We start from the raw sequence: 118799 nt of genomic DNA on the forward strand, positions 1-118799 counted from the left end.
TTTTAAGGTGAAATGACAAAAAGTGCTAGTGTAACTCAGCAGGTCAGGCAGCATCTCTGGAGAACATGGATAGGTGATTTGCAGGTCGGGACCATTTTTCAGACTGATTCAGTTCCTTGTTTCTATCTAGCTTCAAGGTGTTTCCGACATGTAAAATCTGATTTAGGTACGGGTTTATGGAAAGTCGGGGAGTGTCTGTAAACGGGAAAAGCAAGGAAAGTCAGCCTTGTAAAGAACAGGGAAGATGATCATAAGTTGATGTTAACATATTATCAAGAATAAAGTATAATTGCTACGAGGGTCAATGTAAGTTGGATAAGTTGCCACCATGACACGACAGCAGTACAAAAAACTACCTTGCAATTATTACTGAGTTACTCCAGCACTTAGTGTCCTTTTGTGTAAACCAGTATCTACAGTTCCTCGTTTCTAAATGATGAATAAACGATTTGGTTTAAAAAGGCGAAAATAATTGTTTGCAGAACTATAACTATTTCACATTGAACCAACTGAAAAGATTCTACTGATTGAACGTACAGTAACCAATTAAGGAGGTACTTTAGCAGGCTCCATTTTTATTACAAAATGTTCATAATGTCAGAAGAATAACAATAAGAGATGTTTAAAATTACTAAAGGAATAAAATTGTTGTTCTAAAGATTTGATCAATTTCAAAGCCAAAAGGACATATTCGGCGAGAGGACCTGTAACATCGGGCCGCTGTTGCGGCGACTGCGGAGGCCTCAAATAGGCCCCGAGCACGGGGTGAACAAGAGGAAGAGGACTGGACTTTGCTGCCTTCCCTCACAGTGGGAACCATTGTGGGGGGATGTTTTTATGTTCAATTCTTCTTTAATGTTGTGTCTTATTTTTATTGGTGTGCTGCAAATGAGAAAATGGCTGCTGGAAGTGAGAGTGAACGCTGGCGCGACTAGCTGCCGCTGCTCTCTCTCCGAATTCTGTAATTTGCCTGTTTTAATCTGTAAGGTGTCCTTGAGTATTCTGAAAGGCGCCCATAAATAAAATGCATTATTATATTTTGTTAACAAAATAATTTACCGTTCCAGAAAGAATGTCGTGTGGGCAGCAGTTCAGGAGATGACTCTTGCAGACTCGATCGTCTGTAAATCTGATTCTCTGCCGACTGGCATCTCCTGTAATACACGGGTCATATTGCAAAACAAGGTTAGACAGGAAATTAGGAATCACAATAAGTAACAAGTTATTCTAGTCTCCCTCTGACAAAGTATGTTTCCAATACCTTGTGCCTTTCCCCAAATTCAATGGACAATTTAAACTAAATAATATATACAATGAGTTCATAATATCGCTCATTGATTGTACAATATTCAGTCTGAAGATATTTTCAGTAATATTACCAAACCCACAGCTATTGAAACTCCAGTTGCTTTTTTGCCAAACCGGTCCTTAGAACAAAAAATATGATATAGTAATTAAACATTATATTTTGAATATAGAGTTCAAGCTCCTTGGCAAATTTAACATCCAACGTCCTCCTACCTGATCGTTTATTTGACATGGCATATTCTCCAGGTAGTTAGGAAAATCAAATCAGTTGCTTTTTGTACATCCAGTGACTGCTTGATATTAACTTATTCATAACTATAGGACTCTATGAAAGTAAAATAATTTTTATAAAATTGTACTGGAGCAATAGATGTGATTAAAAGTTAAAACAGTTTTAAAATAGAATGTTACTTTTAAACATATTAACAAATTGGGACTATATCTGAGAACAATGAGCTTCAGAAATTAATTACTGAAGCTGGAAATATAACCACTGCTATCCCAAGCTATAATAGTGTATTCTATTATAGAAGCTGGTGAATCCACTTAAATCTTTGCCAGTACCAAGGCATACACGCAATATTTATTATTGTAGAACCACAACATTCCAGAGACTACTACCATCAAATATATTACCATTCCAAAAAGTGGACTTTGTTCTGCATAATGATACCATAGGAACACTATAGCTAGCACCCGGGTATTGCCAGAGAGCACTATATATATATACAGCAGCATTAGTGGGGACTCCTACATCACACCTCAGTTGAAGAATTTTCCCTTCCCATATAGGAAGAGAACAATCTTCAACACCTGGTTAGGATTTCATGGGTTTACCGCAAGATCCAATGCAAATGCAGTAGTCTTCTACAGACATTTCTGTTGGAGTCTGGACTTGCAGGGCAAGGCAGCCATCGGAAACATACTTTTACATCCGAGTACATTTTATTGTCGGCAAGATTTACAAATCACACAGATGATTCCACAGTTGTTTCGGGCAACTTGCATTTTAAGAGGTCATCTACCAGTCTTTTGTAAAAAGGTTCCAGGCAAGTACCATGTCTTGGAAATAAAACCTGTGGGAAAAGTAACTTTGTGATAACTAAAAATCTGGCAACAAATTACACCAACTGCAAGGGAAAGAAGCCCACCAACAAAAGTGCCAGTCTATCTGGACTGTGCATGCTTAGAGAGCAGTGTGCATAACATTGTACCACAATTTAATTTCAAACTTACTGGAACAGGCAAAGAGGTCCATATCAACAGATTTAGTAAAAGGAAGTCTGAACTCCTTGTCCTACCTTCAGAGAAACAAGAGGAAATGGTTCATCCAAATGAAGCTCCTTAAAGATTTAAAGAGGTCGCACTACCACTTGAAGCAACTTAAATGACTGACTGAACTCCATTTTAGACTGCAATCATGCCAAAACAACCAAATTAAAATTAGGATTCCAATTTAAGTAAAGGTATTCAGAGGCGATCACTTACAGTATTCTCCATACTGACCTGATTCGAACCCACTTTATACACCTGCCCACGCACTTCTTTCATCTAGCTGCATTGGAGCCATTACATATGAGAGCGATAACGGACAGGAGAAAAACACATTGAAATCACATAAAACTAAAAAAAATTAAAAAAAAGATGAAAACACCACTGAGAAGACGAGTTATAAATACATTATAAATCACCATCCAGTATTTTATAACCTCAATTATGTCACAGAAGTGCAGTGCGTTCACTTGTCTAGACTACTCCAAGCAGTTAACTTGTTAATTCTAAACCCACGTGTGGCAAAATTTAGAATGCTGTTACAAAAAAAAAGCACATGGGAAATAACATAAGCTCCATTAAGATCACACGCCAAACAATATGCAAATCTTCACAAATATAGTTTTGGTAGTTGCATCACCCTACCCTACAGATCCTGTGTTGCAGTGGTCCAAACATAGACCGCATGCCAGGTGAACTCCTGTGAGAGTAAAGCATTGTTTAATGGATATAAACTGCTCAGAGTAGAAAAACATGAGTTAAAGATATCTTTTTAAAAATTACACATTAATAAACCAGAAACTGCACGGTTGACTTTGTCTCAACTACATGACCATCATTAATTCCCCATTCCACTTTCCACAATTCTATACATAGTTCTTTTCCAAGACATGATACCTTATGGAATGCTCAGTCCAGTAAAAAAAAAGCTATTTGAAATCAACTTCAAAGAATCCTTGGGTTGTTTTTTGGAACAAATGAGTAAAAAAATTTAATTGGAAAGCTTGCCAAATGAGAATACACACTGCGAGGACACCAGCCTCCATCTCTTCCACTATTAGTGACTCAGTTGCAGTGTTTTACACCCTGCATGTTGGGAAGTTAAAAAAGGGGAAAGTGTTCAGTGTTACACACCTGTAAGACGGGACTTGCACTAATCACACACCAAGTAAAAATGAAACTAAATTACCTTTTTTTTTGCTTTTAAACAATATATTCAAAATAGTAACAGTAAACACAGTTGATTTTACAGTTTACTTCTCTGAAGGCCATTCCAAATTAAAATGTAGGTTTTTTTGTTGCACTGCACAACTGTGAGAAAGATTATTTCTCATACACTGGAGACAACTCAAGGCTATTAATAAAATTACACTTTTATCTCACACGTGTTATAATCAGAACTAATTTGAAATTCCAAAAGCTTAAAGGAAAATGCAAAATGAGGTGGATATTACCCTTTTCCTAAAGAGTGATTAAATTAGGATAAGAAAATTCAATGTGAAGGAACAGTGTGGAGGGCTTAAAAACCAACAGGATGCTGGTGGCTTCTGGTTAAATGTTTGATTCAGTCCTAGTTCTGATAAGATCTCACATAGAATGCCATACCCAATAGTTTGATACTTTTTCTCAACAAGTCTTGACATTAATATTTGTAAAAAAATAAATTTGAATTCCAAGATATGAACCACCTTCAGTTTAATTGATAGATCATTTGTTATAATTTTGAATGGACAACTCCAATTTCTGGAAAGATTAGGCAGAAATGATTGGTATAACAATCAGATTTAAACCATGAGCTTATCCATTTTCCAATAAGTATATTTTATACCAATTATTTGGCAAACAAGTGCCAGATACACTAAATTCTAATCTATAGATCAGAAATGTATTAATTATGAACAAACTAACTAAAGGGTCATTAAAAAAAGAGCTGGCAATAAGAAACTGAAACAAGAAAGTGTAGACATTTTTGCAGAAAACACAAACATTGGACCATATTTGATAAGACACAAAATGCTGGAGTAACTCTGCGGGACAGGCAGCATCTCTGTAGAGAAGTAACGGGTGACTTTTCGGGTCAAGACCCTTCTTCAGACAGAGTCAGGGGATGGGAGACAGAGGACTGAAGACTGCAACGACCAGGTTCAGAAACAGCTGCTTCCCCACAGCCATCAGGCTATTAAACTCAACTCAAACAAAACTCTGAACATTAATAGCCCATTATCTGTTTATTTGCACTTTATCTGTTTTATTTATTCATGTGTGTATATATTTATATAATGGTATATGGACACACTGATCTGTTCTGTATCCATGCCTTCTATATTCTGTTGTGCTGAAGCAAAGCAAGAATTTCATTGTCCTATCTTGGACACATGTAGTGGCAACTGTAGTTGTTTAAAGTGCTTTATAAATAAAGTTATTATTATATGACAATAAACTCTCTTGAATCTTGAGATATGGAAGAGCAAGGTGTGAAAACAAGAGATCAGCTGAGTGATCGTTTAGCTGAACACCACCGCTCAGTCCGCCAGGCCTATGTGATTTCACGGCTGCTAAACACGACCCCTCCCATTCTGTCCTTTCTGTCCTCCTCCATTGTCAGAGTGAGGCCGCACAAAAATTGGAGGAACTGCACCTCATATTTTGCTTGGGCAGCTTACAACCAAGCGCAATGAATATTGACTTCTCTAACTTCAAGTAACCTTTGTTTTCCCTCTCTATCCCTCCCCCATCCAAGTTCTCGGACTAGTTTCACTGTCCCCGATTAAATGTTATTGATTATATGCCTCATTGTCACCTGCCCCACTGCGAACAATGATCCAATCTGCATTTTCCTTGTGCTTCGTCCCCTTTGATTCTTGTTTTCGCACCTTACCCTTCCATATCTCTATGCCTCCCTCTCCCCTGACTCTCAGTCTGAAGAAGGGTCTCGACCCAAAACGTCACACATTCCTTCTCTCCAGATGCTGCCTGTCCCGCTGAGGTACTCCAGCATTTTGTGTCTATCTTCAGTGTAAACCAGCATCTGTAGTTATCTCTGTTTCCTAAAAAGTTAATCTCCACAGCTGATGCAGCTCATTTCCAAGCAATTACATGATTAGCAGCATTTAAAATCAGGATTTAAGGTGCATTTTAATTTTCTAATTCTTAAACAGATGTAGTTAAAATGATGTAGTGCCGCTTCTTTTCTATAGCTTGGCCTTCATGTTCTGGTTATCTAAACTGCCTTTTGACTAATCAAGACTACAAAATTCACTACAATTCAGAGCTGTAAACCTCAACTATCTTAACAATATTTTCATCATCAAACTTTGCAAGTTAAACTATGACATCAAATAAGCAAGTTGCACAACGCTTAGAAATCTAACTCAATCTAAATTCAACTTGTGACAAATTAGGAAGCAATTTCAAAGTGAATGTACAAAAATAATTATATTTCTAGTTTTAGACAGCAATGCATTTAGCCAGAAATGCGCTTGTGAGAAAACTGCACTGAAACTAACTTACACATTTCATATCACCTTTCAACTATGATGTGTACATCCAAACAGTCCATGCAATGAGCACTGTACAGAATCTAGGGACGAAACAGGGACAAATAAACTTCTAGTTGTGTTTAATCAACAAATGCACCCAATATCTTACAATACAAGTTATACCAATGGAGCACATTGTCAAGTCTTGTTTGATATGTATGCACCAAACTATTGTAAATAACAATTCTATGCAAATTAAATTTTGGTGTATAATGTCCTTTGGCCAATAAATGATCTTGGGGTCTATGACATTGAGATTATTAGTTGCAGAAAGAAATCTATTACTAAGTACTACATTGAAGCAATTAAGGCCACTTGATTTAAAACTGGAGCTATTTTAATGTTTTTTTTAAAATGCAGCATTATATCTAGTTCTGATAAGAGAAAAAAAAGCAGTCAAATTGTAGATTTAAACAAATTATAGAAAAGCTCATACACCACGGTAAAACATTCCATTAAACTCCCAACCTAATCAAAGGAATATTCTTGAGTAATTGTTAATCTTCAAGATTTTAGTGTTAGCCTAGATGCAACGGATAAACAATTTAAAAACACACAGTTGAAAGACTGCTTTCAATATGGTCAGAATATTTTCAGATACAAGATGTTTCTTGAAATAAACTGATGAACTGCTCCCCTCCCCAACTTGTGTTCCACTCAGAGATTGCCCAGTTCACATTCCTCAACATGGAGTCAGCTCTTCCAGAGATTAGTAGGAGAGAGAGCAGCAACAACACAAAAGATCTGAATGCTTTCTGCTCCACAGCATGAAAATTGATGGTCGGGGGATGATAGATATTTTTAGCTGTATTAACAAATGATTACCTTCTCCTGGCAGAAATAACTAGGAACAATGTAGTTCCACTGGCGGAAATACAACCTTTGATGAATCATAATGCTGTATTTCTAACTACTTTCATTACTAAAACCGGTTCAACTAATATTATGAAGAAGCTCTTTTTTTAAATGATTCGTATTCACAATACATTTTTTTTTTCAAATGAACAACAATTCCACATAAGATTCAAGTCAATTAGATGCTGCAAAAACAATACCTGCTGCACTAGGACAATGAGAAAGAATATCAAGTTTTATGGGAGGGCTGTTCCAAATTTTAATTCTGTAACACAGATTAAATATTTCTTTGCACTTTATTATGCCTGTAGCTCTGCCCTCTCGCAATTTCCAAAAATAATACAGGAATAAATTAGATCATAGGTCTATGACACATGACTCTTCCCACATTCTAGGAAAAAATATTTGGAAGCTTAAAACTAAAACAGGATTAAATGGGAAGCAAAATATTTTGTCTTCCTTCCATCTGAAAGTAAGACACATAGTGGAAAGGACAAATAAGATGAGCAGAGCCGATTTGAGTGTAAATCATTCTCTGTTCCAAACAGTTCCTCTCACTGTGAGGGAGAAGAGTCTCAGGGTATTCCCAAAAGTAAAAAATGTTTCATTTCATGATTGTGCATCTAACAAAGTATGGATATGATATGGCAAAATTATTTAGATGCACACTATCAGGTTTTATTCATTAATTGAAGAAGTTTGACTATTGGTGACAATTCAGTCTGTAAAATCAGGCTTTTGCCAGAACCACCTGTCTGTCACCTTGGATGTTCACCGTCAGGTGCAATTTGGTTCTCTGCAGAGTGCAACCTAGAGTTGAAAATATCATTCTTTTCTGAAGCAATAATTGAAACTTTACTGCTGTTTTTTTGTAGTTAGATGGGTTTTTTGTACACTATAAAGTCAATTTGGCTCCTCCTTTGTCCTGGAGAAAAAAAAACTTCAGTAAGTGGCAAACCCAAATAGCAAATCTGTGTTAAAACAATAAAAATATACGACAAATCTTGAATTGCTCCAGTACTCATCTTGTGATAAGTAAACAATGCAACTAAAATCACACCAGGTATCCAGTAATTACTGGTCCCAATTTAAATCTAGTGGTCTCAAATTGTTGCTTGCAGATTAGTAATAGTGTTCCCCTAAAAAATAAACCTACATATCAAATTGGTCTGGCCAGAGTTGATACTGCATTGCAGACTACTCATTTTCCACTGTTGTGTACACCGTATCTTTGTATATTGTTGCTATTAAAACTGATCGTTTCCATGTCCACATTTATTAACACAGCTGGAAAAATTAGTCATGACTCACGGCTCGATGAACGTGGGGTGTTTCTGTAACTCCCTTGCAGACTGAAGTAGGCAGGCAAAGATACACTGAACCTTTATAAATAAAACAAGGGGCCAAATTGTTCAGTTTGTATATGTAAAAAAAAGAGTAACTCCCAGCAAATTCAACAATGCATCTAAATGCAGTATTACATGCCCTGAAAGGGAGAAAAAAACCCTCTGTAGTTACATGCAACCCACAGGATTTAAATACAAGTCACTTTCCTTCCAATTTAGGTAATCAATTTTTGAATTTAGAAAGCCTCGTGAACTCAGTTGAACACCCTCCACCCCCATTTGATCTATTCCCCATGCCACCCCAATTCCATACCCTGTTATTTGAACCATTAAGTATTTCTAAATAAATAACGATCCATCTTCACTCAAAAAAGCTCGCTGAATGCATGGAATGTTTGAAAAGCTGACTTTTTCCAAAAAATAAATTGAAATATATCAAATGCCATGAGAAACAGATTATTGATTGGCAGCTTTAATCCAATCTTTTAAATCAAATCGTAAAGAATGGTCACTTGAAATATTCAGGTCGTATTCAGTATTTTTTTATAATGAATAAACCATTGTTTCGGTTTCAACCAACTCTGCATTGCATAAACGCCTTCAATCATAATAATAATAATCCAGCACTTTAGCCAAGGTGTAGACTTCTGATCACGCTCATTAATACCCCTTTCCCTCATCTTGCCTTTGCTGGATCTGGGAGACCTTGCGGACCAAGATGACCCCCAGGCCAATCAACAACATTCCACATTTTGAAATGGGGTGATGTGGGAAGGAGAGAAAAGTCCCACGTGACTCCTCTGGATTTTTTTTCTGATAGCTTGCAGAGCCCCACTCCAGCTTAGCCATTTGTCAAAGCTGAAGTTTGGTTTCAACAATGGCAAACTACGGAGAATGAAATTTTTTTTTTTTTTAAATCAAGTAAAAGTATAAATAAAAGCATCAAACATATTATTAAAGATTATAAATTACCTTGGGTCTTTCCTTTCTTCACTGCAGCCCTAGAATTACCATTCCAATGAATGGGTTCATAGATTCTGCTCAGGGTTGCAAGAACAGATTCTCCAATGTAAATATTGGAGAACCTCATCACGCTCCTGCTCATTGGGGAGTCCAACGGCAGAGGTTCGCTGGTAAGTATGGCACCTCTGCATTCACGCAGCAGTCCCAGAACCTACCAGCCAGCATTCATGGTGACAAATACCAGTCATTCAGCGCAGAACTGAATAGATACTACTTCATTATTGTCTCGTATTCATTTTACCAATTGGTTGGGATTGTCCTGAAAAGTGGCTCCAATTTAATGAGAAATTAAGATATGTGTATGCAGTTAACACTGTAATAATTAGATGCATAATGAACGGTTGCATTAACCAGGGTAAAATGTTCACTTCAAATCAAAAGTTTAGCACAATCTCCCCCTCTGTTATCAGGTGTCTGAACAGTCCTTCCGTAAGAAAAGGGCATTGTCTCTACCCCATATTGCACTTTGTCTATGGAACTGTTGTGCCACAATACTGAGAACTATATTATGCACTCTGTATCTTGCCCTTTGCTCTTTCTATTTTACTTGAGTTTGATCTGATTGCATTTACGTATAGTTTATTTGACGTGATTGGATAGCATGCAAAACAAAGCTTTTCACTGTACCTCAGTACACATGACATTAATAAACCTAAACCATAGGAATAAATACATTTTACTAAATTTCATCAGAACTACTGCTCTACCAAGATTCAACATTGCTTGTTTATACTGCTGAATAAAATTACATCGCCTATAAACAGTCCAGTACAACGAAAGTTTGAATAATATCCTACAATTCGAGCTTTGAATGTACAATATGCCACAGCTAACTGTGTAACAAAATAGCCTTACCAGAGTGCAAAAATAACAGTGAACTAATAAACATATCTGAACTGACAATCTGGAAACAAGGTGAGACCCCTAATGCCCCATATTAGGAATATCATAGAAAAAGTAGACCATTAAACTAGCAATCGTGTAACATAAAAACATAAAACAATGTTCATTCCTAGTAGTTTCCTCTCCTGCATCATCTTCTCCTGCATGATTGAAGACAGACTCCATTACTCATGTCAACATATCTTTTTTGCTCAGCAGCCATAGAAAATAGGTAAGCATTTGATTGTTCCTCCCTGCATGCAAATGCCCATCTATAATTGGGAAAAACTCTGGGAATGATGGTTGGAAAATGGAGCTGAACACAGAGATTTTGGACAACTGAATCATCCTACCACAATTGGAGAGCGATCCTGAAATACGATCTACCTCATTGACCCTCGGATTATCTTTGATCGGACTTTACTGGCTTTACCTTGCACTAAAAGTTATTCCCTTATTATGCATCTATACACTGTAAATGGCTCGATTGTAATCAAGTATTGTCTTTCCGCTGACTGGTGAGGACACAGCAAAAGTTTTTCACTGTACCTTGGTATATGTTGACAGTAAACTGAACTGAAATTTGTCAATGTTAACCACAACAGTACAAAATTAGGCTAATTAATCTTACAAACATGTTTCACTCACTCCTCTGCAGCATTTATGAAATGATTGTTTTGGCAAGAATTATAGCTGCAAATCAGTATAAGGCTTGCTACTCTGGACAATCAATAATACTAAAACTCTAAGGAACTGTCAGTTGAAAATTCATTATATTCTACCTATGTTTCTATATCCCATTTTAATATTAACATCCTGGTAAGGGCACACTTAGTGAGACAAAAAACAACAGCAACTACATGAAAACTACAAGATACTAAAATAACATCATTAAACTGATGCTTTCTGATTGAAAACAATTATTACTTTTCTAAAAAAATTATTGCATGCCGCCTGATTTATTGGTAACATGGTGTGACTTTATTAAAAAAACATCTGGACTGATGCTTTTAAATATTTAAGTATCTGCATATAACTGTTACTGAAAAATTATTCCAGAAAAAGGTGGAGGGAATTGTTGGTCATTCTTGTTTCAAAAAGGCTCAGAGAAGTTTGAAAACAGCAATTAATGTAAACTTAATGATTCAATCAAAAAGTTTCACTATTTGTAACTACAGATCAGATGTAATAAAGCAAGTGCACAATAAAAGATGATTTACAACACAACATGCCTCAAAGCATCACTCCATAGCAAGTTTTCAAGATGTTCATTTGGATCACGCACCAATATTCTAAATTTATTAACAACACCCTAGAGCTTGGAACAGAAATTCTGCACAACACGTTCCTGGTGAATACAACTCCTGATCATTAGTCAATAATGTTCTATACCCATCTGGGGCTTAGTCAGTTCCTTAAAAATTATAAAACATTTCAATTTAATAAAAGCTGCATAGATTTATTTTAAATGTTATAAGGCCACATGGTTATTAACCATATTACTATTAGCCACAATATTGTTCTTCAAAGCACTTTCATAAGTGAAAATGTGGTTACTTCATGTTTGCGTAGAATTAAATATTAGCTGGTAAAATGCAGAAAATTGGTATACATAATTAAAGTAAGATTAAAATGACTTCCTAAAACATGTTCAACACCAGTTCCTTTGAAGTTTGAGCCTCATTTAATATATGTTATTTTATCATCCAGAATTAGTTCCCTCCGATAATGAGATTTTACCAATTTTGTGGGTTCCAAAACAATGGGGTTACAGGACACTACATCCATTGAATAGTCAAATCTAATAAAGGGTGCCGAAAACAAAATTGTAATCTTATTGAAATGAGGAACACAGCAGTGTAGAAGGAAGATCCTGACCACTGCTTCACTAACACAAAGCAAGTGTAGAATTCCTTTAGATTTTACTTTAAACTTTAGAGATACAGCGTGGAAACAGGCCCTTTGGCACACGGAGTCAGCGCCAACCAGTGACCACCCCGTACACCCGCACTATCCCATACTACATTTACCTTTTAAATCAGTCACAAGCAACTGGTGTATGCGCTACTTTGACACTAGGTTTCAATTGGTTATTGAGTGTCACAAAATCTTTAAATGTTGATCTAACATGAACACAGAATATCTGCCATCTTTATTCTCTTTTCTGCATTCATAATGGAAATTGTCAACGTAAAAATGCCATGTTGCAACTGCAACCCATAACAATATCATGAGGGCAAAAGTGTATAGCATCAAGTTTGTGCAGCCTGCTTACATTATGAATGCTAATTTAAGAATTCATAATAGAAATATTTAAATAGTGTATACATTTAAAATGGGAATGCAATCAGTGTGTGCAATCCACACATACACTGCCCTCCATAATGTTTGGGACAAAGACCGTCATTTATTTATTTGCCTCGGTACTCCACAATTTTAGATAAGTAATAGAAAAAAAATCACATGTGGTTAAAATGCACATTGTCAGATTTTATTAAAGGCCATTTTTATACATTTTGGTTTCATCATGTAGAAATTACAGCTGTGTTTCTACATAGCCCCCCCCCCCCCCACTTCAGAGCACCATAATATTTGGGACACATGGCTTCACAGGCATTTGTAATTGATCAGGTGTGTTTAATTGCCTCCTTAATGCAGGTATAAGAGAGCTCTCAGCACCTAGTCTTTCCATCACATTTGGAAACTTTTATTGCTGTTTATCAATATGAGGACCAACGTTGTGCCAATGAAAGTCAAATAAGCCATTATGAGACTGAGAAACAAGAATAAAACTGTCTATCCGCCATCATGAGACATCAGCCAAACATTAGGCTTACCAAAATCAACTGTTTGGAACATCATTAAGAAGAAAGAGCACTGGTGAGCTTAATAATCGCAATGGGATTGGCAGGCCAAGGAAGACCTCCACAGCTGATGACAGAAGAATTCTCTCTATTATAAAGAAAAATACCCAAACACCTGTCTGACAGATCAGAAACACACTTCAGGAGTCAGGTGTGGATTTGTCAATGGCCACTGTCTGCAGAAGACTTCATGAACAGAAATACAGAGGCTACACTGCAAGATGCAAGCCACTGGTTAGCGTTTGCCAAGTAGTACTTAGAGCAATCACAGTACTGGAAAAAGGTCTTGTGGACGGATGAGATGAAGATTAACTTATAGCAAAGTATGGAGGAGAGAAGCAACTGCCCAAGATTCAAAGCACACCACCTCATCTATGAAACACAGAGGTGGGGGTGTTATGGCCTGGGCATGTATGGCTGCAGAAGGTACTGGTTCACTTATCTTCATTGATGATACAACTGCTGATGGTAGTAGCATAATGAATCCTGAAGTGCATAGACACATCCTATCTGCTCAAGTTCAAACAAATGCCTCAAAACCCATTGGCCGGCAGTTCATTCTACAGCAAGACAATGATCCCAAACATACTGCTAAAGCAACAAAGGAGTTTTTCAAAGCTAAAAAAGGTAAATTCTTGAGTGGCCGAGTCAATCACCTGATCTGAACCCAATTGAGCATGCCTTTTATATGCTGAAGAGAAAACTGAAGGGGACTACCCCCAAAACAAACATAAGCTAAAGATGGCTGCAATACAGGCCTGGCAGATCATCACCAGAGAAGGCACCCAGCAACTGGTGATGTCCATGAATCATAGACTTCAAGCACTCGTTGCATGCAAAGGATTTGCAACAAAATACCAAAACATGACTACTTTCATTTACATGACATTGCTGTTTCCCAAATATTATGGTGCCCTGAAATGGGGGCACTATGTATAAACACTGCTGTAATTTCTTCCTGGTGAAACCAAAATGTATAAAAATGACCTTTATTAAAATCTGACAATGTGCACCTTAACCACATGTGATTTTTCCTATTACAAATCTCAAATTGTGGAGTACAGAGGCAAATAAATAAATGATGGGTCTTTGCTTTAGACCTGTACCTCAATCTTTAACTTTGCTTTAATTGAAGGCAATAATTGGTTTGGACTTCCCATATATGTGACCAGAACTGCACACAGTAAGTGTATCCTTTGATAAACTTACTCTTCACCCACGACAATACTAATTTTTGTGTTTTCTGCAAACTTATCAGACACCATTATAAACTAGAGGTACCGGCACAGATCTTTATGGAATACCACAGACTGCAACAGAAAAGACTGTCCTTTCTACCAAATCCCTTTGTCTTAAATAATTACGCTAATTTTGTATCCCACTTACCAATTCACCATATATCAATTGTGACTTAACCTTCTGGACCAGCCTACCAAGAAGGTTTTACCAAAGTCCATATATTCAAGATCCACTGCCCTTCCCTACACCTCTACATCAACTAAAAAAAAACTCAATCAGATTTGTAAGGCACTACCTGCCCGCATAAAATCATGCTATTATAATAAAACCATGCTTTTCCAAATACATGTAAATTCTGTCCCTAAAACTCTCCTCCCATAATTTCCCTACCACTGATACAAGGGTCACTGGCCTATTAATTTCCTGCAATATCCCTGTTATGTTTTTTTAAATAAAGGAGTATTGGCTATTCTATCATCTTCTGAGAACGTGACTAAAAAGGGTACAAATATTTGTGTCAGGACCCCAACAATTTCCTCCCTTGCCCTCCTCAATATCCTGGGACAGATCCCCTCAGGCCCTGGGAACTTAGCCACCTTCATGTATTTCCAAGACATCCAATTCCCCCTCCATCTTAATATCAACATGCTCTTGAATATCAATTTACATCTCTCTGACCTCAGCATCATCTATGCCCTTCTCTTTGGCAAATACTGATGCAAAGTACTAATTTAGGAGTTTGTCTACACTTACGCTAGCTTTAGTCATAAATTCCCTCCTTTGTTCTCAAGTGGACCTACCCCTTCCTAATTCAGAAGATGCGGGATCTTTCATCCCAAAGAAGAAGAAACGTACTAAGGGGACAAAGAGGCAACCATGGCAGAAAAAGAAAGTCAAGGACAGCATAAAGGCAAAAGAGAAGGCATATAATATGGCAAAGATTAGTGGGAAGCTAGAGGATTGGGAAGCCTTTAAAAACCTCCGGAAGCAACTAAAAAAACAATGTGGAGAAAAGATTAAATATGAAGGTAACCTAGCCAATAATATAAAAAAAGATACCAAACTTTTTACAGATAAATAAAGAGGGAAAGAGAGGACACTGAATCGCTGTAAAATGACGCTGGAGAAGTAGTAACGGGGAACAAAGAAATGCAGACAAACTGAATATGTTTTTGTGTCAGTCTTCATAGTGGAAGACACTAACAACATGCCAGAAATTCAAGAGTCTTGTGGATAGGTCACCTAGACCAGATGGACTACACCCCACAGTTCTGAAAGAGGTAGCTGTAGAGATTGTAGAGGCATTAGTAGTGATCTTTCAAGAATCACTAGAGTAGAGACAGGAACATTACAAATGTAACTCCACTGTTTAAGAAGGGGGTGAGGCAATAAAAACATATATATAGGCGAGTTAATCTGACAGTCTAACAATGAGGTTTCAGGGTACTCGAAAGCATATGATAAAATGGATCAAAGTCAGCATGGTTATGTTAAGGGGAGATCTTGCCTGACAAATCTGTTGGAATTCTTTCAGGAAGCTACAAGTAGGACAGACAAAGGAGTGTCAAAGGATGTTGTTTACTTGGACTTTCAGGAGGCTTTTGATAAGGTGGCGTACATGAGGCTGCTAAACAAAAGAGATGGTGTAAAGGGACTTGGGAGTAGTGGCGCAGGATTCCCATATGGTTAATTTGCAGATTGAGTCGGCTGAATGGAAGACAAATGCATTATTAGCATTCATTTTGAGAGGACTAAAATATAAAAGTAAGCATGTACTGAGGCTTTTATAAGATGCTGGTCAGACCACATTTGGAATATTGGGAGCAATTTTGGATCCTATGTCTGAGGAAGGATGTGCTGGCATTGGAGAGGGTCCAGGGAACGTTACGAGAATGCTCCCAGGCATGATTGGATTAACACATGACGAGTTTTTGAAGACTTTGGGCATGAACTTGCTGGATTTTAGGATGAAGAGATATCTCATTGAAACCTACTGAATAATGAAATACCTAGACAGAGCGAATGTGGAGAAGATGTTTGCAGAAGTGGGAGAGTAGGACTAGACTCTTCTTACATACAGACCCTAATGTGGACTGTCCTTTCCCTCCACAGATAGTGCCTGACCCTCTGGGTTCCTCCAGCTCTTCTCACCTTAGAAAGGGTGGAGGACCAAAGGTCACAGTCCTAGAATGGGCAAACCATTTTGACCAAGATGAGGGGCGATTCCTTCATGCACAGGGTGGCAAATCTTGGGAACTGTCTGTCTTAGATGGCTGTGAGGGTGATATCATTCAGAAAAGAGATTTGTTAGATTTCTGAATATCATGGAAATAAAGGGTTATATGGGATACAGCAACAAAATGGAGCTGTGGTAGATTATCACACATGTGAGGAATGGCAGAGCAGACTGGAAGTGCCTCATGTCCTACTCCTGATCCTGTTCTTAAAAGTCTCATTTCACCCACTGTGACAACAATGTATAAAAATAATCCAATAAAATAACTTGGCAAAAGCATGTTCTCACTTAGGGAGGCCTTTCCTTTCAATTGGAGAAAAGATGCCAAACACTTTGTTCAATTCGCCGTAGAGATGGAAAGCTTTTTCCCCCATAAAAGAATAAATGCAAGATTAACTGATATAGATTTGGCAGGTAGTCATTTAATTTATAGTTGTGGTCATATATCTATGTTTAAAATAAAACAATTGCTGCAGGCGTCAAATTTCACCGCGTGCCAAAGGAATAAAGATTTACATTTTTTGCCTAATAGTTTCAAAATAATTGACACCCAAAAGTATGAGCCAAATTGAGCATTGCAAAGTGTGATACAATCATTAATGTCAGAAGTGCAGTTAGCATCATGTTTAGTTATATATGGTGGACAATTTACACGCAAAGTCCCACAACAGACAATAAGTAAGGAATTTCATGGAAGAGTCCAGGTAAAGCTTAACAAAGGATAAGACTAAAGCTATAGACTAAGAGAATGCTTGAAATTAATTTAAGAGTATACTGCCAAAAGGGGATGTATCACAGATCTATGCATTTGGTAAGCAAGGTGAAAGTAAAGGTGATTTAGTAACATGAATCTTAAGTTTGAGAACGCACAAGACCAGGAAACAAAGCATTCAACAGTTCCATGATTAATGATTCCATGAAGGAATGAGACAACGAATCAAGAATTATGTTAATACAGGTAATTCTCCCCGCGCCCCCCGCCACTATGCAGAGGAGTTCTGATCCTAGAAAACAATCTGTATCACGATTTGCCGGAACGTGAAGTTGCATTATGTTGAAAAAAGTTTTTATTTCTTTACTTTTTTATTACACAAATTTCATAAGATACAGAATAACATTTGTTCTAATGTTTTTGGGGAGTAATTTGTGAATTCTGTAATGGCCAAATTTCTGCTACTCATATGGCTGTTACGCAGGGTTTGCCTGTATAGTGAAAATGAATGGAAGCTGAAATGTTTCCGAACACATCATGAAGCTAGAACATTATCTGAACACAATGTTGGTTAAGAGGCACCACAGATTTGGTAAACAGGCAGTTCTGCTACAACAAAATAGTTATGTTTCAAAGAAACCTCGCATTATAGCGTTAGGGTGAATAATTCTCAGGGCCTGACCAAGTACATCCTTAAACCTTTTAGGAAGCAAAGGAGGAAGTTGGGGAGATCCTTGCAAATAAATTCACATCATCTTTAGCTCCAGGTGAAGTTCTGGAAGATTGAAGGATGGCTAATATTGTACTGTTATTTGAAGGCAGCAAGGCAAACCAGGATAAGTCAGCCTGGTCAGCGGTGGCAAAGTTGTTGGAGGGGAATCTTAAGAACAGGATCGTCAGCATGGCTCTGTGCATAGGAAATTATGTCTCACAAATCCTAGAGATTTTTCAAGAGGTCACCAAGAGGACTGATGAGGGCAGTGAACTATCTATATAGACTTTAGCAATTCCACATACATTTTGGAACCAAATCTAGCCATGACTTTGAATTCATTGAGCTCTCTCCCCTCTTCAAAGAAATCTTGAAATTCTAACTAAAATTGAAAACTGAAATTTGGTACCACTAAGCAGCATACCTCCTCCCATGGGTAAATACTGCAGCAAGCAAAACGTAAGCTGCAAGAGGAAGTAATTGGGTAAGGCAGCATCCACGGAAGGCAATGGACAGTCAGAATTTTGGACTGAGATCCCTCTTCTGGACTGAAAGAGTAGAGAGGAGATACGTAGTAAAAGAGACGAGGGAGACAGGTGGTGCACAATCTGGCAGCGAAAGGCAGATCCAGGTGAGGTGGAGTGATTGTCAGATGTTGAAGTGTGGAAATAGCAACATTACCAGGTGGGATATCAACCCCCCCCCCCTCTTCAATTCTGACCATTTAAACAGCAACGTGCATTAACAAATATTGCCCAGTGACAATATTGCCCTATTTACATCAACAATCTTCATCAAAACCTCTCACCCTTTCTAATAGACTTTTCCTAGACAATTCCAAAAGGATGGAATAACTGCCTACGTATCTCTTACTTTCCCCATTGTGTAGAACCCCAAACATATTTCTCAGATAAAATTATTAATTTCAGTTTGTATATTATGATCGATGTCCACAAATCAATCTCAACAAAGGAGAAAAATCAAATACAGATGATTGATTGACTGCTTTTGAGCACGTGTTCATTCTGCAAATATGGTATTCAGTTTTGGTCTTAAGGCACCTTCATTATTCCTGCTGAAATCCCGTCGAATAAAACTCAACGCAAGTTCAAGAAAAAGCATTATACCCGTACTGTCAAAATCTTTTCTCTTTCACCCCAAAATACTTTTCTTTTTCCTCTATTCCCTTCCTGAAAATCAGAATCATAAATGATTTACGAACATTTTCCAGATCTGACCAAAAGTCATCAATCTGAAAAATTCTATTATCCATTTCATAGGTACTGCCCGACACTTTTTAAAAGCATTTTTTGCTTTTATTCTCGTAAGACCATCAATGAAACTTTGAAATATATTTTTAACTGTTTTATTTTTATCCAATGCTAAAAACAAATGCATCTTCAGAGTATCTCCATGTTCCTTTTTAAATATGTCTGGTAGAGAACCACAACTTTACCGGTGGTGTACTGTTCACTTAGTTGATTACACCTTAACCTAATAATTCCCATGTAACGTTATTTATTTTCACTAGTGAAAACTGATGGATTTATGGTGACTTGAAAAGAGGGACTCTCACCACTTCAGCTGTGTGTGTGTTAAATTAGTTCCCTCATACCGTTGGTAACGCTTCTCCAAGCCATTTCCCCCCGATGTCTTCAGCACTCACTGTTTAAACAAAGATTTAAAAAGATAAAAGAAATACAGAAAAAAAAAATCAAAGGGATATCAAGTTGATCCTAATCCTTACCAGCAGGCTGATTTGATTAATAAAAAAGTTTTGATTTGAGATACATACTTTATGCTTGATCAAACAATTATGGCAATACAATGCTGCAGAAAGCATAGTATCACAAAGGATGCAAATGCACTGTATATCTGACTGCAGTATTGAACTTGACAGAGTAACTCACCTGGGAATGATTACATTGATACAAATGATGAAAATATACTGTCTGAATAATCTTAATCATAATGTAAATCTTGAAAATCAATTTCATCCATGAAACCGTTCCAAGGTACTTTCAATATAAGGATTATGCTTGTATGAACTCTTTAATCACCCCAAACTACTCTCAGCAGAGATCAATAGCAAGCATGTCCAATATCAGATACAATAGAGTCCGTATGAAAATCACAGGACTTAAAAAGGAGAGGTTAGTTATGAACAGATAACTGTGAAATATGAATATATCAAATAAATCAGATAATGTGTAGAGCCATAGAGCTTGGAAACAGCCCCTGCGGCCCAACTTGCCCACACCGGCCAACATGTCCTAACTACACTCGTCCCACCTGACTGTTTTTGGCCCATATCCCTCCAAACTTGTCCTATCCATGTACCTGTCTAACTGTTTCTTAAACGTTGGGAAAGTCTCTGCATCAACTACCTCCTCTGGCAGCTCGTTCCATACACCCTCTGTGAGAAAAAGTTACCCCTCAGATTCCTATTAAATCTTTTCCCCTTCACCTTAAACCTATGTCCTCAATTCCCCAACTCTGGGCAAGAGACTCTGTGCATTTACCCAATCTATAGTGAACTATACATTTCAATTAAGAACTACTCAACCCAAAATTTCACATTTCCACTGTTCTGACCCGTTTTCTCCAATTGCCAATACCTTGAGACTTTTTTAATGCACAGCCCAAACTGAAGAGCATTGGTGAATAAGAATAATGTGAATTCCTCCCCATCTTCAGTGCTACGATACTTTAACCAGCCAAGTGACTCCAATCGCCAGGACCATCAGGAGCAAATAGGGAGAAAAAAAGCCAAAGATAGGCAAAAAATGCTGGAGTAACGGATCAGACAGCATCACTGGGGAAAAGGAATAAGTGACGTTTCGGATCAAAACCCTTCTTCAGATTAAAGAAGAATCTCAAACTGAAACGTCACATATTCAGTTTCGCCAGAGATGCTGCTTGATCTGCTGAGCTACTCCAGCACTTTGTCTATCTTTGGTACTGAAAACCTCCACTGAGTCGGCGTAGGCAGTATGCTGGTTGCTAAACACTTTAACTCGCCATCCCATTCCCATACTGACCTTTCGGGCCTGTGGCCGAACACAAATTGGAGTAACAGCACCTCATATTTTGCTTGGGCAGCTTACAACCCAGCGGTATGAAATTTGATTTCTCTAACTTCAAATAACCCCGTCCCTCCCCACTTTAGTTCTCCTAGTTTCATTGTCTTCCTGATTAAATTTACTGATTGTGTGCGTCATTGTCACCCTCCCCTCAGCCAACAATGAGCCATGCTGCAACTCCTTGACCATCGTATGCTTTGATCTGTCATTTTCACTCCTTAACCGTCCAAATCTCCTGTGTCCCCTCTCCCCTGACTCTCAATCTGAAGAAGGGTCTGGACCCGAAACGTTCTCCAGAGATGCTGCTGCCTGACCCACTGAGTTACTCCAGCACTTGGTGTCGTGTCTTGTCTTTGGTGTAAACCAGCATCTCTGTAGTTCCTTCCTCACCCCCAGCCATTCCAACCCAATTGACTGTCTTCCATCTCGCCGGCAGCAAATAGAAATGCGGCCACCCGTCGCAGGACCCGCCTCCCTGCATGACGACGGGTGGCGATCTCTCCGCCTATTGGCCGGTCCGGCTGGCAACAGAGAGCGCCCTCCCCCCCCTCATTGGCTGAGACCGCCAGCCATCAGTTAGCAACACCCCTTCCATTGGCCGGCGGCCCCCGTCGGTGATGGCGGGGAGAGGACGAGGACGAGAGGCGCGGCCTCGGCCGCTTCCACCATGTTGTGGCCGGGCGCTCGCAGCCGACATGTTACATCGACTCACCCGCAAACAGCCGCCCACACACACACGCACACACACTAGACTTAAACCGAGAGAGGGCAGACCTGGCCGCCATCGCGCTTACCGTCCCGGGACGTGCCCATCAGCTGGTCGAGCATGGCTCGCATTTGGGCCTGCGCCGACATCTTTCTCCTTCTCTAGCCGATCCGAGACACAATTAAAACCCGGGTACGGTTATTTGGTTTCCACAGTCGTGTCCCGGCGGGGAGCTGCTTGGTTTGCGAGGCGGGCGGTTCGCATCGAGTTATTTTTGCGCCGCTTGTGTGTTTTTTTTGCTCGAGCGCGGCTGCCTGGCCGCCAGCTCGTCCGCCGGAAGTGACGTCGCGGGCCAACGGCGGCGGCTCGTGACGCGGCACGGGCCAAGTTCAAACGCTGCCGGGTGGGGGGGAGGAGGGAGAGGAGGAGGAGTGATAGGTGGAGTCATCAGGAGATGCAGATGCTGCAATCCCGAGCACAAGTCCCAGAGTCTTAGTTTAGAGATAACAGTGCGAAAACAGGCCCTTGGACGCATCAACATTATCCGACACACACTAGGGACAATTTACATTTATACCAAGCCAATTGACCTGCAAACATGAGGATAGACACAAAATGCTGGAGTAACTCAGCGGGCCATGCAGCATCTCTGGAGAGAAGGAATGGGCAAGGTTTTGGGTCAAGACCATTCTTCAGACCTTCATGCAGAATATAGTTTTACAGTTGCAGGGAGAGTGCAAACTAAAAGGAAAAAAATACTCATCCAGTTTCCCAAGGAAGCTGTTTCTACCCTCATCCCCGACATTGGCCTGGATAACACAAAGCCATTTGTCACTGTATAGAAACATAGAAACTAGGTGCAGGAGTAGGCCATTCGGCCCTTCGAGCCTGCACCGCCATTCAATATGATCATGGCTGATCATCCAACTCAGTATCCCGTACCTGCCTTCTCTCCATACGCTCTGATCCCCTTAGCCACAAGGGCCACATCTAACTCCCTTTTAAATATAGCCAATGAACTGGCCTCGACTACCCTCTGTGGCAGAGAGTTCCAGAGATTCACCACTCTCTTGTGTGAAAAAAGTTCTTCTCATCTCGGTTTTAAAGGATTTCCCCCTTATCCTTAAGCTGTGACCCCTTGTCCTGGACTTCCCCAACATCGGGAGCAATCTTCCTGCATCTAGCCTGTCCAACCCCTTAAGAATTGTATAAGTTTCTATAAGATCCCCTCTCAATCTCCTAAATTCTAGAGAGTATAAACCAAGTCTATCCCTGCTCCTATACTCAAATCCTTTTGCTATGAAAGCTAACATACCATTCGCTTTCTTCACTGCCTGCTGCACCTGCATGCCTACTTTCAATGACTGGTGTACCATGACACCCAGGTCTCGCTGCATCTCCCCTTTTCCTAGTCGGCCACCATTTAGATAATAGTCTGCTTTCCTGTTTTTGCCACCAAAATGGATAACCTCACATTTATCCACATTATACTGCATCTGCCAAACATTTGCCCACTCACCCAGCCTATCCAAGTCACCTTGCAGTCTCCTAGCATCCTCCTCACAGCTAACACTGCCCCCCAGCTTAGTGTCATCCGCAAACTTGGAGATATTGCTTCAATTCCCTCATCCAGATCATTAATATATATTGTTAATAGCTGTGGTCCCAGCACTGAGCCTTGCGGTACCCCACTAGTCACTGCCTGCCATTGTGAAAAGGACCCGTTTACTCCTACTCTTTGCTTCCTGTTTGCCAGCCAGTTCTCTATCCACATCAATACTGAACCCCCAATGCCGTGTGCTTTAAGTTTGTATACTAATCTCTTATGTGGGACCTTGTCGAAAGCCTTCTGGAAGTCCAGATACACCACATCCACTGGTTCTCCCCTATCCACGCTACTAGTTACATCCTCGAAAAATTCTATAAGATTCGTCAGACATGATTTACCTTTTGTAAATCCATGCTGACTTTGTCCAATGATTTCACCACTTTCCAAATGTGCTGCTATCCCATCTTTAATAACTGACTCTAGTAGTTTCCCCACTACCGATGTTAGACTAACTGGTCTGTAATTCCCCGTTTTCTCTCTCCCTCCCTTCTTAAAAAGTGCGGTTACGTTTGCTACCCGCCAATCCTCAGGAACTACTCCAGAATCTAAAGAGTTTTGAAAGATTATTACTAATGCATCCACTATTTCTGGAGCTACTTCCTTAAGTACTCTGGGATGCAGCCTATCTGGCCCTGGGGATTTATCGGCCTTTAATCCATTCAATTTACCCAACACCACTTCCCGGCTAACCTGGATTTCACTCAATTCCTCCAACTCCTTTGACCCGCGGTCCCCTGCTATTTCCGGCAGATTATTTATGTCTTCCTTAGTGAAGACGGAACCAAAGTAGTTATTCAATTGGTCCGCCATATCCTTGTTCCCCATGATCAACTCACCTGTTTCTGACTGCAAGGGACCTACATTTGTTTTAACTAATCTTTTTCTTTTCACATATCCATAAAAACTTTTGCAGTCAGTTTTTATGTTCCCTGCCAGTTTTCTTTCATAATCTATTTTTCCTTTCCTAATTAAGCCCTTTGTCCTCCTCTGCTGGTCTCTGAATTTCTCCCAGTCCTCCAGTATGCTGCTTTTTCTGGCTAATTTGTACGCATCATCCTTCGCTTCGATACTATCCCTGATTTCCCTTGTTATCCACGGATGTACTACCTTCCCTGATTTATTCTTTTGCCAAACTGGGATGAACAATTTTTGTAGTTCATCCATGCAGTCTTTAAATGTCTTCCATTGCATATCCACCGTCAACCCTTTTAGAATTAATTGCCAGTCAATCTTGGCCAATTCACGTCTCATACCCTCAAAGTTACCTTTCTTTAATTTCAGAACCATTGTTTCTGAATTAACAATGTCACTCTCCATCCTAATGAAGAACTCAACCATATTATGGTCACTCTTGTCCAAGGGGGCACATACAACAAGACTGCTAACTAACCCTTCCTCATTACTCAATACCCAGTCTAAAATAGCCTGCTCTCTCGTTGGTTCCTCTACATGTTGATTTAGATAACTATCCCGCATACATTCCAAGAAATCCTCTTCCTCAGCACCCCTGCCAATTTGATTCACCCAATCTATATGTAGATTGAAGTCACCCATTATAACGGTTTTGCCTTTGTCGCACGCATTTCTAATTTTCTGTTTGATACCATCTCCAACTTCACTACTACTGTTAGGTGGCCTGTACACAACACCCACCAGCGTTTTCTGCCCCTTAGTGTTTCGCAGCTCTACCCATACCGATTCCGCATCCTCCAAACTAATGTCCTTCCTTTCCATTGCGTTAATCTCCTCTCTAATCAGCAACGCTACCCCACCTCCTTTTCCTTTCTCTCTATCCCTCCTGAATATTGAATATCCCTGGATGTTCAGCTCCCAGCCTTGGTCACCCTGGAGCCATGTCTCTGTGATCCCAACTATATCATAGTCATTAATAGCTATCTGCACATTCAACTCATCCACCTTATTACGAATGCTCCTTGCATTGAGACACAAAGCCTTCAGACTTGTTTTTACAACACTCTTACCCCTTATACAATTATGTTGAAAAGTGGCCCTTTTTGATTTTTGCCCTGGTTTTGTCTGCCTGCCACTTTTACTTTTCACCTTGCTACCTATTGCTTCTACCCTCATTTTACACCCCTCTGTCTCTACGCTCACACCTTTAAGAAACCCTTTCCCTTTAACTCCATCCTCCACTATCCCATTCGACACCCCACTCCCCTTATTCAGTTTAAAACCACCCGTGTAGCAGTGGCAAACCTGCCTGCCAGAATACTGGTCCCACACCTGTTAAGATGCAATCCGTCCCTTTTGTACAGTTCCCCCTTACCCCAAAACAGATCCCAGTGATCTAAGAATCTAAATCCCTGCCCCGTGCACCAGTTCCTCAGCCACACGTTCAGGTCCCGTATCTCCCTGTTCCTGCTCTCGCCAGCACGAAGAACTGGAAGCAAACCGGAGATAACAACCCTGGAGGTCCTGCTTTTCAGCATTTTTCCGAGCTCTCTAAAGTCACGCTGCAAAATATTCATCCCCTTCTATCCAACATCGTTTGTGCCGACATGCACTACCACTTCCGGATGTTCACCTTCGCCCTTGAGGATTTTCTGCACTCTGTCTGTGACATCCTGGATCCTGGCACCAGGAAGGCAGCACACCATCCTCGCATCCCGTCTGTTGCCGCAGAAACCCGTCCGTACCTCTCACAATGGAGTCTCCCACTACAATGGCGTTGCCTGCCTTAGGCCTTTTTGGTTTTGGCTCAACAGCCCTATTCGCATCACAAGCCAGTCCGCCGCCCAGTGTAAACACCTCTTCTATCTCACTACACGTGATATTACACCAATACCAATATTTAAAAGGAAAGATTTTTTTCATATTTCCTTTTTGTAAAAAGGTCATTAAGTCACTGTCGGCTCTCACTGTATTTCCATCAATCTAGATGCAGACCAGTGTTGCACCTAGCAGAGCCACTGCATTAATCCTGATCCATATGCAGTCCACATGCTGATTAGACATTCTTCCTATGACTGTACGGGTTTCCTCCAAGTTCTGTGGTTTCATTCCATATCCCAAAGACATGAGGGTTGGTAAGTTAATTGGCCATTGTAAATCGTCCCTAGTGTGCAGGCAAGTAATAGAATTTAGGGGGAGTTGATCGGTTTGTGGGGAGAATAAGAAATGGGATTAGTGCAGGATAGTGTAAAGCAGGTGACAATCGTAAATGTAACTCTGAGCCTGTTTCCATTCTGCATCTGTCCCCCAGTTATTTCCCAGTAGCTTATTCTCTCCCTTGCATAAATCCACACACCTAAGCTCCCATTGCCTACTGCACAAAATGGTACTCTGCAATAACTATTTAACCTACCAACCAGTGCGTTTCTCAGATGTACAGAGAAAACCAGAGCCTACAAATTCCACACAGACCTGCTCTATTTTGGTCTTATTTGTAAAGTTACGGGGAGGGGCACTAGTTGGCTTGCGAATATATAGGGACAGGACAAAGCAATGGGATGAGTGGCCTCCTTTATATTTGGTCAAAGCTCTTACATTTCTCTCCCTGTTTACTCACAGTTACTTACTCGCAAGATAACAACTTCAGTCATTTTAAAAAAACTTCCCAATCTACAAGTTTAGGAAAAAAGTCAGAGACGGCAAAAGTAAAGGCCCTGTCCCACTTTCCCGAGTTACTCACGAACTCTCCCGAGTTTTCCCCTTGATTCGAACTCGGGGAATTACGGTAATAGCCATTCGTAGGCACTCGGGGTTATTTTTCTAACTCGTGGACATTTTTCAACATGTTGAAAAAAAATCCCGACTTACCTGATGCCCCGAGTTCCTATGGCTGGCATTACGAGCCGCTACGAAACATCTACGGGCTCCTACGAGCTCGCTACCGACATTCCCAGAGTTCGAATCAAGGGGAAAACTTGGGAGAGTTTGTGAGTAACTCGGGAAAGTGGGACAGAGCCTTTACTCAGCCTGCCAAGCAGCATCTCTGGATAGACGACGTTTCGAGTCGGGTTCCTTCTTCAGACTGAGCAATAACATTTTGTCAGGAAAAATTAACAATGCTTTTGTTTAATAAAAGGGAAATTTTGGAGCGTGGGAGGAATCCAGAGCAAAAATGGTGAAAACCCACGCAGTCACAGGGAGAACATATGAACTCCATACAGATAGCACCTGTGGTCCAGATTGAATGCTGATCTCTGGCGCTGTGAGGCAGCAACTCTACTGCTGCACCTCTGGAGAGATAGTATTTATATGATTTCCATTACCTCCATTTGGAGGCTGCAGCAAATCGTCTGATCAGCTGAGAAGGTTATTGGCTGCAACCTTCCCTCATTGATGAACTGTACACTGCAAAGGCCAGGAAGCGAGAGGGTAAGATCATATCTGACCCCTCTCTCCCTGGCCACAAACTCTTTGAATCACTTCCCTCTGGAAGGCGACTCCGGACTGTCAAAGCTGCCACAGCCAGATATTTTTTCCATGAGTAATAGCTCTACTCAATAACCAAAAATCTGTAGCTTCCTTTTGCTCAGGTAGTTTATTTAATGCACATGATTAATCAATAATGTTTTATTATTATTGTTTAATGTTTTATGTATCATTCCTAACTGTCATTGTGTGTCATGTTGTCACTTGCGGGCGGAGCACCAAGGCAAATTCCTTGCATGTGAATACTTGGCCAATAAACGTATTCATTCTGTTGTCGACCCTGTTACGTTCTGGCCTTTGCAATCTTTCAGCCTGAAGAAGGGTTCCGACCCGAAACATCGCCTATACCTTTTCTCCAGAGATGCTGCCCGGCCCACTGAGTTACTCCAGCATTTTCTGTCTATCCTTTACTTTAGTTGTCTTTCAGGTTTCTGAGGAAAGGAACACCTCAAGTATCTGATAATATAAGAACAACTCCGCTCGGTTCGCGTTAACTAACTAACCCCCCACCCAACCCCCCTCAACCCCCCCCCCCCCCCCCCTCTCACATCAGTCTGAAGGGTTTCGACCCAAAACGTTGCCTATTTCCTTCGCTCCATAGATGCTGCCTCACCCGCTGAGTTTCTCCAGCATTTCTATCTACCTCAAGTATCTGGGGGTTTTTTTGCAGCTCCGAAGTTGTTGTTCTGATGCTTTGCTTTGTGGTATCCGGTTGCATTGGTCACACAATTAGATGAAAACAGGAGGCAGTAGTAATTAGAGGTCACGTGCCAGTTAATCAAAGTTTGAGGCGCAGGTGGCATTTACAATGAACAATCGATGGTGTATGGTTTCCTTCAGTCCAATGCTATCACTGAAACTAATCCACACATTTCTTTATAAAGTAAATAGCTCAGTGCAACAACTATTTGTTAAAAGGAGCGTCTGCAGTACTTGCATTCAGTGCTGCAGAATTAAACAGTCCAGGCTTGCAAACCTGCATCAAGTTACCTGAAGATATCAAAGCGATTGGATCAGAATTCTAGCATCATGTTTTTAACCAACTAGCCGCGATGTATATGAACTAATGTAAGGATTTTTTCCCAAATGAGTCGCCCATGAATTGTTCAATTAATACAAAGGTCCTGTTCCAAATCTTGCAACCGCAAGTTTGCCGAGTATAAAAATAACACTGAAACTTGTTGTAGAAGAATACAGAAAAAGTATGTTTAATTGGTTTAACGTGTTCTGCTGGAATCCTTTACAGCCGTCAACACTTCTTACCCGGCCAACAATGGGCCATGTTGGACACCACCCTTCCCGATGTCGTCTGTTGTCGACCCTGTTACGTTCTGGCCTTCGCAATCTTTCAGCCTGAAGAAGGGTTCCGACCCGAAACATCGCCTATACCTTTTCTCCAGAGATGCTGCCCGGCCCACTGAGTTACTCCAGCATTTTCTGTCTATCCTTTACTTTAGTTGTCTTTCAGGTTTTCTAAATCTGAATACGATCTGACCACCCAACATTAAAGAAGTCTCTTACATATCTTGCAAACGTGTTGAGGCAACAACCATGCAGATGGAGGTAGTGGCAGACTCGTGCCCTGGATAGTGGGGGCTCTCTTGTTGAGACTCACTCTTCTCACGTTTTACACAGAATATACATTTCCAAACCCTCAGGACACCTCAAAGTGAAATATAGGAAGAATGAGTATTTTTCAAGAGAGTTAGATTTAGCTCTTAGGGCTAAATGAATCGAGGGATATGGTGGAAAAAGCAGGAACGGGGCACTGATTTTAGATGATCAGCCACGATCATATTGAATGGCGGTGCTGGCTCGATGAACCGAATGGCCTACTCCCGCACCTATTTTTCTATATTTCCATTTGAAACTGTGACAGTTCAAACCTGGTCCAGTTACGGAGAACCAGTCTATGGGAATCGCACTGCAGTTTGCACCCAAACATGAAGAACTTAAAGAGCTGAGGAACAATTGACGCAAATCTCTGCAGGATGTACCTTCAAAAAGGAGATGAGGTGGAATTTCTTGAGCCATAGGATGCTGACGCTTTTGGACAGGCAGATGGATATGGAGGCTGATGAGATTAGTTTAGCTTGGCATGTTCGGCATGGACATTGTAGGTTGAAGGGCTTGTTCCTGTGCGATACTTTTTATTAAATGTAGGAAGGAACTGGTGATGCTGGTTTGAACCGTAGATACAAAAAGCTGGAGTGACTCAGCGGGACAGGCAGCATATCTGGAGAGAAGGAATGGGTAACGTTTCGGGTCGAGACCCTTCTTCAGAGAATTCTTCGGATTCTGAAGAAAGGTCTTGACTCGAAACGTCACCCATTCCTTCTGTCCAGAGATGCTGCCTGCTCCGTTGAGTCACTCCAGTGTATTGTGTCTGTACTTTTTTATTTTTGTTTAGAAATACAGCGAGGAAACAGGCCCGTTGGCCCACGAGTCTGCGCCGACCAGCAATCACCCCGTACACTAACACTATCCTGCACACAGTTACAACAGAACCCAATTGACCTACAAACCTGCACGTCTTTGGACTGTAGGAGAAAACCAAGAGCACCCGGGGAAAACCCATGCAGTCACGGGGAGAGCGTTCAAACTCCGTACAGACAGCACCGTAGTCATGTTTGAACCCGGGTCTCTGGCGCTGTAAGGCAGCAACTCTACCGCTGCGCCACCGTGCCGCCCCTAAAGGAGCCGCAGATGTTGGTTTATACCAAAGATAGACACAAAGTGCTGGAGTAACTCAGCGGGTCAGCCATGATCACATTGAATGGCGGTGCTGGCTCGAAGGGCCTCCTCCTGCACCTATTGTCTATTGTCAGGCAGCCTCTCTGGAGAAAAAGGGCTGGGTGACCTTTCGGGTCGGGGCCCTTCATTTTTCGATGTTCGATGTTCTATATTCTATTAGAGCGCTTCAAGTTCTGATCAAGTTCAATGAAACATCTGTCCAGCTCTCACATCCTGTTCACCTCCCGCTCCATTTGACAGTGCAATGCAAGCCGAGGGTGGAGGAGACTGGAGGGAGTGGAGTGCAGCGGGTGTGGGTGGCGCTGAGCGGGGCCGGCAGTCAAGCGAGACTACCGCTTCTGCAGCACGCTGCGGTCGTGCTTCCTGATGATGTCAAGCAGGCTGTCGCCGGCCACCAGGTCCTGCTGGGCCTGCTGCTTGTTCCGCCGCTGCTCCCGGCGCTGCTGCTCCACCAGGTACGGCGAGTTGAGCAGCTGCGGGGGCAGCAGTGTGCCGGTTGGCTTCACCCTCTTCACCAGCTCCAGGAAATGCCGGCTGCTGCCGTTGTTCACAAAGGTGATGGCCGTCCCGCGGTGGCCCAAGCGGCCGGCTCTCCCCACCTGAAACAACAAGCGTGCACAGCGCGTGGGAGAGTTTCGTTCAGTTTAATAGCCTTGTCCCATAGTGCGTGTTCATTCCAAGAGCTCACCCGAGTTTAAAAAAAATCAAACTCGTGGTGAGCACAGAGAATGAACGTAGCGGGTACGTCGGAGCTCGGGGACGTCTCTTAGTGGCTCGTCACGCTAGCGGCAGGTACTCGGGAAGACTTGCTAACGGCAGGTAAGTTCGGGAAGACTCGTGAAGATTTTTCAACACGTTGAAAAATGTCCACGAGAGCCCCGAGTACCGACGAGCGGCCATTACCGTAAATCTCCGAGTTCGAATCAGGGCAAACTCGGGAGAGCTCTTGGAATGAACTCGTACCGTGAGACAGGGGTTTAACGCAGAGATACCGCGGAAACCGGCCCTTCGTGCCCGTACCAACCAGCGATCCCCGTTACATTAACACCATCCTACTAGCGACAATTTACCTTTTTTATACCAAGCCAATTAACCTACAAACCTGTAGATCTTTGGAGTGTGGGAGGAAACCGAAGATCTCGGAGAAAGACCCACGCAGGTCACGGGGAGAACAGACTGCACCTCTAGTAGGTATGTTGCAAAGCGTACCTGAAGCGTCGCTGAAAATCTGTCGCTGCGGGTGTGCGCGATTTTGGCGCCGTTTAGAGGGGGGCGGGTTTAAAACGCGATTTTCTCTAGGCTGTTCAAATCGAAGATGTTCAGCCTAGTTAATTATTAACGAAAAATCGCTGGAAGACCCCGTCGCAAAAGCTATTATTAGTTTTAAAGGCCTCGTATAATAGTTATAGTAGTTTAAAAATCAATCTCTAAACCCGCGACCACCGGCAGCTGTCAGGGTTGCATAGAGCAAATAACAAAAGGTAGGCTGCTTATTTTTACATTAAAAAGGGCTTCTTAAGATCCCTTTATACAAAGTTTAATGTTGCGAGTAGCTCATTTTGGGCGCATTATATCCCGCAGTATTTTTCTGGGCATTTGAGGGCACAAATCTACCGCAATGTGAACGTTCTAAACCAGCGCGTTCACAGGATCCCACTAGAAAGCTGATTTAAAATGGACTTTAATTTACAGCAATTAAACACTAAATTCCTTCCATTTGGCCTATAAATGAATGTAAATGAGATTTAAAAATCATGTTTTATTGTGAATTATTTATGAATATTATTTGGACACTTAGGCTATTTAAAAATGTTAATCATTTATTAAGAAATGGATAGCTGTTTAGATCTAGTAATTGAAGTTTGAAATTAGCTACACTTGGGTAACTAACTAATTATATGCTTTAATTTCAGGTCATCCAAGAAAGATTATTTTATATTTGTTTCAGAATGCTTCAATCTACGATAACTGAAAATTTCATTCAGTTCTCTTAATTTTTAAGAAGGTTATGGGCTTTTTGACTGTCCACGATCACAGCTTTTTTGTTATGTCCATAGCAAATCAATAGGGAACAAGATGCTCATTTCCCAGTATGAAAATGGCCATAACTTTTTAAATACTTGAGATATGAAAGTGAATTAGGTGTCAAATTAAACTTCTTTTTATGCTTTATCTGAAGGGATAAATTACAGACTTGATTTTTTAAATCTCAAAATTTTGTAACATTGCTACCTCTAGTCAGGAACGAACACGGGTCTCTGGTGCTGTAAGTGCTGTAAGGCAGCAACTCTACCGCTACGCCTCTGTGCCACCCAGCTAGAGAGCACCAACTAATACTATATTGTTGCACTTCCACTATCCCTCATGGCCTGCCTTTCAGCAATGTTCACAAATGATAGGAGCAGAAACAGGCCATTCGGCCCATCATGTCTACTCTGCCATTCAATCAAGGCTGATTCACCTTTCCCTCTCAACCCCGTTCTCCAGCCATCTCCCCATAACCCCTGACACCCTTATTAATCACGATTCTACCTATCCTTGGCTTAAATCTATCCATTGACGGCCTTCTGTGGCCATGAATTCCACAGATTCACACCCAACCAACAATCTACCCCCATCTCCGCTTACACCAGCTAATTTGGATAATTGGGTGTAGTTCTGGTCACCCCATTACAGGAAGGATGTGGAGGCTCTGGAAAGGACACAGATGAGGTTTACTTGAATGCTGCACGGATTAGAGGATATTATTTATAATGGGAGGATGCAGAAACCAGGATTGTTGTCTCAGGAATGCCAAAGGGTGTGACTACGGGTCACATCCTGACTACGGGTGCTGTCTGTAGGGAGTTTTCATGACCTGCGTGGGTTTTCTCCTAGATTTTCGGTTTCCTACCATGCTCCAAAGACAATAGACAATAAGTGCAGGAGTAGGCCATTCGGCCCTTCGAGCCAGCACCGCCATTCAATGTGATCCTGGCTGATCATCCCCAATCAGTACCCCGTTCCTGCCTTCTCCCCATATCCCCTGACTCCGCTATCTTTAAGAGCCCTATCTAGACGGACTGGTTTGTAGGTTAATTGGCTTGGTATAAATGTCAATTGTCCCTGGTGTGTGTAGGGCAGTGTTAAAGTGCGAGGATCGCTGGTCGGTGTGGACTCGGAGGGCCGAAGGGCTTATTTCCGCGCTATATCTCTACACTAAAAACCTGGTAATGATCATTGCGCATTTCAGAGTTTGGGACAAGAGGACATGGTGGAGGTGAGGAATTCACACGGGGAAAGACGTTACCTGGTGAACGTACTCATCCATGGTGCGTGGCATGTCGAAGTTCACAACCAGTCTGACGTTGACAAGATCGAGCCCTCTGCCAAGAACCCCTGTGCTGACCACAACCTCATGGTCTCCTTGAAGCAGACCCTGCAACAGAGATTTACAACAAGCCTTGGAGAAATAATAATTAATCATCATAATAATAATTTATTTGTCATTCGAACATATAAGTATACATTTGCACGAAATGCAACCAGGAGTCGAGTATAGGATCAAAGAGGTCCTTCTGCAATTGTACAGGGCCCTAGTGAGACCACACCTGGAGTATTGTGTGCAGGTTTGGTCCCCTAATTTGAGGAAGAACGTTCTTGCTATTGAGGGAGTGCAGCGTAGGTTTACAAGGTTAATTCCTGGGATGGCGGGACTGTCATATGCTGAGAGAATGGAGCGGTCGGGCTTGTACACTCTGGAGTTTAGAAGGATGAGAGGCTATCTCATTGAAACATGGCGGCGCTGGCTTAACAGCTGCGGCCCACCTGCAGTCCGTCTGTTTTTTTCTTTCGTTTTGTTCATTGTCATGTTTTAGTTAATTTTGTTTTATTAAGTTGTGTATGTGTGTGGGTGGGGTGGGAGAAACATGCCTTGGTCTCTTCCTTCGGGGGATGCGACTTTTTCTTCGGTCGTATTCCCCGTCTCCGTCTGCGCCGAGGCCTAATGGCGGAGCTGGCGACATCGGAGCTGTAGCAGCAACAGCGGCGGCAGCGGAGACCTGACTCGGCCCCGAGGCTGTGGCGGCGGCAGCAGCAGCAGCGGAGACCCGGCTCGGCCCTGGAGCTGTAGCAGCAACAGCGGCGGCAGCGGAGACCTGACTCGGCCCCGAGGCTGTGGCGGCGGCAGCAGCAGCAGCGGAGACCCGGCTCGGCCCTGGAGCTGTAGCAGCAACAGCAGCGGCAGCGGAGACCTGACTCGGCCCCGAGGCTGTGGCGGCGGCAGCAGCGGCAGCGGAGACCCGGCTCGGCCCTGGAGCTGTAGCAGCAACAGCAGCGGCAGCGGAGACCTGACTCGGCCCCGAGGCTGTGGCGGCGGCAGCAGCGGCAGCGGAGACCCGGCTCGGCCCTGGAGCTGTAGCAGCAACAGCAGCGGCAGCGGAGACCTGACTCGGCCCTGGAGCTGTGGCAGCAACAGCAGCAGCAGCGGAGACCCGGCTCGGCCCTGGAGCTGTAGCAGCAACAGCAGCGGCAGCGGAGACCTGACTCGGCCCCGAGGCTGTGGCGGCGGCAGCAGCAGCAGCGGAGACCTGACTCGGCCCCGAAGCTCTAGCGGCGGCAGCAGCGGCAGCGGAGACCCGGCTCGGCCCTGGAGCTGTAGCAGCAACAGCAGCAGCAGCGGAGACCTGACTCGGCACAGAAGCTGCGGTGGCGGCAGCAGCAGCAGCAGCAGCGGAGACCCGACTCGGCACAGAAGCTGCGGTGGCGGCAGCAGCAGCAGCAGCGGCGGAGACCCGACTCGGCCCTGGAGTTGCGGCGGAGGCAGCAACCACCCGCGGAGTTTGAACCGTCGCCTCGGCGCAGAGGGAGAACAAAGGGGGAAGAGACAGAGACTTTAAGATTTTGCCTTCCACCACAGTGAGGAGGTGTTTGGTGAACTCACTGTGGTGGATGTTAAATTTGTGTTGATTGTGTGTTTTTGCCATTTTTAAAAATTATATGTATGACTGCAGGGAAACAAAATTTCGTTCAGACCGAAAGGTCTGAATGACAATAAAACGAATCTAATCTAATCTAATCTAATATAAGATTGTTAAGGGCTTGGACACTCTTAAAGTTAGCGGAGTCAGGGGATATGGGGAGAAGGCAGGAACGGGGTACTGATTTGGGATGATCAGTCATAATCACGTTGAATGGCGTAGCTGGCTCGAAGGGCCGAATGGCCTACTCCTGCACCTATTGTCTATTGTAGGTTAGGTTGACTAAGCACACAGCCTTGGGGCGGGCTCCGGAGTTCAGAGTGATGATGTTTAAGGTGTTGCCAACACGCACTGACAGTGGTCTATGTGTTGAGAAGTTCAGGGTGCACCGCCATTCAATGTGATCATGGCTGATCATCCCCAATCAGTACCCCATTCCTGCCTTCTCCCCATATCCCCTGACTCCACTATTTTTGACACCCCTACCTAGCTCTCGCTTGAGAGCATCCAGAGAACCTGCCTCCACTGCCCTCTGAGACAGAGAATTCCACAGACTCACCACTCTCTGTGAGAAAAAGTGTTTCCTCGTCTCCGTTCTAAATGGCTTACTCCTTATTCTTAAACTGTGGCCCCTGGTTCTGGACTCCCGCAACATCGGGAACATGTGTCCACCCTCTAGGGTGTCCAAGCCCTTTACAATCTTATATGTTTCAATGAGATACCCTCTCATCCTTCTAAACTCCAGAGTGCACAAGCCCAGCTGCTCCATTCTCTCAGCATATGACAGTCCCACCATCCCGGGAATTAACCTTGTAAACCTCGAGGGGAGGGGTGGACTTCCTCCCAGGCATGGTGTTAAACGCCTTAAAGCGCGCATAAAAGACGCCCAGCAGTAACCCACTCTCCCCCAACAGGCGGGGCAGCACCTTCATGACCACGTAGACGCACTCCCACCAGCCTCGTGAATACGGCACAGCAGCCAGGTGCCCGGACGGTGCAGCGGTCAGGTTATTCTCCACTTACCTGCAGAATCTGGTTGCGGTCACACTGGGCCTTGTCTGAGTGCATGGACACCGACTTCAGGCCGGTGATGGTCTGCACCGCGTTGGACAGCAGGTCAGCCCCCAGCTTGCAGTCCACAAACACCAGCACCGGGGGGTGGTAGAGCTTGCCGTCCTGTACAAGAGCAGTAAACAACGAGGACATTCAAATCACAACATGAAGAAGCATCCTTTTTCACGTTGCCATGATGGGCCGGACACTCCCATCACGTAACTGCACACACAGGTTGAACACTGATGTTCCTGCAACTGATGGTGTTGGTTTAAACCGAAGATAGGCACAAAATGTTGGAGTAACTCGGCCGGGAAAGGCAGCATCTCTGTAACATAGAAACTTAGAACATAGAAATTAGGTGCAGGAGTAGGCCATTCGGCCCTTTGAGCCTGCACCGCCATTCAATATGATCATGGCTGATCATCCAACTCAGTGTCCTGTACCTGCCTTCTCTCCATACCCCCTGATCCCTTTAGCGACAAGGGCCACATCTAACTCCCTCTTAAATATAGCTGTAGAGAAGGAATGGGTGACGTTTCTGGTCGAGACCCTTCTGCAGACCGACCTGAAACGTCACCCATTCCTTCTCTCCAGAGATGCTGCCTGTGCCGCCGAGTTACTCCAGCATTTTGTGTCTAAAATGACCAGAGTTCAGTTGAAGTGTTCAAGAAGGAACTGCAGATGCTTCTTGGGTTTCGGCCCGAAACGTTACCTATTTCCTTCGCTCCATAGATGCTGCTGTACCCGCTGAGTTTCTCCAGCATTTTTGTGTACCAGAGTTCAGTTGAAGTTCCCTCAGTGGCCGCAGATAGCATTGTAAACTGAATATGGATGTAATGACCTGCCGACCCAACCCCATCTCCCACCCTCCCCCCAGTTGTTTGGAGCCGCACTTCCGACTCTTGCGATGCGCCAGCGAGCCCCACTCACCTGCTGCTACTACACGTTATATTTATTTTATTTACCTTCTCAGCGAATCGTCCGATCAGCTGAGAAGGTTATTGGCTGCAACCTTCCCTCCATTGATGAACTGTACACTGCAAGGGCCAGGAAGCGAGCGGGCAAGATCATCTCTGACCCCTCTCACCCTGGCCACAAACTCTTTGAATCACTTCCCTCTGGAAGGCAACTCCGGACTGTCTAACCTGCCATGGCCTGACATAAAAACAGTTTTTATCCACGAGTAGTTGCTCTACTCAACTGCCAAAAATCTGTAGCCTCTTCTTTTGATCTGGTATTTTGTTGGTTCACATGCTTGATCAATGGTGTTTTATCATTAATGTTTTATTATTATTAATATTTAGTGTTTTCTGAGTCATTCGTAACTGTCACTGTATGTCATGTTGTTACTTGTGGGCGGAGCACCAAGGCAAATTCCTTGTATGTGAATACTTGGCCAATAAACTTACTTACTTAAGTTTCTGGCACCCCATGGTGCTTTAGAGGCATGGGAGGGGAGTCATTAGCGGGCGAGGGGTGTACCGGTATTTTATTACCATGTGACTTCTGTTGGCCCGGAAAAACGGATAATCCAGAAATCTCGGGAACAGAGGGTGCTGGAAAATTGGTGTTCAGCCTGTAGTCGGATCTATGCCCGTTCTCAGGACAATCCCATCAATCCCCTCCCAATTTCCTTCCACCAAATCCTCCCGATTCACCCATCTACACCAGGAGTAATTTAGCATTGTCGAAGAAGCTAACACCCAGCATGTCTTGGGGACGCGGGTGGTAACAGAAGCAACATGGAGAAAACTTGAGGTGGCGCAGCAGTAGAGTTGCTGCCTTCAGGCGCCAGAGACCCGAGTTCAATCCTGACTACGGGTACGGAGTTTGTACGTTCTCCCCGTGACCTGTGTGGGTTTTCTCTGAGATCTTTCCTCCCACACTCCAAAGACGTACAGGTTTGTAGGTTAATTGGCTTGGAATTAATGTAAAAATTGTCCCTCGTGTGTGGAGGAAAGTGTTAATGTGTGGGGATCGCTGGTCGGTGCAAACTCGGTGGGTCAAAGGGCCTGTTTCCGCGCTGTATGTCTAAACTAATACTAAAAACGGGAAGAAGGTGAAAACTCCACACAGACAGCACCAGAGGTAAGAGTCAAACGGGTTGCTGGATCCGAGAGGCAGCAGCTCTTTGAGCCCCACTATGGTTCCATCCAGGAGACAACACAAGAGCTGAACAAGCTTGGACAGATACATAGTTCACTCTCTTCCTCCTATCCTAACAATACCGACTGCTGTTGGTGCCAATGTTATGACCATGGAACTCAGCAGGTCAGGCAGCAGCAGAATGAAGAAGGGCACTGACTCAAAATGCCACCTGTTGTCCATTTCCCTCCACAGATGCGTCCTGACCCACTGAGTTCCTCCCGCAGTTTGTTGTTAGCTCAAGATTAATAATAATAATAATGGATGGGATTTATATAGCGCCTTTCTAATACTCAAGGCGCTTTACATCGCATTATTCATTCACTCCTCAGTCACACTCGGTGGTGGTAAGCTACTTCTGTAGCCACAGCTGCCCTGGGGCAGACTGACGGAAGCGTGGCTGCCAATCTGCGCCTACGGCCCCTCCGACCACCACCAATCACTCACACACATTCACACACAGGCAAAGGTGGGTGAATTGTCTTGCCCAAGGACACAATGACAGTATGCACTCCAAGCGGGATTCGAACCGGCTACCTTCCGGTTGCCAGCCGAACACTTAGCCCATTGTGCCATCTGTCGTCCAAAGATTACAGCATCTGAGGTCTCTTGCGTCTCTATATAACCAGGGATAACCCAGCTAATTCCTCACAAAGCAAAGATCTTGGTATGGAGCTTCTGTCCACACTTCTCTGCAGTCTCACCACACTTAAGATCGTCCCGTCAACGGGGGCTCGAGGCCCATGACCGAGGAAGAACTATGGGAAGGACTTGAACTTTATTTCGCCTTCCATCACAGTGAGGAATGTGTAGGAGTCACTGTAGTGGATGTTCATGTTAAAATGTGTTTTTGAAGTGATCTGTTACTTTTAATTGTATGACTGACCTGGCCAATGAAATTCCTCGTCTGTTACAAAACATACTTGGCGAATAAAGTGTGATTCTGATTCTCTGCGTGTGAATGGAAGCTGGCACCCAAACTGCAAACAAAATGATGTGTAGGAAGGAACTGCAGATGCTGGTTTAAACCGAAGATAGACACAAAAAGCTGGAGTAACTCGGCGAGACATCTGGAGAGAAGGAATGGGTGATGTTTCGGGCAAAAAGGGTCTTCAGACTAGAAGGGTCTCGACCCAAAACATCACCCATTCCTTCTCTCCAGAGATGCTGCATGTCCTGCTGAGTTACTCCTAAACTGCAGACGCTGGTTTATACCAAAGATAGTCACAGTGCTGGAGTGACTCAGTGGGTCGGGCAGAATCGCTGAAGATAGAGGATTGGTGACCTTTCGGGTCAGGATCCTTCTTGGGTCCTGACCTGAAATATCATCTATCCTTTATCTTCAGAGATGCTGTCTGACCCGCCGAGTTACTCCAGCACTTTGTCACTATCCTCCACAACAGTTCCTTGCCCACAAACAGAAATAGATTGGTGGCTACTTTCTTCTTTTCGTACACACCGAAAGCTCAGAGTCATAGGGGAGGCACGGTGGCGCAGTGGTAAAGTTGCTGTCTTACAGCGCCAGAGAGACAGGTTCGATCCTGACTACAGGTACTGACTGTACAGAGTTTGTACGTTTTTTCTGTGACCGCGCGGGTTTTCTCCGGGTGCTCCGGTTTCCTCCCACACTCCAAAAACGTACAAGTCTGCAGTTAATTGGCTTGGTATAATTGTAAATTGTGCGTTGTATGTGTAAAATAGTGTTAGTGTGCGGGCGTTGGTGGTCGGCGCGGACTCGGTGGGCCAAAGGGCCTGTTTCCGTGTTGTATCTCTAAACTGAGACTAAACTAAATCTACTTGCATTCAGAATCTCAAACAGCTTCTTCTTCTTGGACGGCTCCTCCACCCACAGAATGATCTGGCGAACATTCGAGCAAGGCTGGTTCATCTCTCCCACTGTGATCTTGACCGGGTCCTGCAGGAAATGGCTGGCCAGCTGCTGGATGCCTGCTGGGATCGTGGCGGAGACAAGAATCGTTTGATGCTCCTCGGGCGTCTGCTCCAAGATATCCAACACCTGCTGCTGGAAACCCATCTTCAACATCGTATCGACCTGGACAATAAAAAACACACACTTTGGCCTACTGTAAGGAAAGGTGCAAAATTGTACTGTAAGGAAAGGTGGAAAATTAACTGTTTGTTAATTGAGTTAAGTTTAGTTTATTGTCACGTGTACCGAGGTACAGTGAAAAGCTTTTGTTGCTTACTAACCAGTCAGCGGAAAGACAATGCATTTTGTTTAGTTTAGATTAGAGCTACAGCGCCCTTTAACCCACCGGGTCCGCGCTGACCAGCGATCCCCGCACATTAACACTATCCTACACCCACTAGGGACAATTTTTACATTTACCAAGCCAATTAACCTACAAACCTCGACGTTTTTGGAATGTGGGAAGAAACCGAAGATCTCGGAGAAAACCCACTCAGGTCACGGGGAGAACGTACAAACTCCGTAGAGACAGCACCCGTAGTCGGGATCGAACCCGGTTCTCCGGCGCTGCATTCGCTGTAAGGCAGCAACTCTTGTCTTATCTTATATGCCTTGTCTTATAATCGAGCCATCCACAGTGTACATGTACATGAAAAAGCGAATAACATGAATAAAGTTTAGTGCAAAATAAAGCCAGAATGTCCAATCAAGGATAGTCAGAGGGTCTCCAAGGAGGACTACTCTCTACTAGAGAGCTAGAGAGGGCTCTTAAAGATAGAGGAGTCAGGGGATATGGGGAGAAGGCAGGAACGGGGTTCTGATAGGGGATGATCAGCCCTGATCACATTGAATGCCTGTGCTGGCTCGAAGGGCCGAATGGCCTACTCCTGCACCTATTGTCTATTGTCTATTGTTGGTAGGATGGTTCAGTTAGCTTGATAACATAATCCGCATTTATTGCCATCCGCAAATGCAATAAGGTGATAGCAGCCCACTTTCCAGAACCATTGTGACCCATTGTGGAGGGATTCCTCTCATCAATACATTGTGGGGAGGGGTTTACCCCCATAGATGTTGAAGGAACGACAATATATATCAAATTCAGGATGCAAGTGACTGGCTTTTGAGGTTCTAAATTGTTTAGTTTAGAGATACAGCGTGGAAACAGGCCCTTCGGCCCACCAAGTCCATGCCGACCTTAGGTCGGCTGACTTGGTGATCCTGGCTGTCCCGCGATCTAAACTTAAGCTCAGGGGTGACCGTGCCTTGCCCCTAGACTCTGGAACAGCATCCCCCTCCCTATCAGATCTGCCCCTCCATCGACTCTTTTAATTCCAGGCTCAAAACTTATTTTTATTCACTAGAGTTTGAATCTCCCCTGATGTGGCTGATCATTGTTTTGTGTAGTTCCTTCTGAGTTTTGGTCCCCTAATTTGAGGAAGGACATTCTTGCTATTGAGGGAGTGCAGCATAGGTTTACAAGGTTAATTCCTGGGATGGCAGTCATATGCTGAGAGAATGGAGCAGCTGGGCTTGTACACTCTGGAGTTTAGAAGGATGAGAGGCAATCTCATTGAAACATATAAGATTGTTAAGGGCTTGGACACACTAGAGGCAGGAAACATGTTCCCGATGTTGGGGGAGTCCAGAACCAGGGGCCACAGTTTAAGAATAAGGAGTAAGCCATTTAGAACGGAGACGAGGAAACACTTTTTCTCACAGAGAGTGGCGAGTCTGTGGAATTCTCTGCCTCAGAGGGAGGTGGAGGCCGGTTCTCTGGATACTTTCAAGAGATAGCTAGATAGGGCTCTTAAAAATAGCGGAGTCAGGGGACATGAGGAGAAGGCAGGAACGGGGTACTGATTGGGGATGATCAGCCATGATCACATTGAATGGCGGTGCTGGCTCGAAGGGCCGAATGGCCTACTCCTGCACCTATTGTCTGTTGTGTCTTTGAGTTGATTATTTGTACCTGTGTGCATTCCTGTGTATGTCTGTTTCTTTTTGTGATTTTAGCTACCTGCTGTGGTCTGTACAGCACTTTGGTCAACGTGGGTAGTTTTTTAATGTGCTTTAATATATTAAAACATAAATTTAAAAAAATTAAAATAAAATAAGACACCCATCCATCAGTTCTATCCCACACACTAGAGATTCCAGTCCAAGGACTTTCTTGAATTGAATTGAATGAATACTTTATTGTTTCATGTGACAAGTCACAGTGAAATTCTTCACTTGCATACCGTGCCAATGTATATAAGTCTCCAGAAAGGCGTCTGCCGATGCGGCACCTCCGGAGAAGCCTTCCCCAGAGAGTGCTGGAGATTCATTCGCCAGGTATATTTAAGGGCAAGATTGATAGACCACGGTGGTGCAGGAAATCAAAGGAGACTGGGAGTGGCGGCAAAGCGATGCCACGTGGGCCAATGCAGAGGAAAACATGATGGGCTCTGTAGCATCCACTGCCATTTATTCTGCTATCTCAACCTCATGAGGGCTACCCATTATAATGGCAGACAGGCAATTCTTGATCTCGTCACCTTGAGGTTTCTCATGACTGATGTGGGACCTCAGCCATTGGGAGTCGAACTGTACCACCACAAACTCATTCCATTCCAGATCAGAAGGTAAAGCAAGAGGCAGTCATCCCAGCTAGCTCATCGTATTCAATCCCAATCCCAACATCTCCAAGATGGGCTTCACAAGAGCGGCACAGTGGCGGAGTGGTAGAGTCGCTGCCTCATAGCACTTAAGACCCGGGTTCGATCCTGACTATGGGCTCTGTTTGTAAGGGATTTGTACCCTGTTCTCCCTGTGACCGAGTGGGTTTTCTCCAGGTGCTTCGCTTTCCTCCCACATTCCAAAGACATGCAGGTTTGTATGTGAATAGGCTTCGGCAAGTTGTAAAATTGTCCCTAGTGTGTAGGATAGTGAGTGTTAGTGTATGGGGTGATCACTGGTTGGGGCAACTCGAAGGGCATGTTTCCGCGCTATATCTCTGGTCTAAATATCAGCCCGGACAACACTTACCTCGTCAACCACCACAATATGCAGTCCGCTCAGGCTGACGGCCTCTTGCTTTAGAATATCCAGCAGACGCCCAGGGGTGGCAATTATCACCTGCACAAGAGATCCACACGTTCAGTATCAGCGACCTGCACGGAGCACTCATCAGATCACAGAGGATCTGACATGGACAACACACGCTGCCGCACTGGTAAGGCAAGGCAGCGTCTTTACCACCTCAGGCAGCTGAGGAAATTCAGAGTCTCTCTGAGGATCCTTCAGTGCTTCTACTCAGCGGCTGTGGAAAGCATCTTGTCCGGCAACATCACAATCTGGTTTGGGAATTGCTCTGCCCAGGACAAGAAGGCACTGCAGAGAGTAATGCATTCGTCCGAATGCACTATGGGAACTACACTGTCCTTCCGGCAGGAACTATACACCAGGAGGTGCAGATCCAGAGCCAGCAACATTATGGGGGACCCCTTCCACCCCAGCAATGGACTGTTTCAGCTGTTACGGTCAGGCAAACGCCTCCACTGTCATGCTGTGAAAAACAGAGAGGATGACGGAGTTTCTTCCCACAGGCCGTCTGGACTGTAAACTCGTATCTCACCAGGGACTAAATACTGTTGTGTTGTGTCTTTTTTAAATTGCTGTTTTTTTTCTAATATGTAAATACTGATTCTATTCTATTCTGTTCTGTAGTTTTTTGCACAATCCACAGGCATTGCCACTTTCATTTCACTGCACATCTTGTGTGTGTATGTGACAAATAAAGTTGACTTGACTTGACTTGAATGGGATGGAGTGGGTTGTGATGGGCCAAATGGGGAGAGGTGGCTTGTGATGGGCCAAATGGGGGAGGGGCAGATTGGCAGAGGTGAAATGAAGGGGGGGGGGGGGGGGGGGAGGAAAGAGTAAAAATAATTTGTGGTGAGAGAACCATTAATGGATACAAGTCCAAGGCCATTGTACAAAATCACGAGAAGAGTAGAGTGGGTAGATGCACAGTCTCTTGCCCAGAGTAGGGGAATCGAGAACTAAAGGACATGGGTTTAAGGTGAGGAGGGAAAGATTTAATGGGAACCTTTTGGGTAAATTTTTCCACACAAAGAATGGTGGGTGCATTGAATGAGCTGCCAGAGAAGGTAGTTGAGGCAGGTACTATCGCAATGTTTAAGAAACATTTAGACAGTTACCTGGATAGGACAGGTTTGGAGGGATATAGTCCAAGCGCAGGCAGGTGGGACTAGTGTCGATGGGGCATGTTTGCCGGAGTGGGCAAGTTGGGCCGAAGGGCCTGTTTACATGTTGTAAGACTCTAAGACAACATCTATGAGGTGGATGAAGTCAGGATGAATGAAGGGCAGAGGAGTTCAAACCAACGTTAACACTTTGGGCAGAAAGGGAAGGTATGATGAGAGCAAGACAAAAAGATGAGATACACTCCCCTTTCAATGCTAGTTCTGGGTAGTTGAGAATCCCTTCAGAGAGGATCAGTGTCTGCACATGGGCACAGTTACAACCAAGGAAGCACTGGGCATTCCTGCACAGCCTGCAATGGGCCACCAATGGTGATGCTAAAGCAATGGCAAAGCCAACTGTTCACTTGCAATGCTGTGACTTGGATGTCACTGGTGAAAGGGCCAGAGCAGAACTCACCCTGGAAAAGCCAATGTTAGAACCCAGCTCTGAGTGGTAGATTGTGTAACCCAGAGAGTTGTGAGTCTGTGGAATTCTCTGCCTCAAAAGGCAGTGGAGGCCAATTCTCTGGATGCGTTCAGGAGAGAGCTAGATAGAGCTCTTAAAGATAGTGGAGTCAAAGGATATGGGGAGGAGGCAGGAACGGGCTACTGATTGTGGATGATCAGCCATGATCACATTGAATGGCGGTGCTGGCTCAAAGGGCCGAATGGCCTACTCCTGCACCTATTGTCTATTTCTCTACAACTTGATTTCACTAACAAAGTAATCCTTGCATCCTCTCTCTCTCTCTCTCTGTCCCTGCATCCTACATCCACTGGCTCCCTGTGCGGTTCCGTATAAACTTCAAGATCCTCCTCCATGTCTACAAAGCCCTCAATGGGCTTGCCCCCTCCTACATAAAAAGTCTTCTCACCCACCACTCCACCTCCAGGCCCCTCAGATCGGCCGACTTGGGGCTGCTGAATATCCCACGGTCTAGGCATAAGCTCAGGGGCGACCGCGCCTTTGCGGTTGCAGCCCCTAGACTGTGGAACAGCATCCCCTTTCCCATCAGAACTGCCCCTCCATCGACTCTTTTAAATCAAGACTAAAGACTTATCTATACTCCCAAGCTTTTCCTGACGTCCTCTGAGTGAGGGCTACATGTATATATGTATGTAGTCTGTTTTGTTGTGCTATTCTTATAACAAATGTAAAGCACTTTGGCCAACGAGAGTTGTTTTTTAAATGTGCTATAGAAATAAATGTGACTTGACCTGACTTGACTACAATACAATACAATACAATACAATACCGTTTATTGTCATTTGAACCTCAAATAAAGTTCAAACGAAATTTGGTTTCTGCAGTCATACAACCGGAAAAAAAAACCCAAGACACACAATTAACCCAATTTACACAAACATCCATCACGGTGAATCTCCTCCTCACTGTGATGGAAGGCAAAGTCATTGTCTCTCCCCTGTTTTCCATTCTTCTCCCGATGTTCGTACTAGTCGTACTAGTTTTGCTGTCGTCCTGCTGCATTCCTCTGTTTACTCATTGCCACTTATCCCACACCCAACAATGGTCCACATTTCCTCGAATATCGGTGCTTTTTTCATATCCTCCATTCATTTCTCCTACGTACCGTCTATATCCCTTGATCCCCTTTCCCCTGATTCTCAGTCTGAAGATGGGTCTCAACCCAAAACGTCACCTTTGGCCCAAAACGAGGCCAAAACGTCACCTTTGGCCCAAAACGTGGCCAGTTCATTGGCTATATTTAAGAGGGAGTTAGATGTGGCCCTTGTGGCTAAAGGGATCAGGGGGTATGGAGAGAAGGCAGGGATGGGATACTGAGTTGGATGATCAGCCATGATCATATCGAATGGCGGTGCAGGCTCGAAGGGCCGAATGGCCTACTCCTGCACCTATTTTCTATGTTTCTATGTCACCTATTTATTTTCTCTCCAGAGACGCTGTCTGACCGGCTGAGTTACTCCAGCTTTTTGTGCCCGCCTTCCTAGTTGTAGACGTGTCTCTCGTTGGAATTGGTTAATTGGCTTGGTATAAAAATTGTAATTTCACCCTAGTGTGTGTAGGATAGTGCTCGTGTGCGGGGGATCGCTGGTCGGCGTGGACTCGGTGGGCCGAAGGGCCGGTTTCCGCGTTGCATCTCTAATCTAAACCAAAAACCATAGTCAGGGTGGGAGGAAAGAACGGTGACATTTGAAAAGGGAGTTAGTAAAGATAAAACCAGGGGCCACAGTTTAAGAATAAGGGGTAAGCCATTTAGAACGGAGACGAGGAAACACTTTTTCTCTCAGAGAGTGGTGAGTCTGTGGAATTCTCTGCCTCAGAGGGCGGTGGAGGCCGGTTCTCTGGATGCTTTCAAGAGAGAGCTGGATAAGGCTCTTAAAGATAGCGGTGTCAGGGGATATGGGGAAAAGGCAGGAACGGGGTACTGATTGGGGATGATCAGCCATGATCACATTGAATGGCAGTGCTGGCTCGAAGGGCCAAATGGCCTACTCCTCCACCTATTGTCTATTGTCTACAACTATCCCTGAAAGGCAAATATGAAAAACTTCATAAGTTATAGGAGAAGAATTAGCCCATTCAGACCAGCGAGTCTACTCCGCCATTCAATCATGGCTGATCTATCTTTCCGTCTCAACTCCATAACCTTTGACACCCGTACTAATCAAGAATCTATCTATCTCCGCTGTAATGGCACTCACGGCACGGGTGGGTTCAGCTCCTACCTTGATGTTTTTCTCCAGCCGATGCAGCTGTGGGGGTAAGGGCATCCCCCCCACCAGCAGTGCGGTCCGCATGTTGGGGAGACCCTGCATCAGCTCCTTGGCCTGCCGCTCAATCTGAATGGCAAGCTCACGCGTCGGTGTCAGTATCAGCCCCAAGGGCAGCCGCGGCGACTCTTGCGTCTGAAAGGAAGGAGAACAATCCTTACGAACAAACCTGCAGCAAGAGGAAGCCACGCAGCCCAATGAGCCAGGTCTGCCATTTAATCATCTGATCTAATTTAAGATTGTTAAGGGCTTGGACACACTAGAGGCAGGAAACATATTCCCGATGGTACACATAAATGCTGGAGAATTAGGCCATTCTGCCTAACGTCTACTCCGCTATTCAATCATGGCTGATCTATCTCTCCTTCCTAGCCCCATTCTGCTGCCTTCTCCCCATAACCTCTGACACGCTTACTAATCAAGAATCTATCTATCTCTTCCCTAAATATATCCACTGCCTTTGCCTCCACAGCCTTCTGTGGCAAAGAATTCCACAGATTCGCCCACCTCATCTCGGAAATTCCTCCTCATCCCCTTCCTAAGAGAATGTCCTTTAATTCTGAGGCTGTCCTCTAGTCCTAGACTCTCCCTCTAGTGGAAACATCTTCTCCACATCCACTCTATCCAAGCCTTTCATTATTCTGTACGTTTCAATGAGGTCCTTCTTCTAAACTCCAGCGAGTATGGGCCCAGTGCCGTCAAACGCTCATCATATGTTGTCGGTGTTCAAGAAGGAACTGCAGATGCTGGAAGATCGAAGGTACACAAAATTGCTGGAGAAACTCAGCGGGTGCAGCAGCATCTATGGAGCGAAGGAAATAGGTGACATTTCGGGCCGAAATGTCACCTATTTCCTTCGCTCCATAGATGCTGCTGCACCCGCTGAGTTTCTCCAGCAATTTTGTGTACCTTCGCTCATCATATGTTAACCTGCTCATCCCCGGGATCATTCTTGTAAACCTCCTCTGGACCCTCTCCACAGACAGCTTGAGATATGGTGCCCAAGATTGCTCACAATCACAAAACCATGAATGTAATCATTCATACGCTGGTATTCAATCCATAAACATTAAAATAATTTGCCAGACACAAATATCACTGGTTTACAAAAAGACACAAAGTACTAGAGTAACTCAGTGGATCAGGTAGCATCTGTGGAGAACATGGATAGGTGATGTTTCGGGTCCGAAGAAGGGTTAAAATCCTAAAAACATAAATCAAATTCTGTATTTCAATGGTTATTAGTTGATAGCAAAAAGTAACCTATGAACATCGTCATACTCTAGTGAATCTGCAAATCAATCCTTTTGAAAGTTCATTTATACTCTCTCTAAGATGCAGTGTCCAGGCTTGTACAGACTTCTAGATGTCCTCTCCAGCTGCTTTCAATTGCAGGTAAACCACTTTAACATTTCAACAAATGAAGGCTAAACATTTTAAACCCTTGTTTTTTGTACCTCTGAGTTACTCCAGCATTGTACGTCTCCCTATCCATGTTTTCCAGAGATGCTGCTGACCCGCTGAGTTACAGCCCCCACTCCGCTACTGCGGAGGGAGTTGCAGGAATTACACCCAATGACAATGGAAGACCGGTGTTGTATTACCAAGTTGGCGATGGTGTGTGACTTGGAGGGGGGGATGTGAATGAGGAGGGGTGTCTCTGCATCTGCTGAGCCTAGGCTACATGCTGACCTCAGATTGTGCAGGCGGTGGGTTCATCCTACCAAACCTAGCAGGGAATGAGATGGTGGAGTTTGTAACGGTGACTACAAGTTACCATTCTGAGTGAGGAATTGCATCAGACCTGTTTGAAAAATAAAAAGTGCCCGACGATTTCAAGCCAAAGCAGCTTTTTTTGCGCCGATGTGCTGCTGTCAGACCCGTTCAAGGGATGGATCTCCCAATGTAGACAGACGGCAGTTCCCTACTGTTCCTGTGGAGTGACTGGGCCGCGACTGAACTCAGAGCCACGTCGATGCCGGTGCTAGGTCCAGGCTCGTCTTATCTCTGTTTGAATGCAGTGGTTCTGGCACAACGCCAAGGCCGGCTGGGCAGGCAGGCAGAAACCACATCGACAGCGTCACTCGGCCGACTGGGTGGAGGTGGCTGATCAGAGTGAGGATATGGGTGTAGTAAGTGGGCTTGTGACAATCTAGTCACTTATAGAGTCGTAGAAGCACAGGGGCGGCAGAGTAGCACAGCGGTAGAGCTGCTACATCACGGCAGCAGAGACCCAGGGGTTCGATCCTGACCTCGGGGAGTTTGCACGCTCTCCCTGTGACCGCGCGTGTTTCCTCCGGGCGCTCCGGTTCCCCCCCAAAATCCCAAAGACGTGTGGGTTTAAATGTTAAATGCCCGTAAATTGCCCCTGGTGAGTAGAGTGTGGATGAGAAAGTGGTCGGAAGCGAGGATGATTTTGCAACGGTCAGGTCCACTCGCAACGCCTCAAGCGATGAAACCCAAACAACTTTCGATCCAACTCATTGACCTTCCTGGCAACCGTTCTACAATCAGGCGTGGGTTGATAAGTGGCTAGTAACACTTACACTGCAAAGTGCCTTAAAATGACTAACTTGGACAAAAGAGTCTAACCACCTTCTCTTGACATTCAATGTTTTTTTTTAAACATCAGCGGTATTTCCATAATTACCGTCCTGGGGCTCCTCATAATCAGAAATCGATGGGTCGAGCCACAAACTCTGTGGCTTTGATATCAGACTGGTCATCCTGTCAGTGACTCAGCTCCTGGCAGGCCAACCCACTTCCTGCATCCACACTGCACCTTTCCCTCACTGCTCCCACTCCCTCTCCCTCTCTGCTCCCACTCCCTCTCTACCCCCTCCCCACCCCCTCCCTCTCTACCCCCTCCCTCTCCCTCTCTACCCTCCTCCCCCACTCTACCCCCCTCCTTCTCTACCCCCCCTCCCTCTCTACCCCCCTCCCCCCCCCCTCCCTCTCTACCCCACTCCCCCTCCCTCTCCACCCCACTCCTCCCCCCCTAGGGATTGTATATATAATGTGTGTGTGTGTGTGTGTGTGTATGTATATATAATGTGGGTAGACTCAAAATGCTGAAGTAACTCAGCAGGACAGGCAACATCTCTGGAGAGAAGGAAAGGGGTATGTGTGCGCGTGTGTATTGTTTACATGTTCACATGTACTATGTTCACATATTCTGTTGTGCTGCTGCAAGTAAGAATATCATTGCTCTATCTGGGACATATGATGATAAACCACTCTTGGCTCTGGACTTCTGGACCCATCGTGATACCGCCATCTTGCCTCATTGCAGGCTCTCAATCCTGGAACTCCTTCGCCAGCGCCACAGTTGTACTGCCCTCATCAGCAGTACAGGCAGCTCAGTACCGACTCCAAAAGGACAATCATAAGTTCATATCATAGGAGCAAAATTAGCAATTTTGGCCCATCAAGTCTACACCAGCATTCAATCATGGCCGACCTATCTCTCCCTCTTAACCCCATTCTCCTGCCTTCTCCCCATAATCACTGACACCCTTACCAATGGAGATCTGTCAATCTCCAACTTAAAAATACCCAATGACTTTGGATCTATGGAGCATCTATGGAGCGAAGGAATCTGAAGAAGGGTCTCGATCTGAAGCGTCACCTATTTCCTTCGCTCCATAGATGCTGCCTCACCTGCTGAGTTTCTCCAGCATCTTTATCTACCTTGGAATTATGTCTTGAACTGTCAAAAGGAGGGATAAAATTACAGAGGAATTGATCATTATTCATCAAACTCCTTGAAGGGAACAAACACTGGAGGATAGCTAACGTTGTGGCTTTTTTTTTTAAAAAGGAAGCAAAATCTTTTCCTTTTGTTTATCTTCAATGGCAGACCGATCCCATCTTGGCATCTGCCCTTCAACTCCCCCAACTTGGCCCATGCCCTTCACCCCCATCCCCCACCCACCCCCCCTGTACCCACCCTTGCCCTCCCTCTCTACCCCCCTCCCTCTCTATCCCCTCCCCCTCCCCCTCTACCTCCCTCCCCCTCTACCCTCCCCTTCCTCTCTACCCCCCTCCCCCTCTACCCCCTCCCTCTCTGCTCCCCTCCCCCTCCCTCTCTACCACCCTCCACCTCCCTCTCTACCCCCCTCCCTGCTCCCCTCCCTCTCTACCCACCCTCTCCATCCCGCACCTCAACCTACCTACCTACCCCAGCCCCAGCCTTCACCCCTCCCCTCGTCCCGCTGCCGCCCCCCACCCCGGCCTCGGGCCCTACCTCCTGCAGCGCCGCCATGGTGACCGGCAGCAGGAAGGCGGCCGTCTTGCCGGAGCCGGTGTCGGCGGTGGCCAGCACGTCCTTGCCGGCCAGCCCCTGCGGCAGCACCTGCATCTGCACGGGGGTGGGGCAGTGGTAGCCCAGCCGCTGCAGGCTGCGGCCCAGGGTGGCGGGGAAGCCGCAGTGGTCAAACTCCAGCACGGGCCTGAGGGCTGGGCCCTGCACCACGATGCCCAGCTGCTGCTGCAGGGCCTCCACCTGCTCGTCCGACAGGCCAGAGACAAGCGGGTGCTCCCGGTAGTGGCCGCTCAGCCCATCCGCCTGCTGGCCCGGCTCCGGCTCCAGCTCCGGCGGTGGGGAACCCGTGCCCCCCAGCCCCAGTTGCCGCAGGTGCTCGGCCTTGCACTCCAGGCTGCAGACGTCGGTGTCCGTCTGGTCGCAGATGTACTCCCCGTAGCGGCCGCACATGGAGCAGGCCGGCTCCCCCGGCTCCGGCCACCGCTGGCTGCGCCTCAGGGCCTTCACCGGCTCCTCCTCGCCACTCTCCCCGGCTCCCGGCTCCTCTCCATCCCCTTCAGCCTCACCCGCTGGGGTGTGAAGCTCATCGAACGGTTTGAGGTCAGCATCTTGGGTCTTGCCCCTCTTGGCCGCCTGCTCGGTGCTTTCCTCGGCCCTCTTCACTTTCAGAGACCTGGGCACAAACATTGTTCGGTAACTAATCAGCAAATTCCGCTTCCTGGAATATGGGCAGACATTACCGTGCGGCCAGGCAGCGTCTGTGGAGAGACAAGTTTTAATAACTGCTCAACACAAAACAACAAATCCAATCAACTACTCACATTGAAGATAGACACAAAAAGCTGGAGTAACTCAGCGCAATAGGTGACGTTTCGGGTCGAGATCCTTCTTCAGAAGAAGGGTTTCGACCCAAAACATCACATATTCCTTTTCTCCAGAGATGCTGTCTGACCCGCTGAGTTACTCCAGCTTTTTGAGTCTATATTCGGGTTAAATCAGCACCTGCAGTTCCTTCCTACACACATCTCACATTGATTGAAAGACCCAGCTCACTGAGTAACATCTCCAGATTTGCGGATGACACAAAGCTGGGTGGCAGTGTGAGCTACGAGGAGGATACTATGAGGCTGCTGTGTGACTTGGATAGGTTGGGTGAGTGGGCAGATGCAGTATTATGTGGATAAATGTGAGGTTATGAACTGGTGGCAAGAAAAAGGCAGATTAACATCCGAATGGCGTTAGATTAGGAAAAAGGGAGGTGGAATTTGACCTGGGTGTCCTTGTACATCAGCAAGCATCCAGGTACAGCAGGCAGTGAAGAAAGCAAATGGCATGTTGGCCTTCATGGTGAGAGGATTTGAGTATGGGAGCAAGGAGGCAGTTGTACAGGGCCCTGGTGAGATCGCACTTGGAGTACTGTGTGCAGTTTTTGTCTCCTGGTTTGAGGAAGGACATTCTTGCTATTGAGGGAGTGCAGCGTAGGTTCACCAGATTAATTCTCGGGATGGCGGGACTGACATATGATGAAAGAATGGATCGACGGGGTTTATATTCACTGGAATTTAGGATGAAAGGTTATCTTATAGAAACGTAAAATTCTTCAGGGATGGGACAGGCTTGATGCAGGAAAAATGCTCTCGATGTTGGAGGAGTGCAGAACCAGGGGTCACAGTTTAAGAATAAGGGGTAGGCCATTTAGGACTGTGATGTTGAAAAACCTTTTTCACCCAGAGAGTTGTGAATCTGTGGAATTCTCTGCCACAGAAGGCAGTAGAGACCAATTCACTAGATGTATTCAAGAGAGAGTTGGATCATAGCTCTTAGGGCTAAAGGAATCACGAGATATGGGGAGAAAGCAGGAACGGGGGTACTGATTCTGGATATCAGCCATGATCATATTGAATGGCGGTGCTGGCTCGATGGGCCGAATGCCCTAATCCTGCACCTATTTTCCATGTTTCTATCGATCACCACTAGTTCTACATTATCCTACTTTCTCATTCACTCCTTACACACTTGGGGCAATTTTATATAGGCCAATTAGCCTACATCTTGGGATGCAAGATTAAACCTTAAATCTAAGCAAGGATGCACCCAGAGGAAACCCTCAGTCACAGTGAGAACATGCAAACTCCACACAGACAGCACCCAAGGTCTGGCTCGAACCCGGGTCTCCAATATTGTGAGGCAATCAGCTCTATCAACTCACCACTGACATTTTATAATTTCCTTATTCTAACTAAGATTGTAACAAGAGAAAGATTTTAAATTAATTCTGAAAGTGTTTCACAGTGGTGGCACTGTAGCGCAGCTGGTAGAGTGGATGCCTCACAGCACCAGAGACCCGGGTTCCATCCTGACCTGCAGTGCAAGTCTGTCTGAAGTTCAGTCTGAAGAAGGGTCTCGGCCCGAAACGTCACCCATTCCTTCTCTCCAGAGATGCTGCTTGTCCCGCTGAGTTACTCCAGCATTTTGTGTCTCCCTTCGATTTAAACCAGCATCGGCAGTTCTTTCCTACAAACTGACCTCGAGTGCTGTCGGCGTGGAGTTTGCACATTCTCCCTGTGACCTGTGAGTTTCCCTCCACATCCCAAAGACTTTTGGATTTGCAGGATGAACGAATTTTCCCCTAATGTGTAGGGAGAGGATTATAAAAGTGGGACAACTTTGAACTAGTTAGGGTGATTGAACAGAACGAGTGATTGGTGATTGCCATGGACTTGGTGGGCCAAAGGCCTGTTCCCTTTCTATATCTCAGAAATAAACTGTACAAATTTGTGAGGCTAACACAAGCAGACAAGGTTGAAGGAGTCTGACACTGTGGTAACACCATGGTTCAGACATACATGGAGGCTTTAACACATCCAACTGAAACTCTACTAGAGTACCAAGGGCACACCACAACAAACTGTGAAAACCAATTACATGCAGTTTTCTGCCAGCACTTTACCAGGTTTGCATTTTCCAACCCACGTCGTAAGCAAATGCTGTTAGTGAGCATAGATTAGCTGCTACATATCTATAACGACTGCACAAAGTATTTAATTTTCTGTAAAGTGCTCTTGAGGTCAAAGATCTTTGCTTGAGATGTCCCAAGGACCTGAAAGTGTAAAGACTTTGAGCCTCTGTACCTCCTGCCTGATGGTAGCAGCAAGGCAAGGCCTGGATTGTGGGGATCCTTCATGACAGTCACGTGTACCAAGATAGGTCAAAGTACGCTCTCCAGTCAAATCATACCATTCATGTGTACATGAGGTCATGCAAAATAAACCCAGTGCAGAATATAGAGATCCAAGGAACTGCAGCTGCTGCCTTACCCGGTGAGTTAGTCCGGCACTTTGTGCCTTTTTTTTTTTTTTAAAAGAGTGCAGAATGTAGTGTTTCTTTCAGCTAAGAGACTTTAAAAAAAGGGAGGGAGAGAGAAAACGGGGAATTACAGACCAGTTAGTCTAACATCGGTAGTGGGGGAACTGCTAGAGTCAGTTATTACAGATGGGATAGCAGCACATTTGGAAAGTGGTGAAATCATTGGACAAAGTCAGCATGGATTTACGAAAGGTAAATCATGTCTGAAGAATCTTATAGAATTTTTCGAGGATGTAACTAGTAGAGTGGATAAGGGAGAACCAGTGGATGTGTTATATCTGGACTTTCAGAAGGCTTTCGACAAGGTCCCACATAAGAGATTAGTATACAAACTTAAAGCACACGGTATTGGGGGTTCAGTATTGATGTGGATAGAGAGCTGGCTGGCAAACAGGAAGCAAAGAGTAGGAGTAAACGGGTCCTTTTCAGAATAGCAGGCAGTGACTAGTGGGGTACCGCAAGGCTCAGTGCTGGGACCCCAGCTAGTTACAATGATATTAATGATTTGGACGAGGGAATTGAATGCAACATCTCCAAGTTTGCGGATGACACGAAGCTGGGGGGCAGTGTTAGCTGTGAGGAGGATGCTAGGAGGCTGCAAGGTGACTTGGATAGGCTGGGTGAGTGGGCAAATGCATGGCAGATGCAGTATAATGTGGATAAATGTGAGGTTATCCACTTTGGTGGCAAAAACAGGAAAGTAGACTATTATCTAAATGGTGGCCGATTAAGAAAAGGGGAGATGCAACGAGACCTGGGTGTCATGGTACACCAGTCATTGAAAGTAGGCAAGGTACACAAAATTGCTGGGGAAACTCAGCGGGTGTAGCAGCATCTATGGAGCAAAGGAAATAGGCGACGTTTCGGGCCGAAACCCTTCTTCAGGATTGAAAGTAGGCATGCAGGTGCAGCAGGCAGTGAAGAAAGCGAATGGTATGTTAGCATTCATAGCAAAAGGATTTGAGGATAGGAGCAGGGAGGTTCTACTGCAGTTGTACAGGGTCTTGGTGAGACCACACCTGGAGTATTGCGTACAGTTTTGGTCTCCAAATCTGAGGAAGGACATTCTTGCCATAGAGGGAGTGCAGAGAAGGTTCACCAGACTGATTTCTGGGATGTCAGGACTTTCATATGAAGAAAGACTGGATAGACTCGGCTTGTACGCGCTAGAATTTCGGAGATTGAGGGGGGATCTTATAGAAACTTACAAAATTCTTAAGGAGTTGGACAGGCTAGATGCAGGAAGATTGTTCCCGATGTTGGGGAAGTCCAGGACAAGGGATCACAGTTTAAGGATAAAGGGGAAATCCTGTAGGACCGAGATGAGGTAAACATTTTTCACACAGAGAGTGGTGAATCTCTGGAACTCTCTGCCACAGAAGTTAGTTGAGGCCAGTTCATTGGCTATATTTAAGAGGGAGTTAGATGTGGCCCTTGTGGCTAAAGGGATCAGGGGGTATGGAAAGAAGGCAGGTACAGGATACTGAGTTGGATGATCAGCCATGATCATATTGAATGACGGTGCAGGCTCGAAGGGCCGAATGGCCTACTCCTGCACCTATTTTCTATGTTTCTATGTTTACTTGGAATAAAATAAATATATACTAATCAAAAACCGTGCAAAAACTCTTGATAGAGTCATAGAGTGATACAGTGTGGAAATAGGCCCTTCGGCCCAACTTGCCCACACCAGCTACACTAGTCCCACCTGCCTGCGTATCCCTCCAAACTTGTCCTATACCCGTCTGTTTCTTAAACGTTGGGATAGTCCCAGCGTCAACTACCTTCTCTGGCAGCTTGTTCCATACACCCACCACCTTTTGTGTGAGAAAGTTATCTCTCGAATTCCTATTAAATCTTTTCCCCTTCACCTTGAACCTGTGTCCTCTGGCCCTAGATTCCCCTACTCTGGGCAAGGGATTCTGTAAATCTACCCGATTTATTCCACTCATGATTTTATAGACTTCTATAAGATCACCCCTCATCCTCCTGCGCTCCAAGGAATAGAGACCCAGCCTACTCAACCTCTCCCTATAGCTCAGTCCCTCTAATCCTGGCAACATCCCCATAAATCTGAACTGAACCATTTCAAGCTGGACAATATCTATCCTATAACATGGTGCCCAGAACTGAACAGAATACTCTAAATGCAGTCTCACCAACGTCTTATACAACTGCAACATAACCTCCCAATGAATACATGATATTTAAGAAAGAACTGCAGATGCTGGAAAAATCGAAGATAGACAAAAATGCTGGAGAAACTCAGCGGGTGAGGCAGCATCTATGGAACGAAGGAATAGGTGACGTTTCGGGTCGAGACCCTTCTTCAGACTGATGTGGGGTTGAGGGGGGGAAGAAGAAAGGAAGAGGCGGAGACAGTGGGCTGTGGGAGAGCTGAGAAGGGGAGGGGAAGGAGGGAGAAAGCAAGCACTACCTGAAATTGGAGAAGTCAATGTTCATACCGCTGGGGTGTAAACTACCCAAGCGAAATATGAGGTGCTGCTCCTCCAATTTGCGGTGGGACTCACTCTGGCCATGGAGGAGGCCCAGGCCAGAGAGGTCGGATACGGAATGGGAGGGGGAGTTGAAGTGCTGAGCCACCGGGAGATTAATGCGGACTGAGCGGAGGTGTTGGGCGAAACGATCGCCAAGCCTGCGCTTGGTCTCACCGATGTAGAGCAGTTGACACCTGGAGCAGCGGGTGCAATAGATGAGGTTGGAGGAGGTGCAGGTGAACCTCTGCCACACCTGGAAAGACTGCTTGGGTCCTTGGATGGAGTCGAGGGGGGAGGTAAAGTGACAAGTGAGGCATTTCCTGCAGTTGCAAGAATACATGCTGTATTTTTTGTGCCTGTACATTCAGGATTACTAGTCATGCTCAGTAGACAGTAGTTCATAGGACATTATACTCAACAGTTGAGTTTGAGTTTGGTTTATTGAGTTTAATATGTCACATGTACCGAGGTACAGTGAAAAGGTTTTGTTGCGTGCTAACCAGTCCGCGGAAAAACAATACATGATCACAATCAAGCCATTCAGTGTACAGATACAATGTAAAGGGAATAACGTGAATAATGTTTAGTGCAAGATAAAGCCAGTAAAGTCCGATAGTGTGTTCATAGGATATTATATTCTGTATTCTTTATAGGTGTCACAATGAACCAACATCAAATACAGATTAGAGATATCAGTGGAGAAGAGGATATGAGGTTAGAGATATCAGTAGAGAAGAATGAATGAATTAATAAGTTTGAATTAATGTTTATTGGCCAAGTATGTACACATACAAGGAATTTGCCTTGGTGCTCCGCCCATAAGTGACAACATGACAGACAGTGACAATTAAGAATGACACACACAACATTAAACATTAATCATGAAACACTATGGATTAAACATGTGGAATAAATAAAATACCAGAAGGAGGCTACAGAGTTTTGATTATTGAGTAAACCTACTACTAGTAGGACAAGGTAAAAGATATAAGTGGAGGAGGGAGGTTAGAGATATGAGTGGAGAACAAGAAGGTTTAGAAATACCAGAGGTGAGGAGGTTAGAGATAAGTGGAGAAGAGATTAAATATATCAGTGAAGAACAGGGGAGGAGATTAGAAATATCCTCGACAAGCTCAGTCTGAAGAAGGGTTTCGGCCCGAAACGTTGCCTACTTCCTTCGCTCCATAGATGCTGCCTCACCCGCTGAGTTTCTCCAGCACTTTTGTCTACCCCGGAGATGAGAAATATCAGTGGAGAAGAGTAGAGGGGGTCCCAGCAACAGAGCAACCTGTACCAAGGACCCCACTGAACACCCTGCCCTCCCCGCCACTCGCCAAGGCCCCAACCTCCCTCTCTCTCTTCATCCCTCCATCCATCCCACCCCAACCCCCTCCCCGACTCTCACCGAATTTACTCCACAACTTTCTTCAGCTGAGGGGAGCCGCACACGAGCACACGGGCCCTCACAGCCCGCCTCTGCCTGCGCAAGGAGCCGGGGGGGGGGAACCGGTCCCAGGGCCAGTGCCAGGGGCAGTGCTAGCCCGGACGTGTTTCAAGGGCGCACATTTCCACTGGAGACGGTGCAACGCCGGAGATGATCCGCACGAACCCCCTCCATGACAGTTCTCTAAAAAAAATGAGCGATTAAATCTCCGTGAACGGGCTGAACTGCTGCACGTGTGAAATATTCCTGATCGGAGCGGCCGCGGCCGCGTCCCAGCGGTTTGGAGGATAAAGGTTCGGGGACAAGGCGGCGGGCCCGGCGCGTGCGCAGACGGCGGCGGATGATGGCGGCCGCTCTGTCCAGGGCGCTGAAGCTGCCGGGTGAGTGGACAGCGGCCGCCGCCTCGACACACACGCCCGTCCCCTCCCTCCCCCCCTCCCTCCATGCGCCCCGCCTTCCCCTGCTCGGCCCGCCCCTCCTCTTCCCCACAGTCCACACCCACTCTCCTCCATCACCTCCCCTCTCTCCATCCTTCTCTCCACCCCTCTCTCCATCCTTCTCTCCATCCTTCTCTCCATCCTTCTCTCCATCCTTCTCTCCATCCTTCTCTCCATCCTACTCTCCATCCTTCTCTCCATCACCTCCCCTCCCATCACCTCTCCTCCACCCCTCCTCTCTCTCCGTCCCCCTCTCCCCTCTCCCCATCCCCTCTCTCCACCCCTCTCTCAATCCCTCTCTCAATCCCCTCTCCCCGTCCCCTCTCTCCACCCCTCTCTCAATCCCTTCCCTCCCCTCTCTCCGTCCCCTCTCTCCACCCCTCACTCAATCCCCTCTCCCCGTCCCCTCTCTCCACCCCTCTCTCAATCCCTTCCCTCTCCTCTCTCCCTCCCCTCTCTCCCTCCCCTCTCTCCCTCCCCTCTCTCCCTCCCCTCTCTCCCTCCCCTCTCTCCCTCCCCTCTCTCTGTCCCCCTCTCCCCGTCCCCTCTCTCCACCTCTCTCTCAATCCCCTCCCTCCCCTCACTCCACCCCTCTCTCCACCCCTCTCTCCATCCCTCTCCCCGTCATCCTTTTCCCGTCACTCTCCCCTCTCACCCATCGCTGCCTCCCTTCCCTCTGTCATCACTCCTTTCCACCACTCCTATCCCTTCCTCCTCTTCACCACTCCCTCCTCTTCACCCCTCACTTCATTCATCCATCCCTTCCTTCATCCCTCTCATCCCTCCTCTCCCTCTTTCATCCTTCCCTCCCTCCCTCCCTTCCCTTTCTCATCCCTCATCACACCCTTAATTTCCTCTCTATCAGCACACTCCCTTCCCTCCCTCATCCCCTCTCTCCCTTCAACTCTCATCCCTGCCTTCCCTTTCTCATCACTCCTTCCCATTACCCCCTCTCCTTTTCCCCTCATCCCTCTGTTCCCTTGTACCTCAATTTCTCCCCTCTGTCTCTCCCCACTCCCTCCCTTCCCACTCTCATCGCTACCTCCATTCCCCTCTCTCATCCCTCTCGCCCTTACGTTTCTCATCCCTGCCTCACCTTTCTTATTCTTTCCCTCTCTTCCCACCATTTCCTCTCTCTGCCCTCTCTCTTTGCACTCTCATCTCCCTCCCTTCCCTACCTCATCCCCTCCCTTCCTTCATCCCTACTTCCCTCCCTTCCCTCTCATCCCTACTTTCTTACCTTCTCTCTCTCATCACTCTTCCCCATCTCCTTTTTCTCTCATCCCTCTTTCCTCATTCCTCTGTTCGCTCATTCCTCCCTCTCTCCCCTCTCCCTCCTCCCTCCTCCCTCCTCCCTCTCTCCCCTCTTCCTCCTCCCCTCCTTCTCTCATCCCTCCATCCCTTCCCTCTCTCATTTCTCCTTTCCCATTCTCATCCCCTCACTCCCTTCCTTCCCCCATCCCTCCCTTTCCTCTCTCGTACTTGTCTGTCCTACCTCCACCTACTTTATCTCTCTTCCCCCCCCCCCATTTCCCTCTCCATTGGGAGTGGTGATTTGCAGCGGAATTTTGCGAGGAGACTTGAGAAATCCCATTAACGTGCAACGATCATTTTGTTGAGAGGAGAGGATCACGTTCATCCATTTAATGTTTTCCAGGTAAAAAGTCTCACGACTTGGGAGAGTACGACCCGCTGCGCCAGGCCGACAGTGACGACAGTGCCGATGACGGCGACCTCAACTATCAGAAGAATGGCAGCCTGCAAGTTGAGGCAATGGTTGAGGCCGTGCTTAGCAGGGACGCGGACACTGTGGTTGAAATGCACACACTGAAGGGAAAGCATTGCCGCTCTGAACAACCCTGCTCAGCGGAGGTCCATGCCACTGAGGTGTCGGATGAGTTTGTTGTCAAAAGCAGAACGTCGTTCCTTCCGTGCCTGCGGACGGCCGCCTTCCTCCTCACTCTCCTCGTGACCATGGTCCTCGTCTTGGTCTGTGCTTTCTTCATCCCGTGCCCCAAGAGCCGCGCACTGAAGACCTCGTGGAACAGAAGCCTTGGGCTAGCAGCCGGTGAGCACAGCTGGGAATCAGGAATGCAATGGCAGGCCGCATTAACAGTCGGGTCAAGTCAAGTCAAGTTTATTCGTCACATACACATACGAGATGTGCAGTGAAATGAAAAGTGGCAATGCTCGCGGATTGTGCAAAAAACAAACAAACAAACTACAAACAGAATGGAACAGAATCACATATTCTTTTACATATTGTGGGAGGAACGAAAAAGGAAAAAAAACAGCAATTTAAAAATGTCTTTAATAGGTCGAATAAATGCTATAAAAACGATCTTTCCACCACAAATCCTATATCTATTTCAATCAATCCCTATATACCTTCCAAAAAACTGGACTCAGACATTACAAATTTTATATGGGACTATAAATCCCACAGAATACAAAGAACACATCTGAGCAAACCCAAAGAGCTGGGTGGTCTAGCACTCCCTAACTTTATGTATTATAATTGGGCAGTAAATATTAAAAATATGATTCACCTGCTGGACAATTCTGCCCAGCAGGTGGACTGGGTTGTAATGGAGAGAGAGGACTGCTCTCAGTGCAATATAGGAGCGACCCTCCTCTCACCAATGAATCTGAATAACAAAATTTACAATTAAAAAAAACAGTAGAATGGTACAGTAAAGTTAGTCCCTGGTGAGATAGGAGTTTACAGTCCTAATGGCATCTGGGAAGAAACTCCTTCTCAACCTCTCCGTTCTCACAGCATGGCAACGGAGGCGTTTGCCTGACCGTAGCAACAGGGCCCCATAACTGAGGAAGGATGTGCTGGCATTGGAGGGGGTCCAGAGGAGGTTTACACGAATGATCCCAGGAATGAGTGGGTAAACATATGATGAGCATTTGACGGCGCTGGGCCTGTACTCTCTGGTGTTTAGAAGCATAAAGGAGCATTGAAACTTCCTGAATAGTGAAAGGCCTGGATAGGCCGAACTTGGAGGGAATGTTTTCACTGGTGGGAGAGTCTAGGACCAGAGATCATAGCCTCAGATTAAAAGGACATACCCTTGGAAAGGAGATGAGGAAGGATTTCTTTAGTCAGAGGATGGTGAATCTGTGGAATTCATTGCCACAGATAACAGTGGATGCCAAATCATCATTGGATATTTTTAAAGCTGAGATTGACAGATACTTGATTAGTACGGATGTCAGGGGTTATGGGGAGAAGGCAGGAGAATGGGGTTGAGAGGGAGAGATAGATCAGCCATGATTGAATGGTGGAGTAGACTTGATGGGCTGAATGGCCTATCAGCGAAGGTATTCCGTGAAACGATCGCCCAGTCTGCGTTTGGTCTCACCGATGTTTAAGAGTCCACATCTTGAATGATGGATACAGTAGATGAGGTTGAGGAGGTGCAAGTGAACCTCTGCCTAACCTGAAGGGCTGTCGGGGTCCCTGGACAGAGTCGAGGGAGGAGGTATAGGGAACAGGTGTTACATCGTCTGCGGTTGCAGGGGAAGGTACCTGGGGAGGGGGTGGGAAGGGATGAGTTAACCAGGGAGTTGCGGAGGGGACGGTCTCCGCGGAAGGCGGAAAGGGGTGGAGATGGGAAAATGTGGCTAGTGGTGAGATCCCGTTGGAGGTGGCAGAAATTTTGGAGGATTATGTGTTGTATGTGACGGCTGATGGGGTGGAAGGTAAGGACAAGGGGGACTGTCTCTGTTGCGACGAGGGGGAGGGGGAGCAAGGGCAGAGCTGCGGGGTTGCTGAGGAGACACGAGTGAGGGCCTCATCTATGATGGGAGAGGGGAACCCCCGTTCCCTAAAGAATGAGGACATCTCGGATGTCCTGGTATGGAACACCTCATCTTGGGCGCAGATGCGGTGAAGACAGAGGAATTGGGAATAGGGGATAGAGTCTTTGCAGGAAGCAGGGTGGGAAGAAGTGTAGTCGAGATAGTTGTGGGAGTGGGTTTGTTATAGACGCCAGACAATAGCCTGTGATGGAGACGGTGAGATCAAGAAAGGGGAGGGAGGTGTCGGAGATGGTCCAAGTAAATTTGAGTGCAGGATGTAAATTGGTGGTGAAGTTGATGAAGTCCATGAGTTCTGCATGGGTGTAGGAAGTAGCACCGATGCAGTCATCAATGTAACGGAGATAGATTTTGGGGGTAGGGCCAGTGTACATCTGGAGCAGGCAGCATGGATTCGAAGGCAGGCACGTGTTATTGATTGGGGACGATCAGCCATGATCACAGTGAATGGCGGTGCTGGCTCGAAGGGCCGAATGGCCTCCTCCTGCACCTATTGTCTAAAGTCCCATTTCTATGCTGTATGACTCGGATAGACTATAAGACATTGGAGCAGAATTAGGCCATTCGGCCCACTCCTGCCCTTTAGAATCTACCTGCCATTGCTCCCTAGTCATTCTAGGCTCACCCTTTTGCTTGTGACTCTCCAGAAATATATAACTACTATCCTTATACAGGGCTTCTATTTCCCTCAGATGAACACAGAGGGCTGGAGTAAAACCCCTGTCCCACACGGTACGAGTTCATTCCAAGAGTTCTCCCGAGTTTGCCCTGATTCAAACTCGGAGATTTACGGTAATGGCCACTCGTCGGTACTCGGGGCTCTCGAGGACATTTTTCAACATGTTGAAAAATCTTCACGAATCTTCCCGTGCTTACCTGCCATTAGCGAGACTTCCCGAGTACCTGCCGTTAGCGTTTCGAGCCGCTAAGAGACGTCCCCGAGCTCCGACGTACCCGCTACGTTCATTCTCCGTGCTTACCCTGAGTTTGATTTTTTTTAAACTCGGGAGAGCTCTTGGAATGAACTCGCACCGTGGGACAGGGCTATTACTCTGCGGGTCAGGCAGCATCTCTGGATAAGTGTCGTTTCGGATCGGGAGACTCATTGTAGTGGGGGGAAACTTAAACCAGCGAATGCAGTTCCTTTTTTTATAACATGTTAATGCTTCCGTTTCCTTCGACAGCTTTCCCTCCAGCGATCGCACTTTGGGACGTCAACAATGACCAGGTTCCCGATGTCATCGTTTCGTTCAGCTCCACTGGGAAAGTCCGAGGCCAAAGAGGGGCCCTCAGGCCACAAGGTAACACAGGGCAGGGTGAGGGTTATTCACTTGATCTCAACGTGGCCTTCCACCAGGTTTTGTGACCAGTCCCAGTGGCACAATACAAAACCAATGTCCGCTTTCTCTTCCAGACCGTTCGAAGTCAGGAGAACCCCGGACTATCTTTAAGGGGCTGTCCCACTCAAGAGCGGAACTCGCTATCAAAACATGGAGGGGACGGGGGGGACACAATTTTTTTTGGCGGCCACGCGCGCATGCGCACACTCACACACGCGCGCGCGAGGCTTCGGAGGCTCAATCCAGCGCTAAATGCAGCTCAACTCTGTGTGACTCGCCGGGTTAATTACAGCCCTGTCTGGACTGACGGGACACCAACGCTGCTTCTCCGCGCTGGGCCATATTTCCCGCAAGTCCAGGAAGGGTTGTAAGCTCACCTGGCGGGACAGGCAGAGTTAGCTGGGTTTAGCGCTGTTTCTCTGCACTGGCCCGTCTGACTGACGACCAAAGACCCTATAGCGGAGGATCTTTGCTGCCGACCTCTCTGGGGGGGGGGGGGGGCTACTCTGGAGGGGACAGGACAGCGCCGCAGACCCGGCCAGGATCATCCTGGCTGCGGATGAAGCGCAGGTCTGTGCCACTCCTCCCTCCTCCAATCATCGCGCTGAATCATGTCCCGTCCCCATTGTCCCCTGACCGACGTCTCTATCCTCCAATCGGCGCCCTCGATCATCAGTCCCACCCCCACTATCTCGTGGAAAGCGGAGATTTCACCGGATTTTAAAATACGGATTACAAAAACTTAGGGGGGATGTCCCCCACCTCTCAAAACATGGAGGGGACACTGGCCCCCCCCGGGTTTTCCGCCCCTGGTCCCACTGTACGAGCTAATTCAAGAGTTCTCCCGAGTTTCCCCTGATTCGAACTCAGAGAATTACGGCAATAGCCGCTCGTCGGTACTCGGGGCTCTCGTGGCCATTTTTCAACATGTTGGAAAATCTTCACGAGTCTTCACGAGCTTACCGCGTTTCCCGAGTACCTGCCGTTAGCGTTACGAGCCGCTAAGAGACGTCCCGAGCTCCGACGTACCCGCTACGTACATTCTACGTGCTTACCACGAGTTTGATTTTTTTTTAAACTCGGGAGAACTCTTGAATTACCTCGTACAGTGGGACACACCTTTTAATCGGACGTCACCAGACTTTATCTGGTTACCTTTATCCTGTATCTGAACACTGATGGCTTGAATCGGGGGATGGAAATCCCGGGGGGGGGGGGGGGGGCGGGGGGAACGTGTCCCCTCCATGTTTTCAGTGGTGGGGGTAGGTCCACCCGTCCCCCCCCCCGCCCATTACAAGGTATTGTGACCTGTCCTATATTATGTTGTCCAGCATGATGTCCAGTGTTTTTTAAATCTGTGGTACAGATCTGCACTAGTTGCCTCATTCTAACAGTAACGGCCCCGTAGTAGAAGCATCCATGTCACGGGGCTGGTAACTGGAAGAATCCCGAGCTAATTACCGTCCACAGGGCCCACGGCTGAAGCCTCTGAAGCCTCGCGTGTGTGTGTGTGAGTGTACGCATGCTTGCGCGGCCACCCAGAAATTGTGTCCCCCCCATGTTTTGATGCCGATTTCCGTGCCTGGCTTGAATGTAATCATGTCGTCTTTCTGCTGACTGGATAGCTCGCAACAAAAAAGCTTTTCACTGTACCTCGGCACACGTGACAATAATAAACTAAACTAAATAATAATAAACAATTATAGCTTCAGAATAAAAGGATGCTCCTTTAGGTATGGTATGAGGAGGAATTTCTTTAGTCAGAAGGTGGTGTCTCTGTGAAATTGATTGCCATAGACGCCCGTGGAGCCCAAGTCAATGGATATTTTTAAGGCAGAGATGGATAGATTGTTGATTAGTAAGGGTGTCAGGGGTTATGGGGAGAAGGCAGGAGAATGAGGAGGATAGATCAGCCACGGGTAGACTTGATGGGCCGATTGCCGTAATTCTGCCATGGGGCTGGCGCCAAAGTCAAATCAAAATCAAAGTCAAATCAAAAAGGTAGTCCTTGCTTTCTCCCTCCTTCCCCTCCCCTTCCCAGCTCTCCCACAGCCCACTGTCTCCGCCTCTTCCTTTCCACCACCCCAACATCAGTCTGAAGAAGGGTCTCGACCCGAAACTTCGCCTTTTTCCTTCACTCCATAGATGCTGCCTCACCCGCTGAGTTTCCCCAGCATTTTTGTCTACTAACTTAGACTCTCCCACTACCGGAAACACTTTCTCCATTTCTACTCTATTGAAATGCCTTTATTTGTCATTGTAAGCACTGCATAGTGCAGGGGCTTGAAGAGAATTGATAGGGTTAGTCTAGACCAAAGGGCGGGGAACCTGCGGCCTTAAGGGCGCATGCGGCTTTCTAGGCCATTAAGTGCGGCCTTTTGAATGAATCCAAATATACACTTCAAAATGTACATTATTTTGTTAAAATAGCCCTCATGACAAGCGGTGCTGGCTTGAAGGGCCAAATGGCCTCCTCTTGCACCTATTTTCTATGTTTTCTATGACTTACTAATGTTTTAAATGTGGCCGTCAGTCGGGGAGGATTATTTTGTTGAATCTTCTTTTACTCTTTGGTATTATAAATACGTTCATTTTAAGATTAAAATATCAAGATTTAAGATTTTAATATTTTTAAGATAAAAATAAAAATAATATAAGATGAATGAAAATATATTAATAATAATAAAAAGATTTGTTCTGCAAAATTTGGATTCATTCAAAAGGCCGCACTTAATGGCCTAGAAAGCCGCATGCGCCCTTAAGGCCGCAGGTTCCCCGCCCCTGGTCTAGACTAACCCTATCAATTCTCTTCAAGCCCCTGCACTATGCAGTGCTTACAATGACAAATAAAGGCATTTCAATAGTGGAAATGGAGAGAGTGTTTCCGGTAGTGGGAGAGTCTAAGTTAGGACCGGGGGAGGGAGGGAGAGGATGGGACGTACCTCTAGAATGGGGATGAGGAATTTCTTTAACCAGAGGGTGGTGAATCTGCCACTGACGGCGGTGGAGGCCAACTCTTTATAAAGTGGAGATTGAAAGGGTCTTGATTAGTAAGGGCGCCAAAGGTTCCGGGGGAAGGCAGGAGAATAGGGTTGAGTGGGAAAAATAGATCAGCCATGATTGAATGGCGGAGCAGGCTCGATGGGCCGAATGGCCAAATTCTTCTCCTATCACTTGTGACCTTATGATTTCTTGTCCCCATCCCCACTGCGACCTGTCGCCCCTTGACCTCCTCCACTGCCGAGTGAGGCCAGAGGCAAACTCATGAAACAACGCCTCTTATTCCGACTGGGAGGTTCATATGGAGTGAAAGAAAGGAAATAAAGTGCTGGAGTAACTCAGTGGGTTGGGCAGCATCTCTGGAAGATGGATAGGTGATGTTTGGGGTCTCAACTTCAGACCCGCCATGAGCTGAGCAGAGGTTGGAGCCACACTGACTTCTCTTTCTTCCTTCCTTCAGGCAGCTTGAAACTTCACGTGTCGGTGGCGGTCCTGTCCGGGGCGGATGGCAGCGTTCTCTGGACAACTGTGGCCTCGGAGCGGCTGAAGTTCATCCACTGCGGCATCGGCCGTACCGAAGAGGGAAAGGGCACCGTCTGCCTGCTGGTTGGCGTCACTCACATGTTAAAGGCCGTTAACAGCATCTCGGGTATGCAGACCCTCCCCCAAACCCTTTGCCCCCCCCCCCCCCCCCCGTCTAGAAAAACCTGGAGACGTTCTCAAAACATTGCAGTATCTCGTTATCTCTCGAGTGTGTTCTGCCACTGTTCTGCCATCAGAACGGGGTACTGATTTTGAATGATTGGCTCGAAGGGCCGATTGGCCTAGAAACATAGAAAGTAGGTGCTGGAGTAGGCCATTCGGCACTTCGAGCCAGCACCGCCATTCAATATGATCATGGCTGATCATCCAAAATCAGTACCCCGTTCCTGCTTTCTCCCCATATCCCTTGATTGCGTTTGCCCCAAGAGCTAAATCCAACTCTCTCTTGAAAACATCCAGTGAATCGGCCTCCACTGCCCTCCATAGCAGAGAGTTCCGCAGATTCACAACTCTCTGGCTGAAAAAGTTTTTCCTCATCTCAGTCCTAAATGGCCTACCCCTTATTCTTAAACTGTGACCCCTGGTTCTGGACTCCCCCCAACATGGGGAACATTATTCCTGCATCTCGCCTGTCCAATCCCTTAAGAATGTTATACAGTATACTTCTATAAGATCCCCTCTCACCCTTCTAAATTCCAATTGAGGATTGTGCTTAATTATGGCAATCCTTTGCTGAACTGCACGGGGCGACGCGGTGGCGCGGCGGTAGAGTTGCTGCATTACAGCGCCAGAGACCCGGGGTTCGATCCTGACTACGGGTGCTTGTCTGTACGGAGCTTATACTTTCTCCCCGTGACCTGCGCGGGTTTTCTCCGAGATCTTCGATTTCCTCACACATTCCAAAGACGTACAGGTTTGTTGGTTAATCGGCTTGGTGTAAATGTAAAATTGTCCCTAGTGTGTGTAGGGTAGTGTTAGTGTGCGGGGATCGTTGGTCGGTGAGGACCCAATTGGCCGAAGGGCCTGTTTCTGCGCTGTACCTCTAAACTAAGCTAAACTGCTTGAATAAAAGGAAATTTGCTGTATGTATGTGCACCGGACATTTAAGAACCATTGGCTATCTGCTAATCAATGCAAGCTTATGACCCACGCTTACTGGGAATTCTCATTCCTTACAATGCTGTGTACGACAGTGATCGCAACTTCAACTGAAGTGTGGATGGACGTTGGCTCGCTAGGAACTCATCCGCCCTTTGACAGGTCGTGTTTTAGGTCCTGCTGGAGGTCCACAGCCCCCTCCTCACCTGGCAAACCAGGTGGGGGAAACGGTTTAGTCGCCGATTATCCGACCATGGAGCAGGTAGCACGGGATTACATGGTACCCCTGGCGGGAGGGGGGGGGGGGGGAACTCCCCCCATCTGCTAAGTCCCCCTCTTTTGTTGCAAATTGCCAGTAATGAATCACACCGTATTTCCTGTTTTACAGGAAGCTGTTTCTGGGAAATGAAGAACGTGTCCCCATCCCATCGGACCCCAGCCGCTCCGCCTGTGCAACTCCCAGACGTGGACGGAGACGGTTTTGCAGACATTCTGCTTGGGAGTAGATCGGCTACATTGGTACGGAACGCTCTTACCTTGGACCAGAGTCATTTACCTCACAGTTAATTTATTGTCACGTGTACCGAGGTACAGTGGAAAGCTTGTGTCGCGTGTTATCCACTCAGCGCTAAGTCTGATTACCATCAAGCCATTTACAGTGTATGGATATATACATTATAAGGGAATAACGTTTCTGGAGGAGTAGAGATTTCAGAGTGTGGAGCGATTGTAATATGTGATTACTGTTTCTGTGGCTAGCACGCACATAGTCGCCTGGGTTCAATTCAATTCAATGAACTTTTTTTATCCGTTAGGAACTTTGGTTTCTGCAGCCATACAACGAAAAGAAACAATTTTACAAGACACACAACCAACTCAATTCACACAGACATCCATCACAGTGAATCTCCTCCTCACTGTGATGGAAGGCAAAGTCTTGTCTCTCCCCTGCTCTCCATCCTCTCCCGATGTTAAATCCCCCGGCGGGCGACGGCAAGTCCCGCGGCCGTTAAAGCCGCGCCGGGCGATGTAAGGCCCCGCTCCGGGTCTTAATTTTGGAGCCCCCGGCGGGCGATGTAAGGCCCTGCTCCGGGTCTTAATGTTGGAGCCCCCGGCAGGCGACGGCAAGTCCTGCAGCCGTTAAAGCCGTGCCGGGCGATGTCAGCCCCCGCCCCAGGTGCCATCTTAGAGATACAGCGCGGAAACAGGCTCTTTGGCCGACCGAGTCTGCACCGACCAGTGATTCCTGCACATTAACATCACCCTACATACACTTGGGACAATTTTACCTTTTTTATACCAAACCAATTAACCTACAAATCTGTACGTCTTTGGAGTGTGGAATATGCAGCCAATTTGTGCGGTTCCCCTGCCTGCTATTAATAAAACAAATCAGTACCTTCCTGTTGGTGTTGGATGACATGTAGCAAGGTGGAGATGGCCAGTTTGCTAATTAAATAATGTTCATAACACCCTGGCACAAGGTACAATGGCCCCAGGTGTACCGTTTCACCTCTGTGGCTTGGAGCAGCAAGATGTGTGCGGTTACAAAGTAGGTCAATCCTCAGTCAGGAGTGGGAGCAGCTTCATTCAGTTTAGAGATACAGTGCAGAAACAGGCCCTTCGGCCCACCGAGTCCGCACTGACCAGCGATCCCCGCACGTTAAACACTACCCTACGCACGAGGGACAAATTTCAATTCACTAAGCCAATTACCCGAGTCACGGGATATGGGGAGAAGGCAGGAACGGGGTTACTGATTGTGGATGATCAGCCATGATCACATTCGGCTCGAAGGGCCGAATGGCCTACTTCTGCACCTATTGTCTATTGTCAAACTTGCACGTCTTTGGAGTGTGGAAGGAAACCGGAGATCCCGGAGAAAACCCACGCAGGTCATGGGGAGAGCGTACAAACTCCGTCCAGATAGTACCCGTAGTCAGGATTGAACTGGGGTCTCTGGTGCTGTGTTTTTATTCAATAATTGAGAGATGCCACAGTGCTGTGATTCAGCAAATCATCACACTAGTTGCATAGACTTGGATAGTGAGTCCTTTGCCCATGTCCGTGAGCATTGCTGGCAGTGTGGACATTTATAGCTCCATAGATTGATAGCAGTTTGACAGCAACCCTTTGTGCTGGGTTGGAGTCACTAATCTGCCTGTCGGACAGTTTCACTGGAGACATGAATGAACCTGTTTCATTTTTATGACAATCCAACACAGTCTTTGGTCACTTTTATATCCTGAAAATAGTTAACTGAAGTTGAGATAGCTGCTAAAAAACATCTAAGATCTAAGATCCTAAGTTTTTTCTATCTCTGAGATGGAAGCATAGGTTGGAAAGGCAAAGATGTTGTGCCAAGCTTTATAGGATGCAGCTTTATAGGCCAGGAGTTGAGACAGCACTTGTTGTGTGAAGAGACTGGGAAAGCCGGGCTTCGAGAAGCGAGGGAGACTAAATTCACTTCTCAGAATTAGATTTGAAGCCACATCCTCTGCATTTGTTCATCTAGTTTAAATAAATTACCATCAACCACTTGGTTCCAGCAATCAGCTTCTCGCAGCCAGATGGGGGCGGCCATGTTGAGGTGAGATTGGGGAGGCCATATTGAGGTGTGGGGAGGGTGGCCATCTTGAGGTGAGATGGGGCGGCCATGATGAGGTGAGATTGGGGAGGCCATATTGAGGTGTGGGGAGGGTGGCCATCTTGAGGTGAGATGGGGGCGGCCATGATGAGGTGAGATTGGGGAGGCCATATTGAGGTGTGGGGAGGGTGGCCATCTTGAGGTGAGATGGGGGCGGCCATGATGAGGTGCGATGGGTGAAAAAGGTTACTATTATAACAACTAAACAGGTTCGCTTCTTAATAAACAGACAACACACAAACGTTTGGTAGACCAGTTCAACACTTTACTTATTATCAGCCGATGGAAGGGAGGGAGAACTAGTCAAGTGAGCAATTACAGACACTTCACCGTCCTCATCCACTTCTCTGAACAACAGAATTACATCGTATTATATAGTGTTTTTTTGTCACCTTAGCACATTCCACAGACATTAGTCATGGTCAGAGGTACAGGAAAATAAAGGTTTCTACAGAATGCATCACATCAAAGGCATTTTGTCACATGGTACAAGATATATTAAAAACATTGGCCATTTGGTATTGCCCCTTAGATGAATCTATTTTCCTCTCTGTCACTTCCTCCCACATAAACATCGGACATTTGGTGCAAGGCATTTTACATCAAAGAGATCTATCTAGCTTCTTCTCTGCTTCCTCTCTCGTCACTTGGGAGACAAATGTTATAGTATTCATTATCTCACGCACCGCAACCTGAGGCAAGCCTAAATTGAGACTAAATATAAGCTGTAAGCTAGCCCAGGAGCCAATTTAATATCTTCTTATATTTTTAACTTAATTCAGCCTTATCATGGGGGCGGCCATGTTGAGGTGAGATGGGGACGGCCATGTACCTTTGTGTGGGGAGTCGGGAAGAACTGGTGGTGAGGTGCTCACTTGTTTGGAGCGAGGCAGTGGGACCTAAACTGAATGTTAAACTAATTAATTGTTTTTATTTCAGACCAATCGGATTCATGATGTGTCCTTCGTGTTTGTGTCAGGAGCGACGGGTGCTCTGATAGGGCAGCCGGTGACGTATAATGTCACTGGTGAAGGCAAGTTGATCGGTCCAAAGGCCTACGTGTCTGGTGAGGGGGCACTCTACGTTCTCTTTGGTTATGGTAAGCAGAAGGTACAAATTAGTTTTCCCAATCCCTCTTAATGTTTTATGACCACTCCTCGTGTTTCTCCAACCTGAGAGGGGAACGTTGCTGAATCCATCAGCTCAGTTTGAACGGCCTCAGCACAGCACATTCATAATGAGGAACCAAACACAGAGACCCTGGTTCGATCCCGACCACGGGCGCTGTCTGTACGGTGTTTGCACTTTCCCCCAGTGGGTTTTCTCCGGGAGCTCCGCTTTCCTCCTACACTCCAAAGACGTACAGGTTTGAAGGTTAATTGGCTTTGGTAAAATTGTAAATTGTCCCGAGTTTGTGTAGGATGGTGTTAGTGTACAGGGTGATTGCTGATCGGCGCAGACTCGGTGGGCCAAAGGAGGAATTCTCTGCCTCAGAGGGCCCTGGAGGCAGGTTCTCTGGATGCTTTCAAGAGAGAGCTAGATAGGGCTCTTAAAAATAGCGGAGTCAGTGGATATGGGGAGAAGGCAGGAACGGGGTACCGATTGGGGATGATCAGCCATGATCACATTGAATGGCGGTGCTGGCTCGAAGGGCCGAATGGCCTACTCCTGCACCTATTGTCTATTGACCTGTTTCAGCGCTGCATCTCTAAACTAAACTAAATAAAACATCACGGACAGGAACTCCACATTAATTCTTCATGTGCCAGTTCCAAAAAATTCCGTCCATTTTGGAAAGTCTGCCCACGAGTAGATGACTGCTCCAGTGCTGAACTGCAGCTGCGGTCTCATCACAGCCTACCTTAAACCAACCAACAACTGCATCTGGTACAGCTTTGCTGGAGTGCGCTGTCAGATATCTGGAGAGCTGTGAGCAGGAGGAAGCAGCGGGCTGAGGGTAACGGGCATCTTCAGTGTGGTCACAAACCCCTCAAGTCTGAAGAAGGGTCTCAACCCGAAACATCACCCATTCCTTCTCTCCAGAGCTGCGGCCTGTCCCGCTGAGTTGCCCCAGCTTTTTGTGTCTAGCTTCCTCACAACAGCGGGAGTGGTGGAAAGCTCACCTTCTACAGATGTACTGTTCGGGGAGGAGTACTGAGGGGCAGGACACCCGTTGGAGAGGAGTATTGAAGGAACCAGATCGTTGGAGGGTGAATCGAAAAGATCAGTGCAATAGACAATAGGTACAGGGGAAGGACATTCGGCCCTTCGAGCCAGCACCACCATTCAATGTGATCATGGCTGATCATCCCCAATCAGTACCCCGTTCCTGCCTTCTCCTCATAGCCCCTGACTGCGCCATCTTTAAGAGCCCCGTCTAGCTCTCTCTTGAAAGTATCCAGAGAACCGGCCTCCACCGCCCTCTGAGGCAGAGAATTCCACAGACTCACAATGTTGAAGGAACAATAACAAAGAGGGTGTTATTATGGGGGCAATGAAGATGTAAGGCCATAAGATATTGGAGCAGAATTAGGCCATTTGGACCATCGAACATGGCTGATCTATCTTTCCCTCTCAACCTTAATCTCCTGCCTTCTCCCTGTAACCTTTGACACCCTTACTAATCAAGAATCTATTAATCCCTGCTTTAAAAATACCCAATAACTTGTCCTTCATAGCCATCTTTGGCAATGAATTCCACAGATTCACCACCCTCTGGCTAAAGAAGTTCCTCCTCGTTTCCGTTCTAAAGGTACGTCCTTTTATTCTGAGGCTGTGCCCTCTGGTCCCAGACTCTCCCACCACTGGAAATATTCTCTCCACATCTGCTTTATCTGGGTCTTTCATTATTTGGTAGGTTTCAATGAGATTACCTCTCATCCCAGCGAGTACAGGCCCAGAGCCATGTGGAATACCTTCAGTACAAAGGGTTGATAGTATGGAAGAGGGGTTTTATAGCATTTCAACTCCCCTCGCCATTCCTACACCAACTTGTCCACCTACGGCCTTCTCCGCAGTCAGGATGACACCTAATACAAACTAGTGCAACAACACCTTATGTTCGGCTGGGTGGTCTACAACCCAATGGTATGAATACTGAATTTTCCAATTTTAGATAATATTCCCGTTCTATCTGTTCCCTCCTCAAGTTCAAGTTCTAGTTGAAGTTCACGTTTATTGTCACATGCACCAATTGGCAAGAGCGGAACTCACTATCAAAACATGGAGGGGACGGGGGACACAATTTTTTGGCGGCCGCACGTGCATGCGCACACACACACACACGTGCGCGAGGCTTCGGAGGCTCAATCCAGCGCTAAATGCAGCTCAACTCTGCCTGTCTCACCGGGTTAACTACAGCCCTGTCTGGACTGACGGGACACCAACGCTGCTTCTCTGCGCTGGCCATATTTCCCGCAGGCCCAGGCAGGTTAACCCTAGCGGGGATGTCCCCCACCTCTCAAAACATGGGGGGGACGTGTCCCCTCCGGCCCCCCCGGGTTTTCCGCCCCTGCCAATTGGTACAGTAATATTTGTGTTACTATACAGCCATACAAGTAAAAAGAACACAACACACATTAGAGTTTAACATGAACATCCACCACAGTGGAATCAACATTCCTCACTGTGATGGAAGGCGATACAATTCAGTCAATCTTCCTCCTTTGTTCACCCGGGGCCGGGGCCTTGAACCCTCCGCAGTCGCCTCTACGGACAGTCCCCCTTGCCGGGATGATCGAAACTCCGACATCGGGATCAGAACACGCTCCGCGGCTTGGAGTTCCCGAATCGGCCGCTTCTTACCGGAGCCCGCGGATTCACGATGTTATGGACCACGGGCCAGCGGGTAGAGCACTTCTTCTGGTGATCCCCGGCAAGGGATCCCACAGTAGTCTTTCCCATTTTGTGCCCCGTAAGCGCACTCCTGCTGCCTCTTGGCACCCATTTTCACTCCCCCCCCCCACCCCATTTCAGCGGTGGTGCAGCTGTAGAGTTCCTGTCTCACTGTGCCAGAGACCCAGGTTCAATCCTGACTATGGGTGCTGACTGTACGGAGTTTGCACGTTCGCCCTGTGACCTGCGTGGGTTTTCTCCGGCATCTCCGGTTTCCTCCCACACTCCAAAAACGTACAGGTTTGTAGGTTAATTTGGCTTTGGTAAAAATCGAAAATTGTCCCTAGGGTGTAGGGATCGCAGGTCGGCGCGGACTCGGTGGGCCGATAAGGCCTGTTTCTGTGCTGTATCTCTAAGTCTGAAGAAGGGTCTCGACCCGAAACATCACCTATTCCTTCGCTCCATAGATGCTGCCTCGCCCGCTGAGTTTCTCCAGCATTTTTGTCTACCTTAAACTAAATCTACATGCATTTTACCTGCAACTGCCCCCTTGCCTCCCTCTAATTCTGCTGTTCACCTCTCCCCGAATGGCTTTGATTCACAAACTATTTGAAAATGTCAGTAGTTAATGACTGAGCCTCCTGATGTCATGGAGAGTGCTGTACAGAACAAATTATTCTTTTAAGGGGCAGATTATACTTTGTATTCAATTAGAACATAGAACTATTTCAGTGTTGGAACAGTTTCAAAAGGCAGCAGATAGATAGGTTGCCAGTGTATTTTAGTGGTCAGAACAATAGCGGGAGATGTGGACCCAATATAGATCGTACTAAGGTCAAGGGCTTCGACTGGGTGGAATTTGACAAATGTATTCAGGAACGTTTTTCAGGTGGAGGACCCTACAAGGGAGTGGACAATGCTTGATCTACTCTTAGGAAATTGAGATGGGCTGAAGTGTTTGTCAGTGAGCTTTTTGGGACCAGCTTTAAAATAGTTTTTGGATGAAGGCAGGGCAGGCCCACAAGTTAAAATTCTGAATTGGGGCGAGGTTAACTTTGATGGCATTAGACAGGAACTCACTCAAGTTGATTGGAGCAGTTTGTTTGAAGGAAAATGGCTTACTCCTTAAGAATAAGGAGTAAGCCATTTAGAACGGAGACGAGGAAACACTTTTCTCACAGAGAGTGGTGAGTCTGTGGAATTCTCTGCCTCAGAGATAAAGGACTTTTTGATTTATTATATATACTTTTTAAGATTATAAAATGTGTCCTTTTTTTTTTGACGCCATGCAATTCAGTCTATGAGCGGTGGTGGAGGCCGGTTCTCTGGATGCTTTCAAGAGAGAGCTAGATAGGGCTCTTAAAAATAGCGGAGTCAGGGGATATGGGGAGAAGGCAGGAACGGGGTACTGATTGGGGATGATCAGCCATGATCACATTGAATGGCCGAAGGGCCGAATGGCCTACTCCTGCACCTATTGTCTATTGAAAAGGAACGTCCGGAAAGTAGGATGTTTTTAAAATAGTAATGGCAAGAAGTTTAGTTTAGTTTAGAGATACAGTGCAGAAACAAGGCCCTTCGGCCCACTGAGTCCATGCCGACCAGCGTTCCCCTACTTCCCCTACAGCACACTAACACTATCCTACACACCAGGGAGCAATTTACAATTATACCAAGCCAATTAACCTACAAACCTGTACGTCTTTGTAGTGTGGGCGGAAACTAAAGGAACCGGAAAAAAACTCACGCCCCCCCCCCCCCCCCCCCCCCCCCCCCCCCCTCCCCCCCCGACATCAGACTGAAGAAAGGTCTCGACCCGAAACATCACCCATTCCTTCTCTCCATAGATGCTGCCTCACCCGCTGAGTTACTCCAGCTTTTTGTGATCACCTTCGATTTTATCCAGCATCTGCAGTTCTCTCTCTGACACACAGGGTAGAAAGTGAACTGTTGCACCACCTTCTGGAAAGCGTGGGGTGGTGCAGTGGATATTTTACAATTGCAGAGCAGTGAGACTTGACTGCAGGACAACGCAGCGAGCGGGTGAGTTATCAGGAGGGGACGACGGATCAAGGAGCAGAGGACACAGGCGTGAGGTGATCGGCCATGACCTGGAGGAGATGCGGAGACCCTTCTTCACGCCACATGTCCATACATCCTCGACAGCATCAACCGGTGCAGTGGGCGAAGCAGATTCGTTTGTGTCTTCCAAAGGGCTATTAGACAAGTACTTGGAGAAAGGAACCATCTCATGGCAAGGAAAGAGAGCCAGAGAACAGGTCTGAACTGGATAGCTCATTTCAACGCCATCTCCAGTGCGATAGATTGAATGGCCTCCTCCACTGTTGTACGTAGAACAGCACCAAAAATCATTTTAATTTATTTAAGAAGGAACTGCAGATGCTGGAAAATCGAAGGTAGACAAAAATGCTGGAGAAACTCAGCAGGTGCAGCAGCATCTATGGAGCTAAGGAAATAGGCAACGTTTCGGGCCGAAACCCTTCTTCAGACTGCCTATCATTTAAATTTAGATCGTACTAAGGTCAAGGGCACTCCCTAAGTACCTATCATTTTAGTTTAGTTCAAGGATTCCCAACCTGGGGTAAATTTACCCCCCCCCCCTGGGGGGTAAAGATCGCCTACCCAGGGGGTAAATTTGTCGATTCTGGATTTGTACATATTTTTTCTCATTGACTGATTGTGTTTGCTTCTGGTATACCGGTATCTGTTCATCATTAGTCGTTCATAAATAAGTGAAATAGCATTGTTATGTGCTATTAAAGTTGCCAGGGGTAAAGGGGACGAGAAAGGTTTAGTTTCTTGCCGCGTGTACAGTGGAAAGCCTTCATTGCACGCAGACCGGTCAGCGGAAAGACAATATGTGATTGCAATTGAGCCATCCACAGTGCAAGGATGCACGATAAAGGGAATAACTTGAATAACGTTCAGTGCCAGGTAAAATCCTGATCAAAGATAGTCCGAGGGTCTCCAATGAGGTTTAAGTTTAAGTTTAAGTATCCTTTATTGTCATTCAGACTTTTCAGTCTGAGCGAAATGTTGTGCCTTGCAGTCATAACATAGAATAAAATAACAAAACACACACTTAACACAGATTTAACATCCACCACAGTGAGTCTACCAGGCACCTCCTCACTGTGATGGAAGGCAAAAGTCTTAAAGCCCTTGTCTCTTCTCTCCTTGTTCTCCCTCTGCGTTGAGGCGATCCAGGCCTCCGATGTTACGACCCCGCCGGGTGATGGTAAGTCCCGCGGCTGAATCCGAGCTCCACGAACGGGCCGGTTCAAACTCCGCGACCCGGGGCGGACGAAGCTGCCACCGTCCAGTCCAGCGGCCAAAGCTGTTTTTGTGGGAGCTCCGGAGAATCGGTCACCAACCTGGGACCTGCGAGCTCCCACGTTGTCGTCCACTGGGCCCGTGGCCGAGCCTCTGGTCGGGTCGCCGCCGCCGCAACGCCACCACAGCCCCGAAGTCGGCCAGTTGGTAAGTCCTGGCTCTGCCTCCTGAGCCTCGAGGTCGGTGCCAGTTGGAGGCCGCCAGCTCCGCCATTAGGCCTCAGCGCAGACGGAGACGGGGGATACGACAAGAAATGGTTGCATCCCCCCCCCCCCCCGAAGGAAGAGACTAAAAACAAGTTTCTCCCACCCCCTCCACATATACACAACTAAATAAACTGAAATAAACTAGAAAAGACAAACGGACTGCAGGCGAGCCGTATATAGTAGTTCAGGCAGATAGTAGTTAGGTAGATTGTAGATAGTAGTTAGGTAGACAGTAGTTAGGTAGATTGTAGTTCAGGACTGCTCTCTAGTTGTTGGTAGGTTGGTTCAATTGCCTGATATCAGCTGGGAAGAAGCTGTCCCTGAATGTGGAGGTGAGCTATACCTTTCTACAGGTAGACAAAAATGCTGGAGAAACTCAGCGGGTGCGGCAGCATCTATGGAGCGAAGGAAATAGGCAACGTTTCGGGTCGAGACTCTTCTTCAGATTAATTCTGTCCAGCTAGGTTTAGGTTTATTATTGTCACGTGTACCGAGGAATGGTGGAGGGATTTGCATGCTATACAAACCGTTTTGCATATGATCCAAACATATCCGATATTCCTAACATAAATACAAGCAAGTCAAACTCAAATACAATAGATAGAACAAAGGGGAAGGTACAGAGTGCAGAATATAGTTCTCAGTATTGTCGGGCATCAGTTCCAGAGACAAAATCCAACGTCCTCAATGGGGTTGAGGTGAATTGGACGCTACTCTAGCTTATGGAAGGACCGTTGGAAAGCCTGATAACAGGGGGGAAGAAGCTGTTCCTGAATCTGGTGGTGCATACTCTCAAGCTTCTGTACCTGCTGCCAGTTGGGTGGGACAAGCCTCTCATCATGTTGGCTGTGTTTCCGAGGCAGCATGAAGTCAATGGTGGGATTTCTGGCCTGTGTGTGTATGAGGTGAACGGCTATATCTACAACTCTCTGTAACCTAATGACCCTTAACCTTACTGCCCCTTCCCTCAACCTCTCTGTAGTTGGTGGCAAAGATCCTATAGCGAGCAAGATAGACCACTCGACGAAAAGGGCGTAGTACGGTCATGGGCAGATGCATGGGTAATTTTCGGCCCCATTTCCGTAACCGGCTTCCGTCTCCGCACCAAAGATCCCATAGCGGAGCGAAGATAACTAGTTCGGAGACGGAAGCCGGTTACGGAAACATCCTCGTAAAAATAAAAGTCATTTGGTGAAAATCTTCTCCTCATTTTCAGAATTATAATTTATTAACACAAACTGTTCCCCCGCAACGTTGATTACACCGCGAGTCTGGTCGGGTGGGGTCCAGTTATGGAAATGAATGAAAAAAAGGCCCACGTTCCGCTCCATTGCGTACTACACGTCAGCCCGTTGCATTTAGCAGGTCTATCTTGCTCCTCTAGTATCTTTGGTTGGTGGACTGAGCATTTGCATCCCATACTGCTGGGAGCCAGTTCCTGTCAACCCCTGCTCTCCCTTGCCTTGCCACTGACTGAATCCATTTGCTCGGCGATTGTCTTTAGATGGATGGTCAGAACCTTGTCGATTAGTTTAAAGATACAGCGCGGAAACAGGCCCTTCGGCCTACCGAATCCACGCCCAGTGATCAGCCTACGTACACTAGCAATTTACAACTTGTATTGACGCTAATTAATCTACAAACCTGTACGTCTTTGAAGAGAGGAAACCAGAGCATCCACAGAAAACCCACGCAGGTCACGAGGAGAACCTGTAGTGAGGATCGAGCCCGGGCCTCTGACGCTGTGAGGCAGCAACTCTGCCCTTAATGTACCCCTTTTCTGCCTCGGTGCTACCTGTTTTGATAATACGCCTGTGGGGCACTTTATGTCATTTTTCCCCACGAAGGTCACAGTGGTGTTGTTAAAACAAAAAAAATTAAGAAGCAGAGGAGCTGATGAAAGAAGCAATGGTGGAGAGTTAAACCCCTGTCTCACGGTGCGAGTTGACCCACGAGGTACCCCGAGTTTAAAACAAATTTAACTCGTGGTAACTACGTACAATTAACGTAGCGGGAACGTCGGAACTCGTGGACGCAACTTAGCGACTCGTGGCGCTAACGGCAGGTACCCGTGAAACTTTAGTGCTGAGGAGAGTGATGTGAGGAGATGGTTGTTAATGCTGTGTTAATCCTGAGCAAAATAGCTACGATTTAATCAGAAGCCGATCTTATTTGCCACAGCAAATGCTCCTGGTCAATTTATCTGTGTTTTTAAAGCTATTGGTCGTTGAATTTCCCAATGGCCCTGCATTTAGAGTCATACAGCGTGGAAACAGGCCCTTCGGCCCGACTTGCCCACGCCGACCAACTTGTCCCATCTACATTAGTCCCACTTGCTCATATCCCTCTAAACCGATCCATGTACCTGTTCAAATATCTCTTAAACATTACGAACGTACCTGCCTCGGCTACCTCCTCCAAGATAGCTAACCATTTAGTAGTTTAACAGGTAAAATGAAAAGCGTAATCATCGCAAGGTCACCGATAGTAAGTGGAAGAGGAGCGCCCGATGTTACTTTAATGCAAAGATCCTCCAGCTCTCTAACAGTCTGTCTGCACAGTGGTGCGGGGGTAGAGTTGCTGCCTCAAGATATCAGAGACCTGGGTTCGATCCTGACTACGGGTGCTGTCTGTACGGAGTTTGTACGTTCTCTCCAGGACTTGCGTGGGTTTTCTCCGGGTGCTCCGGTTTCCTTCCACAGGTGCGTTGGTTAATTGACTTCTGTAAATTGTCCCTCGTGTGCAGGGTAGATCTATTATATGAGTGATCGCTGGTCGGCACAGACCTCGGTGGGCCGCAGGGCCCGTTTCCACGCTGTATCTCCAAACTAAAAAGAGTCTTTCTCCGACAGGAAGCATCCAAGCGGTGTCTGTGCGGGACATTTACACGCAGGCGAATGGCAAGGGCACCTTGCCTCCATCTCTATGGAAGGAGGAATCCCCCTCGGAATGGAAGCCAGAGGGAAGCCTGCCGGGAGTTCTGGATGTGTACAGGTTACTATAGCTGGGGCAGCAGAATGAAGGCAGGGTGGTGGTGGTGGGGTTGGGGAGGGGGTTTGGGGGAGGGGTTTGGGGAAGGGGTTGGGGTTGGGGGGGGGGTTGGTGGGGTTTGGGGGGGGTTGTGGGGTTTGGGGGGGGTTGGTGGGGGTTGGGGAGGGGGTTGGGGGGGGTTGGTGTTTGGGGGTGGTGTGGGGTTTGGGGGGGGGGGGGTTTTGGGGTTGAGGAGGGGTTTGGGGGGGGGTTGGGGGGGGTTGGTGTGGTTTGGGGAGGGGGTTGGTGGGGTTTGGGGGGGGGTTGGTGGGGGTTTGGGGGGGGGTTGGTGGGGGTTGGGGAGGGGGTTGCGGGGGGTGGGGAGGGCGTTGGGGAGGCTTGGGGAGGGTGTTGGGGGGGGTTTGGGGAAGGGGTTGGGGAGGTGGTTGCGGGGGGGTGGGGAGGGTGTTGGGGGGGTTTGGGAAAGGGGTTGGGGGTTGGGGGGGTTTGGGGAGGGGGTTTGCGGGGGGTGGGGAGGGGGTTGAGGGGGTTTGGGGAGGGGGTTTGGGGAGGGGGTTGCGAGGGGGTGGGGGGGGGGGTTGTGGAGGGGGTTGGGGAGGTTTTTGGGAGATGGTTTGGGATATGGTTGGGGAGGGGGTGTGGGATTTGTGGGGGTTGGGGGGGGTATGTGATACGTCGGCTGCTGCTGGGAGTAGTATTTCTAATGCTTGTGGATGTGCAAAGTTTCGGTCTATTATCGTCACGTGTGTATTGTGTAGGTGAGGTAGAGAATTGGGGGAAGTTGATGAGAATGTGGAGAGAATTTTTTTTAAAGAATTAGTGTAAGTGGGTAAACATTGAATGCGATCCTTAATTGAATCATTGTTGACTTCTCTCCATTGTTACTGAGGAATGTGGTTTTGGGGAACTTTGCATAGAGTCATAGAGTGTGGAAACAGGCCCTTCGGCCCAACTTGCCCGCACCCACCAACATGTCCCATTTACACTGGACCCACTTGCCTGCATTTGGCCCATATCCATCTAAACCTGTCTTATCCATGTACAGGGCCTGAACACTTGGGTGCCATTTGCGCGTCACGCAGGTGGCGTGCAAAGATTTTGTGAATCCCAAAATCCTGTGGGCGTCACGCGCGACCGTGCGTCACTGCCTATGTCACCACGCACCAGGCGCGCGTAATGCATGACATGCGCGCATCACATGCGTCATGACCCGTAACATCGCGTAAATGACGCGTAAATGACGCCCAAGTGGGACAGACCCTTACCTGTCTAAATGCTTCTTAAATGTTGCGATTGTCGCTGCCTCAACTACCTCCCCCGGCAACTCATTCCATACACTCACCACCTTTTGTGTGGAAATGTTACCCCTATAAAGATTCCTATAAAATCTTTCCCCCCTCACCTTAAACAGGTTAGTTAGAAAAGATTCTGCCCTTGTCCCATTGAGCATAATGGCCTAACTTTGCATTCCCAAAGCGGTTGTCAAAAGCAGCACTCTCTGAAGTGTAGTCGGGCTGTGACAGAGGGGAAAGGGCAGACAATTGTGATCAGTAGTGTGGTGATGCCCACATATCGTGTGGGTTGTGACGTTGATGTGTGGTCTGTAATATCGACCATCAGGTGTATGTGGAGACGGTCCAAACTGGCATAGACCCGTACAGTGGGGAGAACTGTAAAATCATGAGCGGAATAAATCGAATTGACTCACAAACTCTCTTGCCCAGGGTAGGTGAATCGAAGACCAGACGACATAGGTTTAAGGTGAATGGAAAAAGATTTCATAGGCACCTGAGTGGTAGCATTTTCACACAAAGGGTGGTGGATGTATGGAACGAGCTGTCAGAGGAGGTAGTCGAGGCAGGGTGGTACAATGGTGCAGCGGTAGAGTTGCTGCCTTACAGAGCCAGAGACCCCGGTTCGATCCTGACTACGGGTGCTGTCTGTACAGAGTTTGTACCTTCTCCCCGTGACCTGCGTGGCTTTTCCCTGGGATCTCCAGTTTCCTCCCACACTCCAAAGACGTACAGGTTTGTAGGGTAATGGCTTGGGTATAATTGTAAATTGCCCCTAGTGTGTGTAGGATAGTGTTAGCATGCGGCTATCGCTGGTCGGCAAAGACTCGGTGGACCTAAAGGCCTGTTTTGGCGCCATACCATGTACCAGTCTAATAGTTTCTTAAACTTCGGGATAGTTTAGTTTAAACTAGACTATCCCTACATATGTTTCGGACAGGTTTGGAGGGATATGAGCCAAACGTGGGCAGGTGGGACTAGTGTAGATGCGGCATGTTGGCCGGTGTGGGCAAGTTGTGCCGAAGGACCTGTTTACACACTGTATCCCTCTATCCCGCTCTCTGAAACAGCACTGTGGAAATGTTCACATATACCTGACTGCAAAGTACACTCAACCATGGCATCTTGCCAACAAGGGAAACGTTTTGGAATCTTAACAGTCTGTGCAGAATGATCTGTGTTGAATAAATAAACAGGTTTGCTGGTAGGTTCGGGAGGGATATATTAACACTGGCCTTTGTCACTGTCTCTGAGGGTTTGCACATGATGTTGTCGGCATTCCAAAAGACTGCACGATGTCACGTAGTGAGAATAATGCCAAAATAAGATCGTTATCCTGCAGCTCAGAATAGCAGTAAGGTGACCTGTGTCTGCAGTCAGTCACGTACTCGCGAGTGGCTCTGGCATAGCTCGTTGTGTTTGTTTGAGAGATATCAGCAACAGTGGAAAACATGGTGTAGAAATGACTTTGGAAACTGAGGGCCTGGGTTGTTGTAGGTGACGCTGCAACAGGCATGTGAGCTGCTGTGTGGAGGCAGATGTGTTGTGCAGACACTGAGGCTCCCAGACCGGAGAGCTTGTGGTCTGGTGTGTATGGACTGTGGGGCTTTCAGTGTGTAGATCACTATGTCTCCCATGTACAGACCCCCCACTCCTCCCTCCTCCAATCGCCGCGCCCTCGATTAGCAGTCCCACCCCCACTGCCTCGCGGAAAGCGGAGATTTTAAAGTCGGGATCACAAAAACTTGGGGGGGGGGGGATGTCCCCCACCTCTCAAAACACTGGGGAGCAATTGACAGAAGCCAATTAACCCGCAAACCCGCACGTCTTTGGGATGTGGGAGGAAACCGGAGCACCCGGAGGAAAGGCGCGCGGGTCACAAGGAGAACGTGTCAACTCCACACAGACAGCACCTGAGGCCAGGATTGAATCCGGGTCTGTGGACTGTGAGGCAGTGGGTCGACCACTGTGCTGCCCTGGTGGGAGGTTCTGTGACAGGAACCCCAGTAGAAGGGGCTCTACCAGGGCGGAGGCTGACCAACACTGCCCCCTAGGGGTCACGGGCTTCTTTGCTACACGGCCTGTATTCCCGGAGTCACTGAACTGGTAACATGCCCTTTGCCCACTGACTGATCTGCCTGTTAAGTCCTTCAGACTGAAGAAGGGTCCCAATCCAAAACGACACCTATCCATGTTCTCCAGAGATGCTGCCTGACCCGCTGAGTTACAATAGACAATAGACACTAGGTGCAGGAGCAGGCCATTCGCCCCTTCGAGACAGCACCGCCATTCAATGTGATCATGGTAGATCATCCCCAATCAGTACCCCGTTCCTGCCTTCTCCCCATATTCCCTGACTCCGCTATTTTTAAGAGCCCTATCTAGCTCTCTCTTGAAAGCATCCAGAGAACCTGCCTCCACTGCCCTCTGAGGCAGAGAATTCCACAGACTCACCACTCTCTGTGAGAAAAAGTGTTTCCTCGTCTCCGTTCTAAATGGCTTACCCCTTATTCTTAAACTGTGGCCCCTGGTTCTGGACTCCCCCAACATTGGGAACATGTTTCCTGCCTCAAGTGTGTCCAAGCCCTTAACAATCTTATATGTTTTAATGAGATACCCTCTCATCCTTTTACTCCAGCACTAGTGTGTGTATTTTTTGTAAACCATTATCTGCAGTTCCTTGTTTCTACACATTGAATAAACACCGTTCAGCTCAAGAGCCAGGCTGATGGGTGGTGCAATGGTGGAGCTAGTGCCTCACAGCGCCAGAGACACGGGTTGGATCTTGACTACGTGCTGCTGAATGGAATGTGTACATTCCCCCCCGTGACCGCGTGGGTTTTCTCTGGGTGGTTCAAAGGTTCAAAGGTTGGTTTATTGTCACATACACCTAGGTGTAGTGAAATTCTTTTTGCCAATGCAGCACATAAAAAAGAATACAAACATAACAATAATAAATAGCTTCAACATAAAAACATCCCCCCACAATGGTTCCCATTATGGGGGAAGGCACAAAGTCCAGTCCCATCCCCAATGTCCACCCATAGTCGGTCCTATTGAGGCCTCCACAGTTGCCTTCACAGAGGCCCGATGTTCCAGGCCGTTCTCGCCGGGTGATGGTGTTCCGGCGTCGGGAGAGTCCTCTCAGCGGCTTGGGAACCCTGGAACGGCCGCCTCCTTACTCGAGACCGTGGCTTCCGGAGCCGACAAGGCCGCGCCGAATGGAGCTCAACTGGCGATCTCATCGAGAGATCCCAGGCTCCCGATGTAAAGTTCAGCGCCGCCGCCCGCAGCTCCGCGATGTTTTTAACGCCGGTCCCAGCTCACCGGAGTTCCAGCGTGGCGACTCAGGCAAGGTACCGCCCGCCCCGCAATGGCGGTCCAGCGCTGCACCGCCGTCCTCAGACCCGCAGCTCCGCCGCCGCCGCCGCCGATGCCGAGGCTCCGGGCAGTCCCCTCGCTCCTCGGACCCGCAGCTCCGCAGCCGCCGCCGATGCCGCCGATGCCCCGGGCGGTCCCCTCAGGAAACGCCGCTCCAGGCCCGCTGGTAGGCCGCGAGGACGGGTCGAAAGTGCAGCCAGGAGAAAAGCTGCATCTCCGACCAGGTAGGGACCCTGAAAATTAGTTTCCCCCTTCCCCCCCCCCACCCCCACACATAAAAAAGCTAGAACTCCTCGAAAACAAAACACTAAACTAACTAAAAATAAGAAAAAAGATGAGAAAACAGACAGCTGCAGGCTAGGCAGCCATACCCCGTACAGGTCGGCGCCGGTTTCCCTCCACAAAATTGGCCTCTGTAAATTGTTCCTAGTGTGGGATGGAACCAGTGTATGGGGGATCGCTGGTCTGAGCGGACTTGGTGGGTTGAAGGGCCTGTTTCCGCGTTGTATCTCTAAATTAAACTAAATGTCAAGCTGTCTGAAGAAGGGGCTTGAACCGAAACTCACCAGAGATGCTGCCTGTCCTGCTGAGTTCCTCCAGCATTTTGTATCTACCAGGCTGTGGCATATGGAGTCTGCGCCCTGCCACTGAACATGGCGCTAAACATCTGGGGCAGTTGCCCGGACAACGTTTGCCTCTCTGCCCTCATCACCTTGCCCCTGGGAAGCCGTTTATACCTCGGGTGGAATACACAGCACCCACAGGCCATTCGGCCCGACAGGATCATGGCTTCTTTCCTGACCCACCAGCCATGTCTGGGGTATGGAGAGAAGGCAGGTACAGGATACTGAGTTGGATGATCAGCCATGATCATATTGAATGGCGGTGCAGGCTCAAAGGGCCAAATGGCCTACTCCTGCACCTATTTTCTATGTTACTATGTCCTGTGTGTCAGCGACTCTTCCTCTCCCATCTCAAACTTAAGCCTCAAATGAATAGATCGGGTGGATGCACAGAGTCTCTTGCCCAGTGTAGGTGAATCGAGGACATTGGTTTAAGGTGGAGGGGAAAAGATTCAATAGGAATCTGAGGAGTAACTCAGATTGTAACTCGGAGTAACCAAGGGGGGTGGGTGTATGGAACAAGCTGCCAGAGGAGGTAGTTGAGGCTGGGACTATCCCAACGTTTAAGAAACAGTTAGACAGGTACATGGATAGGACAGGTTTAGAGGGATATGGGCCAAGCGCGGGCAGGTGGGACTAGTGTAGCTGGGACATGTTGGTGGGTGTGGGCAAGTTGGGCCGAAGGGCCTGTTTCCAAACTGTATCCCTCCATCTCAACTAAACAATGATGACAAATCATGTGATATATTCAAGAAGGAGGTAGATAAAGAATGAATGGCTACAGGGATAAGACGAGAAAGCAAAGACAGGGTACGTGGTGATCAGATAAAATGGTGGTGGAACATCAATGGGTTGAGTGAACGACACCTCCTCCTATTCCCTGAGGTCAGGTGCTCTCCGATTTCACGAGTCTTTGGGCTAAAACATTTCTTTTGAACGCTCTCTTTGATTTTGTGGATAATGTTTCCACCGCCCTGCTGCCTCTAATTCTGTCCCAGTGTAAACAATCTCCACCTAATAAAGTTTTTAAAGGATCTCTCTTGGGCCCGTCGCTCTGCTCTTCAGGGGAAGAGAGGCCGGGTTTGTTCCTGCGAACAATAGAGATCGGTGAAAGGGAAGAACAACAAGCGGCGGGAATAGAGACAGCGGCTGTCTATCAGCGACGAGATGTAATGCAGACCTGTGGGAGACTGGGTGGCTGGCAGCTGCCGGCCCGACCTGCAGCTTCACAGAGGGACGCAGCCCAGCACAGCAGTCCGCCTCTCTTCCCCCTCTCTCTCTCGCCCTCTCTCCCTCTCGGTCACAAGGGCTTTGGCCAGGGAGGTCACGTATCCCTACACTGCCGACGTGCCGGGTCACTCACCCAGCCAAGGTCACTGCCTGACCTCACCCAGCAAAGGTCACTGCCCAACCTGCTTTCTCTGTGGTTATCCGAGTTTCTCAGTATCTGCGCTCCTGTTGCTCTGTGTGGGACATCGCCATTGGAGAGGACGAGCTGAGGGAAGTCAGAGGAGTCAAGTGTTCAGAAAAGATTCACGAGGATGTTGCCATGACTGGAGGGTGTGAGCTATGGGGAGAGGTTGAGTAGGCTAGGTCTCTATTCCTTGGAGCGCAGCGCAGGAGGATGATGGGTGATCTCATAGAGGTGTATAAAATCATGAGAGGAATAGATCAGGTAGGTGCACAGAGTCTCTTGCCCAGAGTAGGTGAATCGAGGACCAGAGGACATAGGTTCAAGGTGAAGGGGAAAAGATTTAATAGAAATCTGAGGGGTAACTTTTTCACACAAAGGGAGGTGGGTGTATGGAACAAGCTGCCAGAGGAGGTAGTTGAGACAGGGACTATCCCATCGTTTAAGAAACGGTTAGACAGGTACATGGATAGGACAGGTTTGGAGGGATATGGACCAAGGGCAGGCAAGTGGGACTAATGTAGCTGGGACATTGTTGGCCAGTGTGGACAAGTTGGGCCGAAGGGCCTGTTTCTGTCATATGTCCCAAACAGAACGATGAAATTCTAACTTACAGCAGCACTACAGAAAATGTAAACATAGCACCCTGTAACCTATACGTTCACACACACACATATACATATATATATAAAAAAAATAAGAGTATGTGTGTGTGTGTATTTGTTTAAATATATATATACACATATAGTTATATATACATATAACTTTGAAGAGGTTCACGTTTTGTACACTCAGTTAATATTTAAACACAGTTTAATATATGTACAAAAGCGATGGCTACCAAGTGAAGTCTCTCGTCTGCTGCACCCAGTCACCTGATCACCCAGATCGACGTTGATTGGTCGGCCCAGACCACGCCAGTTCACGCGAGAGATTGACCTCGACATACGAAGATTCGAGACCAAAGTGGCTCGGCCACAAGATGGCGCCTCAACATTTTATTTATATATACACACATACTCATATTTTATATATATACTAGACTAAGTGGGACCCATTGGGGGTGGTCGCAGCAGATGCTGCCCGCACTCTGCTCACCCCGCACCTCAGCTTTCGGCCTCACCCAGTAGCTCCCGGTCCCACTCCGCTTTCACTCGGAGGCTTCCGGTTCAACTCAGCAGCTGCCCCGGCTCGTTGTGCTCGTCGCAGAAGCAGCCCGCACGCTGCTCACTCTCGGCAAGCTGCTCTCTTCCCGCACGCGGCTCAACACACTGCGCTTCTTCAGCTTTTTATTCTCCTCGCCGCCGTGATTGACAGCGGGTGCCCGAATGGGCGTTTTTTACGATTTCTAAACCCTCACAACTTTTGTACTATTTCACCGATCGGAACAAAACTTATTTGACTTGCAGCACAAGAGAATGGCGAGTAAGGTGGCAAAAAATTGTAGCGCTATGGGGGATCGTTATTGCGCAAATTTAAAAATAACGCAAACCGGAAGAGGACAAAATGAGAGTTTTAGTAATAGTATAGAAGATAGATAGATAGATAGATAGATAGATAGATAGATAGATAGATAGATAGATAGATAGATAGATAGATAGATAGAAGAAGATAGATGTAGATAGAAGATATATATATCTGTGTGTTTATACATTATATATATATATATATATAATAATAATAATAATAAATTTTATTTAATGGGCGCCTTTATATATATATATGGGCGCCTTTATATATATATATATATATACACATGCACATATACACACACACACACACACACACAATGTATATTATGTATAAAATGTATATGTATATACATCTCGACCCGAAACGTCACACATTCCTTCTCTCCAGAGATGCTGCCTGTCCCGCTGAGTTACTCCAGCTTTTTGTGTCTATCTTCGGTTTAAACCAGCATCTGCAGTTCCTTCCTACACAAATGTATTTATATAATGTATTTATGTATATATGTGTGTGTGTGTACACACACATACATACATACATACATATATATATACATAAAACAAACAAACAAACAATAATAGTGCAAAAAGACTAACCAATGCCCCCAGGACTAGGATGTTTAGAGCGTATTTGGCGTTTGTGGTGTTTAATAGCCTGATGGCTGCAGGGAAGAAGCTGCCCCTGAACCTGGACATCATAGTTCTTCTTCCCGATGGCAGGGGTGAAATGAGAGTGTTGTGGGACTCTGATGATGCTGGCTGCCATTTTGAGGCAGCGATTCTAAATGCCTTCAATGGTGGGGAGGTCAGTTCCCGTGGTGGACTGCAGCTGTATACAACCTCGGCTCCTCCTGGGATGTGGAAGATTCTGTACTTTAGACTTTAGAGATACACCGAGGCCCTTCAATCCACCGAGTCCGCGCTGACCAGCGATCACCCTGTACACCAGTACTATCCTACACACCAGGGGCAGTTCTTTTACCAAAGCCAATTAACCTACAAACCTGCACGGCCTTGCAGTGTGGGAGGAAACCAGAACACCCGGAGAAAACCCACATGGTCACAGGGAGAATGTACAAACTCCACACCGACAGCACCCGTAGTCAGGATCAAACCTGGGTGTCTGGCACTGTAAGGAAGCAACTCTACCACTGTGGCACCTTGTACATCTAATCGACAAGAGGGGGGTAGTTTCACTGAGAGACCACCTTGCTGAGCCCAGGGTGGGAAGGGGTCCACTCTGCAATTTACAGTAACCACACACAGAACAGTACAGCACGGGAGCAGGCCCTTCGGCCCACATTGTCTGTGTTGAACATGATGCCAGGTTCAATTGATCTCATCTGCCTGCACATCATCCATATTACCTGCATAACGGTGTAAAAAAAACATATAAACTTCACCCCCCCCCCCCCTCACCTTCAAGCTAATTGTCTTTTCCATTTCTATCCTGAGAGAAAAGTTCTGTGTCGACCATATCTATGGCACACCACACTTTGAGAGTCCTACATCACGGAAATAGGCCCTTCAGCCCAAACTCTCCATGCCGACCAAGATACCCAGCTATGTTAGTCACATTTTTCTGAGTTTGACCCATATCCATCTAAACCTTTCTCATTCATGTACTGCAAATATCTTTGAAATGTTCTTAATATACCTGTCTTCAACCCTGAGGTTAGTGTGTTAGAGTAACCCAACTTTGGTGTTGCAATGATCGAACCCTGGGCCTAGAGTGTCCCAACCTTGGGCCTAGATTGGATTGGATTCAATTTTATTGTCATTGCACTTTTCAGTGCAACGGAATGGTTTAGCCTGCAGTCATAACATAGAATAATAACAAAACAAACACTCAACACAGTTTAAAGTCCCAAAGTCATTGTCTCTTCCCTCCTTGCTCTCCCTCTGCGCCGAGGCAATCCAAGCCTCCGATGTTGTGACCCCGCCGGGTGATGGTGTGCAAGTCCCGCGGCTGAATCCGAGCTCCGCAAACGGGCCGGTTCAAACTCTGCGGCCCGGGGCGGTCGAAGCTGCCGAAGCTGCCGCCCTCCAGTCCAGCGGACGCAGCTGTAGTTGCGGGAGCTCCGGAAAAACAGGTCACCAACCTGTGAGCTCCCGACGATGTCGTCCACTGGCCGGCGGCCAAGCCTCCGAGGCTCCAAAGTCGGGTCGGAAGTTGGGTCGCACCGAAACCACAGCCCCGAAGTCGGCCAGCCTCGCGTTGGTAAGTCCTGGCTCTGTCTCCGGAGCCTCGAGGTCGGACGCAGTTGGAGGCCGCCAGCTCCATGATAGGCCTCAGCGCAGACGGACACGGAGACGGGGGATATGGCAAGAAAGGTCGCATCCCCCCCGATGGAAGAGTCAAAAAACATGTTACACCCACCCCCCCACACATACACAACTAAATAAACCGAAATAAACTAAAAACGGGACAAAATAAAACAAAAAAAGAATAGATAAACGGACTGCAGGCGAGCCGCAGCTGCAAGGCTAGAGTGTCTCAGCCCTGGGGTGAGTGTGTCCCTGGGGTTATTGTGTCCATGGTCTTAGAGTGACCTAACCCCGGGGATGTTATCTCCCAGGGTAAACATAGAAACATAGAAAATAGGTGCAGGAGGAGGCCATTCGGCCCTTCGAGCCAGCACCGCCATTCATTGTGATCATGGCTGATCGTCCCCCTATCAATAACCCGTGCCTGCCTTCTCCCCATATCCCTTGACTCCACTAGCCCCTAGAGCTCTATCTAACTCTCTCTTAAATCCATCCAGTGACTTGGCCTCCACTGCCCTCTGTGGCAGGGAATTCCACAAATTCACAACTCTCTGGGTGAAAAAGTTTTTTCTCACCTCAGTCTTAAATGATCTCCCGTTTATTCTAAGACTGTGGCGGATCTAAGGCAGACGTGCCGATCGTTCAGCTCAGGGTAATCTAACCCAGCCCTGGGGTTAATGTAGTTCATGCTGGGGATAAGCTCACCAAATCCTGGGATGATCACAATGACCCTTCCCCAATCGGTATCCTCACTGTGCCATGACCCCTGGGGACCCCCCCCCCCCACCACCACCACTCATAACCCAAGCTCACTGAAAGAGCAGCCGATGAAGGCTCCATTCAAGGGTGGCGCTGTGGTAGACTTACCGCCTCACAGCGCCAGAGACCCGGGTTCGATCCTGACTACGGGTGCTGTCTGCACGGAGTTTGCACGTTCTCCCTGTGACCTGCGTGCGTTTTCACCGGTTTCCTCCCACGCTCAAGACCTACAGGTTTGTAGGATAATTGAATTTGGTACAATTGTAAATTGACCCTAGTGTGTGAAGGATAGTGTCAATGTGTGGGGATCGCCGGTCGGTACGGACTCGGTGGGCCGAAGGGCCTGTTTCTCTAAACTAAACTGAGTGGATCCAAAGCCAGCAGTCAAATAGCTGGAGCCCTGAACAATACTGCCCTCTGCTGGTCTCTGGGAGCACGTTCAGAGTCCTCAAACTAAATGAGACCGTTTACCAGAGGATGGTTAATTGATAAATGCAGTAAATTCTAGGGACCGTATTAGGCCATTCGGCCCATCAAGTCTATTCTGCCATTCAGTATTGGCTGTTCTATCTTTCCCTCTCAACCCCATTCTACTGCCGCCTCCCCATAGCCCCTGACATCCTTATTAATGTAATCTGTCAATCTCTGCCTTAAAAATACCCAATGACGGACTCCACAGCCGTCTGTGGCAATGAATTCCACAGATTCACCACTCTCCTTCTCATCTCCTTTCTAAACATAGAAAATAGGTGCAGGAGTAGGCCATGCGGCCCTTCGAGACAGCACCACCATTCAATATGATCATGGCTGATCATCCAGAATCAGTACCCAGTTCCTGCTTTCTCCCCATATCCCGAGATTCCATTAGTCCTAAGAGCTAAATCCAACTCTCTCTTGAATACATGAGTAAAGGTACGTCCTTTTACTCTGAGGCTATGACCTTTGGTCCTTGACTCTCCCACTAGTGGAAACATCCTCACCACATCCACTCTATCCAGGCCTTTCACTAGTCGATGTTTCAATTAGATCCCCCCTCATCCTTCTAAACTCCAGTGAGTAGAGGCCCAGTGCCGTCAAACACTCATCGTATATTAACCCTATCATTCCTGGTATTATTCTTGTAAACCTCCCCTGGACCCTCTCCAACACCAGCATATCCGTCCTGACATGTGGCCCAATACTGGTCACGATACCCCAAATGCGGCCTGCCCAGCGCCTTATAAAGCCTCACCTGGTAATGCCGCAGTGTGTGAAGTTCAGGCACCCATTCTCAAGCATTTCCTCAAACACTTGGGGCGCAGCGGTAGAGCTATTGCCTTACAGCATCAGAGACCCAGGTTTGATCCTGACTACGGGTGCTGTCTGTTCGGAGTTTGTACGTTCTCCCCCATGACCTGCGTGGGTTTTCTCCGAGATCTTCAGTTTCCTCCCACACTTCAATGATGTGCATGAAGTTCATTGACTTGGTATAAATGTAAATTGTCCTTAGTGTGTGTAGGATAGTAAGTTAGTTAGTTACTTTAATTTATTGTTACATGTACCGAGGTACAGTGAAAAGCTTTTGTTGCGTGCTATCCAGTCAGCAGAAAGCCATTAAATTATTACAACAGTTTAAGAATAAGGGGTAAGCCATTTAGAACAGAGATGAGGAAAAACTTTTTCACACAGAGGGTTGCGAATCTGTGGAATTCTCTGCCTCAGAAAACAGCGGAGGCCAATTCTATGTATGCTTTCGAGAAAGAGTTGGATAGAGCTCTTAAAGATAGCGGAATCAGGGGATATGGGGAAAAGGCAGGAATGGGGTACTGTGGATGATCAGCCATGATCACAATGAATGGCGGTGCTGGCTTGAAGGGCCGAATGGCCTACTCCTGCACCGATTGTCTAATACAGCCATTATTATAGATACATGATAAAGGGAATAACGTATAGTGCAAGGTAAAGCCAGCAAAGTCCAATCAAGGATAGTCCAAGGGTCACCAAAGAGGTAGATAGTAGTTCAGCACTGCTCTCTGGTTGTGGTAGGATGATTCAGTTGTCTGATAACAGCCTGATATTGTGCGGGGATCGCTGGTCGGCACGGACTCGGTGGGCCAAAGGGCCTGTATCTCTAGAACTAAAACTTCATGTGTGGGGCTGGTAATGTGGCTATTGTGCCACTGTATGTAGCTGTGGTCACTCACACCGCAGCTGACCCGGCCCACCTCCCTTTGCCAGGACTGTCGATTCCCCAGTGCTGCGCTCCGATGATATTTTATACTCTGTCCAAAGCCAGTTTAGAGGGTGTTGTGCTCTCTCAGTCTCCAGTTGTAGAGGACCTGGTGTGTGATAAAGGGAAACAAAAATCAAAATAGTAGCCCCCCCCTCGGTCATGACTGACCATGGGTGATGCATCCTAGTTTGCAGGTGATGTGTGGTCGGATGCAAGCCTGGGCGATGTCATATGGAGGACAGGCTGTGGCCCATGCAGCATGCCCCCCCTCTCCACGTCGCTGATCGATCTAAAGAAACAGCAGGGCCGTTACAGTTTGGCACCAGCGCCGTCGCAGGAGCTGCCAGAGCGAGGTTGTAGACAACGACGAACTGCCTTAGGGGCTCCCACTTCGGATTTTCTTGAGGTTTACTCCTGGAGCCTTTTCCAATGACTGGATATGGCCACAAGGCAGTGGAGATTTTAAATCAGAGTTTTCCCTCTCCTAGATGGACCAGCTTCCCAGGCTGACGAGCTCCATCTTCCCGAGACTTGTGGGGGCGGGAGCGTCTACCTTCCCGTGCAGGTCTATAGAACCTGCCCACTGCACAGAGAAAATAAAATTAAAATGCAGATGATGGAAACCTGAGATAAAAACATAAAGTGCTGCAAATGCTGAGTGGGTGAAGCAGCATCCATGGAGACGTAGAGAGAGAATGTTTGTTTAGTTTATTGTCACGTTTACCGAAGGACAGTGAAAAACTTCTGTCGTGTGCTAACCAGTCAGTGGAAAGACAATACATGATTACAATCGAGCCTTCCACAGTGTACAGATAAAGGGAATAACGTGAGTAACACTTAGTGCAAGGTGAAGCCAGTAAAGTCCGATCAAGGATAGTCCGAGGGTCACCAATGAGGTAGTTAGTAGTTCAGCACTGCTCTCTAGTTGTGGTAGGATGGTTCAGTTGCCTGGTAACAGCTGGGAAGAATCTGTCCCTGAATCTGGAGGTGTACGTTTTCACACTTCTATGCCTTTTGCCCGATGGGAGAGGGGAGAAGAGGGAGTGGCCAGGGTGAGACTTGTCCTTGATTATGCTGCTGCTGGCCTTGCCGAGGCAGAGTGAGGTGCAGATGGAGTCAGTGGAAGGGAGGTTGGTTTGTGGGTAATTTGTACCCTGTGGAGGGGGGAAGGGGGTGATTTGTACGAGGGGGGGTAGAGGTAATTGATACACGTGGAGGGGGGGGGGGGAGGATGTTAGGGAGGACACTGGGAGGATTCAGGTGGTGATGAGGCTGATGGTGATTTGGTGGCGCAGCAGTAGAGTTGCTGCCTCAGAGCGCCAGAGACCCGGGTTCGATCCTGACTACGGGTGCTGTCTGTACAGAGTTTGTACGTTCTCCCCGTGACCATGTGGGTTTTCTCCTGGTGCTCCGGTTTCCTCTCACACTCCAAAGACGTACGGGTTTGTAGGTGAATTGATTTGGAATAATTGTAAATTGTCCCTCGTGTGTGTGTAGGATATGTGTGGGGATCGCTGGGCGGTGCGGACTCGGTGGGCCGAAGGGCCTGTAACCGCGCTGTATCTCTAAACTAAACTTGTGATGATGGTGTTTGTCCCCCCCAGTGGTAACGGCTCTGTGCAGGACGTGCAGGCTGTGGGTAGTCCGGGCGAGGACCCCATGGAGCTGCTGCTCACCACCAAGAACCAGCTGCAGCTGCTGAGGGGCACACAGCTACGCCAAGTGTGGCAGGCGGTCGGCAGCACCATCAATGGGTGAGTACGTACCCGATGGGATGCCCAGCATCGAATGGTAGACCGGACCACCGTACACCACCCCCCCCCACCCAGTCACACACACTCACACCCACAATCCTACCCTTCCCCAAGCTCTTGCCTCCCCGTCCTCGTGCCCCATCCTCTCTTCCTCCATCCCTCTCACCTTCCCTCCCCCCCTCTATCCTGGCCTATCGCGCCCCAGCCCCCATCACCCACCACATTGATTATATCAATTTAATTGTAAATAGTCCCTCGGGTGTTTCACAGAGGAAGAGGACTTAACTTTCTGGTGCCTTTCCCCACAGTGGAAATGTTTTGATTCTGCTGTGGGGGGACGTTTGTGTTGAACTCTATAATATGTTGTGTCCATTTTCTATTTATCTATTTATTTATTTATTTATTTATTTATTTTAAAACCTTTTTCTATGGTTTGCAATGGAACTTATTATTTAATTTATGTGAAGCACTTTGGGGTCAATGCAAGTTGACTTAAAATGTGCTATATAAATAAAGTTTACTTACTAGTGCGTGTAGGATAGTGTTGTGCGTGGATCGCTGGTCGGCACGGACTCGGTGGGCCGAAGGGCCTGTTTTTGCACTGTATCTCTAAACTAAATAGATCATCAGAGACTCTCTCTTGTTGGGGACGGTGTTTACCAGAAACGTCTGAGGCATAATCGACGTCCTCTAGTCACTGGTGCTTCATTATCACGTGCAAACGCTCAGTAATACACGCAGTCCAGTAAAGCAAAGATCCTATAGCGAGCAAGATAGTCCACTCGACGTTGTACAGTCATGGGTAATTTTCGGCCCCATTTCCGTAACCGGCTTCCGTCTCCGCACCAAAGATCCCGTAGCGAAGCAAAGATACTAGTGCGGAGACGGAAGCCGGTTACGGAAACATCCTCGTAAAAATCTAAGTTCTTTGGTAAAAATCTTCTCCTCATTTTCTCCTCAATTATAATTTATTAACACAAACTGTCCCCCCACAACGTTGATTACACGGCGAGAGGGATAACCAAAGTCGGGTCGGGTTACTGAAATGGCCGAAGAAATGGCCCACGTTCCGCTACGTTGCGTACTACACGTCAGCCCATTGGATTTAGGAGGAGTGGACTATCTTGCTTGCTATAGGATCTTTGCAGTAAAGTATAAAGCCAAATTGAAGCAGTATCCCTGATTGGCAAAGTCTACAGATATAGTCCACTGGGAGAGAATGGTGCGGCTCGGCGGCTCCCCCTACAGGCCGCGGCCCACCGTGCCACAGAATGGTTGGCGGCAGAATATTCCCTCCCTCTGTGTAATAAGAATCATTTTCCTTCCAGCGCTCCTGTGGCCGGGTTCTTCAACGACGACAAAGTCCCGGATTTCCTGATCCAGGTGGCCAGTGGGAACGGCACGAGGAAGGTGTGAGCTGGAGACTTGTCTGTTCTGCTTCTTTCAGCTCTGTGTCCCGTGGGGCGGTACGGTGGTGCAGCGGTAGAGTTGCTGCCTCACAGCACCAGGGGCCAGGGTTCGATCCCGACTACAGGCGCTGTCTGTATGGAGTTTGTACGTCCCGTGACCTGCGAGGGTTTTCTCCGGGAAGCTTCAGTTTCAATAGACAATAGGTGCAGGAGTAGGCCATTTGGCTCTTCGAGCCAGCACCACCATTCAATGTGATCATGGCTGATCATCCACAATCATTACCCCGTTCCTGCCTTCTCCCCATATCCCTAGACAACCCCATAGACAACTCTCTGTGTGAAAATAGTGTTTCCTCATCTCCGTTCTAAATGGCTTACCCCTTATTCTTAAACTGTGGCACCTGGTTCTGGACTCCCCCAACATCGGGAACATGTTTCCTGCCTCTAGCGTGTCCAAACCCTTAATAATCTTATATGTTTCAATAAGATTCCCTCTCATCCTAAATTCCAGAGTGTACAAGCCCAGCCGCTCCATTCTCTCAGCATATGACAGTCCCGCCATCCCGGGAATTAACCTTGTTAACCTACGCTGCACTCCCTCAATAGCAAGGTTTCCTCCCACACTCTAAAGACTTTCAAGTTTGTAGGTTAATTGGCTTCCCTAGTGTGTCGGGTAGAACTAGTGTATGGGTGATAGACACAAAAAGCTGGAGTAACTCAGCGGGTCAGGCAGCATCTCTGGAGAGAAGGAACAGGTGATGTTTCAGGTATTGGCCCGAAACATCACCTATTCCTTTTCTCCAAGGATGCTGCCTGACCCGCTGAGTTACTCCAGCATTTTGTGTCTAACTGTGCTGGTGGTGTCAGGCCTAAATGTCGGTGGCTCGAAACGTTCCGTTGAAATAGTGATGTACGAGAGGACACTTTCACTGCTGGGTCTAATGGCAGTGTATTGTATAATAAAAGGTGAAACCAATTGGTTCCAGAGTCTTCGGAAAAACAAAGCACAAAATACCACCGCTCTCTGCGACTCCACTTTACAGGCTCAGTAACTGTACTGGAGTCAGCTTGCTGTCAGCTGTGCTTTAACGCCTGCAATTGAACCTCCAGCTCTTTGCTGGACAGAATGGGACCATTGTCTAACAGTGTAGGAAGGAACTGAAGATGCTGGTTTAAACCGAAGATAGACACAAAAAACTGGAGTGACTCAGCAGGACAGGCAGCATCTCTGGAGAGTAGGAATGGGTGACGTTTCGGGCCGAGACATTTCTTAAGACGTCTCGACCCAAAACGTCGCCCATTGCTTCTCTCCAGAGATGCTGCCTGCCCGCTGAGTTACTGCATCTTTTTGTGTCTATCTTTGTCTAACAGTGTTTTTTGTTTCCAATAGAGTCTGATCATCGATGGGAGCTCGGGCCAGGAGCTGTGGGCCGCGGAGCTGGACTGCCGGAGCCAGGGATCGGAGGCAGCCTCGGTACCCCTGCCTGACGGGAGGTCAGCATTCCTGTTCTGGGCCGGAGAATGCCGAACAAAACCTTCGGTGAGTGGAGGGGAACCATGAGGGAGCGGGCTCCTTGCTTCTGGTGGTCCAAGTCAATCTCCAGTTACCCCCCCATTCCCACACTGACGTTGATCTGTTGTTTCCACACCTTACCCTTCCATATCTCTAGTGTCCCTCTCCGCTGACTCAGTCTGAAGAAAGCTCATAGAAACATAGACAATAGGTGCAGGAGTAGGCCATTCAGCCCTTTGAGCCAGCACCGCCATTCAATATGATCATGGCTGATCATCCAAAATCAGTACCCCGTTCCTGCTTTCTCCCCATATCCCTTGATTCCGTTAGCCCCAAGAGCTAGATCTAACTCTCTCTCGAAAACATCCAGTGAATCGGCCTCCACTGCCTTCTGTGGCAGAGAATTCCACAGATTCACACCCTCTCTGGGTGAAAACGTTTTTCCTCATCTCAGTCCTAAATCAACCTCTTATGTTTCGATATGTTTGTGACTGCTGTGTTTTGATTATCACCGAAACCTGGCTTCACCCGGGGATACCTGATGCTAGCATGCAGCTAGCAGGATGCTTTCTGCTCCGCGGGGACAGGACTATGGACTCCGGTAAGAGCAGGGGAGGGGGCCTCTGTATCTACGTGCATGAGAACTGGTGCAACAACGGGACAATCATAGACAAACATTGTTCCCCTGACCTCGAGTACATGTCTGTAAGATGCCGGACTTTTTTTCTACCGAGAGAACTAACAGTAGTGATTGTCACGGCTGGGTATATTCCACCCGACGCCAATGTAAACACGGCGCTCTCTCTCCTGCTGAACACCATTAACGAACAGCAGCGGGCCCACCCCGAAGGTGTTCACATAATTGCAGGGGACTTTAACAAGGCCAACTTGAAGACTGTACTGCCGAAATTTTATCAACATGTCAAGTGTTCTACTAGAGGGGAGAACACGCTGGATCATGTCTACACCAATATCAAGCACACGTATAGAGCCATTCCCCTCCCCCAACTCGGTCAGTCAGATCATCTCTCCCTCCTGCTCTCCCCAGCCTACACCCCCCTCAGACGCAGTGCCAGGCCCACCATAAAGTCTGTTACAACCTGGCCTGAAAATGCACTCTCCAAACTACAGGACTGCTTCATACAGACAAACTGGGACATATTCGAACACCAGGATCTGGAAACATTCACAGGAACGGTGCTGGACTATATCAAGTTCTGCATCGGAAACGTGACTGTGGACAAAAACATTCGGGTTTTCCCAAACCAGAAACCCTGGATGTCCAGCCAGGTCCGCACACTCCTCAGAGCCCGCGATGCTGCCTTCAGGTCAGGTGACAGAGCTCTGTACAGGGCTGCTCGAGCCCATCTGAAAAGTGGGATTAAAAAAGCCAAGGTGGACCACAAGAGGAGCATAGAGTCCCACTTGTCCAGCAATAATACACGGGAGGTATGGCGGGGCATACAAGACATCACAAACTACAGAGGCTGTGCCACAACGACAGAAGACCTGAGTGCGCCGCTGGCAGAGAAGCTAAATTGCTTCTTTTCCCGCTTTGAAACACCACAACAGCAGCACTCATCTGCTACAGCCCTGCTCCCACCCTCACCTGGCTCCTGTACTACTCCACTCACTGTAAGGGAGCACGATGTCAGACGGGTGCTCCTGGCAGTGAACCCCAAGAAGGCTGCCGGCCCAGATGGAGTACCTGGTAAGGTGCTCAAAGCGTGTGCCCACCAGCTCACCGTCATCTTCACCAGAATCTTCAACCTCTCCCTGGACCAGGCAGTTATTCCGTCCTGCCTAAAATCAGCCACAATCGTCCCAGTGCCGAAGAAGTCTCCCATCACCAGCCTAAATGATTACCGTCCCGTGGCCCTCACTCCGGTAATCACGAAGTGCTTCGAGAGATTGGTCCTCCAGCACATCAAGGACTATCTCCCTCCAGACATCGACCCCCACCAATTCACCTATCGCCCAAACAGATCCACAGAAGACGCCATCACCGTAGCTCTCCACTCTGTGCTGAGCCATCTGGAGCAGAGGCAGAGCTACGTCCGGATGCTCTTTGTGGATTACAGCTCAGCTTTCAATACTATCATTCCGGACATTCTCATCGACAAACTGGTCACTCTCGGCCTCCCCACTCTCACATGTGCCTGGATAAAGGACTTCCTCACCAACCGGCCCCAGACTGTGAGACTCGGCCCCCACCTCTCCTCCACTCGCATGTTGAGTACCGGCTCCCCACAGGGCTGTGTGCTAAGCCCCCTCCTATACTGTCTCTACACCCACGACTGTAGTCCGGCCCACAACAACAACCGCATCGTCAAGTTTGCTGACGACACTACAGTAGTCGGACTCACCTCAAGGGGAGACGAGGCAGCCTACAGAGAGGAAGTCCTGAAGTTGACAGCCTGGTGCTCAGAAAACAACCTGGCTCTGAACACCAAGAAAACAAAGGAGCTCATTGTCGACTTCAGGAGGCACAGCACCGACTTAGCCCCCCTATACATCAACGGCAAGTGTGTGGAGAGGGTCTACACCTTCCGGTTTCTCGGCGTCCTCATCTCCGCTGACATCTCCTGGACAGACATCGAGAAAGCTCAGCAGCGGCTGCACTTCCTGAGGGTCCTCAGGAAGCACAACCTGGACTCCAACCTGCTGCTGACCTTCTACCGCTCGTCCATTGAGAGCCTGCTGACATACTGCATTACAGCATGGTACGGCAGCTGCACCATGGCAGACAGGGAGAGGCTTCAGAGGGTAGTTAGGGCAGCACAGAAGATCATTGGCTGCCCTCTCCCCTCCCTGATGGACATTTACACCTCCCGCTGCCTCAGCAGGGCGAAGAACATCATCAAGGACAGCTCCCATCCTGCGTTTGGCCTGTTCGACCTGCTGCCCTCAGGGAGGCGCTATAGGTGCATCAGAACAAGGACAAACAGTTGCTTTCCAAAAGCCATAACCTCCCTGAACTCACACATGTACTGACTTCACAGCCTAACCCCCGGACTTCCATCTATCCACCTACTGTAATTTGTACTGTAACTGTAATTTTTAATATGTGCAATAACCCATACTGTATATAGGAATCCTATTTATTCACTCTATTCATCCATTGTCTTTTTATAGATATGTATATAGCGCCGCAGAACTGTGCACCTTATCCCCCCCCCCCCCCCCCTTGTTTTGTTTTTTGTTTTTTGCATTAATTACATGTCTGCACTGAGTAGGAGCTGCTTTTAATCTCATTGTACATGTGTATAGTGACGATAAAATGGCATTCTATTCTATTCTATTCTATTCTTAAACTGTGACCCCTGGTTCTGGACTCCCCCAACATCGGGAACATTTTTCCTGTATCTGGCCAGTCCAATCCCTTAAGAATTTTATGTTTCTATAAGATCCCATCTCATCCTTCTAAATTCCAATGAATACAAGCCCATTGTATGTCGTCATATGTCAGCCCCGCCATCCCGGGAGTTCACCCATTCCTTCTATCCAGAGATGTTGCCTGTCCCGCTGAGGTACTCCAGCATTTTGTGTCTGTCTTCAGTTATTCTTGGATGGAGGGGCTTGTTGGGCCTTTCAGCTGATAGTTGAGGGCCGATCATGTCGGTGAATCCGTTGTCAAAGATTGGCCAAAGCGGGTAAGGCCGGCAGGGTCCCTACCTGAAGGTCATAGGTGCTGCCTGTGTGGAGTTTGCACGTTCTCCCTGTGACCCCTTAGGTTTCCTCCAGTCGCTCTGCTCACCTCCCACATCCCAAAGACGTGCAGGTTCGTAGGTTAATTGGCCCTCTGTGCATTGCCCCCCTAGTGTGTAGGGAGCGGATAACATAGAACTAGTGTGAATGGGTCGATCGATGGTCGGCATGGACTCAGTGGGCCGAAGGGCCTGTTTCCACGCTGTATCTCTCAGTTCAATTCAACTCAAAGAAGGGTGTTTGCAACGATTTGGTAGTTTGTCATGCAATTATCATGGGGAGTGTGGGTGGGTCAGCTCCACCGTGGGGAGTGTGGGTAGTGTAGCTCCGCCGTGGGGATTATGTACGAGGCAACTCCACTGTGGGGAGCAGGGGTGGAGCAGCTCCACCGTGGGGAGTGTGGGTGAGGCAATTCCACTGTGGGGAGTGCGGGCGTGGCAGCTCCACTGTGGGGATCGTAGGTAGGGCAGCTCTGCCGTGGGGAGTGAGGGCGTGTCATCTCCACCCTAAGGTGGGCCGCTCTGCTGTGGGGCGCGGCTCCACGGTGGGGAGTGGCACAGGAGAGGAGCTGGTCCCTGCAGGAGGGGGCAGGGAGTAGGAAGAGGAGCAGCCCTTTTGCCTGGGTGAATGACTGATCCCTGTACATGAGCCTCGCGGATGCCTAGTGGCCCTCCCTGGGGAGGGGACGGGTTGGGCCCCCCCTCGCTGGGCCAGAGTCTCTGGTGCCGGATGGCGACCGACATTGGGGACACAGGCAGCATCTCTGGTGAGAAGGAATGGGTGACGTTTCGGGTCGGTCTGAAGAAGGGTCTCGACCCGAAACGTCACCCATTCCTTCTCTCCATTGATGCTGCCTGTCCCGCTGAGTTACTTATTTTGTGTCTATGCTGGTGGGCAGCAGCAGGTCTCTGAGTGGGTCTTGGGAGGTGTGTGACTCTGGGCTCTCATGGCGCAGAAGGGCCTTTTTCCACGCTGTACCTCTAAACTAAAGAAAAACCTAAAAAAATAACCTACAAACCTGTACGTCTTTGGCATGTGGGAGGAAACCAGAGATCTGGGAGAAAACCTACACAGGTGATGGGGAGAACGTGCGAACAGTCGCGCCGCGGTAGAGCTGCTGCCTCACAGCGCCAGGGACCCGGGTTCGACCCTGACTACAGGCTTCGCTGCGCCACTGTGCTGCTCCATAAACATGTTCCTCTCTATTCACTCACAGGCTCCGGGGGGCGACTCTGAGCGGGACGGCCAGTACCGCCTCTACCTCCTGCACCCGGCCTACCCTGGGCTGCTCGTGGAGCTGGCCCGTAGCCCTGGCCCTGTCACCGCATCCGCCAGTGAGTACCGGCATCACCACCAGCCCCACTCGGTCCCAATGGACAATACATTTACAATGTATAGATGCGTGATAAGGGAATAATGTTGTTTAGTGTTAAAGAAGGAACTGCAGATGCTGGAAAATCAAAGGTAGACAAAGGTGCTGGAGAAAGTCAGCGGGTGCAGCAGCATCTATGGAGCGAAGGGAATAGGAGATGTTTCGGGTCGAAACCCTTCTTCAGTTGTTTAGTGCAAGGTAAAGCCAGTAACATCCGATCAAAGATAGTCCGAGGTTCACCAATGAGGTAGATAGTCTGAAGAAGGGTTTCGGCCCGAAACGTTGCCTATTTCCTTCGCTCCATAGATGCTGCTGCACCCGCTGAGTTTCTCCAGCACTTTTGTCTATCTTCGATTTTCCAGCATTTGCACTTCCTTCTTAAATAAATAAATAGATAGTTCTCTAGTTGTGGTAAAATGGTTCAGTTGCCTGATAACTGCTGGGAAGAAACAGAGGGGATATTATTGAAACATAGAAGATTATTAAGGGTTTGGACACGCTAGAGGCAGGAAACGTGTTCCCGATGTTGGGGGAGTCCAGAACCAGGGGCCACAGTTTAAGAATAAGGTGTAAGCCATTTAGAACGGAGACGAGGAATCACTTTTTTACCCAGGGAGTTGTGAATCTGTGGAATTCTCTGCCTCAGAAGGCAGTGGAGGCCAATTCTCTGGATGCTTTCAAGAGAGAGTTAGATAGAGTTCTTAAAGATAGCAGAGTCAGGGAATATGGGGAGAAGGCAGGAACGGGGTACTGAATGTGGATGATCAGCCATGATCACAGTGAATGGCGGTGCTGGCTCGAAGGGCCGAATGGCCTGCACCTATTGTCTATATTGGTGTCATTCGTAACCAACAGGAAATTGAAAAAGTCTCAAGTCTACGGTGAGAAGATGACGATTGTGGGATAGGCCATTGCTGGCCTGAATGGCCCTTGTGTTGCATCAGTGTGTAGACTTTAGAGATTCAGCGCGGAAACAGGCCCTTCGGCCCACCAAGTCCACGGTTTATTGTCACAGGGGTACAGGTGAAAGCTTTTATTGCGTGCTAACCACTCAGCTGAAAGACAATACATGATGACAATCGAGCCATTTACAGTGTATAGATACATGATAATGGAATAACATTTAGTTTAAGGTAAAGTCAGTAAAGCCCGATCAAAGAAAATCTGAGGTAGACATAAATGCTGGAGAAACTCAGCGGGTGAGGCAGCATCTATGGACCGAAGGAATGGGTGAAGTTTAGGGTCGAGACCCTTTCTCAGACTGAAGGTCTGAAATAGGGTCTCGAGCCGAAACTTCACCCATTCCTTCACTCCATAGATGCTGCCTCACCCGCTGAGTTTCTCCAGCATTTATGTCTACCTTCGATTGTTCCAGCATCTGCAGTTCCTTAAAGAAACTGAGAATCTGAGGGTCACCAATGAGGTAGATAGTAGTTCAGGACTGCTCTCTGGTTGTGGTAGGATGATTCAGTTGCCTGATAACAGCTGGGAAGAAACTGCCCCTGAATCTGGAGGTGTGCGTTTTCACATTTCCGTACCTTTTGCCCGATGGGAGAGGGGCGAAGAGGGAGTGGCCGGGGTGCGACTGGTCCTTGTTTATGCTGCTGGCCTTGCCGAGGCAGCGTGAGGTGTAAATGGAGTCAGTGGAAGGGAGGTTGGTTTGTGTGCTGATCGTGGCTGATAGAAAGATCAGCCATGATTGAATGGTAATGTAGACTTGATGGGCCGAATGGCCTAATTCTGCTCCTGTTCCTCTTGAACGTTGACGTTTCCCTACAGCCGGAGTGTGGGAACAAAGGAAGGATGCATTCCATGTCTCCGTGACGACTGACTCCAGCCAAGCCACCCACAGGGGCCGGATGGGGCCGCTGCTGGTCAGCACGGTGGGCCTGAAGTGGGCGATCCTGCACAGCCGGCTGCTGGCTCTGGACGGGACGGACATCAACACCCCGTCCATCAGGAAATCCCTCTCCCAGCTCAGCTTCTGCAAGGACCTTCAGCAGTGAAGGGTGAGCAAAGGGCAGCTCCCACTCACCACCCACCTCCCCCCCTCACCACCACAAACGCCCAGTGCACTTGGGGCACGGGTAGAGTTGCTGCCTCACAGCGCCAGGGACCCAGGTTCGATCCTGACCTCGGGTGCTGTCTGTACGGAGCTTGGGCGTTCTCCCCGTGACCCGCGTGGGTTTTCTCCGGGTGCCCCGGGTGATAGAAAGAGCAACTTCCATCCATGGAGTTCCCTCCGCACCACGGCCAGGGCACCACCACAAACTGCTGGTGCACTGATACGGTACGACTTTATTCATCCCCAGAGGGATATCAGTCTGCCGACAATCACAACACACAAGGTACACAAAAACTCGAAGTTAAAAGTGAAAACAAAATGGAAAAGACAAGCGACTGTTGTCTGGCTGCCGTGTGCACAGCGGCTTCACCGGAACAAATGAACAAACAAACACAGACTTATCCCCTGGGCAGAGGATTCTAAACTAGAGTCCCCACCCCCACACTGGGTCCCCTTCGTTGTCCCACTCTCCCTCACGGCGGTCCCCCCACGCCAGGTCCCCATCGTCTTCCCCTCACGCTCATCGACCGCAAGGCCCCACTGCCACCGAGGCTCCCACCGCCGCCACCTCTGAGGCTCCTTCAACCGAGACAGGCGTCACCGCCCGGCATCACCGCCGTCCCTTGGGAGGCCTGTGGGGCGAGTCAGGCCTACCAGAGCGCGTTCCGGTCGTTGTTCTCAAAGATCCTACAGCAAGCAAGATAGACCACTCGATGAAAATGGGCAGATTCATGGGTAATTTTAGGCCCCATTTCCGTAACCGGCTTCCGTCTCGGCACCAAAGATCCCATAGCAGAGCAAAGATACTAGTGCGGAGACGGAAGCCGGTTAAGGAAACATCCTCGTAAAAATCAAAGTTATTTGGTAAAAATCTTCTCCTGATTTTCAGAATTTTAATATATTAACACAAACTGTTCCTCCGCAACGTTGATTACACTGTGGGTCGGGTCGGGTCGGGTTACTGAAATGGATGAAAAAAGGGCCCACGTTCCGCTACCTATTTCTGTTGCTTATCTCTTGCCGTTTGAGTGGCGCAGCGGTAGAGTTGCTGCCTCACAGCGCCAGAGACCCGGGTTCGATCCCGACCTCGGGTGCTGTCTGTACGGAGCTGGTACGTTCTTCCCATGACCAGCGTGGGTTTTCTCCGGGTGCCCCGCTCCGTTGCGTCAGCCCATTGCATTTAGCAGGAGTGATCTATCTTGCTCTGCTATAGGATCTTTGGTTGTTCTGGTCGGTGGCACTGTTGTTCGGCGGGTGGATCGGGCGCGCGCGGCTCCCCGGGACACAATCACCCCCTCCCTTACCTGCTTCCACACCATCAACCCCACTATAACTACCCCCCCACCCTTCCCCTTACTCCATCTACCTATTTCTGTTGCTTATCTCTTGCCATTTGGGTGGCGCAGCGGTAGAGTTGCTGCCTCACAGCGCCAGAGTCCCGGGTTCGATCCCAACCTCGGGTGCTGCCTTTACGAAGCTGGTACGCTCTCCCCGTGACCAGCGTGGGTTTTCTCCGAGTGCCCCGGTTTCCTCCCACGTTGCGGCAGACCGTAAATATCGAGCGGGCTGGTTCAATCTCCGTTAACTTTATGTGTTTCACCCTGACAGTAAAATGGCTCCTTCTCTCTTCACCAGGGTCTGAACTCATCCCTTCAGCAGAATCCAACGTTTGTATCCGTCGCCGTTTTACGCTGCGTTCCCCTCCCTCCACGCTGCTTCCCGTGAAGTTCCGGCCCGTTCCCCGCGGGCAACATCCGCATCCTAGGCCGATCCGACAGCCAGCCTAACGGGAAGACCGTGCCGGAGATGAAGGTAACGCAGCGGCTGGTGGGAGAGGGCGCTCCGGGAGCTCAGCATTCCCTGCTCCCAGGGAATCCCATTCCCTCTACCCCTCGCCCTCTGCCGCCTCTCCTCACCCCTGCCCGCCCCCTCGTGCCAGCCTCGTCTCAGAGGGCACTGTCGCCGCCAGCGTTCAACCTATGGAGGACATGCTTCTCTGGGGACTATTTCCACCCAGCATTGTTTACATGGTGTGTCGGAACAAGGAACTGCAAATGCTGGTTTACAAACAAAAGTGCTGGAGGAACTCAGCAGGTCAGGCAGCATCTCTGGAGAACATGGACAGGTGACGTTTCGGTTTGAGACCTCCATCAGTCTGATTGTAAGAGGGGGAGGGGGGAGGCAAAGCATGAAGGGAGGTGGGGCAGGACAAAGTGTAGCAATGTTACAACATTTTGAGATTTAAAAAATCAAGCCTGTAATTTATCCCATCAGATAAAGCATAAAAATAAGTTTAATTTGACACCTAATTCACTTTCATATCTCCAGTATTAAAAAGGTTATGGCCATTTTCATACTCGGAAATTAGCATCTTGATCCCTATTGCTTTTCCATTGACTTAACACAATAGCTGTGATCGAGGACAGTCAAATGGCCATAACCTTCTTAAAAATTAAGAGAACTGAAAGAAATGTTCAGTTATTGTAGATTGAAGCATTCTGAGACAAATATGAAACAATCTTACTTAGATGACTTGAAATTAAAGCATATAATTAGCTGGGCTTTGTGTGCAGTCCAGCACCCGGGCCAACTCATCATTCACCCAGCCACGGACGAGTCGGTCAACGAATTGCCGTCGGGAATTTGTCCCTTATTTTGACCTTTTGTCCCTTATTTGGGAGTGAGAAAGTTGGCCACCCTAGTTGGGGGTGTGTGGTGGGGTGGGGTGGGGTGGGGGTGCATTGGGACACGGTGCTGTGGGAGGGTGTATAGGGGTGGGGTGGGGGTGGCGGGAATGGATGGAGCCTCTTACCCGGATCAGTGGGCCTGGTGTTCGATGGTTCAGCCACACATGGTGCCAGTGCCTCGGCCCCAGTGCCCACTGGCACTGCTGTACACACTGGAACACTGTGACAGATCGCGGCGCCACAGTTGCTACCCGACCTGCTGAGTCTTGCCTGCGCTCTCAGCTTCCATTCAGAATCCCATCAGCTGTAGATGTTGCTTTTTGAAGTCATTATAAAGTGGACCCTGTCATTGAATATATTAATGTGAACCTGTGTTGATGAATGTATGAAAATATGCTGTGAACTAATTATATGTATATATTGACATAAATTATGAAAGGGTGGATATACCCTGAACCAGTAGAGATGCAGCTTACAATTGTATTATTATTATTACATGTCTGTGTGTTCACAATATTTACTTCCATAGGATCGTTTTTGATCAAATCTGCTACATAGCCCAGCCGTCAATACTCTTTGTGTGGGAAGGAACTGCAGATGCTGGTTTACACTGAAGATAGAGACAAAATGCTGGAGTACTGTAACTCAGCGTGACAGGCAGGATCTCTAGAGGGTCGATGGGTTCTTCTGAAGAAGGGTTCCGACCCATCTTTTTCCTCCAGAGATGCTGCTTGTCCCGCTGTGTCTATCCCCGATAGTCTTTACTGGAGTTGAAGAATAGAATAGTTTCTTTATGAACCATGTACAACAAAATTGTAAAATGTCAGCCAGTCAGTGCACCATTCAAACATTTCTAAAAGCTAACGATACATACAAGGTAAAATATTTAAAAAAAGATAAACAACTAAAATAAATATCATGAAAATAGCACGCATAAACACCCAGCCCTACATCCTTCTGTCGATTTCACAGTCTCTTATTATGTATCGCCCCTGCGTTCCTTGGCGGCTACATTTAGTGCCTTTATAGCAGTGGGGTAAAAACTGTTTTTAAGTCTGTTTGTCCTTGTCCTTGTAGATCTGTACCGTCTGCCTGACGGTAACAGTTCAAACAGGGAGTGTCCGGGGTGGGAAATGTCCTTTATAATACTCTGGGATTTTTTGATGCAGCGGGAACTGTGTAAGTCCTCCAAGGTAAGGAGAGGGCAGCCGACAATCCTCTGGGCGTTGTCAATGGCCCTCTGGAGCGCTTTCCTCTGAGCCGCTGTGCAGCTGGTGTACCATACGCATACACAGTATGTTAGGATGCTCTCAATGGAGCACCGATAAAAGGACAACAGCAGTCTCTGAGTGATGTTATTCTTCCTGAGCACCCTCAGGAAGTGCAGTCTCTGCTGGACCTTTTTCAGCAGCGCAGAGGTGTTCACGCTCCGCGTGGCTCAGCACTTTGGGGGTTCAGTCTGAAGTGTTATATATCTATCTCAGACGTGATAGCAATTTCACACTGTTTTTTATCGTAGCTCCAGATTCATGCCATAGTCCTTGCTCTTTAATCTTTGCAGTGGGAATTTAGATGGTGCTCCTATTAGAGTGAGTGCGGTAACGCTACAGTCAGCATCAGTCGCAAAGGCAACAAAGCCATGGATTAGAGGCTGGTTCTCCCGATCCCCTGCCTTAGTCCCATCTATGTGTACAAACTAATGAGAGGAATTGATCTTATAGAGGTGTATAAAATCATGAGAGGAATATGTCGGGTAGATGCACAGAATCTCTTGCCCAGAGAAGGAGAATCGAGGACCAGAGGACATCGGTTCAAAGTGAAACATAGAAAATAGGTGCAGGAGTAGGCCATTCAGCCCTTCGAGCCTGCACCGCCATTCAATATGTTCATGGCTGATCATCCAACTCAGTATCCTGTACCTGCCTTCTCTCCATACCCCCTGATCCCTTTAGCCACAAAGGCCACATCTAACTCCCTCTTAAATATAGCCAATGAACTGGCCTCAACTACCTTCTGTGGCAGAGAATTCCACAGATTCACCACTCTCTGTGTGAAAAATGTTTTTCTCATCTCGGTCCTAAAAGATTTCCCCCTTATCCTTAAATTTCCCCCTTATCCTTAAATGAAGGGGAAAAGATTTAATAGGAATCTGAGGGGTAACTTTTTCACACAAAGGGTGGTGGGTGTGTGGAACAAGCTGCCAGAGGAGGTAGTTGAGGCAACGTTTAAGCAACAGTTAGACAGGTACATGGATAGGACAGGTTTGGAGGGATATGGCAGGTCTAGTGTAGCTGGGGCATGTTGGCCGGTGTGGTCAAGTTGGGCTGAAGGTCGAGACTAATGGAGACTGTCTCAGGACCGCTTGCTGCCGTCTGTGGCTGCTCATGTCTTGTCTGTGTGAGAAACGCACGAGAAAGCCAGGGCGACACATTAAATCCGCCCTCTCCTCCCTTCCTGCTGACAATAAAGACCAGAAATGAGAAGCTGGAAGCGGCTCTGTGCAGTGTGCCGAGTTTTTATTCAATAGCGGTTCACAAAATCAGTCTGCTGCTGTTGCCAGGGTGATGATTATTCTGGTTCAGGCCGCTTCATCCCATTGCCTCGCGCTGCACAAGGGAATATTGTCGACACGTGACTGTACACCACCGTTGCTGGACGTTTGTGTGGGAAGGAACTGCAGATGCTGGTTTATATCGAAGATAGACGCAAAATGCTGGAGTAACTCAGCGGGGCAGGCAGCATCTCCAGAGACGAAGGAAGGAGGGGTGGCGTTTTGGGTCAGGACACTTCTTCAGTCGAAGGGTTCTTCTGGAGAAGGGTTCCGACCCATCCCTTTTCTCCAGAGATGCCCCGCCTGACCCGCTGAGTTACTCCAGCACTCCAGTGTGGGAGGAAACCCAAGCACCCGGAGAAAGGCCACGCGGTCACAGGGAGAACGTATAAACAACAGGATCGAACCAGAGTCTATGGCGCTGTAAGGCAGCAACTCTACCGCTGCGTAAACCTGCCGCTCGAAGTATCTCCAGCACCCTTTCTCTCCCCTTTGCCCCCTCAGTACAGGGATATATATACCTTCCCCAACAGAACTTCCCTTTACCCTCAGTACAGGGGTATCAGCACATCCCCCCTCCCCTGCCAGTGCAGACGTCTCGACCACCTCTTGATGTCGTGGCTCCTCTCCTGTCCAGTTGCCTTGACCTGCCCTTTAAGTTCATACAAGCCATTTGGCCCATCAAGTCTGCTCCACCATTCAATCATGGCTGATCTATTTTCCCCTCTTAACCTCATTCTCCTCCCCATAACCCCTGGCACCCTGTACTAATCGAGAATCTGTCAATCTCTGCCTTAAAAATATTCATCGACTTAGTCCACACAACCTTCTGTGGCAATGAATTCCACCCTCTGACTAAAAAGATTCCTCCTCATCTCCTTCCTAAAGGAGCGCCCTTTAATTCTAGGGCTCTGGCCTCTGGTCCTAGACTCTCCCACCAGTGGAAACATCCTTGCCACATCCACTCTACCCAGGCCTTTCACTATTCGGTAAGTTCCAATGAGGGGACCCCTCATCCTTCTAAACACCAGCGAGTAGGGGCCCAGTGCTGTCAAACGCTCATCGTATGTTCACCCACTCATTCCTGGGATCAAGTCCCGTTCGTTTTGGTGGGGACCGTTTTCCCGTGGACCTGCCCCTCCCGTGCCGGTTCTAGTGTAACATAAACCCTGTGTAGAATCCACCCGGTCTGTCCTCCTGGTTTGTTGTCAAACGCTCATCATATGTTAACCCACTCATCATCTAGTCCAGGGGTGGGGAACCTTTTCATGTTGGAATGCCGCATTAAGTTAGCTGTAATCTAACAAGGCCGCATCCAAGAAACCTCAATTAGATATACTTCAAAATGATCAATATTTTGTTAAAATAGCCCTCATGACTTACTAATGTTTTAATTGTGGCCGTCAGTTGGGGAGGATTATTTCGAAATAATCTTCTTTTACGCTTTGTTATTTTAAATATGTTAATTTTAAGTTTAAAATAAAAATAATAAAAGATGAACAAAAACATATTGATAAAAATAAAAGGATTTGTTCTACAAAATTTGGATTTATTCACAAGGCTGCACTTAATGGCCTAGAAGGCCGGATGCAGCCTTAAGGCCGCAGGTTCCCCACCCCTGATCTAGACCCTCTCCAGAGCCAGCACATCCTCAGATACGGTGCCCAGAATTGCTCACAATATTCCAACTGTGGCCTTACCAGTGCCAATTACAGCCTCAAAATTACATCCCTGGTTTTGTATATAAGCCCTCTTGAAAGAAATGCTAGCGTTGAGTTTGCTTTTGTTACTGCGTGGTGATGAGATTGGCAGTGTCAACTGCAGAGGTTGGCTCTGTGTGAAGTCCAGGGTAATTGAATTGAATCCGCCACGCAGCTGCTGCCACCCCTCATCCACCGCCTCATACCCATTTATATCCCGTAAATACAATCTCAGCCCATCTGCTGCCGAGTGATGTTAATTGCTATGAAGCGCTGAGCGTCGGCGGGCAGCTGTGGGATTGTTCCCTGCTGATGAAAAGCAAGACGTCTCAGGATCAAGCTTTCGTTTATCAACCGGCACAAGGGTTTCTCTGTGTGGCAAGGAACTGCAGATGCTGGCTTCAACTGAAGATAGACACAGAGTGGTGGAGCGACTCAGCGGCTCAGGCACTGAGACCCTTGGGAAACTCGGACTGAGAGTCTGGGGAGAGGGAAACGAGAGGTATAGACGGTGATATAGAGAGATATGGAACAAATGAATGAATTTTTTTGCAAAAAACTAACAATGATCAAGGAATAGAGATGCTGGAGAAACTCAGCGGGTGAGGCAGCATCTATGGAGCGAAGGAAATAGGTGTCCCTTCCCCTACTATAGATGAGGCTCTCACCAGGGTCTCTTCAATACCTCGTAAATGGGGGTTCCCCTCCGCTACTATGGATGAGACTCTCACCAGGGTCTCTTCAATACCCCATAACACTGCTCTCTCTCCCCATCCCCGCACTCACAACAAGGGCAGAGTCCCCCTAGTCCTCACCTTTCTCCCCACCAGCCGGCACATACAACAAATAGTCCTCCGTCAGTTTCGCCACCTCCAACGTGACCCCACCACTCGCCACATCTTCCCATCTCCCCCCTGTCTGCTTTCCACAAAGACCGCTCCCTCCGTAACTCTCTTGTCAATTCTTCCCTTCCCTCCCGCACCACCCCCTCCCCGGGCACTTTCCGTTGCAACCGCAAGAAATGCTACACTTGTCGCTTTACCTCCCCCCTCGACTCCATTCAAGGACCCAAACAGTCGTTCCAGGTGCGACAGAGGTTCACCTGCACCTCCTCCAACCTCATCTATTGCATCCACTGTTCTAGATGTCAGCTGATCTACATCGGTGATACCAAGCGTAGGCTTGGCAATCGCTTCGCCGAACACCTCCGCTCGGTCCGCAATAACCAACCTGATCTCCCTGTGGCTCAGCACTTCAACTACCCTTCCCATTCCGAATCCGACCTCTCTGTCCTGGGCCTCCTCCATGGCCAGAGTGAGCACCACCAGAAATTGGAGGAGCAGCACCTCATAAGCTTGGGCAGTCTGCATCCCAGCGGCTTGAACATTGACTTCTCCAATTTCCGATAGCCCTTGCTGTCTCCTCCCCTTCTCAGCTCTCCCTCAGACCTCTGGCTCCTCCTCTTCCTTTCTCCTTTCTTCTCCACGCCCCCCCCCCTCCCCCCACCCACATCAGTCTGAAGAAGGGTTTCGGCCCGAAACGTTGCCTATTTCCTTCGCTCTATAGATGCTGCTGCACCCGCTGAGTTTCTCCAGCACTTTTGTCTACCTTCGATTTTCCAGCATCTGCAGTTCCCTCTTAAAACCAATTCCTTTGCTCCATAGATGCTGCCTCACCCGCTGAGTTTCCCAAGCATTTTTATCTACCTTTGATTTCTCCAGCATCTGCAGTTCCTTCTTAAACATGATCATGGAATAGGTCCATTGTTAGTTTAGTTTAGAGATACAGTGCGGAAACAGACCCTTCGGCCCACCGAGTCCGCGGCGACCAGCGATCCCCGCACATTGATACTACCCTACACACACCAGGGACAATTTACATTCATAACAAGCAAATTAGCCTACAAACCTGTACGTCTTTGGAGTGTGGGAGGAAACCGGAGATCCCCGGGAAAAAACTACGCGGGCCACAGGGAGAACGTACAAACTCCGTACAGACAGCGCCCATAGTCAGGATCGAACCCGGGTCTCTGGCGCTGATGCCTCTCTTGGGCCTTAGCTGTGGTCGAGGTGACAACGAGTTATACAGAAAATGAAACTCACCAGGACAACAGTGAAACTAGTACACCGATTAGGGTGGGGGAGGGACAGTGAGAGAGGGGGTGCAAGGGTTACTTCAAGTTAGAGAAGTTAATATTCATACCACTGGGTTGTAAGCTGCCCAAGCGAAATCTGAGGTGCAGTTTCTCCAATTTGCACGTGGCCTCACTCTGGTGTCTATGCTGAGCTAACCCTTCGCACCTCCTTGTACCGTCCTGACTAGTGAACCAGTACCTACGGCCCCTGCATCTCCCACAGTCAGCCCACATCTCTGCACAGCCTGTGGGCAATGAAACATCAGGAGAGGATAGTATTCAATGCACTCACACTCCCACTCCCTGGAACCCATCTCAATCGGACCCTTTCCCGCACTTCCTTCCACTATCCTCTTCTTGCCTCCAGCCTCTCACTTCCATTCTATTTCTCTGGGAACTGGACCTTCACTGAATGACCTCCTCTGGCCAATGTCCTGGGCCCAAACATCACACACAGGCACACTGACTCACACACACACACGCTCACACACACACACATACACACAGGCACACATACACACACACATAGGCACACTGACTCACACAGGCACACTGACACACACACACACACAGGCACACTGACACACACACATACACACACAGGCACACTGACTCACACACACACACACACAGGCACACTGCCTCACACACACACACATGCTCACACACACATACACACAGGCACACATACACACACACACAGGCACACTGACACACACACACACACACAGGCACACTGACACACACACACACATGCTCACACACACATACACACAGGCACACACACAGGCACACTGACTCACATACACACACACACACACACAGGCACACTGACACACACACACAGGCACACTGACACACACGCACACACACTGACACACACGCACACACACTGACACACACGCACACACACTGACACACGCACAGGCACACTGACACACACACACAGGCACACTGACACACACACACAGGCACACTGACACACACGCACACACAGGCACACTGACACACACGCACACACAGGCACACTGACACACACACACACACAGGCACACTGACACACACACACACACAGGCACACTGACACACACGCACACACAGGCACACTGACACACACACACACACACAGGCACACTGACACACACACACACACACTGACACACACGCACACACACTGAATTTGAATTGATTTTATTAGGGAAAGTGCATATTAATAAACATTTGCATGTAATACGCAAGATTGTAGCCAGTAGCTAATTTCCATCTTTAGTCCCAACACAAGGTAAACACATCCCAAACAAGGTAACAACAAAAGACAAAAACAAAAACAAAACAAACAATAAAGTAAAAAAGTAGCAATTAAAGAGTACCATAGGTTATTTTTAATGTAGACACTGACACACACACACACACTGACACACACACACACACACACACACACACACACAGGCACACTGACTCACACACACGCTCACACACACACACAGGCACACTGACACACGCACACTCACTCTTACACACACACATGCACACGCACACAGGCACACTGACACACACACATGCACCCACACACACACACACGCACACTGACACACACACACGTACACACACACACACACGCTCACACACACACACAAACAGGCACACTGACTCACACACACACACATGCGCACACGCTCACACACACAGGCACACATACACACACACATGCACACACACACACACAAAGGCACACTGACACACACACACACGCTCACACACATGCTCACACACATGTTCACACACACGCTCACACACATACACATTCACTCACACACACTCACTCTTACACACACGCTCACACACACACGCTCACACACACGCTCACAGACACACACACACGCTCACACACACACTCACTCTCACACACACGCTCGCACACACACAAGCGCATTCGCACACGCTCACACACACTAGCTCTCACACCCACACCCTCACACACACTCTAACATACACACTATTAACACATGT

The 118799-nt window shown here is 47.4% G+C and overlaps 3 protein-coding genes across 10 annotated transcripts in view; 1 reads left to right on the plus strand and 2 right to left on the minus strand.

Moving 5' to 3' along the window:
* LOC116966866 (putative RNA-binding protein Luc7-like 2) overlaps positions 1-22140 on the minus strand; it is a 64750-nt gene extending 42610 nt beyond the window's left edge. For 2 of the 8 annotated variants that reach the window (XM_033013205.1, XM_033013204.1), the window contains exons 1-2: positions 21866-22140; positions 1060-1154 (exon numbers count right to left, since the gene is read on the minus strand). In XM_033013205.1, coding sequence (XP_032869096.1) covers positions 1060-1154; positions 21866-21926 — 156 coding nt within the window. In that variant the 5' untranslated portion in view covers positions 21927-22140. Of the gene's footprint in view, positions 1-1059; positions 1155-1521; positions 2284-2314; positions 3281-8285; positions 8357-19564; positions 19654-21865 lie in introns of those variants that run through there. The other 6 variants (XM_033013207.1, XM_033013209.1, XM_033013208.1 and 3 more) reach the window with 6 other exon arrangements.
* Positions 22141-30572: 8432 nt separating this feature from the next.
* ddx59 (DEAD-box helicase 59) lies at positions 30573-59299 on the minus strand. Its single transcript, XM_033013608.1, has 8 exons — positions 59165-59299; positions 51878-52653; positions 47587-47766; positions 43658-43747; positions 40499-40750; positions 36520-36672; positions 33828-33956; positions 30573-31137 (listed from the first exon to the last, which is right to left on the minus strand). The coding sequence occupies exons 2-8, from the start codon at positions 52580-52582 to the stop codon at positions 30868-30870; spliced, it is 1779 nt and encodes a 592-aa protein (XP_032869499.1). The 5' UTR covers positions 52583-52653; positions 59165-59299; the 3' UTR covers positions 30573-30867.
* A 141-nt stretch (positions 59300-59440) lies between these two features.
* Positions 59441-109866, plus strand: fam234b (family with sequence similarity 234 member B). The gene is made up of 13 exons (XM_033013607.1): positions 59441-59583; positions 61298-61708; positions 64653-64769; positions 68269-68457; positions 69838-69968; positions 73036-73195; positions 82343-82484; positions 97501-97650; positions 98979-99060; positions 100450-100599; positions 105497-105614; positions 107432-107661; positions 109353-109866. Exons 1-12 carry the CDS (start codon positions 59544-59546, stop codon positions 107656-107658), a joined length of 1917 nt encoding a protein of 638 aa, XP_032869498.1. The 5' UTR covers positions 59441-59543; the 3' UTR covers positions 107659-107661; positions 109353-109866.
* Positions 109867-118799: the final 8933 nt, after the last annotated feature.

This window comes from Amblyraja radiata, chromosome 38 (genome assembly GCF_010909765.2).
Source record: "Amblyraja radiata isolate CabotCenter1 chromosome 38, sAmbRad1.1.pri, whole genome shotgun sequence".
Classification (NCBI taxonomy): domain Eukaryota; kingdom Metazoa; phylum Chordata; class Chondrichthyes; order Rajiformes; family Rajidae; genus Amblyraja; species Amblyraja radiata.

What these genes read in the sequence shown, in the direction of transcription:
- ddx59 (XM_033013608.1), bottom strand. Translation starts at nt 52,582, where the DNA reads ATGTTTGTGCCCAGGTCTCTGAAAGTGAAGAGGGCCGAGGAAAGCACC. An exon ending in ATATTGTGGTGGTTGACGAG is followed by an intron (nt 40,751 to 43,657) that starts GTAAGTGTTGTC and finishes TTTATTGTCCAG; the next exon opens with GTCGATACGATGTTGAAGAT. An exon ending in AGCTGTTTGAGATTCTGAAT is followed by an intron (nt 36,673 to 40,498) that starts GCAAGTAGATTT and finishes GCTCTTGTACAG; the next exon opens with GACGGCAAGCTCTACCACCC.
- fam234b (XM_033013607.1), top strand. Translation starts at nt 59,544, where the DNA reads ATGATGGCGGCCGCTCTGTCCAGGGCGCTGAAGCTGCCGG. An exon ending in GGAGTAGATCGGCTACATTG is followed by an intron (nt 69,969 to 73,035) that starts GTACGGAACGCT and finishes TTTTTATTTCAG; the next exon opens with ACCAATCGGATTCATGATGT. An exon ending in GTCGGCAGCACCATCAATGG is followed by an intron (nt 97,651 to 98,978) that starts GTGAGTACGTAC and finishes TTTTCCTTCCAG; the next exon opens with CGCTCCTGTGGCCGGGTTCT.